Source organism: Paramisgurnus dabryanus, chromosome 2 (genome assembly GCF_030506205.2).
Source record: "Paramisgurnus dabryanus chromosome 2, PD_genome_1.1, whole genome shotgun sequence".
Lineage (NCBI taxonomy): Eukaryota > Metazoa > Chordata > Actinopteri > Cypriniformes > Cobitidae > Paramisgurnus > Paramisgurnus dabryanus.
Window position 1 is genome coordinate 34496458 of NC_133338.1, and position 113478 is coordinate 34609935.

The window sequence follows — 113478 nt, forward strand, 5'->3', positions numbered from 1 at the left end:
ACTAAGGCCTAGTTCTGGATTAAGCTAATCCTGGTCCGGGAAACCGCGCCATTAAGCAGCAGCAATCTCTCGCTAATCCCCAAGTATTGGAGTACCCTTGTTTGCCGGTAGGTGCCCCCTAAGCACAAACGCGAAACGCCACCTATGGGCACTCCCGAAAATTACATGCAGAAGTGATACAAGAAAGAGTGATGGCAAAATTATGCGTTTCTGACTATTGTTTAAAAACAATAATATTGGCGAACATAAGAGAAGTTTAATTGTTTTCATATTTTATTGTTTTATATTTGAGTTTTAATATTTAAACAGTGAACCCTCTCTACGCCTGATGGTAGAGCCTCTTGTTTAATTGCAGAAATACAGCTATTATTATTTGATCAAAAACTGAACTCTTGGTCTAATGCAATACTTATGGCTGATGTTTATGTGAACAGTGTTTCAAGTGCATGGCATGAAAAAGTCTGTTAAAACTGGTACATCAGGTTTAAATGCATTTAAGATCATTAACAGAAGCAACAAGAATCACATTAGATCTACTGAAGGTTTGATGTTTTATAAAATGTGTAATCTAAAGGGTTTATCCGGGATTTAGTGTGTAATCATTAAATAGTGTGTTATGTAAATCCACTGGGTTAAGGCTGTGTTAAAATACTACATGTTTGAAATGTCTAGTACTAGCTTCATTTCACAGTGGACTAACCATAATAAAGCAAGAAATTTATGTTTTTAATAATTCTGAACTATTGTAAAAGCTTGTTATGGGAGCAAATAGCCTATTGTTTCTGGATCAGACACAGATATTCTGCACTGTGATTTCTGTGTTAAAAACACAATATTTATGTTCATGTAACTTTATCAGTTTTTTGTAGAGTAGGCCTAGAAATTCGAAGTTGAACTCCATAGACATATACAACTCTGAGAGAAGATAAAGAGATGGAGAGAGGAGGAGGGCAGTAACACAGGATCAAATTGTCTACCGCCCCCACAAATATCCATACTGTACTTCCCATACCATACTTTAGTCTGTGTGTGTGTGTGTGTGTGTGTGTGTGTGTGTGTGTGTGTGTGTGTGTGTGTGTGTGTGTGTGTGTGTGTGTGTGTGTGTGTGTGTGTGTGTGTGTGTGTGTGTGTGTGTGTGTGTGTGTGTGTGTGTGTGTGTGTGTGTGTGTGTGTGTGTATAAACTACTATGTTTTCATAGCTGACAAGTACCTCACTTTACTGATGGGTTGAGTCATAGATTTGTTTCTTCATTCAGGCCAAGATTTTTGTGCTTTAATTTAATTTTCATTTTTGTTTGATAATAGTCAACACATTGTCCTCCTGACACCTTTCACATTTAAATACACAGAAGTGTCAATATTGTAAATTTAATAAATTGTTTTCAATTACAAAAACAGACATTGCGACAAAACTTCAAAGTCAATGGTATTGGCAGATTGTTGATGTTTGTTAATGTTTAGGCTGGATTTAAAATCAATAAATCAAACCTTATTTATCTTATAGTTTTGTCTCATGTGTCTTAACTGCTTTAGTACCCCTTATGTCTGGGCAATAATCTAAATATAGATGTATAGTTTTTTTTAAATATAAAAATAAATGTTATTTTGGAAACATAAGGGGCCAAAAGCAATATATAATAAGGTATATTGTATATATTATATATTGTATAATATATACAATTTATAAGGCCTAGTATGTCTGAGCATAGGCTACAACATTTTTTTGTACATTTTTTACACATAAAGGCACTGCACTACACTGAAAGACTTATTATAAAAAAGAAAAAAAAGAAAAAGAAAAATTATTATATGATACAATTATGATTATAAATATTAAAATATATTAAAGTATTAAAAAAAGTATCTATTATATTATATGTTTATATAAAGGTCATTTATCCCACACAAGTTGTTAAGTCATTTATTTATGAGAATATTGGTTTTCTGGCATTGCAACCAGTAAAGTGTGCTGCATGATAGAGACTGTGTAACCGACCTTTAATCACTCTTTAATAATATATATATATATATATATATATATATATATATATATATATATATATATATATATATATATATATAATTATATACGTATAAAAAGCAATGCTGCAAATGTATGATGTGGCATTAAATTGTTTCTATCACATGCCTTCCCAAGTCAATATCCTGGCCTGCAGCACACAAATGAAAAATATCATCATGATGTTGTAATAAATAAAACTTTCAGTTTTATTATTCACACCCTCTGGCCTAATCCTCGCTTGTAGGACTACTGCGATTTGTTGTAACACTGCCAGCTAAAGCCGGTTGTGTGGATTATGATAGCCAAATAGGGCGTGGTCAAAAGAGCATTTTTCTAATGATTGGCCGATTCAGTCGTCGTCATAAAGTTTGGCGGGGCTGACTGTCATTCTGTCTTTTAATTGGATAATTCTGAAGCGGTAGTGCCAGTGGGCGGGGCGTCTTGTCATAGTCAGCTGTGTGTTTCGCGGTGGTCGTCTTCTCCAGTGAAAGCAAATTCATCCGCAACTGAAGGTAATGAGCAAAACTATCACAAACTGCCCTGAAAACACAACTTAGCTGCTATTTCAGCTGCAGAAAGCACATATAATACACATAACAGCGACAGTACCTGTCAGTCGGACACTTTTAACTGTTATTGGCGTTTGTTTTGTAGTTGACTCGATGGCAGAAGCATCAGACGCGACCGTTGACGGTTCATCCCGCGCTGCTCGTTGCTTCGCGGACTCACTGACCATGGTTGTGGTGCCACCGACCCTGGAAGATGTGGTGGAGGAGGAGGACGTGTTCCTGTCTGAAATGGGACACTCCGGAGCAACTTTAAAACAGCAGCAGTGTTCAGGGAACGGGACGTCTCCTGATATTCAGACGGAGTGCAGCGAGTTTTTACACCTCACCATCCGGAAACAGGTGTCATACAGGTAAATCTCACTCAAAATAAACAATTTCACCCAACTAAAATGAGGATTTGTAGATGAATCCGACTATTTTAAATAATTCCCTCTATCTGTTTTATCTATCATGATTTCTAACTATCTGTATCTCAGTTGATTGGCCAATGTTATCAATTGACAGATACCTTTTGTTAATATAACTTTTAGTTTAACTCTTTACGTTGACGTTAACATTAAATTGTATTCCTGTGGTTGACGTCTTGTGTTTTTGTTTCTTAAACTCCTAAATCAGTTGTCTGGAAAACAGCCAGGAAATGCTTAAATACCACTCTTGTTACATACAACACGCAAAAACTAAATGGAATTAAGGTCAGGTCACGCCCCTTTATTTGATGTGTCAACACAAAATGTTACATTTTGGTGTGGTGTGCTATGATTTTCTGTGTGTGTGTGAGAGAGTGAGAGTGTATGTGGTTTATTTTGACAGGTAGTGTTATTGTGCCATGGAAGACCGGGGTGATCTGTGCCTGGTCATCACTGTAAATTAAATTATAATGGTGTTAGATGGCAGAATTTCCTTCAACATTTTTAATGCGATCACCCACATTAGTGCAGATGCTATAATCCTTGTGAGAACTGTAGATTATGTCATCAGGCATTTGTTTTTGTTCAAAATGTCTAAACAACAATCCAAAAGGTGTCCGGGTGTATGTTTGTTAAATGAAAGACATTGAAATTGCATGTATGAGAAGCTTATGCGGGTTATATAAGGGGCACATTTTTGGTACATCGGGCAGTATTTGTTTACTCAGTTGGTTAATGTTGGTTTAGTGGGTTGTTGCTTTTTGTGTGTTGTGCTTTACTGGCACAGACTTGATGTATGGAATGAACATTACATTTAAGCCATAAAGTGTGTATGAGTGTAACTGAGTGTAAATTTCTAGGAAACCCTGCTCTCTGCATGTTTGCTATGTCAGGCTTGTCGATAGTATTGTGTTACATAGGCCGACGCTGACCACTATACAAATTTGCTGTGCCTGGAAAATTTACTGTAGTTACACTCATGCAGAACTAACCAATTTGAAAGTAGTGCAAAATTTTACGGAAATCAGATAATGGTGTGGAAGAAACATCAATTAGCAAACAATTAATAAACCGTGCGTGCATCTTTATTTTAGATATTGATTGCTAAATGCAATAAATAATGCACATACTGAATGCACCTGAGTAACAGATCATGTAACCTTTTAGTGTGTTTCACAAACCTGACATTTCTGTGCCACAAAAGCATGGTACCTGTAAGGTCAGGAAACAATTAGTCTGAACAATAAGAAAGCACAGGTATAAATAATTTCTGACTGTTATGTTCAAGTTGCACAGAGTATTTCTCATTGCACAAGTATTTTTCATTGCACAGAATTTCACAAGTTGATTGTAGGGATGTACAGTAGATTTGCTCTCCTCTCTTGCTCTAATCTCATCTGAAACAAGCACCAGCTGTGCTGATTATGCAATAATGTTCAGGATTTTTATACCACGCAGTGTAAAGCGATATGACTGCATGTGTGTGAAAGAAAATGTATTTGTGTATCTGCTGGTGGATGGGTTTTTTCGCTTTGAGTGTGTTATGTAAGAGGATGAGGGACACAGCGTTGAATCGCAGGTGGTTTTGCAATGTAAAATGAGTTAACCAAAGAGAGAGCCAATGCCTGTTTGGCCTTAATGCCTGGCAGGGCAGAGACTGGGAGGTAGTTTAACACAGCAGTCAAACACAGCATCCTACATCAGCACCACAGTCAGAGAGAGAGAGAGAAAGAAAAAAGGGGGAAGAGAGGGGCAATCAATGCATAGCGTGGAGTGGGAAAGAAAGAAGATCACTACTGGCACAGTCGATAACAGGCGATAACACAATAGCAACCAGTCTATCCCTATAGTTGTCCTCCTCAGTGCTGTTGTTCTGACCTCAGTAATGTGTTTTGGGCTGTCGGTGGTTGATCATCATCATCATTTTAGCACTGATTAGAGTGGGAGTCAATTATCAGCTGCAAACAAACTAAATATGTGGACAGCTGCCCGTTATCATATTAACAAAGCGAAACCAGTACATAGATATAATACCAAATAGCTAAGCTTGTTTTTTGCACTTCTTTTCTGTCTTTTGGGATGTCACTGTAAGGGTGAGGCTATTTTATTTTGGGAGTAGTCACAGCATGCTCCTCCAGCTCTGTTTCTGTGGTCTGATATTTGCATTGACAATGAGCTTCTATAAATATTTTTTGTGTGTTGTAATCTCCCTGTAGTGCAGATTTATATGACATGAAATCACTTATATTCAGATGGCAAATGTCTACCTGTTGTTTATTTTAAACTCAGACCTACATTATAATATTTCTTCTGCATTACAAGGATGGCACAATGGCTCAGAATATAGCACTATTGCCTCACATCAAGATTGCATGTTCTCCCTGTGTCCGTTTAAGACATGCAGGTTAAGTGTATTGGAGATACCAAATTGTCCTTCCCTGATTTATGTACGGATAAACCTGTCCTGCGAATGGTTCTTACCATGGATGTAGCCCTGGAATGGCATTAGGAAATATATAAACAACAAACCTCTATATTGCAAAGAGTTATTGAATGTACTGACTCATACCTGCCTCAAGGGAATCTGATTCCCCACAGTTTTCTATTCAGTTGTTAATCATTCACCCCCACTCTCTTTTTATGATTTGTCACACATTTAAAATATTTGTACTGGTGAAGATATTGCTTTTAACTGTTTTACATGTATTCTGTATCACAGTCAGGTTGCTTATTTGGTAGGGATGGTAATTCTACCTGAATGTGTTTGGGATTTTTCATTAAAAAAAAGAAAAATGTATTTTCATGGACTACTTCATATTGGCTTCAGCATTTTCTATTGATAATGCTGTATGACACCCATTAGAATTCTAGGTAAGTGAATTCAGTATGTATCTGACATAAAACTTATTTAGTGTTTCTAACATAACCATTTTAAAGACGGAAGCATTAGCATAATATTATCAAAAGACTAGAGGCCCTGCAATAGGTTACTGATTGTTGCAGGGATTGCTTCACACATAATTATTCCTCATAAATTACGAATCCTCCAAGAGCAATGTTCTGATTTAAAATAGGGAATTAAGACGTAAAACAAATCTGCTACAGTTAAATGGTAATATCTAAACACATTTAGTAGTCATTAAGTGCCAGTGTTTAGTCTTTGGTACTGTTTAAATTCCCCCTTTGGTGAAAATCAAGTTTTTATTGTATATACACAGACTGCTGTAAAAAAACGTTGGCCCCATAATGTTTCAGATCATGAAACAAATTTAAATATTAATCAAAGATAACACAAGTAAGCACAAATGAAGGTTAATGAAATTAAGGTTTTTACTATGAAGTGAAAACTAAATGCAACACACATCACACACATGACCCTGTGTGGAAAAAGTGCTTGCCTTCTAAACCTAATATTTGGTTGGGCCACCCTTAGCAGCAACAACTGCAATCAAGCGTTTGCGATAACTTGCAATGGGTCTTCAGTTTGTCCTTAACGGTTTTTGTGGCACATCTGGGCACAGATTGTTTCTCATTTGATATAAGGATGTGTTGTTTACATAAAAGTGTTCAAGGCAGAACTCTGAAAGTCTTAATGGTGAAAAAGGTCATAAAAATAAATGACTGTTTGGCTTGTTTTATATGCAAAATAAGATTATGACCACTGAAGCTAAATGTTAGTCTACAACCCGTTTGTTTATACAGTTGTTAATATGTTTTATCGCCTCATATATAGATTTTTGCACTATAGAGTAGAAGTAAGGATGTAAAGATATTTAATATAATAAAGAGTACCATGTTGTTATTGAAAGCTGTGATAATAAACATGTAGAAGTATCTTTTAAATGGGCTTCCCAAGTTGAACACTTTTATTATTTCTTTCAAAAACAAATTCATCAAATTAATATGCACACCTAGTAGTTCATTTTGGGTCAATTGTGATGCGAGGTCTGATCAGATTACACAGCCAAAAGCTTTACGTGTTGTCTCCTGTGTAGATTTACACAGGCTAATCCAGAGCTGGATTACCATCACGTACTTATCAACACAACACATGTATGGACAAGCACACTCATTCAAACACAGAACGTCACGTCACTAAATCACTCAAAGTTTAAGATGCTTGCCGAATGTACACATTTTATAAATGATGCATAATACTGTAGGTGATAAATAATGAGGAGCCCTGGACAAAATCCGCATATAGATAAAGTATCTGTATTTTTGCTGCACGAAACTGCTGCATAAAACAATGAGACATGAAAAGGGCAAAAAACAATAGGAAGGTGTAAATATTTGAAAAATGTAATTATTGCAAACCATGTGTTTTTGGTAGGGATGCACCGATAGGATTTTTTTGGGCCGATACCGATTTAAACAGACAACTTTTGTCCGATACCGATATGAAACACTTTTATACAATACTATACAGTTGGTCTATTAGCTAGTTTATTTCTGCAGCAAATGATTTTTACTGAACATGCATTGGATCTAATTAACCATCAACTGACCAACATAATAAGAGGAGGCACAAATTAAGCCAAAACAAATATAATAAGACAACATGACAACCTTCAAATGTGTTTTTTTGCTATTCAGCATTTCTTTTATTAACAACATTAACTCATTTATTTTATTTTTTTACATATAATGGATTTCTTTAATAAACATAAATAATACCAGTGGTATTTCTTTAAACGGAGTATAAATATTGCTACTTCAAAAAAAGTTGGACTTCTTTTCCCCCACTAAAGTGCAGTCTGTTTCTTTTATTGTCCAAGACATTTGAGCCAGCTCAACAAAGGTTTTCTGTCGTTGCTTAAGTAAAGTGCACACCAGAACATTAAATCATTTTAATTGAACAACAGACATGCAACTCATTGCCTTCATGCGGTTAATTAATAAACAATCGGTATCGGCCTCTCTTGTGCTATTGGCGATATGCCGATGGTTTCAAATTCATCAAAAATCGGCCAATATATATCGGCGGCCGATGCATCGGTGCATCACTTTCTTGGTGATGTTTTTTTATTTATTTTTCACATTGTCATGTAATTCCATTTAAATGTACTTTTCAGCATCAATATTTGAAAAGTTTGGTTCCAAAACCAGATAACTCCGTTTTAAAAAATTTTTCTCAATTTTTTTATTATGTTATCATGTTTTTATTGGGTTTTATTGTGCTACTTGGCTGTATTTTTTTAGTTTTGAAGGCTTAAATCAAAACAAACCAAATGCAGTTTGATTGATATTAATTGAAATGCACAAAAAACAAGATTTTTGAAAATTTTTAAACGCATTGTTATCTTGTTTTGGAACAAAATCTTAATTTATTTGTATGTAAATTCCTTGTTTATATTAAATAATAATTGATATTCAATAATACTTATCCTTGTATGTGTTATTGCTTCATTTTTTAAATAATTTAATGTTCATTGTACTTGAATACTTAAAGTAAGTTACATGATTGATGAACTGAGTATTATGCCGCCTCGCCATTACGGCATTGTTTAATTACAAGTAGAGATTAAAATGAGCAAAATAACTTATGACAATGATATAATTTAGGAAAAGATCATGCATTTAGAATGTGTTGTTGTTTTCCCTCTGTTAATCAAAGCTCAGTGGCTGGAAAACAATCTAATGCATTTGTCAGATCTTGTTTTTGAAATGAACGCAGAAGCTGAGCAGATCTGTTTGGATCGAGAAGACACACCACCAGCTGGTCCTTTATAAAAAAAAGTACGTAGCTCATTGAAACGGCCTAATCACATTAAAGCCACCAGACCTACATGAATTATGAATTATGGGCTTTGTAGTCTTCCAGGCCTGATTAAGATGAAGGGGACTGTGATATAGTTCAGGAAGAGTCACTCTTTGTCTGTATCAAATTTGTCTTTGATAAAAGAGGGAGGAATGGTGCTACTGGCCCTGCATGGGCTCTGTTTGCTCTGTAGCACATTGATTTTTCCAAGGTGGCTTGTCTGGTTTTCCAGGCCTGTTTAATGTATCAAGGGATTAAACATAGCACTTCATTCAGTAAGCAGTGTATTTATGTTAGGATAAAAAACAGAAATACCTTCAGAATCTTCATACTTGTGACATTGTTGACTATTTAAGCAGATCTAACAATGAGTGAGCACAGTCAGCATTACACTGTTTCTCAATACTAACATGTCTGAACTCTTGTCAGTATGATTGATGATTTGTGGTGTGCTTACTTTTGATTAAGCTGTGTCCATTGTTAGCGGCCACCAATAGAATCACCATTTAGTGTTTGTATTAAATCAAGGATATCAAACCCTCCTTTTGCAGGCCCCCATTGGTTCCACCTCTGCTTTTATATACAGTACCTGTGAACTGCTGTTCAATAACCACGATATAATTTGATACTGTGACAATATAAATGTTTGGCAAACAACATATAAATTGCAATTATTCACCATTTAAATTTTTCAGGTGTGAATACAGACATGTACAGAACTCAGAAATAAAAGAACAGGGTACAAAATGTGATTCTGTTTTTGTGTTTTATGAAAGAAAGAGTCTTACTGGTTTGGAAAACGTAATAGGATTACAGAGTTGTATTTTTGTTTTTTGTTTTTAAAGCAGTGACAAACGTATTGCAGTGTGTATGTGGCTTTATAGGCCATGGATGTCCCAGCTGTAGTTTTTAAGCGCTTTATCCACCATTGAGATTCACCTTTTGGTTACCCAGGGACCAGAACATGCTGACTGAAGATCATTAAAAACAGATAATGATCCAGGTTTCTTTTTACCGTCCGCTGGCAACAAGAGGCTCAAAATGGGAAGAAAATCTGTTCTTCCACAGAATAGCTCAGTACTTCATGCAGTAATGAGATACCTGAAAGGTCATGTCATAAATAGAGATGATGCAGTGATATAACTGTAATGACTGGCAGGAAAGATTATTGCCATATACAGCGGGCAATACTGCATAAGATTGAAAGTAACATTTTGATCAATTCTGAATGTCTTTATTTGAGGTATTATGATTGGTTCTTTCTCATGATTCCCGTCACTGCATATATCTCTTTCTGTTGCTACTAAGGTTTCTTTTCTCTCCTTTAGAAGTGTATTACATTTATAAACACCAAACAGTACAATAACTGACATTAAAATGTCACTTCTCAAAAGAGAGTGCTGCATACTTGTAATTGAAAGAGAATGTGCAGTTCTTTAGGACATGTTGAGCATAAAGTATAGTTCCAAAAGGAGATAAGTCTCAATGTGAGCTATGCAACACTTGTTATGAATGTGTGTGTGTGTGTGTGTGTGTATACTGTGTTACATAATGACTTTATGTCAGTGAATACACCATATGTTTACCAGTAAATGGAGACAACAAATGCAGATTCAGTGGGAGGCTTTTTAGACTGTCCTGATGTGACAGACGTCTGTCTGCTTATGAAACCAGCGACTTGGAGAATACAGCTCAGTATGGGCTCAGTGTGTCGGGGCCACACAGGACTTTTGCTTGGGTATATATGTGCCTGTCTTTATTCAGCCATAAATGTCAAGTCTCATGCAGTGTCCTTTTACTGAACACTTTAGACATAGAAGGCTATGGAAGCTTCATTAGACCTTTTATAGAGTAGACATGTTTGTTGTGGCTTTACTGCTGGCTCTGTCATAATACTTCCATAAAAACCATGATTAAATGCCTTTATTGAGATTTTTTTTTTACTGTTATAATTATTTATTTGAGCATTTTCATGTTCTCACTGGTTCAGGTGTTGAACAGGAATTTTAATATGCTGAGCTTCACAAAGGGAATGTAACATGTTTTAAGTGAGCATCCTTTAGGTTAGTCATAGAGATTGATATAGGAACCACTGCTGATTCAGCTGCAGTGAGACTTGACATTTTGAGTTTTGTTTGTTATCGCATATAATTTTATTGAGGTATTGAGTTTGATCAATTTAAATGTCCCAAATGGGTTGCAGGGCTAAATTTAAATACCTAAAAGCAACTAAACATAGGCCCATAATTGTGCATAGTTGGAAAAACAAAATAAGCAGTAGGTTTATTTACAAGAGAAAATACTACCATTTTATTTTGTTGTTGACGTCAAAGGGTGTGTGTCTAATCCTGTTTAATGGTGTTGTGGTATAAATGCATGCCACTTGGTTGAAGCAAGCAAAAAAGCAAATTACAAGAAAGACAGGTTGTTTGATGTTCTCAGAAACCCTTGGATAAACCCATGGTTTGCTGTAATGTTTTTTGTGCATTGAGCCATATATTTCATGGTTTAATTTGGACCTTTATTTAACATATTTGGTACTAAACTGACTGAGTCGTCACTGAAGCATAAGCATGTAAAAGCATACATTGTTTCCTTCCATAAGTTAATTTTGAATGAAGAATTTTTTTTAGGCCTTAGTGTTGAAAGGTAGCACTTCAATAAACAAAACTAAAGATAATTTAAAGCATGCATGCAAATTTATACTGTAAGAGTAGCCTTATAATGATGCATGAAGCTTTCTGTGGTTAAGTCTAAATCTCCTCTTCAGACTAAAGCAGTCTTTAAATACTATATAGTGGTTTTCGTTTGGTTTGCTGGATCATTGTAGCTCTGTAATCACTCTTACTGAAGTACCCTGGAAATGTTTCTGCCACTTTTATTCTCTTCCATCTTCTGAATCCCCATCTCATTCACATCTGCGTGATCTGACCTACATGTACCTTTCCCTATTTCTCAGGCTTACACAATTCAGCAATGTAGTGTGAGATGGGCAAAATTATATTTTTGTATTCTCTTATAAAGAGCTGAATACAAGGTGGATCCAAGGAGATTCTGTGCCCATAATGCGAGAAACATTTACTCGCTTGTGAGTTATTTCACACACATGAAAGTTGTTTTGTCTGACTTTAAATCAATCTGTAATTTCAAAATCAGCAGTCATCTAATTCCGCCTGTTTTTAGAAATGAGTTATGCCCTGTTGGATGTGGTGCAATTGTAAATTTATTACATTTTGAAGACATTAATGCACTCATGCAGGCTTACAAACAAATCAAAGCATAAGCGAAAAAATACCTATGGGCTCAATGCTGGATTTTCATGTAACTACATTTTTGCTGTATATTTTATGATATTATGTCTATTTTCAATCTATTTTTCAAACAAATTATTTTCAAAATAAAATTTAAATAGTTTGTTAGTGTTAAGGGCTAAGATGACGCACAAGGGAGGCTGAAGCCCCCCCTAAAATGGTCTAGAACCGCCCCTGGGTAACAAATTGTTGTCTGTGTGGTGATCTACCATCACAATAGTGTGATTATTATGTGATTACCAAATTTAATGTCACACACTGTATCTTGAAATAATACAATGAAGTTACAGCTATTTTCTTTTTGTGGAATAACAAATCACATTGTATACTATGAATCTGAAACTCTAAAAAGTCCTAATTTATTAAACGTTTCAGAGGCAAAAGTAAGCAGGAGAGTACCAGCTGTAGTGAAGGGTGTATGTTATAGCTGTAGATTGATCTGATCTGTATTAGGAAGTCAGTGCTGTACTGCAGGCTCTGGTCTATCAACAGCTTTCCTCCCACAGTCTTAGCTTTCACAAAAACACTCTCTTTCTTCTGCACTGAACAGCGAGAGTTTGCTTCGCTTATTTTTGACATGACATGCTTAGACACACAGTGGTCATGCAATATAAAAAATGATCATATTTATATCTAAATCCCACAGCACTATTTGTGGCAAAGCACTCAAGTTAGGATGTGATGTTTCATGAGTCCAGTTCATTAGATTTTTAAAGGCAGTATCTGTAAGTGTTCTTAAGGGATCAGTGATAAGCTTTCAAGACAGAGAGAGAGAGCGAGAAAGGGACGGGGAGCTGATTAGATGTCAGAAAACCTCATCCTAAACCAATCATACAGCAGGAGGCAAAGAGGGGGAGGTGACAGTTTAAGAAGAGCCAGAACAAAGACTATCTCTCTTTTTCTTTTCCCTTCTTTCTCTTTCACTTTCTCACATACAAACGTTCACATTCAAGCTATACTAGTGATGAAGACTTAGACACAGTGGTTTCATATTAAGATAAATGTAGTCCATACGATTGTGAAATTATACCCATCTCTATGGGTATTGTTGGCAAAGCGAGTTGTGTATAATTTACTATCATTTTAAATAGTAATGACAATTTTAAAGGAATAGTTCACGTGACAATTAATACTCATTAAATGTCATCATTTACCCTCATGTTATTCTAAACCTGTATGAGGTTCTTTATTCCTTTAAACACAAAAGAAGAACTTTGATGAATGATGGTAAGCACACAGCTGACGGTACCCAATGACTTCCATAGTAGGAAAATAAATAAGTCATTGGGTACTGTCAATTGTGTAACATCATTTATCATATGTCTTCATTTCTGTTTAACAGAATAAAGAAACTCGTACAGGTTTAGAATGACATAGATCAGAATTTTCAGTTTATGGTGAACTACTGTATCCCTTCATTTATACTAAATTTGTGGGATAAATTAGACACACATTCAAACTCACACAGGTTTGCTACTGAAAGAACATCACTATTGACTGACACAGGAGAGGTTGTGACTGAGTAAAGGACAGTTAATTATTCAAGGCTTTTCTCTTCAACACAGATTACAAACGCTGCTCTGGTCTACCATATGTCTGCATCTGTGTGAGCGATATCTGAGAGGATGTGAACTGTGTGTGCTTAGTGTTTGCACTGGTAAGGTGTGGGAAATACAGCATGTCACATACTCAGTGTATATGACCATTAGGGTTGTCACGATTCTCAAAATCCACGATTCGATTACATTTTCGATTCTAGGTCACGATTCAATTCTCGGTTTTTACCTCTTTTTTTTGAAAGCACAAAAAAATGCTATGCCACTTCTAGACTAGTCTTTTATGAAATATAGTATCAGACCTTGAACCCGGAGATGCCCTGCCACGTTAGTCGTGCTGTCAGTGGAAAAATGTGGTACATGCACATACTTGATAAAATGAAACTTTGTGTCATTCAGATGAACATTCCTGTCAGTACTTCTAAACGCGCTTTTATTACTGTCAGACTGTACCCCAATAAATCATGTTTAAATGCTGTTCTTAAACTCTTAAGCAACTGAAATAAGTTGTTGTGAAACTTAAACAGATCTCAGTTCAGAGAAACGACCGGTCCTGCCACAGACGTCGTTCTGCTGCGCACGTGCGCATGCTTTGATTGAGTTCAGCTGAAGGCGGGAGGCACTTGCTGTTTTTTGTTTCCCATGTAAAGAGCAGCTTGTGTGGTGTCTCCTGCATCTGCCATGCTATCTTTAACTGACTGTAACTAGCTAAGTTAGAGGAGGTTGACTCACACCACTCAACACGTGTTTTTTCCTGCTTGGCAAGCTGACCGGACAGGACATGGATGCATGGACGATTCCATTTTTTTTTTTCGAATTTCGAGGTTGTGACTTAATTTTGATCGATTTCGTGTTAAAGAAATCGTGACACCCTTAGCATATCATTTTACTTAAATTGCATTAAGGGTCTAGCGTTTTCTTATTACATTTGATTTCTTACACACTAATTTTACATATTTCATCAGACAAACTCACAAATGTGACCCTGGTCCACAAAATCAGTCACCAGTCATTCTTTAATATGCTTTTCATTGATGTATTGTCTGTTAGGGCATAGGATAACTTTTTGCTGAGATACAACTGTGTAAAAATGTGGAAAATAAAAATATTGAGAAAATTGTCTTTAGCAACACATTACTTATGAAAAATATTGTTTTTATATATTTAAAGTAGAATATTTACAAAATGTCTTCATGCAACATAATCTTTACCTTAATACCATAATAATTTTTGGCTTAAAAAGTTAATTTTGACCCATACAATGTATTGTTGGCATTTGCTACAAATATACCTGTGCTTATTTTGACTGTTTTGGTGGTTCAAGGTCACAAATGTTTTGTGTCAGGCACTTGAGGTCACAGTATCACATTGTCATGATACTGAAAACAGTCAGTGAGAGCCAGTCAAAAAGAAGGGTTTACAATTTCCCAGTTAATCGATGCCTGTACCTGATAAGCGATCACTACAGTGACAGATACCATTGTAACTTTGGCCTTACACACACACACACACACACACACACACACACACACACACACACACACACACACACACACACACACACTGAAATGGCAACAAGGTGATAAGAACTAAGTGCAGTTTCCTAATTACACACCTATCACACTCAACATCACTGGATGTGACATACACATAATTGATAGTGCTCCTCTGGTCAGTGTCTTATATTTATTGATGTCCTACTTTAAACACTGATTTTATCTTTGACACCCAGAGGTTAAAAAGGCTACAAATATGGGTCACAGGTGTTTGTCTGCATGGTGCTAAAATACAAAGGTGATGAGTGATTTCCCTGCAGTGTTGACAGAGTGACATATTATGATGATGACTCTGAAGGTTGTTTAGGGGATGATTTGAAAGGTATCAATTAGCATTATTCATAGGAGAGCTTCTAGATTTATGAACAGGTGGACCAGAGCTCATTTGAAACGAGACACACTAGTCTGAGACAAATGGAGTCTGCATTTCAAATGTACAGTATCCTTTCTATAAGTAGTTAATGTATGTTGATATTTGGCAGAAGACTAGGACTCCTCACAGAAGCAAAAATGGTGAGGCAGATTATTTGCAAGAGTACTTTCTCCCTCTAGTGGAGAGAGTGGATATTGCAGCTTTTAACTGTAATTTTTCTAAAGCTTCTTGTCCTGCCTTAATAAACAGGAATGTGTTTCGTCCCTACAGTACGTTGTCTCAGACGACAACATGTTTGTCCTGTGGTAGCTACTGTAGCTTCTCATCGCATTTCAAAATTGAGGTTGGTTGCAATCTTATCGCTAGATGCCGCTGTAAACACATTACACTTTTTAATATTTACAGCGTTTCAGTCACACAAGATTAATTTAAAGGATATGTCTATGTAAATTAATTGTTACTTCTGATGTTATTTGCAATGTTTATGTTTTAATTGGGCAGGATAAGAGATTTATAGAAAATGTTAAGGTGAGTGTGTGTTGCATTCTGTTGTAATGACACAGATGTAAATAAAGTTTTATGACATTGAAAGCCTGCATGGTCAGCGTTATTTCTCGGAATAATTAGTAAAATAAAAAAGACTTATATTCTATGGCTTTTTGCAAAAAAAAATGTAAACAAGCGTATTGCATATGCACATGCAGGTACTTAAAGCATGATTCTTTATTTAGATTTCAGAATGAGCACGTTTGTCATTAATACTAAATATGCTGCGTTCTGTCTGCTGATCAGATACTGCAATGAAGATGAATTAATAGTTACTCACAGTTTAAAAAGTAAAATGTTAAATTTTTAATAAATAACGAAGTACTTTGCTAAAATCGTCCTATAAATTTAATAGAATGTTTGGGCATACCAAAATGGCTGTGCGGTGTCTTTACAGTTGTGATGTCATGCGCAATCCAGTCATTTATTATATAGATCAATGGAGAGATTGCTCTGTACATGTGCTTGTGTGCGCGTGCTTCGAGCAACCACTTAAATCTACAACAGGGCAAATCAACTGGCGGCCCATGGGCCAAATGCGTCCCTCCAATCATCTTTATCCACCGTGCCGGTCATCTTTGTCTGATTTAAAATCAGCGTTAGTACTTTTACCTTTCCACTGTACATGACAAATGATGGAGGAGAGTCGGAAAGGGTTTGCGTAGGATGCCAACCATCTGCGGGCGCATAATTATCGGATCCAATTTGAGCTTTGGATGCATTAAAAAAAGAAAAAACTTGTGCGACTACAACGCTTGTGACACAATGACCGGAATCCTTTTTTGTTTAACTTTATCTGTAACACTTGAATCCTTTAAAAACTATTAATTACTGATAAGTAAATTATTTACTATAAATACTTTTGTAGATTAAAGGCTCTAGCACTGTAATGAGCTTTTCTCTTAAAATGGAAATTTATTATGACTGCCACTAGGGGGTGAACTCCGATCGTCGTGTCCAGATGAAGTGTACAATGGAAAGGCAATTTGGCCTATATGTCTTTAAAATATTAAAAAAGAAAACATGAAGTGCATTTTAAGTCATTAGAAGAAGACTGGCTATATGTTTTAAATATTTGAAATGTAAAAATGTATGAAATGTAAACAGTTATAAACAAAAGAAGTTTAAAAGCTCTACATATGTTGATTATTTTCATTTGCACTTTTTTGTGCAATGTTCATAGGTGAACTATTAACATTTGGCTCTTGCAATGTTAAACTGCATTTGTTTTTAAAATATAAAAAATATGAGTAATTTAAAGGCTACAAGATAGGGGTAAAAGTTTGGCCTGCATCACATTTACAATTTTAAAATCTGGCCCTCGAAAAAGAGTAGTTAAAGACCCCTGATCTAACATGCAGATAGAGAGAGAATGAAAGGTTAGTAAATAAGAATGGACACAAGTATCTAAAAACTAGAAAGGGATCATAAGGTTTGCTTAGGAGGACACACTGTTTCCTTTAAATATTTAACACTGCTCAGAATCCAGTAATGACTACTGTATATGCAAGTGTGGCAAAATGATAGTTTTTTTTTACTTTGTTATGCGTTATGGTGGCATTTTTGACGTTGCGGTTTTGACTAGTCAGCTCTGTACATGGTGGTCTCATAGAGATCATTAGAGATCGTTCACAAAAGACTTTGCGTGGTGGAAAATGTAATGTGTTGTAGAAAGAGTGCATCTGAATGAACCACAGGGTACTCTTGTGGACAAAATGACCGTAATGCACTTCCCTAATGGAACGAGAAAGACAGACAGTAGACACGGTTTAGTTTATAAACAGCTTAAATGTTATCTTAAGCTGTGCTGTTGTGGGTGTTTGTTGTATGTGCAAATGTGTGTGTGGTTAGTCAAAGGAAGTTTAACAGTTCAGTACATTGTGTGCTTTTATTAATTGTATTAATTTAACTACCGTTAATTGTCATGTTGTCTTTTACAGAAAAATTTTACCATTCGTTGTTCAACATTTGTTGCTTTCCTCTGTCAGAATCAGGGAGGGCTGCTGTCTGTGTGTTTAGGGTTCTTTTCTACGAGTGCTAAAAATAGTACTGTATCCTCAAAAATAAGACTGTATTCTCAGTCTGCTCACCCTGTATATCTATTTGTAGTTAGTTTCAGTTACCAGACCTTTTTTTTTTTTACCTCAACCCATATACTGCATCTCTTTGACACACAAACACAACATATACACACATAAGGAAGTGTCATAACAGGAAGTTGGGGGTGTTGGGGAAGAAAGATTTAGCTCAGAAAGGCTCAGGCAGTGAGGGTCAATGGCTCTCTAGCTGTTTGTATGAGCGTGTGTATGAAAGTAGACATGCATCTATTTGAAGAATAAATCTGGTGTGCAAGCCCAAGAGAGAGAGAAGCAGGGAGAGATGTGGCCTCATAGAGGGAAATGGGTCCTACCTCCCACTCCTCCTCCTCATCCTGACATCAGGTAAGACTGAACAAGTATCTTCAGTATGTAAATGTGCGTCTACCCTGGCTTGTGCATCCATGTGCTCAGTGTTTGGCCGACCATGCTATTTCGTTTGGAGAATAATACTCTGATCTGTGATCACCACCATGAAGGCAGCATTCGGACCTGTAGTAAAGGACAATATCTAGCAGTAGGAGTTACATATGTACTGTAATGTTTTGTAGAAGAGTATTGGTTTGCGATTTAGTCATGTAACTGGTAAGAAAAATCTCTTAAGTAATTACTTAAAAACCCTTGTGTTGGTCCAAACGTGCATACCTTTTTAGTGTCGAATATTAAGGACAGCTGCTTTTGTCAATCATATTTATAGGATGAATAAAAGCCAAAAAATGTATTCTCTTCTGTTTTATTGAAGTCAGTCATATGGATTTAAAATGACATACTGAGATGCGTAAATAAATTTTAATTCAATGGGGAACTGTCCCTATAACATGCTAGCAAGCATGACTGTGCTTAACTGTTCAGTCACGCTGTTTGTGGCTGATGGCATGAGTAAGTGTTGTATTTCACAAACTTACCCAATCAAGCATGTTCAGCTCTGTTACTAATCCTGGGTTTGTGTATCTGTGTGCTGTCAGCTCAAGCTGAATAACATAAAATATCAGCCTACTCATTCAGTGTGCCATGCTTCTGTTTGTAGGTTTGTAAAATCTCGGTTTGACTGGCTTGTTGTTTAGGGGATATATTTAGGCTAGACATACAGTATGTAATATATATATGTAAACCATCGGGGACCACTAAGGTTGTAAAGGTTGTAACAGAGATTTTCATGGTTTGTTTAATGGCCTGGCTAGTGGCTAAACTGAACTCTGGAACAAATACCTCATTGAAAATACCAAAAATGTTTTGATTTCCTTGAAATGAGGGGAGACAGCGATCATGGATCAACGTTAAGGTTTGGCAGTCTATCTGTACTAAGAATGTATGCATTATATAGTACACATTTTACACAGTAACGTTAGCTCAGTGTAGTTTTTGATGCGCTTTAGCTATTATTTGAACTATGTAATCGACTTGTTCTTTTTTTGCTTTTTATCAGAAATAAACTATTGTTATTGATTTTCTGCAGAAGTTTACCGGAAGTTACATTTGTTCCACGAAAGCCATTTGTTTATGTTGTTACTGCTTAAACCGTCTATATGCTATTTAAACAATCATTATTATAATAATCATCAGCTAGAAAGACCCTAAAATTAATGAAAACAGACAGATAGGATTTTTTTGTTGAACATATGGTTTATTATATCAAACTTAAAAAAACTTTTAGGAATATAAGTCTAGCTTTAAAAAAAAATTGAAGACAAAATTAAGCTGCACATCTCCCATTTGAACAAAATAAGGAATAAGTTATTTCTCTTTAGATTAGACCAGAATAAACCAAACACTGGTTTCACAGTCATTCCACTGCCCACTCTAAAAACAAACGGTGCTAAATAGCACCAAAAGTGGTTCTTTGCTCGTAATCATAGAAGAACCATTTTTAGTGCAATATAGCACCAGTGAAGCACCTGTGTAGAACCACATAGTGCTATTTAGAACCATATGTGGTGCTACAGTGGTGCTATATGGCACCCATATGGTTCTACCCAGGTGCTTCACCGGTGCTATATGGCACTAAAAAGGGTTCTTCTATGATTACAAGCAAAGAACCATGTTTGGTGCTATATAGCACAGTTTGTATGGGAGAGCAAAATGTGCAGGCAGGGCCATTTTTGGATTATCAAAGTATTCCTATTCTGCAGATTTTAAAGAGACATATCATGAAAATCTGACTTTTTCCATGTTTAACTGGGTGCCCAGTGCTTTTATTAACCTAGAAAATGTGAAAAGATCAACCTAGTAAAATTTTTTTTGGTAAACCATTCTCTGCAAGCATGTAGAAAAATAGGTCATTGAAATTTGGCTTCCCTGGTGATGTCAGAAGGGGATAATACCGTCTCTTATTTTGCACTATCCAACCACGGCACTGCTATTTAGTGCAGAGATCAGCTCATTTGCATTTTAAAGGAGACACCCAAAAACGGCACATTTTTGCTCACACCTACAAAGTGACAATTTTAACATGCTATAATAAATTATCTATATGGTATTTTGAGCTAAAACTTCACAAACATACCCTGGGGACACCAAAGATTTGTTTGACATCTTATGAAAGTTTTGTGAAATGTCCCCTTTAACTTTTCTTCAGTGGAGGATAGAGATAAGAATTTGTAGCCTCTGGTTTTGAAATATTTTCTCAGCTGTACATGTATGTCTAAACAGTCATGTAGAATGACATTGCATATGCCAGTAGTGCAGGTGAGATCTGCTTTCATTTCCCCCCCTAAAACCGTGAAGCAAATGTTCACGGTATGATAATCATGCACGTTAATATTGCGGTAAATAGGGATGCACCGATACCACTTTTTTGGAATATGAGTACGAGTACTTGCATTTCAGTACTTGCCGATACCGATACAGAGTACTTAATAAAAAAAAAATGATTTAACAGATTTTTACAGGTAACAGCTTTGGGTTTTTTTCCAGTTTGTTGTAAACTCTGCCTCTTTGGACAACACAAGAGGATTAACCCCGTACACGCCCCTCAAACATAGACATTTCTCAAACCGTGGTATCGATCCCCGGTATCGGGGGACTTTTAACGAGTACGAGTACTTTAGAAAATGTGGTATCAAGGCCGATACCAGTATCGGTGCATCCCTAGCGGTAAACTGTCATACTGTTACAACCCTAGTGACCACCAACTCTTATTTCAGAATCGCCTGATGTCTCGTACGTGAATAAGCGGATTTCACAATGTGATGGTGATTACGTTGGATGTTTTTTCCTTTGTGTTTTGGGTTTAGACTGCTCTGATGTTTGGCAGATACTTTATTATTTAAAGTAAACATGGCACAACTTATAATCTTCTGTTTAGCCTTCAGCATTTTTGAATGATGGAGGCACAATGGTTGCATAGATAGATTGGTAAAGCAGATATTGCAGATTCAATCTCAATAGCATATAACCCACTGTGCCCTTAAGCAGATCTTAAAGGGATGATTCGCCCAATTTAACGACCCTCACATTGTTCCAGAATAAAGACGCTCATACAGGTTAATAATAAAATGTGATTGAGTAAATAATGACAGAATTTTTATTTGAACTTTGTTCAGTATTTGCTTTATCAATCTATATCTGTAACTATTTTGTCTCCACCATTCAAACGTACATTTTACATTTACACTAATGTATTTGGCTGATGCTCTTACAATGCAATTCATTTTCTCAGAGAACCCACAACATTTGCACTGCGGTTCAGTACTCAACCATTTCTTTACCAATTGAATTACAGGAAATTGAATTTATGTCTAGATCAGATAACGCAAATACGTTAAATTAATTGACATTGATTGTAATTTTATCCACATTTTGTCAATATAAATACGACAAATACATTGTGTAAAATAGACAGTGTAATATATTTCACTTTTGTAATACCTTTCATAAAGTTAGACGTGCAGATGCTAAATCTAACCACAAGGTGGAGGTACAGTCTAGAGAAGCACAAAATCAATGTATGTTAGGACATCATTTCGCTTTGATCTATCTTTTAAAATGGATTTTAAGGCTTAAAATTAATATGGTAAAGATAGTTAGTTTCTATTGAGTTGACACATTAGTGAAAATAGCTGATATAATAACTGATATGATGTTGAATTTCCTCCCTTTTGCTTGTGGTTGTATGCCGGCTGAATCCACAAAATATGTCATGTTCAGGTAATGTGATGATGAGATGGATGCATTCAGACAAAGCAATTTCAGAGTTGTTTCGTATACTATCACAAAATCACTGCACAGTACCACATACAAAAATTTGCCCTCAAAAGTATAGCTTAATCTGTGTAGGCTACATGCAAATACACATACACCCATTTTTTAACAGAAGAATTGCAGGAAACAGTGTCTGGTTTGTGGTCCAACCGTAATTGTGTATGACTCCCATGTTAGTGACATCAGTTCCTTCCTTCACAGGAAGTCTGTAGTGAGTGTGAATAGGAGGTAAGAAAGCGGAATTATTATGCTGTCTCTCTTATTATGTTTACATTTTTACAGTACACACACAAACACACACACACACACACACACACACACACGCACACACACATAAAGAGAGAGAGACTCTTCCTTTCTGTCTGTGCTATGACCTTATGACAATACTTCCTTTCTGGTAATTGTGGTTTTGTCCGCTTTCAGTGCGAATGTGTCGGGGGGAGACATTACAGTGTGCAGTGCCTATTAAAAGTATTAACCTCCTTGATTTTTTTTAATGGAATGGTTTACCCAAAAATGAAAATTCTCTCATAATTTTTTCACTCTTATGTTGTTACAAACCTGTATAAATTTCTTTGTTCTGATTAACATGAAAGGAATACCATGTTAAGCAAAACCTTCCATGAGCCACATTCACTTCCATAGTATTAATTTTTCCTACTATGGAAGTAAACGGGGCTCATAATTGGTTTGGATAAAAACATTCCTCAAAATATCTTCCTTTCATGTTCATCGGAACAAAGACATTTATACAGGATTGAAACGACATGAGATTGAGAAAATGATGACAGAATTTTCATTTTTTGGTAAACCATCCCTTTAATGGTGTGTCTTTGTCAGCAGGATTAAATAACAGTAGTGGACCTTATTTGTTGTTTTTCCAATGACCAACAAAAGTTTAAGATTTAACGTCAAAGTGAATAAAGTTTTTTTTTCTTTTTTACAAAACTAACCAACTAACTATTTTACTAAGCAAATCTGTAATCTTTACATACTCGGGGCTAGAATTGCAGTCAGAGGAACATTTAATAAATACTGATTTAGACATGGTTACTTATGCAGATTATTTATTTGTATTTAAACACACACACAAAAAGGATATAAATCAATAGCAACTGAAACTCAAACTTTTTCCACGCATGCACATTTTTTCCGCTTACACACATGCTTTCTTTATTTTATCAGTGACAATCTGCATTCATCCATTGGTGTATAATATCTTCCTCCTACCTATTTTCCTGAAATGAATGTGCTCACATATGCACACAAACATACAGTTTGCTGCTATATATAGATTTGTTGTATTTCCATGGCTAATATACATGTGTGTGTGTGTGTGTGTGTGTGTGTTACAAATATGTTTCTGTGACCTCATTCCTGACCTCTGTGACAGTCATAAAGTTGTTATCAAAAGTCAGTTCTACATAAAAAAAACCCAAATCACTGTAAAACTCATGTTAGCCATCCTGATTTGTCTGTAAGCTTACCACCTTTTTTCATTCTCCCTTTTGTTCTTCTGTCAGATAGAGAAACATAAAGAGACAATAAGATACATACTGTAAATGATTATGCTTAGAACAAGTCAGGCATCTGGAGGGGCAGCTACATTTGGGGTCCTTTCAAAGGAGTCCCTTCGGAGTTTGACACTTCCTGGTCTGTGAGTACAGCCGGCAGCTAGAGTGTATGTATATGCGCATGCATTGGCATGTGTGTAAGTGCAAGCAACAGCCAGAGTGAGAGGAAAACACAAGACGCATACTTCAACAGAAACACAAACTAGATCAAGAAAGGGGCGGAGATAATGAGGTGAAGAGGGAGAGAGAGAGAGAGAAAGATAAAGATATGAAGAGAGACCTAGAAGAATAAAAGCTTTTTGGTTTATGACTGGCACTCTGCATTGACCAGGACTGTAGGAACGCTGAACTTCCTGAGAGAAAGAAGGAGAGAGAAGAGGGAAGGAAGGAAAAGGGGGAAGGAATGTGGGGGTTCGGTTATAGGATTAAGTGTCTTAAAGGCGGACTGGGAAATGGATCACACTTGGAAGTCTTTGAGGATCTAGAGGTCTGATCGTTGTTCGCCTTATCCTCACTCTTGAGGGCAGGATGGATGTGACCCTTCTCTTAGTGTGTTGATATTTTTGTCACCATGAGGACTCTTGACTACACGAGTTTGTGACTGGTTACCGTTGTTTGGTTGACGGCCACGGCTCCTGATGGAGCACGAGCTTGGAGCAGGTTTGCTGGAAAAAGAAGAGGTCACAACCTCTCTGGCCTCCACGTCTGCTTCTTCTTCCAACTCCGACCTACCCTCCACCCCCCTGCCTGAGGGGGAAAGAGTCCAGGTGGGTCGCCGGCATAGCAGCAGGACTTTTACTGGTTTACGGCTGTTTGGAAGGAGGTGAGTTAAACAATGAACGCGGTGTAAACTTTATTAATATGTGCACGTGTATTTGTGTGTGGGTGGCTCTAAAAAAAGACAGCGAGAACTTACGGAGAGTGTGTATGCGTGTGTATACTACACAGCTCTGTGGTCATGTTTCCATTCAAAGTTTCCATCCTAAACTTGAGCTCTATACTTTATTTGCAATATCAGCAAGTTATGTCAGAAACATCATTTAAATGTTGTTAGCCATGATGTGTGTGCTTTTCTTATGTTTTTATAGGTCTATGATTGTAAGGTAGGCCACAGTGCTTTTGTCATTCATATAGATTATATATACTATTTATGACTTTTAGGTTTTGACACTGATTCTGTAAGGACTTGTGATTAGGTGTGTAGTTAAATATATACCTTAGGGTCGAAGCTGTCTTTAGAAGTTGGCTAAATCTGCCCATAGGTGTTAAAATTGTCAATAAGGAAACAATGATTGTTTCTCATTTAAACTTTTTACAGGTTACAGGTGCAATTGTGGAGTTTAGGTTTAATAATGATTCAGTATATAAATGCTATACGTTTGATGCCATATAAAACGGCAGCAGCCACAACTTGTAAATATAGTTTATACCATATGAACATGTTACAAAACATAAATGTACAAGGACATACGTAAATGCGTTCTTTTCTCAGCCTCGATTAGCTTATATATAACACAACGTTAGCCCTCCTTTTTTGCTGTTTAAATCGTATAACGTTCAGTATATGTTATCACACAACAAGACAGCTTCCATCATGGCACTCAACATATCTGAGCACTATTTCATGAAGTTATTGCTTAGTTATAATCAACATTAATACTGAGTTTAAATCCAGACAGGCTTGTGTTGTTTGTCCATGCCAGGCATTTACAATATCATCCATCTGCGCATTAAGTCCAAACGTTGTAGGAGAAATCTTGATCTATACAGCGTGGTGGTACTTCATGCTTTTACTATGGCATAGGCATGAAATCTGACCTCTGAGCCCGCTTAACAGATAATTCACATTTCACAAACATCTGATAAGTTTAGTTTTTACACCTTGTTGTTGTTTTGTTTGGAGACCTTCTCGTGCACATTTTAGCCCTAATTCAGTACTACGTATACCGTCTTTCTGCCAAGGTGATGTGGCAACAGATGCAAATGTGTTTTATAGGGACAAAAGCTTATTTTTTTGGGCCAGATTGCTGTTGGATGTTTTCTGGTTCGGCTATCACTGGGTGAATTCTGCTGCCATTTCTGCTGATTTAGATTGGCCATCCATCAGTACGAATGGTACACCACAGAGTACATCAGCACAGAGGGCCGAATGGCAGTGTAAATGTAAACCGGGAATATGTTACTGGGAAATATTTAGTTGTCGTGAAATCGTCCCAGTAGTCATCCTGGTAAATTAGTACCCGAACTAAGTGGTCCAAAAGCCCCTTATGTGTGACATATTCAGAGCACACGTTTTCTTCAACCCTGCAGATATCAGACTGTGTGACTCTTCTTTTCATACTGCTATTTTTCATGTGCACTCTTTCTCTCTGTCAAACACTTTAAAAGAGCAAACCGTACCTAATGGATTGATAGCTGACTGAGAAAGAAAGCAAGATGGGTGGGCAGTCAGTGTTAGAATAGGAAATGAAAATCACCCCTTACTAAACTTTCTAAATAGCTCAAACAATAATATGAGACAATTAGACATTCATAAGGAAAGTGATGACAAAATATGACTAATCATTCAACCCGTCTGTGATGTCTTTAGGTCATCTGTGATGTCCTTAATTATTTGATTAGTTTAACTGTTGAGCTCTGCAACAGTTGACTAAAGGCTTTCCTGCAAGCATGACAACATTTTCATCTCCTCTATTCTCTTTATCTCAGCTCTGTATGCGTTCGCTTTGATAAGACAGCTCCTGCTGTGTCTTTGTGTGTGTGTGTTTGTGTGTGTTAAGCTTATTAATTGATGCAATAAAGATGACCAGAGTTATGAGAAGAGGACGTAAATCAGACTGAATTATTAACTTTACCGGTGGTGCTCTGTTTCTGTGAGATCAGTTACTGCTTAGACAGAGCACAGGAATAAATAAGTCTGTAGACACCTGAGCGTGAAATGAGTGTGCATGTCTCTATTTGCCAGTATTCATTTACTTTGTCATACTGTCTGCTTACATTATCTTGCCTAGGCTGGATTAGTTCTGAACCCCTTCCCTCTGTTTGTTTATTTTTGTTTACTGTCTTAATGCATACAACGGTAAATTGTGTTTACCTTGAGAGCCTCTGTGACATCAGTGATGACGTTAAACACAAATAAGACTGGGTTTAGGAATGTTTAACTGCTGTAGCGTTGGGGTATGTGATTGTGTGTATAATTAACTTCAAAGTAATTTCAAGGGTGGAGGGATATTTTTGATCATGTCCTGGAACACTCTGCCAAAAAATACAGAGTTCCTCCTTGTCACCATAGCAACCCCGTGTCAGGCTGCCAGAAATCAGTGGAGAGACAGTCATCGTGTCAGACATTAGCTATCTGGGTTATCAGTATACACACACATGGGGGTCCGCATGTAACTCTGTCATGGTTGACAAGTAGCGTAGCCCATGGGGACTTGACAATTGTGACTCATGTTCGTGTGAGCGTTTAATACAGGATGCTGTGGAATTTCTACGCACCTGAGGTTTTTTGGGTCTGGTGTTTAACCTGTTTACACAGCGGCTAACCGCGACAATTGAAAGACAGCACATATTGTCAGCATGAAGTGGGAATGTCCAGTGACTCTACATGGTAGAGAAAAGTTTAACTTTATGCAAATGAGCAGCAATTACCTCAGATGAAGGCAGTGGAGCTCACAGTTTAATGTACTCGTAATTTGCAGGAATGTAGCAAAAAAAATGAATCATTGATGTCCGTATCAGTGTTGCTTCCTGCATTGATAATTGTTAATTTTCCTCATTTTTCCAGGCGAAAATCCCCAAAAAAGCTTCAGGGTGGAAAGAAAGATGCCCTTGAATGGGATCCACACTTACAGGACAGTCTGGGTCTTCAATAGAGTACCTAGTGAGATCATGGGCCCTATTTTAACAATCTAAGCACATTGTCTAAAGCGCACAGCGCAACGTCTAAATGAGCGTGTCCGAATCCACTTTTGCTAGTTTAACGACGGGAAAAATGGTTTGTGCGCCGAGCGCACGGTCGAAAAGGGTTGCTCCTTTTTTATGTGTAAAGGGAGTATTTTGGGCGTAACGTGCAATAAACCAATGAGAGTCTCAGATCTCATCCCCTTTAAAAGCAAGTTGCGCTGGTGCTATGTCTAATCCCTATTTAGATGACGGACTTTGTAAACTGAAAAACTAAGCGGAGGAAGAAGATCCCCAGTTTAAGATTAATGTTAAATAATTGTGTTGTTTTTCACGTGTATTGAAATTGTTATTTTTTTATTAAAGCCGCGCTGGCGGTGAAAGAGTTAAAAATGTTTCTCATCTCACCATATCCACAGGTACAGAGTCATCATATACAATAAATCCGTGAGCTAGCATTTAACTCTTTCACCGCCAGCGTTTTTAAAAAAAAAGTTGCCAGCCAGCGCCATCGTTTTTCATGATTTTCACCAAAGTTTAATGCCTTCCAGAAAATGTTCTTCTTTAAATATATAAACATACAATATACCAAATGAAAGAACAGACCCTCTGCTTTCAAACAAAAAAAAAACGTTTCATCCTACCTTTAGTGGTTCTTTTGCAATCAGCTATTGAATATGGGTAGGTTTTTGCAAAAACACCATATTTTGAGCAAAAAGCAGACATAATTCCATTTTTGTGACGGACTTTTCATAGAGATCCGATTTAGAGCGATCTTTAAAACAGACACGGACATGCAGCAGCTTGCCATAGGGCAATACTTCCGGTTTTAAAAAGTTGCGGAAGGGCGCCACCTGGTGGATAATAGCGGTATTGCTGAAAGACGGAAAATCTCGTCATTGGAGGGGAAGCGTTTTCTCTTAATTGACGAGATATCTCGTCAATGGCGGGGAAAGAGTTAAAAACAGATGAATTTGTTTAAAGCAAAGCATTTATTTACTTACCAGGCTGCAGGTGCCAGAACGCCCATGGGCACAAAAGGGGGCGCAAATGCATTTGCTATTTAAACAACATGGCGCTAAACGTGAAAATGATGATTGCGCAGGGTAGAAACCAGCTAAAGACACTTGCGTTGCGCATTGCGCTGCATTGGGCCGGGTGTAAGATAGAGCCCTTTATCTTCATAATTTTAAATTTGTTAATAATAGTTACACTGAATAAAATGATTCATTGAAATTAATCATTTTTTTTAAGGTAAGTGGTTGCAATCAATTTATTTAAGCTACATTTAAAAAAAAGTTTTATATTTTATTTTACTTTAATAATCTTTTTTGTTTAAATGAAGCTTAAATAAATTGATTGCAACCACTTACCTTAAAAAATTTATTAAATTCAATGAATCATTTTTTTCAGTAAAGGAAACTGATTCCTTCTCGAAATAGAATGAATTTTTTTTGTGCAGCTATTACATTAGGACATCCCACAGCAGGTGACACAGCAGGTGACAGTGAAAAACATGTATAATTGACTAAAAGTGCAGCGACCTGATGAACACAAGTTTGTCAGTTTAAACATTTTGTGTATTAAAGGATGAGAGCGAAAGATGGAGCAGTAAAACAGGTATAGTGTATGTATACAGTAGTAGGTGTGTATACTGTAGAAGGGTCTGGTTATGTAACATCAGATGTACTTCATCTAGTTAGCATGCTGCTTTGGTGTGAGCTGGATTTACAATCACTCCTGACGTGAGGTGCTTCATCTTTGGGTTTGTTTATGGGAGCAGATCTGAGATGAGTGCACAACATCCGGAATATCTGTAATAAATGCTGACTCTTGCTGAACCTGAAGCTGAATTGTTCTTGCAGATGTGTTTACTACTAAAAGGGCACCTGTTATGGCCTTTTTTACAAGATGTAATATAAGTCTCAGGTTTGCCCAGAATGTGTCTGTGAAGTTTCAGCTCAAATACTTCACAGATCAGTATTATAGCCTGTCCAAAATGCCCCTATTTGGGTGGGAGCAAAACGTGCTGTTTTAATGTCTGTACCTTTAAATGCAAATGAGCTACAGTTCCTCACTTTCTTACAAACAGACAGTGAGCGCTTTCGGTTAAAATAGATCTGATTAATACAGTCAGAGACAATAGTATGTAGTGGATTGAAAAACAAGGAGTAGGTGGATTTTTTTTTATTGTAGGATGATTGTGTTCACACACTGCCAACACATATTATTTCCAAACCGGGTGTGCCTCATAAGTCTTGAAAAGTGAAGCCTTTGGCTCTTTGATCGCCCCCTGCTGGTTGGCTGCAGTACAAGTCATAAACCCCGTCCTCTCCATTCAAATGAAGTGGGACTCTGCTCTAAATAAAAAAATGTATACACTTCCAATAAAAGTTTCCGAAAGATGGTTTTGGTTCTTTCAAATAGTTATCATCACACTGATATATGTTCATTTTTGTGATAAGTTTCATATTAGCTAGTAATTTGACGCAACGGGTCATGTCGTTATGATTGGCGTGGTTGAATTTGTTTGGGTGGAAGTTTGATAACGTGGCTCTGCCTCTGGCTCCACTGACTTTTCCTTCTGCGCATGCCTTGGCTCCAAACTGACGTTTTTTACGTAACATGGCGGCGACGATGGTCGGACATTTTTGGCTTCAATTCATTACAATGGAGGAAGGCGACATCGCGTCGTTCTTCTTTTTTTAACAGTGTATGGTCCAAACACCTCGTAAAAGTGGATTTTGCGTCATAGATGCCCTTTAATAGTGCTACAGGAAACAAGTATACTGACACCTATCCATGACAGTTGTTTTGTGGTTATTTTGGATTTAATATGTACTCTGATCTGTTATGCTGTTTGTTATTCCATGTCTCGTTTTTTTGTTTTGCTTAAAGGAATAGTCTACCCTTTTGCCTTATTAAACTATGTTATTACCTCAACCTAGACGAATTAATACATACCTATCGTTTTTCAATGCGTGCACTGTACAGCGCGTTATGAATGTGTTAGCATTTAGCCTAGCCCCATTCATTCCTATGGTACCAAAAAAAGTTTTATTTTGTGGCACCATACTTACTGGTATAACTCCTCATGTAACAGTCTTTAAATAGGGAAAACACGGAAGTGTTTGGTGGCTTCCCTGTTTGGTACCATAGGAATGAATGGGTCTAGGCTAAATGCTAACACATTCACGACACGCTGTACAGTGCACGCATTGAAAAAAGATAGATATGTATTAATTCGTCTAAGTTGAGGTAATAACATAATTTAATATGGCAAAAGGGTAGACTATTCCTTTAACTGTTTTCATGTGTTTTCATCGATCGGATCACAAGTGGACGAGAGAGACACATTACGTTTACACCTGGTATTTAAATCCGTCTCTTTTGTCCACTTTCAAACACTTCTGTCCTGAATACTGTGAGGGGGTGGTCTGTGAGACGGTGGGCGAGTCTCTCTGCTGTCATTCATACGCGAGCGGGAGTAATTATGAGTTTATATGGACACAAACTAATATTATGTCGAAGTCCGCTGCTTGTTTAGCAAGTATACATGCTGCACAGTGTTTTGTACGTACAGTATATATGTTGGAGCTTTCTCTGAATTTTCAGTGCAATTGATGAAATAGGATCGCGCAACTTTCACGCTTTCAAAACGAAACTACGGAGAACACCCGCAGTAGTTTTATCAATGAAAGGCTAAAAATAGCGCTGTTCACCGTATGTTCACGCCAGAAGTCAAAAAAAGACGTAACATTTGTGTTTAATACCTCAGATTAGAAAAATGGGCGGAGAGAAGGCGGTCGCGTGTGGCTGTTCGAACACATTCAACCACATTGCGTTCCGCAGCTCCAAAGCGATCCGATCGAAAGTGGTTTCGACTACCTCTGGATGTGGTTGAAAGTGGTCGAAAGTGGACGCGTTCAAAACGTTTTGAACACCGTTTACACCTGGCATTAACGTCGTCCACTTGTGATCCGATCGACGAAAACGCATGTTAATGCCAAGTGTAAACAGCCTCTCAGTCTATCTACATCTTTCTTTGCATCTTCTCTTATTTTTGTTTGTGAAGGGTTTATAAAGGGTTATTAGAGTAATTATTTTTCGGTCATTCTGGAAAATACTTACTTTAAAATTTAAAATATTGAGATTTTTGATTCTCTTTTAGAAACCATGAAATGCAGTGTGCTGGGAGGAAGAAAACATTGACACTCCTCATTTGAGGTGGATAAACATAGCAGTTTAGTTATAAAAAAATCAATTATAACCCTTTAGTACAGTGAAATAGGGACATGAATAAACACTATAATACAGAATAGCCCATATGTTGTAGTACAACTTTTATACATGTTTTATATATGAAAGGGAATGGAGTAGTTGTCAATTTCACTCAGTATCCCTATAAATATGTGAAAAAGTACCAACAGTTTTATTCACATTTGAGACATACCATTTCACTAATGCCAGTTATTATGCAATGTCAAATATTACCACCATCATAAGACAACAATAATACACCTGCTTTACACAATGTACATTACAGTAAGCATTGCGATGCAACAAATTTCCCCTTATAATCAACTAAGCTTGTGTTGTTTGGGTGTTATTAAAGTATTAATAGGGTGTTAAATACACTTTTTATGATTTACGTTTGACATATCTCAAACGCATTACATCTGTTGCCAGTCCTTGTTCCGGACCTCATCATTTGCAAATTAAGCACAGCAAACAGAGTGTGTACACTGCTGATTTGAGAGAGAGAGAGAGAGAGAGAGAGAGAGAGAGAGATTAGAGAGAGAGAGAGAGAGAGAGAGAGAGAGAGAGAGAGAGAGAGAGATTAGAGAGAGAGAGAGAGAGAGAGAGAGATGAATAAATAAGGCGTGTAAAATGAGTTCGTCAGCATGCTTCACTCATTTGTTGTCTTGTGCACATCTGCTGAAAGCCACTTTAATTTCTGTGCAAATTAAAGATTATGCAGATGATTCAATGCGTCAGCAGATTCACTTTTTCCATTTGTTATTTTTTGAGATTGCAGCACAGCTGACCAGAGAGCTCAAGATGAGGAAATTTGTACAAACAGATAAAGGAAAGAGGTGGTAGATTTGATAGATGAGTGCGAACATAGTTCATGCTGAACAGAAGATCTTTCTAATCTGTCTTTCCTCCTGCATGTCGGCCCACTCAGAACCACAGTGGGCCCTGCAGAACTGAACATCCATCTGTCAGCACCTCACGACCCAACTCCACTGCCAACTGCCCTACTTAAAGTAGAAAGATTATGTGTCAGTTCATTTAGATTCAGTTTGAGTGGATGTCTGTTTATATCCGTTAGCAGCCTTATGTTGTAATAGTGTGTCTGTGTGTAAGCAAGCTAAACAGATTTGTGTGCCTGATATGGGGTTTGAAAATCTGACTTGGATGGACACACATACACTGTGGGCTGCAGTAGAGAGAGAGAGAGAGAGAGAGAGAGAGAGAGAGAGAGAGAGAGAGAGAGAGCGAGAGAAACTAATGAAATGTGGCAACATAGTACTGTATGGAAGCCTTATGCACATTGGGGCCATGTGGTAAAAAGTGGCCCTGGTGTGAGCAAGTTAACAGTTCTGAACTTTATCAAAAATCCTGCAGGAGATCTTTAGCAGACCAGTGATTTAAGAATGTTTCAGTCAGTATCTCAGTAAAATGTAACCTTTATTTAAGTTTAATCTCATTTGACCGTTGACTAGCGATAATGTTAAGCCTCACCCATTGTCTGCACCAGGTGAACTCTGAGATTGGCTGTGTGGTGTGACGCCTCCTCCTGTTAGTTGTAAAGGAAACATGATATATCCAGTATGTAAGCAGAAGCTCAAATTTCTATTAATTATCCATTTTGGCCCATTGCTGTATATATATAAGATGTATTTTATGATTTTAGATGTATTTGTGGACATACTTTGTGGTTGTACACTCTTAGAAATGGATGTGTTAAAAACAATCAGTGTTAGTTTAAGGGCAACACACTAAATGCCTCGTCCCAGAATACACACATCTATGTGTTTTTATTGGAACACATTTTGTGTTACTTTTAACACAACTAGTATTTTATTTATATAAAATCAACACAAACTGACAAATATTGTGTTAAAATCATATGAACACATCCTTTCTTAGAGTGTACATTGCTCAGTTCTACTGATAATAAACTAATGCTAATGTTTTTAATAATATCACAAACATCTACTCCGTATAGTGCACTGCAACTCCCTTCTTTTAAAACACACTTATACTCTTATGTCCTGATTTGTTACCTAATACTTGTGCCTATTTGGTTTTCACTTTGTGTATGAGTGGGTGTTGGACACTGTTAGTGCAAAATAAGTATAATGTTAGCAAAAAATATACCCGAGTAGGATAGCCAGAACCTTGTACTGTATAATGAGGTCTTCTTTTGGAACGGCTGACTGTACACTTTCCTACTTTTCAAATGCATAGATAAAATATGAAATGTTGATCATTATGCAAAAGTATTTGACCACAGAATGTTGCAACTGCATCCAGTCAGAATCAAGTTTTCCTGTAAGCAGTGGAAATAACCTGTTAAAATCTTGCTTGCTATGTTATTCGGGCAGTTTAAGAGTTCAGTTCAGTGTATGTGCACAGTATATATGTAACATCTGTGACATACATCCTACTCAAACCTTGAGACTTGTTTAGAGATGTGTGCACTGTTTTTTGTTGTGCGTGTGTGTGTGAGCACGCTTGTGTTGGTTTAAGCAGTGGAATAGGAGGTGTGGCTGTATCCGTAATGACAGGATTTTTCTATACAGCACCTGTCTGACAGGCTATGTGTAAAAATAAACTTCTCCTCATGTGCCAATAGTAAATTTGTCCTGTCCTTGTTCATTTATCTTCCAGTTAATTGTTCCTAATACAGTTAATTGCAATTACTATAGGTCAGCACCCAAGGGCCAAGCACTGCTCTGACCTCTGCATTACAATGCTTGCTTAAAGCTCCATAGCAGGGTGTTGCTAAGTAACAAAATACAATTTCAGAACATTTACCAACTAAACATATTTCTTACAATTGCTTCAATGCCCATCACTAACATTGAAGCTGACGCTTTATTCAGTAGAGTTTAGTGCATTGGCAAATGTTGATCCGAGTAGTCCGAGTGTGAAAAGGCTTTATCTCTTCCTCTCTCCGTCCTCACCTCTGCTCTTTATTTCACTCTGATTTGTGTATTTAAGGGTAACCAGGCAAATATAAGATTACTTTTAATGATAAAAGAGTGCACATTTGCACAAACAATAAAATACTCTGGCTTTTGTGTTTTTATATGTACAGTATCTGTGTGTATGGGGAGTGGTGCCTGCTTTTTTACACTCTCTCTCATAGGTCATTATTGTCCCTATTTGGTCTCTCTTGTGGTGATACAGTAATACTGTCAGAACTGAGAATGGTCTTCTGGTGTCAATTTGGGTAGGGACGCTAGGGAACACAGAATTGCTATTATTCCGACCAAACAATTAATCAAAATTTATAATAGCCATTGATGTCAGTCTGTGTTTTGTGCTTTTCATTTATTAGTCATTTTATTTAACATTTATTTATCCAAGAATCATTTAAATGAGATTAAATATCTTTTACATCCGCCTTCTGTTAAAATAGCCCAATTTGGGTTACCTAAGCCAGTGGTTCTTAACGTTATTCCTCGAGGCCCACTGCCCTGCACATTTTGTATGTCTCCCTTATTTAACACACCTGATTCAAATCATCAGCTCATTAGAAGAGATCTCAATGAACTGAACTGAGTCTGCCAGATAAAAGAGACATACAAAACATGCAGGGCAGTGGGCCTCCAGGAATAACGTTAAGAACCACTGACCTAAGCGATTACAGATCTCGTTCTATGCAATGAGTCCCGCCTTTGTAACTCACGTCTCCAAGAGGACTGGTTTTACCTTTTTAAGTCCCACCTCTCCAACCCACGTTGCTTTATGATTGGCCTTTTCTTTTCTGGCTAATGTGTGACAGAGCAAATTTGTATAAAGCACCAAAGCTCTCAACAAGATGTCATGTGCGTTATTATAGTCATGTGATGCCATGTTCGTCAATTGGTTAGTGAGGAAGAAAGCATTCCTATACCAATAGTTTGATGCACAAAATGCAGGTCAAGTTGCATAAAGTTTGATTCAGGGACTGTTTTTCCCAATACATGACAATGACAATAATCTAATGTGTTGCAAACTTAAACATTAGTGTATGTTTGTACTTGTTTATATGGGAGTCACTTATATAGACAATCGACTTTTTGCATGCCTTTTTTGTTAAAAATGCTTATAAACCATTATCCAAATCATGTTTCTTTTTTTAATTCTAATGATTTGCACATTTCTCTGTGGGGTATGTTATAAACCTGATATAAAAGTTGTTTTTGACCTGTGCAACTTTAATAAGGTAATGAAACCAAAACATACTATTTGAAATATAATGTGAGTTAAACATTTATGACAATGTGTCTCTAAAGACCAATTTTATGTATATTCCAAAAATCAAACTTACGCCCTTGTTTATCCGTGCTTTGTGTTTTTTTTCCGAAACCAATATTAAGAACTTTATTGAAGAAAGTAAAAGCATTTTTAAAAGTGAAAAAAAAAATCATAAGCAAAATTAAAGCAACACTTAAGAGTTTTTGCTCTTTGCTCCCCCTATAGGTTAGAAGCGTAATTGTCCATTACCCACTGTAGTAAATACTGCAGCATAGCTGGCTCTGATTGGATTGTAGGTCTGCCGTAAAGCAAGTTTTTGTAGTTATTACTCGAACTACAGGACCGAGACCCGACGGTTGGAAACTAAAGCGGTTTTGGCCGATAGAGGGCTGCAAAGCGAATGTGAAAGTGCCGTTCACCCTGTTTCGAGTGGATGAACAACTGAAACTTTTTTGGAAACGTTATTTTAAGGTAAAAAAAACCTCTTTGGTGTTGCTTTAAAGAGTACCAATTATCCGATTCAGGATTTTACTTTTTCTTTGGTGTGTAAGTGTATATTAGTACATGTAAATGATATGCAAAGGTACAAATCCCAAAGTAAATCTCTTATCTTGGACTACAACAAACACACGGCTGGCGTGGACACCACGGTCATTATCATAATTTCGGCCGCTTCCGAAATATAGCCTGTAAGTAGTCTATGTTTTCATATTTAAAGAATTTACTATAAACTAAACTATGATTCAAACGCAAGTTTTGACCATTGCAGAGTAGCACTTGTTGTTTGTCGTTTCTACGATCACGAATGCAGACATGGTTTTTAATGTTTTAGTAATCTTTACCTTACCAATCTGTTACGTCCTGCTGAAGCCGCACTGGTAACTTTCTTTGATCAACTTGGTCAACTGCATTTTCTGGATCAAATTCGGCTCGTATTGATAAGGAAGTAAAGACGATATTAACTCCTGTCAGCATTGCATTGTGAGATAATCTTCAAAACATGGTAAGAAGCGTCACATTTTTGGCTGATGTCAGAGTTATTAAGGCCAATCACAACGTCTGGCCAACAGGAGGACGCTGTGCTTTTCAGAACGATGAGCTTTGTACAAAATCAATGCGTTAGAGGAAGGGAGCAACAATAATGTACTGTATGTGGAAACGAATGTGTTTTTTAACCATAAACCATGCGAACACATTTTATTCTACCATTTTAGCAATGTAACAGGTGCTCTTTAAAAAACGGGTTTTCCCTGATATTGACCATATTTAAAATCTCATAGGTCTCAAAGGTGAAGCAGAACTCATGATTATGGAGCAAATAATCTGGCCTTATAACTGTGATCAATTTTGTTGATTTAATGTGACTGTATCATGCCACTTCCTCTAGAGTGATGAGTGATCTTAGTCAAAATCAGACCAGGATGACTCTCAGACAGACTTTGCTTGTAGATTTGACTGGCTACAGTACCAGTAATAACTGTCTGTCTCAGAATGAGATGTGCTGATTTTAGAAATGCATAAAAGATGTTTCTATTAACAGCGTGTTAAGACTCGTGAGCATGGTGATTCAACTGGAAGTTGAGTCTTTGTAAGTGGTTGTTGACAGGTCTAAATGTAGCTCAAGACTAGAGTGTGCTAGTGCACCTCAGACTGATGTGTGACTGAGGACTGTTTGCAGGATGTTATGTTGTATTAAAAGGGTGTATCTGTTATCATTTGGATTTAATGGAACTGGAGTTTCAGACACAACTGTTTCTCTCTCTCTCTCTATCTTGAATCTGTATATAGTTACACAAATAAACCTGTGTATTGAGTTTCAATGATTGATTTCTTTATTCTCCTTTTAACAGTTTATTAGTTCATTGTAACTATTACGTTTCAAGCAAACTATACAGTGTAAATGTTAGCAATATTTGCAGTCTGTAAATGTATTTTAGTTTTCCCTCCTCATGTTTTGGTCAGCCCACTGTGTTGCCAGATCTAGTCTGGTACTCTCGGGTTAAATATACTACGCCAGACACTTATCACTTAGCCATTGCTGCCATCTACTGGAGGACAGGTATACATTCTGGCAGAACTGAAACATTAGGGTTGGTTTCCAGGACAGTAATTAGACTAGTCTTAAACTCAAAAAATTAACTGTCCAAACTGAAAACAACTTGCATTGACATATTAAAATACATCAGTACCCTTTGTTTTGACTCAAAATGTCCACAAGTAATGTTTTTAGTAAGTCATGTTTGTTAAAACTAGTTATATTTCCTAATTAAACTAAGGCTTAGTCCTGGTTTAAGCTAATCCCTGTCCTGGAAACCAGCCCACTGGGTACACTTCTTTTAGTTCATTGGAACATAGAGATACATTGAAATTGTTGTCAGTGTGAAAGAGCACATTCATGGTTTATTATTTTGCCTTTTCATTATTAAACCTGTTTGTGTATGTAAACAATGCACAGTTACAAAGCACACTCGATGTCAAAGGAAGTTTTTATAGTTTATTCAAAATAGTGAATAAAAATGAGTGAATGACACTTAGTGCATAGAAAAAAAATGATGTTTTCTCAAATAGTGCATATTGGGGGATATATCAGACACAGCTTGGGTGTTTTAGAAGAAAGCTAAAATAAAGTGTTTCAAATAGAGGGTGAAAATAGGCATTACAGCAAAGTACATTTTTAAAAATTAACTAATGTATATATATGTGTGACCCCGATCTTTGTAATCCAGGCTAATTTCTCAACATTTTATTTTTAGATAAGTAGCATCAAAGTTTAATTTTAATCATTAATTTCACTTTCATATTTATTGACTGAGTAAGGTCATGTCAAAGATTTTAATGTTATTTTTCACATAATGTTCTTAACATTTTAAATAAGGAGGATTTTATCTAAAAAAGCAGTACATCACACAACGAAATGACTTTAGCTGGGTTTTCACACACTGGGTCACATATTCTAGCAGACCCCAAAGATAAATGTATAAACTTTAAATTAGAGCTGGGCAAAAAACCGCCTGCGATTCTCAAGCGTGTCTCATCAGTAAAGCCGGTTTGGTGATTAGTAGTAAATTGCCATCACCTGCTTTCAGATGGAGCTGCATTTACTACACAGTAGTAAGCTAAGCATAATCGCAAACGATCTTCCACAATTATGAATGTTATTTAGCCTAGCTTTCACTGGCTTTACTGATGAGACATGCATGAGAATCGCAGATGATTTTTTTCGCCAGCTCTACTTTAAATGAACATAATAGTGATTATTTCTGATAACATGTAAATATTTCTTGTGAGTGCATGACAAAGTCAAGGTATATAAACATGTAATGTCAGCTGCTGACCAGCAGATGCCTTCCTTTCCTCAATATGTACAATAGAGTTTCTGTTCTCAAGTAGGAGTTTGGCTGTTTGGATGATGTGAAGATTAAACTGTCAGTGGGTAGGACTGACAGCTGGCCTTAGGTGGTAGCTATGATGATTGTCAGGTAATGATTTGCTCTGACACCCCGACAGAAACAGCGACAGTTGCCATGGGTGACAATACGTGATGTGTGAGACAGCACAGCCATACAGGATTTAAATGCACTAACGGACTTTGCTTGTTCCCTGTTTACATGGTGACTCACACTCTCCCTCATTCTTCATACTCCTCCACTTAGCGATGGAGCTCTAAATATAATCTCCTTGTCTGCTCTCCGAATTGCAAATCTAAAACGCCTCGACTCCAACAGACTGTAAAAATTATCCAACCACTCTTCGTTGAGCAGTGTAGCAAAAGCGGTCATGTGAGTGCTAAACAGCACCTTATAAGGCAGATGCCTTAAAGTTCATTTGACAGCTGTCTAGTGAAGCATCTGCATAAAACAGACTCTGTATGTGTGTGCACATGCATATACTGTAGACATAGGCAGGGTGAGTAAGTGTCTGTGTGGGTTCAGGTGTGTGGGAAGGAAGCGTATGTGTGAGCGTGTTAACATGCTTGTTTTCGGTAAATGACCTTTCTTTTCTTTCTTTCTTTCTTACTTTCTTTCTGTGATGCTCTATTAAAGTTGCAATTATCTTGGACTTGTACTGACAACTAGCGGTGTGGTTATAGCATCACAAAAGTTTTCGAGATTTCGTGCAAATATGAAGAAACAGTGATTGCTGTGATCATGCGTTTATACATATTTATAAATCTATAAAGATATTATCAGATCTATTTATCTGATTTTAAAGCTATTTTTTTCAAAAGTACTATTCACTGATATGTGTAAACTCTTAAATGAGAAAAATCATTATTGAGTGCACTTCTAAAACTGTGTGTTTCTGGAAACAGAAACTGAAAATGTGGTTGTGTGTGTGTTTGCGTGCCTGTGTGTTAGATGCAGTAGACGCTTAATCTGTGATAGCGCTATCAGTCATCATAAGGCAGAAAGCTGTTGCGGTCCAACCACTCGGGGAGCGTTCACACACATAGTCACAAACTGTTTGCGGCAGATGCATCACACGCTGATCTGTGTTGTGTCTTTGTCATGTCAGATTTAAGAGACCAGCATAGACTAGAACACCCTTTTTCTCAGAGTAAAACAACATATAGGGGAGAGCGGGGCACAACCTAACACTTTTTGACTTTGGCTTTATCATTCAAAAAATATTTAAGCTTGATTCATCATTTTTTTACACAGTCAACACACACATCTCTGCTACAAATGAAGACTTAAAGTTTGTATGTGGGACCTACTGTTATTATACAATTACACCAAAAAAGACACAAGAAGTGCAAACGTTACAACTTACCCCATAGGTGGGGTTAATTGTAACAAACACAGAGTTTGTTGTAACACCTGCTAGAAAATTAAGTTTAAACACAAATAATTTGCTGCTGTTTCAGACTGCATGATGGATTGGTGACGGGGGGTTTCATACTGCATGACTTTACCGTAGGGAGAATCGCCAACATCTTTGTCCCGGTCCGAAAATTATGTCTCGCAACCAAACGTACGCGAGAAGTGACGCGAAAGAAACAAAGCGAGGTCACGTGTGCAAGACCGGATTTCTCATGTGAGACTGGGATTATTATTAAAAATGAAGCTTACTATACAAATTGCATGTGTGCTCATTTGAAGTAGAAAGAAGAAGAAATACAGATTATGATGGAGGAAATGTTTGGAGAGACTCCTCCCCGAACTTCCAGCTGTCCTGTATGTTGCTCTCTCATTGGCTGTAGGTCATCCCCGATGCTTTTTTCAGTCAAAACACATTTCACACGGCATGATTTTGAATCGCCGACAGGTCCAGATATTTAGCATGCCAAATATCTCACGGGTGTCTGCGACTCTTCTGCGATTCTTTCAGATCACGTCTTTGATAATTCACACTGTGTGATTGTCACTCGCGTGCAGAAGCATCGGTTTGCCTGTGATTTCGGGCATTTGTCTGCGATTTTTCAAAACCTGTCGGCGAGTCAGTATCAGTTTATGCAAATGTCAAGCGAATTTCAGGATCAACTACCAATGAGAACGAAGCAGTGGAGTTCACGTCATCCTTCTCTCATCAGTTACTGGGGTGAATGGACTCATTTGTTTATGAGTACCATAATTTGACAAGCAGATTTAGAAATGCCTCATTGAAAGAGACGGGCGACACACAGCGATAACATCGCTGGCTGTCTGAATGCGGCGTTAGTTGTAATGCTGTGTTTCAACTATCCCCGCTGTGTAAAAATGTTTTCAATCCCAGTTACTAAGTTACTAGGAGTTGCTGACATGTTTCAAAATGGTGGAATGTTTTAGGTAACAAGACAGTGATTTAAATAATATAAGGTTGGATTTGGTGACTTACACACCCAACTCAGAAATCGAAAAAAACAAGATGAAGAAATTAACTTTTATGCCTCAAACACTCTTTGTTCAATATCTTATCCAAAACACAGCAAAAATTTTCACAAAATCACAAGAGATCATCTTCTGGCAATAAGAGAAAAAGACCAGAAGCACAGATTGCTTGGCCGTGTATAAATATGTAAAGTAGCTGTGTTAAAATGAACCCCGCGTTTGTTTGTGCCCCCCTACACCTTTAGACATACAGTATATTCAGCTGGCTGAATATCCTTTCCATTGAAAGCAGTTTGTGTGTAAAATAATAACCTTGCTCATGGGCTGGTGGGAGAGTGGAGAGGTTGTTAGCTTGCTCTGAATGGTGGCGTGCGCTTTATTTTGTCCCTGTGTAGTTTTCTGTAAGCCAATTGGTTAATCGAATGTCTGGACAGTGTAATTGTGGAAAGTAAACATTTATGTGTTTGTTTGAGCACACTGAATTGTCCAACACAGCAACAATGATTTGACCTATCGTGTGAATTTTTGAAAAGGGTTTATAAGTTTGCACCACCAATGGCAAACCAATTCAAAATAATCCCACATCATGACTTGTAATGCATTTTTCCACCCCTCTTGATTGCCAGAATATCATCTGCCCTGATCATCATCTGTTCTTAAACAGTTGGCTGATGTCCGATAGTGACAAAAATTGCTTTTACAGTATCTGCCGATACCGGTTATCAGCTTATATATCGGTATACATTAATTTTTGAATATACTATAGCTGGGTTTTCTTATTTGAATCTTTATGTTTATTAAGGCAGAGCATTAGATTTTGGTTACCTTTGATCTGCATGATAAATGACATAAATAGTCAGCATATACAAAGTGTCTGTGTCAGGGGAATCATGCTTGATCAGTAGAATAATTTGAATCTGTGTTATCTCTCTTGCTCTCTCTCTCTCTCTCTCTCTCTCTCTCTCTCTCTCTCTCTCTCTCTCTCTCTCTCTCTCTCTCTCTCTCCCGCTCTGTTTTTGACCCTCCCACTCTTTCAGGGCAGACTGGCTGCTCACTCTTCCCCTTCCCCTGTCAACCATCTCTCTCGTCTTTACTCCTCTCTCTCTCTTCTCTCTCTCTCTCTCTCTCTCTCTTGCTCATCCCATCTTGCACCAACTTAAAGTTCTCTTTGGAGGAAAGTAGAAGACATTTGGATGATTTTTACTCCTCTATCAGGTTGTATGTTTCTTTCATTGTAAGCTTGAGGTTCTGTTGACATCAGTAGAGTGCAGTGCTGTGTCCTTCACACTCCTCTGTGTTTATATCTAACAGTGTGTATGTACTGTGAGTCTGAGATGTTTATATCAGATGTATTATTAGAGGTAAATCTAAGGTGTATTAAGTGAGTCTGGTGTTTCTCCTTACTGAAAGGCAAAACAACTGCAACTAAGTAAGTCACAGTGACTCTAATCACATTACTGTCTGTGTAGTTCTGTCATTAACTGTTGCTTAACAGCATTGTGTAGCACTTCTTGGTGGAGTATTTGTAGCACTACTTGGTAATGTGTCTGGTTATAAAGCCAGTGCTGGAATCTGTATAAGATGTGAGAAGTGAAAATAACAAAAGCTGCATGCTGTTGTTAACAGAAGTCCTAACTCTAAAAATAGATTCAGTACGTGTACACTTGTGGTGTTGTGGATGTTAATAATACACATTGGTTGAATAGAGGCAAGCAAATGATTAAGCTGCAGTGTTTATGGGCCACTGACTGTGTGTGTATGTATGTAAGAGAATATTTAGAGAATATCCAGATCGCTGACAGCATCACAAGCTTTTTAAAGCTGTCTAGATATATTTAAAAAAATAAATAAAAAACAGCCACCATTAAATGCCAAATTTGAATAGTTTGATGCTGTTCTAAAATGCTGATACAATCTGTACTGCATGAGACCGCACATCCTATACTAATGTACCATGTGCTATGTTACTTTGCAGGAAACTACTGTATGGTTAGGCTAACTAACTTTGTTTCATGAAAAAAATAACAGTACTAATAGTACTAGTAAAGGTGATAATTTAGTGAGCATTTGGGTCTTTTATGATATGTTGGTTTATATCCACAACAGGACACTCCGTGTTGTGCCTTAAGTTGGCTTTTTTGTTTTAGGCACCACTGTGAGTACACAGTGTTGGGCATTACTGGTGGAAAGTTCTCCTAATGAAGGCAAGGAAATGAGTGCACACTGAATGAATGCACCATAGAGAGAGACCTTGGGAAGAAATGACAGGGGGAACCAGAAGCTCAGACACAGTTAGTAATGAGGAAAAAAAACATGACAACAAATTTCTGCCACTAAAGTGTTCAACAATAAAAGATTGGTACACTTGATTAGTTGATTAGTGAATTAGTGAATTTACTGTGTTTCAGTCTTTTGTATACCTGTATACTTCTAGCTAAATTTGGAAACATAGTAATATTGTGACACACTACAGTATACTGTATACTGTATACAGAGTGTTTTTTCAGAGCCCTGATGACATTTGCATTCCAAACTATGACAGCATCTTTAGCACGCAACACTTGACAGAGCTGAAAAAATTGCATTATTTCATCACCATTTTGCGCGTGTAGGTCCGTAAATCTGTTTTTGACCATAACACGTAAATTCGATAAGTAGAGCGTGCATTTTTTTTCTTATTGCACATTGTGTTTCTCGTTTCATGTGTTACAGTACTGATCAATCTACAGTTATTTAGTGTTCTAACACAACCTGCATTTTGACTTCCCAGAGTTTTTCAAAATAAAAGTAAATAGGATTTAAATGTCAGGAGTTCCTGTTGAGACAAAAGTAACACTTGATACTAGGGATGTCCCGATCAGGTTTATTTGCTCTCGAGTCCGAGTCATTTGATTTTGAGTATCTGCCGATACCGAGTCCCGATCCGATACTTCTATAAAACATAAAAAAAAGAATAAAGAAGAGCGAAAAAATAGATTCAGGATGCTCCTTATGTCATGCCGCACACGTTGCTGTTTCTGTGTGGAGTCAAAAGGGTCTAACTCTGTGCCAGCGCATAACTATAGATGTGTTAAAAAAATAATGAGAATATAGTATATATGTATAGTATGTATGATTCCATAAGCTGGTCAGCAGTTAGTTAAACAATCACTAGTTAGGTCATAATTGATTTGTATAATCAAAACACATTATTTTATTAAACTATACAATAAGTTGTATCCAGTTATCTAGTTAACCTATTGTAATAAGATGATTGACATGGCTATACATACTTTAATACTTTGTTTCTAGACTTCTATTAAGTTTTTTCGACATGTGCACCATTCTTACCTCCATCTCTCATCTCTACAATGTGTAATGTGATCCTCCTGCGCGAATGTGCGTTCTTGAGGTTCTGAGTGCGACACGGAGCTGCATACTGATGTAGATTAACTGAGCACATAATGACAAAAACGATCGACGTGTCGTTTAAATTAGCTGTAAAAAAGCGGTTTTGTCGTGGATGCACCGCATGCACGAGTGTTTGAAGCATGAAAACACGTAATTATTTGCGTCAGTTCACACGCACCAGCGCAGCGCGTACAATGGCGCGGAGCAGAGCGAGACCTTCAGTCTGTTAGCCCCGGGCGGCCCTGCCCCAATTTAAACCCTGCATATGTATCCGAGTCCTGATCGGAAGGTAACGTCCGATTCCGCTCGAGTCTGAAACCACTTGATAGGGACATCTCTACTTGATACTTTTGTCCCGCTGCTAATACTGTTGGTATATGTTGAAAATGTAGATTATTTAATTTGATTTAATTAGATTTTTATAGTGTTCATACTGTTCAGCTCAAAGTGTTTAATTCTCAACAATTCAAGTTTGAACTTTTGGGATACTTTTGAAACATTTGATAAAACGATAAAATTAAATGTAATTTAATAATTTTTTGCAAAGATAAACAACAAAATATGTTTGCAGTTACATATTAACAAGCTCATGTCCATGTGTATTTACTAAAAACAAGTGTAATTCAAAAATCTATCTTGTTTTGTTGTGTTACTTTTGACCCACCTGTGTGTTACTTTCGGTTCTGCTGACAGAGTCAAAAGTAACAATTCACTGCTTATGTTCAAAGTGAAATTATACAGAAGTCGTTTTACATTTGTTCAAAATTCAACCTGGTATTGAGTATGGCTGGGCAAAAAAATAGTTTTTTCGATTAATCTTTTTTTAAACCCATTTACTCCTAAAACGCATAAAACCTATTTTATTCTAGGATGAATACCCTTATCTCCTGAGGGTTTTCAGAAAAAATACTAAGAATTGTCTACGTCTACCAATAAATTAATATCTTAGCCTCTGTAGCACATGAAATAAAAGTACCGGTGGTAGATGTAATGTTTCTTCATGCAGCATCAGGCGCAAATGGGTTAAATGTGGTTGATTCAAAATTCATTCTCAAAGACCACTAATCGATTTCAAAAAATTATATTGATCAAGGAATGCGAATTTTCTGACTTTTTTCAGCATACATTTTTCATATAGCAATAAATTCTATTGTATTTAACATAATTGTATGTATTTGAAAATTTAAGATGGGTTCTGTTTTAATGTACCCAAGTGTACCTAAAATAAAAGAGTTTAATATACAGGTTTGTGGCTCTTAACTCTTTCACCGCCAGCGTTTTTTAAAAAAGTTGCCAGCCAGCGCCAGCGTTTTTCATGATTTTCACCAAAGTTTAATGCCTTCCAGAAAATGTTTTTCTTTAAATATATAAACTTACAATATACCAAATGAAAGAACAGACCCTCTGCTTTCAAACATAAAAAAACCGTTTCATCCTACCTTCAGTGGTTCTTTTGTAATCAGCTTTTGAATATGGCTAGGTTTCTGCAAAAACACCACATTTTGAGCAAAAAGCAGAGATAATTCCATTTTTGTGACGGACTTTTCATAGAGATCCCATTCAGAGCGATCTTTAAAACAGACACGAACATGCAGCAGCTTGCCATAGGGCAATACTTCCGGGTTTAAAAAGTTGCGGAATAATAGCGGTATTGTTGAAAGACGGAAAATCTCGTCATTGGCGGGGAAGCGTTTTCTCTTAATTGACGAGATATCTCGTCAATGGTGGTGAAAGAGTTAATTTCTTTTTATTAATTACCCATTTGTAAACTTATGTTCACTGTTCTTTTTCATAAATATAGGATTTGTATTAAATCTATATTCGAGTCGAATCGAGCATAAAAATTGATCCGAGAATCTGAGTCGAAAGGTGAATCGATTTGATAGCTTGTGAATCGAAATCGAATCGATCTGGAACATCTGAATCGATACCCATCCCTAGTATTGAGAGACCCCACTTGTGAGTTACTGACCACAGCAAAAATATATCTCTGTCTATATTATCTTTTTAAATTATTTTTTTCTAAAAAAATTTACTTTTGCCCCTGCTCTCCCCTATGGAAATTATACATAATATAAAAATTATAAAAGATAAATCGAGAATTGCTTGCCTTTAGTACTGTACCATGCACCTTGAGCGAGCTGCTTTACCTTTGTGCAGTCACGTATTGTTATACAGAATAAGTTTGAACACTGACTAAAATTTTACTAATGCAGTCAAATTCTATCGAGCACATCACACAATAATCAGTTGTATTGTGGGGATTACAGACATGTTCGTATGAGTTTAACTGGGTCTGCTAGAGCTGTAGGTGTACCCGTAGGTTGTTCAAAACCAATTATGCAGAAATAATGTCTGAAAGGTTTGTCCACAAAATCTGTGCTAAAAACATGTTTTGTATTACCAAACTAAAACGAGTTTCAAAGCTTTACTGTATTTCCCCCACATTTCTTCCACTTCAAAACAATCCTCTGAAAGTAACTGAAATGTCACAAGGAAACGTGCTGAAAGTGAAAGCCTACATACAGTATATACTGCAAAAATGAAAAGATCATTCCTCACTTTTCATGCTGTCACAAAGTGTTGGAAGTCTCGGGTCATATTTGCTCACATTCAGTTTGGCCCTGCAGTGATCATAACAGCCAAGGTAACAGGAAAGAGGTCGCGACTGACTCATCCACTCAGAAACACAGCAAATTGGATTTTTCAATGAATGTAGTTACACTGGAAATCACAAAGATATTTTAACAGGGTCATGGTAGGCCTTAAGCCTACATGTGGGGTTTATTATAGTGAGCACTTGACAGAAGTGAGCTGTGATGTAGAGATGGAGGCAAGGTCAATGCTGCATGTGTTATAAAAGCTTGCAACAAAATGGCACAGTGAAAGAGCCCACAAAGCCCTGGAGAACCACTGCGGTGGACGATTAGCAATTGTTTCAAACAGTTCACAGCCAAAACCAACAACTAATAGTAAAAATAGGTTTTAATCGTATTAGTTCTCTGGCTATTAACTTTATTCTTACAACAAACTGTGCACGTGTCTGTAAATTTGTGTGTTGGTAGCCATCAGTCATCTTCACTTTCTAACTGGTGTCCCTTAACCAAGGCCTTCACTCCTCTAGGTGCCAAAATATCTGACATTATTGTATGTTTGTCAAAAAGTTTGACCTTTACTTTATAAATAATTTATCATGAACACAGCCATTAGTTTAGTTCATCTGTTCCACTTTGTGTGTGTGAGAGAGACATGTTATATGCAGAATGTCCCTCGGTGCACTCATGTAAATATTTACTCAAGCAGAAATTACTCTGACCCTGTCTCTTTAGCTGTTTTTCTCCCTGATATCGCGGGTGAACTCTGTGTATGGTAGATTTGAAAATGTGAAAATTTCAATTGAAACTACATCTCGCTTGCTTACTTCCGTTAACACAGGAGAATTTATTTATAGCAGAATGTCAAAGCTGATCTTTAAGATTTCACATACTGTACAAAACCATCAGAAAGCTTCGGAAGATTTTTAATAAAGTACAAGAGTCGTATGGTCTACAGCTGCTACACCTCACTTTTGGTATTCGGTACATTTGCATTGCAATTTATATTTTTGCTGTAATTGAATCATATTGTAGATCATTGCTGAAAAGAGCGTGACATTTTGGGGACAGTTCAACCAAAAATGAAAATTCTCATATCATTTACTCTCATGTTGTTACAAAAATTTACACATTTCTGTCAGGAATGGCAAGGCAAGAACCCAGGCGCAGATGGATGTATACAAAAAAAACACTGATGACTTTAAATAATAAGACACAAAAACAGAAAAACAAAACCCACGAGGGGGCAAACATCACAAATCCTAGAAAACGAAACACTGACAAAACTAGAACAACACTACAAACAGACTCTACTTAATAACAATAAACTAGACTGGATATTTACAGGACATGATATTCACAGTTAGAAAGACAAACACACAAGCAAAGAACATCAAACACAAGAGCCGTTTCTCAATATGCGTTCTTGTCTGTACTTGTGTTCTTGTGGACTTGTGAAACGTCATCAGTCGCGGCCCAAGTACTATTCCAATTCAAAGTTCGCATCAAGCCCAAGTTCACATAAAATCCCCGGATGTGTTCTTGATCCGCCCATTTTATCAAGGATGCATCAGAGGAGACTTGTGTGGACTTATGACAGCGAAGTTTCCCAGAATGCATTTCGCGTCAGGAGTTCGTTCTTCCGAGTCTGAACTTGCAAGTTCGAACTACGAAGGACACAAGTCCGAGTTCGGCGTACTTGGTTTTGAGAAACGGCTAAGGACTTTAAATAGGGACAAAATAAATTGCATACACCTGGAAATTATTACAAGTAAGGGATCGGGGAAAAAGTGACGAGACCCGGGAAATGCGTGGTCAGAATAAACCAATACTAAAACCACGCATCTCCCACATAACACATGGTACTGCCAGGACCCTGTCACAAAGACTAGATATAATTCAAGACATGATTCTGACAGGATCCTGACAATTTCTTTGTTCTGATCAACACAAAGGAAGATTGTTTGAGGACCAATGCATACCCGATTAGAGGCCCCATTAACTTCCATGGTATAGGAAAAAGAATACTATGGAAGTCAATGGGGCCTCTTTTTGGTTTGGTTACAAACATGCCTCAAAATATCTTTCTTTGTTTTTATCAGAACAAAGAAATGTATACAAGTTTGTAACAACATGAGTGTGAGTAAATGATGACAACATTTTTGGATAAACTTTGCATTAAAAAGTTGCATAAGAGTAAATAAGCACTTAGTCATCTATATAAAATTTGCCCATAATACATACCCACACTGTAAAAAATACTTTGCTGCCTTAAAAATTTTTGTTAAATCAACTAAGATTTACAAGTCATGTCAAAAGAGATGAGTTGTCACAACTTATAAAATATAGTTGAGAGAAGTCAACTTAATTTTATAAGTTATAACAACTCACCTGTAGTTATAACAACTCATCTCTAGTCAAGATAAATAATAGTAAGTATACACATGTAAACATTTCTTAAATATATACATGTATGTGTGTGCAATTTTTATACAAAATTATTTTACACAGTTCACACACATATATGATGTAAACAAAAACTTTTATTCTCCTATAGATTAATCACAATTAATCGTTACAGTATGCATTCCTAATATTATATAAATTCAGGTAAGCTATATGGCCTACAAGACAAACCAAGATTCTGAAAAACGGTGTTAGGTGTTTGTGTTTATGAAGGAGAGATCATTGACCGCAGACAGTTTAAGTGCTTCCTCTTTCCCATGGTCTGAAGCACAGCCCGAGAGGGACAGCGCTGTCATGAACTCACACATCACACACACTAAATCCCTAATGGCAGACCGAATAGTTCATCTGCACACAGGAAGTTCAGAATCTTTACAGGCAGTCGGACATGCAGTTACACACGTGGAGCTAAACTCACAAACTGTTACTTTGGGAATCCCTGTGTGGGTTTTCAATGTTCTGTTACACTTCAGGCTATCGATTAGATTTGTCTATGAAAATATAGTTCAAGTGTTGCAGTTTTTGAACTGAGTGATCTCGATGGTTGTACTTAAAAATCTAAAGCTCATCGTTTTAGGTATTCTTCTAATGGCAGGTATGTTCATCTCATCTGTATATATTTTTAGCAAATATAATATATAAAATAAATATAATAAATGATACAGATTTACTTTGTATACAAAACCTCAAATATTGTCATGCCTAAACACTATTGTGCTAGTGTGGGAACTGAAATGACATTTCAAATTTTGCATCTAATATAAATGTCATGTTCACTAAATTTCCTGGGAAGGCAGACATAATGTCTTCACTTTCACACACCATTTCAGTGTTTCAAAACTTTTGATAATTCCCACTTGGATGTATGCGTGAGAGATATATAATGAGGGGTAGAGATGTATTCTTAAAATGATCACTGCTAGTGCAGTGGGGTGGTATATTGAAGATTATAAAACAGATACAGACTGGGTAAGCGGAGCTGTCGTTTAGTTCCACTGAACAAACCTGTCGTGCAAACAAGAGGTCTTTGCATCTCTCACAAAGCTCTTCACAGCAGATAAACAATACTGCCCTTTTAAAGCAAGCATATGCAAATTAACGTCACGCTCAGACACCAGCACCGCTTCATGGACTGCTTTTGTTTTTTTGTGTTACTTTTCCTGTTTTGATGTTATTGTATGGATACTTATGCAAGTGTTTGAGTTAGATTCGCTTTCATTACAGTATCAACACACTTCACATTCTAGACATAATGGAGGGAGGTTCATCTGTATGAAAGTTAGGAAATTGCAACGTTTGAATGCACTGTCATATACTGGAGTGCATAGAAGAGCAAAAAGACAACTAAAATAGTAAAAATAAAGAAAAATACAATAAAAATGTCAGAGATTTCACTTAAAGTGTTAAAGTTGTGTATTTTGTTGTGACTTGTGAATGCAGTATGGCAAGTCTTGTCACAGATAAAATACTGACTGCATTTAGTTTTTATTGTATTATTCCTGTTTTTGTAATGGTTGATTAAAAAAGGAAGCAAGTAACCGACTGGCACTCTGACTAGAATTTGCATTGCCCACAATGATCGGCGAATTCATTTTCTGGCCCGGTTTCATAGACGAGGCTTAGCTAAAGCCAGGACTATGCCTTAGTTAAATTAGGATTTTTTAAGCATTTAAAAAAACATGCCTTAGAAAAATAAGTTACTGATGTGATTTTTAAGACAAATAACTGGCACTGTGGCATCTGTAGGTGAAAGCTACTGTTTTTTTTTTTTAGTTTTGACAGCTGTGTTTTAGTCTAGACCTTGCCTGTGAAAACCCTGCAAATTTACTGTTTTTTATAGACTTTTCCTATGTAATGTACAGAACATTGTGTAAATATAACCTTGATATAAAATCAAAGATTGAAATCAAACTTTGATGCTCCTAATCTCATAATTTCTTTGAGACTTCAGCCTGAATTTTACATGCACGATCACATTTGTTTAAAAATGTCAAGTGTGAAACTCAGCCAGAGGCCATATTTAAAGTATGTTTGGATGTAGAGTAAATGCATATGCAATAGGTTTAATGTGCACGAGTGTTTTGCTGAAGAAGTGTTAAATGTGAAGTTTCTATTTATAGTAGCATCTTAGAGCAACATTAACCTTTAACTGTGACCACAGCAATCTATTACACAACACTAAAACACCTACACACCATTCCCTCTGCTGCTGTCTCATACTCTCATAAGAGCTTTAATTACTGTAAATCTACTGCCTGACACAGACACACACTTGTTGTTATTACTGTCATTATGAGGACCGTCGTCAATGTTTCCTATGGAATTTTGTTAGACTATGGCGTTGGATGTTGCTAAATGCTAATTGGCATATCCGTGGCATCATCGCATCATTTCTGCTTTTAGACTGTATTAGCACTTCAGATCTGTTTCACTTCTTCTGTCTAAACTGTCACATACTGTATTTTAATACAGCTAAATGCTTAATAAAGCATTTATATTTATGACAGTCTGACGTACAGTGAAGAGCAGCACTTTTTTATATCTATTTTATTTTTCCTCTAAAATAGTGCAGATCCTCAGTTGAGGTAAAACATGTGGATATTTAGAGACAAACTATGTTCTAGTTCATATATTTAACCAAATGGAAAATTCTTGGCCGAATCCGAATTAAATGAGAAACTCAGTCAAAGGCCAAATACTGAACATTTTTTTTCCCTAATTATTTTATATTTTTATACAAGTTATATTTTCAGAATGTTCTTTTACTATTATTATTATTATTTATTTATACGTTTATTATTATTCACATTATTTAACAATTATTTTTTTTTACATTTCCACCAGTCATTATTTACACCTTTTTACACCTGGTATATCGCCAACAATTTCCCAATACGATATACAAACGGTGCTATATAGCACCAAAAGTGGTTCTTTGCTCGTAATCATAGAAGAACCATTTTTAGTGCCATATAGCACCGGTGAAGCACCAGTGAAGCACCTGTGTAGAACCATATAGTGCTTTGTAGAACCGTATGTGGTGCTATAGTGGTGCTATATGGCCCCTATATGGTTCTACACAGGTGCTACACAGGTGCTTCACCGGTGCTATATGGCACTAAAAATGGTTCTTCTATGTTTACGATCCAAAGCAACAGTTTCGTTTGTTTTTTTAGAGTGTAGGTATCCCGAAACAAAGGCCACCATACGATGCGCATCATGATACAAGACTATCTTGAATTACATTTTTGTTTATAATTTTGCAAGATTGACAGAATATGATTGGAAAACTTGCTCAACAAAGGGGTTGTCTAAAAAAAAGCTTATTGTTAATAAAGTTTTATTTCTCGTTTAATATAAGCGTGTTTGTCATTGGAGGACTTTATTGGTTTTAGGAAGTTTTTATTACATACTGCTGACGCTCCTCATCGTTCTATGACATGAGATGAAGAGCTAAAGTCTCTCCATGCTTGTGCATTCAGCAGATAATCAGGATCACCGCCGCCGTTTTTTTCTCTTACGCTGCATGGTGTTCAGGATGTCTTGATTTTAAATGATCAATGTAACTTGTAGTGCTGTATGTTTTCGTGTCTTTCTCGTACACTTTACCACCATGTTTTCTCTATTTGTGTGTCTCACACCCTACACTGGTTACGTTTGATCGCATCATCAAAGACCTAATTTTTCAAGAAAATGTATTCGGCCTTTTCACTCATTTTCACTTGTTGCTATTTTCGTACTAATAACCTTGGTTCCTGAACATTTTTTCCAACCCTACTTCAAACAGTTAAATAAATTGTTTACATTAAAAACAATTGAAACATTAAAATGATATTCAGACCGATTAGTTATAAACTCATTCATTAATGGGTAAGCTACACCCTCAAAGGGAACAACTATGATTCACACAAAGTTCTGTGTCCCCTGCCTTTTAATATATTTATTTAAAATGAAGATATAGGTTTTTATTTGCTTTGGTGAATGTCCTGTTATCCTGGTCAAACAGAACCATAGCCACATTAGAGTGATCATAAACTAAATCATAAAAGCAAATAAGCTTAAATATTCAATATGAAAGAGAGGAGAGATTTGTGAGATATGGACACAATGCTGTATGGCTTAAATCATTATTGTACTGTTTTAAAAGTATTTTTAAAACAAGTGTCAGCACTATCAGCTGTGTGGAATGACATGGTTACTTATAGGAAGTTGTTAAGTGAAACATGTCCCAAATTGTCTAATTGTGAAAGTGTATACCTTATATATCTTCAAATAGGCAGAAGTGTGATTTGTGCAGGTGTCTGAATACATGTAAACCTCTCTAGATCTAAGCCTGCGGTGTTGCCAGGTGATCTTGTGACATTTTATGTGTGTGTGTTTGTCTAAAAATATATGCACCGTTGTACTCTTCTCAGTGTGTGTTTTTTCAATTCTCATCTCGTGTTCTTTGGTTTAATGAGTCAAGTTTCCAGTTACCAGTAGGTCTAACAACCTCACCATGCATTAGTCATCAAAACTTAATTGCTATCCTCCCTCGCCCTCACTCGTGCCCCCTTTCTATCTTTCTCTTTGTCTTTCTGTAAATTTTAGCCCACAGACCTCTGAGCCCAATCACATCATCGTACATGGTCTTGCAACACCATCTTAGAGGTTTTCTTTAGTTTACATACAGGCTTTCTTGTTAAAGACGCTCTGTTCTTGAAGCAAGTGCGCACTTTTCGCAGTTCAAGGGCCTACAGGTGTTTTCATTGTATACACTACAACTTTTTTGTATTTACTGTATTTATGTCACATTCTGATGAAGTGCAGAAGACTATGCGCAGTACAGGGGAGTACACAGAAGATGAACTCAATATCAGTTCTTTATATAGAGTATAAGCCCATTGACGCACGCAAACAAATCTCGGATATTTGGAATATGTAGACTACAGTTCAATATAAACAAGCGAAATGCAGTACAAACACAGTAGATAAGAAAAACAACCACATTATTAGTGCTGCCGTTAGACACAATTTCTACTTACTAGTTTTAACATGAGTCTGCGGTCCACATGCAAGTTAACAAATGCTATTGGGTATCCCTAAATAAGTTAATCTTAAACCACAAACCACAGGAAGGCATGTAGTACATTTCCTGACGTGTCAGCTTATCAAGACTGACCCAAAGGCATTATAAACTCTGCAACAATACTTGACTACAAAATAGTACAATACTTTTTTGCGGTCTTTAAAATATAATAATATGCCAATTTTTCTTTTAATGAACTAAAAATTGCCTAAAAAAGTTTGATTTTGATGTCTTTGTCATGGCCTTAAATTAATATTAAAGATATCAGGGTTATGTTTTCACAGAATGTTATTTATATTATATAGGATGATTTTATATAAAAAACAGTAGATCATTTTTATATGATTATGTATTCTGTGTTATTGATGTTATCTGTGGAGAGATGCTCTAATGGAGAGATGCTTAACAATACACTGGTTAAGTCACTGTCACCCATAATCTTTTCATCTCATTATGGGCTGAGTTACGGCATTAATAAGTGCATTAACTATTACAAGGGATATTTTACATGTGGTTTGTTTTATAGATGTTCAGTATCAGCAAATGTTTATTTTTTGTATAACAAAGCAATGCACATTAATTGGAAGGAAAATACATTTAATCAAACAGAATAACTGTCACACATACAATACATGTGCCATTTGTTTCAATGCGGTCAAAATTGGGTTGTTAGCTGTTTTCATGTAATTTGCACTTGTCGCCGCAGATTCAATGTGCATTGATATCAGACAAAGTGCATGTGCTTGATCAACCCCCATGTGTGGGTGTTTAGTGACCACCTAAAGTGTTTTGTAGTTGGGTCTTCAACCGGGTGTCCACTGCAGGAGGTCCGCCAAATGATCACAAGCATTTTTTGTTAAAAAATGAAAGCGTTTACAAAATGTGCGCTACCACATATGTTTATTAAAGGTCCCATGTGCTCTGAAGAGTGGCTGTGTGACAATATGGTTTGTTTATCAGCATAAAACGGTTCCAGTCCTTGATTCTGATTGGTTAGTAGTTGTAATGTACTCTGCTTTGTGTTGTGCCCAATATGAAAAAGCAGCCTCTTGTACCTTATTGCTTGCTTGAATATCTGTTTTACACATTTAGTATCAGGGGGTCCCTGCTCCATGCCTCTCTCATCTAAGGGGTCCTTCCCTGAAAAATTTTGAAAACCCCTGGTTTATAGTAAATGTCAAATAATCACATATGCTTCTGAAAGTGACAGAAGAAAGAAGTAGTGAACTTTCTGTATACTATAACCTTTAACAGTCTTTCTTTTTATGACTTTAAGAAGCACAGTTTTCAGTAAACATGTAGTTTACTATTGTAGAGATGCAAAAATGAGTCTCTTTTGTGTTAATGTGTGTGAGTGTGACAGCCTGTGTTTGTGCTGAGGGTGTTTGAAGTTTAAGGTCACTGTTGACTGTTCCTCTGTGGTTATTATCATTACCGCCGTCAAGCAGACTTTCTCCAGGTAACGTTACCTGACTGCAGCCAGGTAGATCATGGCCACAATTATTTTCCTGAATTAGTTGCAGATCATGTGTCACCTAGTTGCGTAGCATCATTGAAGTTTCATTTGCTTGTGATTAAGTCAGACACTTACAAAAACTGGTCCGAAGATTTAGGTGACCGTGCAGATGATTTTCTTACAGAATACTATCCCTCTGGAAAAAGTCACATAGACGAGGAGAATAGAGTTGATTAAAGACAAACTGAGTTGAATAGCATTGATTGCAGTTGATTAAAGTGATGGTGGTGTTATATTTCTCTCTCTGGTCTGATACCACATCATTATTTTACCCGAAAAGAGGTCAGAGGAACAGCACTGCATTCATGGAGAAAACCAGACCCCATTTGTTCATGTATGTTGTTGCATGTGCAGTGTGTGCTGACTGACTCGCTCTTGCGCCCACAGCGTCCTTTGGGGAAGACATCAGCATATAGTATCTTCTCTCCTCTGCTTCAATGGATGCATTTTTCCGTCAGCATTTCCGGCGGAAAGCCTGTATTCCAAACAGACGCAGGCGTTCCAGCGTGTCACTTCCTGTGAGTAAAGCGCGCCGGCGCTCCAGCGTGGGCCTTCCTTCAGTCGGCCTAGCTCAGAGACGAAGGTCAAGTGTTCAGCTGCTTGGTGGCCTTCAAACCAGCAATGTGCATGCTGGAGTCTTACCACGCAGAAGAGGACACTTTGCCAGAAGAAGGTCCAGCGGTGCGACAGCCTGTATGGCCCCCCGGTTTTCTATCCGACGGAGACAGGCCGCCAAACACCGCAGCATTCATGCGGAGCTGTTGGGGCCATCGCTGCTGTTGGCTAGCGTGGTGCAGATGAGCGAAGTTAATGAATCAGAAGACAAAAGTGAAGAAGAATACTCCTCTGTCTCTGATAGTGACTGTAGCCAGGAAGAGCAAGAGTCAGAGACCGAGTCTGAAACGTGTCGGACATGGTTGGCTCAGGGATTGGCGACGGGGGAAAGCATTCAGCACCGGCCATTTATCCGTGCACCACGTTGCCTGCGCCGAAACTCTTCTCACCTGTTGCCCGCTGAGGTAGTTTATCGTAGCCCGAGCTTTAATGGGCTATACGGACGTTACCGTAAGACCAGCGTGGCGGGTGGATTGTGGACAGGTAGGCGAAATTCAGTTGCAGCTCGGGGACCAGGTGCGCTGTACAGGAAGAACTCCGCCTGCTGGCCAGACTTCACTCTTTTACAAACACTGCAGGGACCTTACTACAACCCTCAGATTGACACATGGAGTGGGTTCCTCTCGTATGTAGAGCCCTAACTACAGCTGTATGTATGTGTTTGTGTGCGTGCGTGCGATGGAGATTTTTTTATCGCTTTGTTGCTGTGTGGATTTGTGTGTGTCCTTTTTAAAAATACGATTTTATGCTTAGAGAAGCAATACTTTAATTTTTAGCTTTTATTGCAGTAGTACATATTTTAAACCTAACATGTTTGATTTTCATAATAGCTTCATGTCTAGATCCATTACAAAATTTAAACTATAGACGCTTTCATCGGATGCAAGTGCGTTGTCGCGGTTACTTGTCTGGACTGAACTTAACTTCCGGTCTCTGTGTTTGTTTAATGGTCTGGCTAGTGGCTAAACTGAACTCTGAAACAAATACCTTGTCGAAAATAACAAATGTTTTGGTTTCCTAAAGACGAGGGGAGGTGCGATCATGGATCACCGCTATGTGAAGGGAGGTTTGGCAGCCGATCTGAAGTTAACATTGTGTACATAATATAGTACATGTTTTACACTGTAAAGTTCGCTTAGTCTCATTTTTGATACGCTTTAGCTAGGATTTGAACTAGGGCTGTAACGATATATCGCGTGTCCCATTAAAAAGACCTGTCTAAAATCGATTCTGCATCGCAAGGCTGCGATTCTGTGTTTCATGCGCAGCTTGTGCATGTACTGTGGCGTTTTGAAAAAGCAACACTCCTTAAACAAATTATTTAAAATATTCTTTATTATCATGAAAATACCTGAAACAGTCTGAAGAACGACAATATAAATTCCTGTAGACATTTCCTGGAATAGGGTTTGTCATAGATATCTATAAAGGCTAGATGTGTTATGGCGGAGTCTCTAACGTCATCACCTGGCGGCCATCTTACCACAGGACGCTCGCTCACTCACAATGAAGGAATTTGAATGAATTACGGTGAAATAATGCCACATCCAAAAGCCAGAGGGCGCTCCCATGCAGAAACTCCAATTTTGCCACAGAAGAAGTAGCATTACAAACCCCATAGATATGTATAAAGGCTAGATGTCTCGCCCGCGCTGCTGGCCAATTGAGTGGAACGTCCGCATTTGGCGACCATCTTACCACAGGGCGCTCGCTCACTCGGACCATTGTGTTTTAATGATGCATGTACTTTTAAATGACCATAACTTGCTCAATTTACACCAATTTTCAAACGGGTTGGTTTCTTACAAACATTATTAACGTGGCTATAATTATGGATGCTTTAAATGTTTCATTAAATTTTTTTAGTTTAAGTATGCAGTGTCATAGGTACCTCTTTGACGTTTATAACAAACCTAACCGTTTGAAAATCGGTAGAAAATTAAGCAAGTTATGGTCAGTTAAAAGTACATGCATCATTAAAAACAATGGTCCGAGTGAGCGAGCGTCCTGTGGTAAGATGGTCGCCAAATGCGGACGTTCCACTCAATTGGCCAGCAGCGCAGGCGAGACATTTAGCCTTTATACATATCTATGGGGTTTGTAATGCTACTTCTTCTGTGGCACAATTGGAGTTTATGCACGGGAGCGCCCTCTGGCTTTTGGATGTGGCGGTATTTCACCGTAATTCATTCAAATTCCTTCATTGAGTAAACGTGCATTTGCACGATAAATTGTTACAGCCCTAATTTGAACTAAGCTAATCCACTTTTTATATTTGCTCGTAAAATGTTTTTTTTTTTGTAAAAAGTGCTAACCATAAAAAATTGCTCGTTATCAGAAATAAATTACTTTTGAAGGACTCTATTGTTATTGATTCTTTGCAGAAGTTTACCGGAAGTTACGTTTGTTCCACAAAAGTTACGTTTGTTTATATTTTTGCTGCTGAAACCGTCTATACAGTATGTGCAATTAGCTGTGCTCCTATATTCTGTCTGATGCTTTTGTGAAAGTTACATGAGCTGTCTTTAGCTGTCAAAAAAGTGTGATACAACTGAAATGTTACTGTTCAGTGTTTTCTGTCAGTCACAAGGTTTCCAATGTGGATTTATGTGCTTGTAATGTTTTCTTTGTCCCATGGCACATTTACTCAAGTGCATTTGTATGTCTTTCTGTACATGTTTCAAGGCTACAGTATATATTGGCTTTCTGTTTATTATTGTTGTGCTTGTTTTACAGACCAGTCTTTCTTGTGTTTGTTTTCTAGGAAGGCCATTGCCAAGTCAGGCCTACAGCACCTCTCATCTCAGCCCAGTGCTTCAGTCTTACCCAAGGGGGATACGGAGAGAGAAATACGCAGTACAGTGGACTGGAGTGTGAGTAACATAAACCCAAATAATCTAGAACTTTATAAAAACACTTGTGAATTGTAGTGAACAAGTCTGTTTAAGTGAATACTTTGTGTTTGTGTGAGGGCAGGAATCAGCTTTGTATGGAGAGCACATCTGGTTCGAGACTAATGTCTCCGGAGACTTCTGTTACGTCGGAGAACAGCACTGTTACGCCAAATCTCTGGTGAGTAATTGTTTAAATGTATGATTTTTCTTTCTAAAAGGATCACAGAGGTGCTAATGAAAGGATAAATAAGCAGACAAGGAATAAGATGTGGAATGAGAGCTAGTGGTGCCAGAAGTATTAGATTGGAAGTGGTCGAAGATGACCGAGTTGTATTATCAATATATTGTAGCGTGAGCTCATGAATAATAATTTGCTCATGAGATGTTGCTAGGTAATCTCTGTAGACCGGCTGGTCAAGTTACCTAATTAGTACAATAAAATGGTTGGGCTCTTGAATATTATTCATAAATTAATGTGCTGGACAGAGTTGTTTATCCGTGTAGACTATCCAAGCTGTTTTGGCATTGAAATGCAATGCTAAGACAGAATAATGTTTGCTCACTTATTAAATGAGAGAAATGTGTTTATGAAGAATAAAGGATGGGATAAAATAATGAGGAAAAACTTTAGCACGATTTTATAATTCTCCTCCAAATTCACTAATTCCACCCCTTTCATTAAGGTTTAATGCTGCCCCCTGGAGGCTTGGTAACAAAATATATAGTTGTGGAAGAATTTTAATTTGACAAGACTTTTTTAAGATGTAAAATAAATCTTTGGTGTCCCCAGAGTACGCATGTAAAGTTTTAGCTCAAAAATTCATATAGATAATTTATTATAACATGTCAAAATTGCCACCTTCCAGGTGTGAACAAAAATGGGTGTGTCCCTTTAAATGCAAATGAGCTTATGAAATGCAAACACTGATTGCCATAATCATGGTTTATTGAAATTAAAAATTCAAACTCAATTGTGCTGTCAATTATTTTCTCTTTCACTCTCGCTCTTTGCACTTAAGTGCAGTGCCGTGGTTGGATATTGCAGATTAAGGGGCGGTATTATTATAATTAGATCCCCTTTTGACATCACAAGGGGAGTCACATTTCAATGACATATTTTTTCACTTGCTTGCAGAGCACTTAAACATGGAAAAAGTCAAATTTTCATAAAATATTTCCTTTAAATATAATGTCATGTGCACAAAATCATTTTACTTTTGCTTTTTTGAAGGTGTATTTCTGATAACCAACAGTAGACTGTGACTGTAGAAGAAAATTTCTCATTTGTGACCTCAGTCAAAATCTGATTCAGACTTTCTCTTTTCTCCGCCTCTTTCTTTTTCCTATTTCTTTAATCACAGCAAAAGTCTGTTGCTCGGAAAAAATGTGCTGCCTGCAAGATTGTAGTTCACTCCATCTGCATTGAACAGCTGGAGAAGGTGAGTCTTGTTTCCAGTGGCAACACTAAGGCAGAGGCATGATCAGACACTGCATCACAAACCATGCATGTTCCTCCCCTCAGTTATTGGACTGGAATGCTCCACCTCAGGGGGAGGGGCTTGATGAGGTGTCCCTTAAAGACCCATCATTCAGAGTGAGAAACCCTCTAGGTTTATTCGGCTGGGCTAATGGATCACTTACACTTTCTGATCTTAGCAAAGATTGATGACTGTCTGGCTTAATAAACCTTGAACGTGTGCACAGAAATAGCAGACCCTGTTAACACCTGGAGACGCTAGCACTCTTTTGTCTCTCTGTGATTTTGAGATTTATAATCTGTTTAAAGTTCAGGTAAAGCTGTTTTTTCCTGCACGAAGCAATGGACACAAGGTGAAAACCCATATGATACAGAAAGGTTTCCTAGCCAGACATATTCTTTCTTTCCAGTTCCTTAATCACTATCATTTTGATTTATTCTGTGCAATTATTTAAGTCAAACAAACTTTTCATTTTGTTATGTTTGGGTGAATTTTTTATTTAAGCCACAGATTTCAAGTTTTGAATATGGACAAACTTCACGTCAGGGGTGTGGGACTGATTTTGGTGAAATTATGTTTGATCAGGGGTGTTTTAAATCATACTTCTCACTAACCAGGCTAACAAACTCGAAGCACTGCAGTCGGCATATGGTTCTGGTTTTTCATGGTTTTCTCTGTTTAAGTAAAGTTCTGTCATTGGATGTCTTTTTTACAATCTGAGAATATCTTCTTATAATGGAAAGTAGGGGCTTAGTGGGAATCTCTAAATCTGAAGATGTTTCCTAAAAAACAATCTTGCAATTAGTTGTCCTTTCCCTTAAATTTCAGCTGTTGAGCTTTCAAAGCTTAAGGGTTAAAATTGAGAAGTGTTGTTAAAAATGCACTATTGGCTTTGTCTTTCAGATAAACTTTAGATGTAAACCATCTTTCAGGGAGTCAGGATCGCGAAACATCCGGGAAGTGAGTCTTTCGCTCTCTTTCCCACTCATTCCCTTTCTTCACTTAATTTCTTGATCTCTCTCGTTCTGCCTATTTTTCCTAATCTGATTCATGTAAAACCATCCAGAGCTCAATATAAACAGCCAACAGCAATGCTACTAATTGTAATTTTATTTCATTTTTAGTTTTCAGATTATTAGTAATAGATGAATGACCTAAGGCTGATTCATTCACACTGCAGGCTAATGCTGATGCTGTTTGCTGTTTAAATCTTTCTTGTTCCTTTATGAATTCTTGTCACTTTCATATCCACTCTCTTTGTTTTCCTTTTCCACATCCTCTCTCAAACTCTCACTGCTGTAATCCATCCCATCGCTCCTGTCCTTCATACCCTGTTCCTGTGTGTGCACTCACTCCTCCTGTCTCCCATCATGCTTTGGTGGGTTAGTTCACCTGGCGCCGCAAAGCTTTCAAAGGTTACCGTGCAGTGGAGCAAATAAGAGGTGCTGTAGCTCAATGCAATGCACGCACCTCTGTTACAAAGGTATCGCACACATACAGTACCTGTACATATCATTCGCGGGCATCACACACACACATTGACTCTAAATGAGGTTATACAGTACCTAGCAATTGTTATGTTTTAAAATATAGCTAATTAAAATGACTGCATTCTAACGTAAATCAAATCCAATTATGGATTATCCCAAAAAAAAAGTATGCTTAAAAAGTCTGTTGTCAAACATGTCGTATTAGTATGTTACTCCAAAACACATTAGCTCATATATAATATGTATAGCATACAGTTTCCACACAAACACAGCTCCTGAGGTTTTCACGGTCTCCATCAACATGATCCCACATCAGTTTAATGAATGTTGAATTCTGTAAATGGGGAGTTTTTATGAAATCTTGTGTTTTCTTCTTATGGCAGCCTGCAGTAGTGCGACACCACTGGGTCCATCGGAGAAGACAAGAAGGCAAATGTAAACAGTGTGGAAAGGTTTGTAAAACAAATTTCCACTAGAAGTGTTTAGTGGAATTACATTTTATATATTATATGTTACATTTTTTATTCTTTACTAAGTTGTATAGTTTTTATTATGTAATAGTCATATTCTTTAATTTCTGTTTGCAGGGGTTTCAGCAGAAGTTTGCCTTTCACAGTAAAGAGATTGTAGCCATTAGCTGCTCCTGGTGTAAACAAGCAGTAGGTTTCTCAGCTTGTGTGTATTTCGTTTTAGTGTTATAGAGTGTGTAAATGTATGTGTGTGTGTGTGTGTGTGTAACCGGCCTGTTTGTCTTTCCACTTGTCTGCAGTATCATAATAAGGTGACATGCTTTATGCTGCAGCAAATAGAAGAACCGTGTTCATTAGGAGCACATGCCGCCGTTATAGTACCTCCAACCTGGATCATACGGGTCCGCCGACCTCAGGTACTTAATACGCACACACACTCACAGAGTTGTTAGCTCTGTACAATATTTTTTTTATGTTAAAGATCAGTGAACTACATGAGATGATTTGAATTTGGTGACTCTATATATTATTTAGCTATCTTATTTTAATACAATATTATTTGAGTAATAATTGTATTAGGTGTTATTAACAGCAGCAAAGTTTAACATATCCTAAAAAATATTACCCTCGGTATATAATGCTGAGAAATATTCAACCTGAACTGAATTGTTTAAAACATTACAAATGAAATGGCTCTGAATTGAATACGTTTACTTTTCAAATTAAATTTTTTTGATAATTGGGGTGTTGTTTGTAATGTTATTTTACTATTTTTCAATTGTAGTCATCACTAAAGTCAAGCAAAAAGAAGAAACGAACGTCTTTCAAACGGAAATCCAGCAAGAAGGGAGCTGAGGTATGAATCCAAGCAAGCAATTCAGTTTAATTTTGTATAACACGACACGTATCACAGTGCAGTACTGTACAGTATCAGCAAATACAGAACATACTGTACATAAAAAGCATACATATATGTTCATTTGAACATACATCAGCCACACTTTAATGATAATATGGGCTAAATACTATTGGACATTAGTTGAGGAAATGTTGAAAAAAGTGTCCTTGTCTGGGCTAAAGTCTCATAATCTATGAGATAAGCATCATCAAAGTTTGATTTCAGTCACTGATTTCTCATTAGGTATGTTTACATGCAACCAAATAATCTGTTTGTAATCGTTTTGATGATCATAGTATTTTCTCAATCGTATGCAAATATACGTTGTGCACACATGCAGAACATTTGTGCTTACGGCGCGCATTCACACGGGGCGTAAGCGTTAACGCTTAACGGAAGGCTTGTCTGAAGCGTGGCCAACAGCCAATCACAGTGGCCGCTACACATTCTCCGTTCTTCCATAAACGTAATTGGATGGCTCTACCTAGGTTATTTGCATAAGCGATCTGATTAGCTGACGCACGCGTTGCCACTTGAAAAGTTGAGAAATGTTCAACTTCTGCCGCGAGCAATGGCACTGACGCGGCGCCGACGGATCCACAATTCAGTTTGGCAACGCATGACTTCACCCATTAAAAGTGAATGGGAAGCGTTAACGCTGACGCCTCGTGTGAATGCGCCGTTACATGACTCTTATCAAATAAACATGCAATGGAAAGTAAGGCAATGGCCACACACATTATTAAGGTATGGGGTCACGTGCTGTATTCTGCAGCGTTCATGTGTACTTTCATAACATTACATAAATCAATAAAATAGCGTTGTGCTTTTTGAAAATGTTGTTTTCATTGCCTGTATCTGCAAACTTCTTAAGAACAACTTTCTACAACTCAGCTTTGTACATTTATCCAGAGATAAAGCGTGAACTCGATGAGAGATGCTGTGAGCTGGGTGGCATTGCCAAGTCCTCTGCTTTTTTCAAGCTCAGATTTTGGCTACTGTCTCCGCGGGTTGTTTTTTTCTCCTGCATTGGTATTTGGGCTTTGAATAGTCATTGGGATGCTTTTGGGGTAGCTTTGAATGTCCATTGGGATGGTTTTGATATGCGAAGCTGGCAACCCTGCACAGACGTTCGGTTCTGATTATATAGGTACATGTATACAAACATTTTAATCAGATTGCATGTTTAAGGGTCCATGTAAACTGTATTATCGTAACCTTCAATCGGATTAAATTCAGTTGGGTTTACAAAATTTTGTGCATGTAAACAGAGCCACTGATTCCAGTCTTTGACATAACCTCATTCAATCAATATTAATGATATTAAGGATATATTTTCATTATGTTCTTTACATCTATGCAGGATTATAACTTTGTGGGTCAGAAAAAGTAAATGTAATGGTTATACATATTTCGGAGGAAAGGGAGTCCATATGATTTACAAATCAGAGAGATTCATGTTATGTACAAAAATTTCCTTGTTTACCAGAAATGATGCAAATAAATAAAACACTTTGCACTTTACATCTTACTCTCTTTCTTGCCAGGAGGCTCGATGGAAGCCCTTCATAGTGCGACCTATTCCCTCTCAACTCACGAAGCCACTGCTGGTGTTTGTAAACCCAAAGAGTGGAGGAAATCAGGTATTGTTGTTATTATTGTTGTTGGTATTGTTACTACTGTTACAAGTACCACTAGTAATAGTTTTTTAACTGGCGCTCTTCTCTTGATCTTTCCCAGGGAGCTAAAATCATTCAGTCCTTTCTGTGGTATCTAAACCCTCGGCAGGTCTTTGATCTCAGTCAGGGGGGTCCTCAGGAGGGGTCAGTACCTGCATATAAAAAAAAACATTTTACACACGCCAATCACAATGTTAATCACTATCATGTATTTGTTTTTAGGTTGGAGATGTATCGCAAAGTTCACAACTTGCGTATCCTTGCCTGTGGTGGGGATGGCACGGTGAGTGTTTAATCACCTCATGTAAATAGAGTAGTGAGTGTGCATAGGAATTATAAAGCTCCTCAGGAGGGGGTGAAGCTGCACTTTTATCTCCCCGCCTCCAAAAGATGATTCCCCTTAGTCATTTGTTTGAATCAGTTGAGTCATGTGTTTGAGGAGTTTCTGACATGTAGTGCTGATGCATGTGTCCTGATGTAACCCATGCTGTCACGTCTCCATAATCCGATTGTGTGAGCAATGAAGAGCATTAAAGTGTAAATTGGAACATATTTTGAGAAGTGCAGGAATAACTGAACTGCCTAAAGCGCAACAGAAATAAGGAGTTTAAATTCACTCGTTTCATCAGTCCTACTCTACCTCCCTCAGCTTTTTCTGAGAAAAATCACATTCTGCCACATTCTTCATTTTTTATATGATTTCACAAGATATCTACAGTAACAATCCAGTTTTTGTTGTTTAGGTGTTAGATTTAAAGGTGCAGTGTGTAGATTTTAGCAGCATCTAGAGGTGAGGTTGGGTATTGCACCCCTCCCTTTCGAATAGTAAAGAAGCTATATAGTACCAATTACAGGACAAGCATGTCATTGTCAGAGATGACAGAGTGACAAACACACTCTGTACAGCAGTTTGTCCATTTAGGGCTACTTTAGAAAAATGATGTGGCAAAATGGCGGCTTCCATTTAAGGGGACCTGTGGTGTATGTATATAAAAAATGGCTCATTCTAAGGTACTACAATCAATACAGTTTATTATGTAAGGTATTTATACACCACTGATAATATAGTTGTGTATATTATATTGCATTGCTGTCAAAAGATCCTTCTAAAATTTACACAATGCACCTTTGATATTTTTACCACAGGTGTGCTCATATTCTCAAGCACACAAACTCACACTCATGTTAAATTATGCTTTGTTTCAGGTGGGCTGGATCTTGTCCATTCTTGATCAGCTGCAGCTTAACCCTTCGCCTGCTGTGGCAGTGCTCCCTCTGGGCACAGGAAATGACCTCGCTAGGACGCTAAACTGGGGTGGGGTGAGTAAAACCTGCACATCTAGGTTAAATCAAATCCAACTCAAATACCCTAAAGTTCATTTAATTAACAATTTTCTAAATGAAACATTTTAATGTTTACTAACATACTACAATGTATGTGTTTGTGTAGGGTTACACAGATGAACCGTTGAGTAAAATCATGTCTCACGTTGAGGATGGCAACATTGTACAGCTGGATCGATGGAATCTGATTGTGCAGCCCAATCCAGATGCAGGCCCAGAAGAAGGAGATGAACAGGTGACGGAGAAGGTAAGAGCTCTGTCCACCTCCATTCTTTCCTTCCTGTGCTGTTTGACACACATACAAAACAGTTGTATTGTTAGATGAGTGCGACAACAGCTGAAGTGTGACATTGTTATTTCTGCTCCACAGCTCCCCCTAGACGTCTTCAATAATTATTTCAGCCTTGGTTTTGATGCTCATGTGACTTTAGAGTTCCACGAGTCTCGAGGTTAGTGTAAAGACAATCAGTTTATTAGTAAGACTCTGTGCTCGTATGAGTACGAAAGTTGCATGTGAGGTCAAATTGAATTGTGCTCATTGAGAATAATGTTTTTTTTTACTCCTCAGAGGCCAACCCTGAGAAGTTTAACAGTCGATTCAAAAACAAAATGTTCTATGCAGGAGTAAGTTAACACTCACACACATACAGATACACACACAGACACACACAGTCATGTTCTCATATAGTACTGGATTCATTAACACATGTTAATCAATATAATAATTGCAAGCTCCTATTTTAATTGCATCATTAATAATGATGACAGTGAGATGGTGGTGACTGTGCTCCTGTTTATACCTTGTTATCTATTTTGGGTGATCCAATCACAAATGATCTGTTTTGTAGACACATCATTGTTTATACCTAGTAGTACACATGCATCTCAGATGTGTCCCCTGTGATGACTTGAGATTCACTTATGAGTCACTGTATGGTTATAAAGTGCAATAACAAACAAAAGCTCAAAAGGGCAGCATAGTACCTTTTTCAAATATGCTTTTATGTCTTGGCAAACATGATGTTTCAAGCAGAATGCTCATCATTATTTTAGTCACCGAATGATTTTCTTTTAAAGCCGTGTTGTAACACAATTGTCGATTGACAGATTCTTTACTCTTAACTTAATGTTTTAGCTCAACAGATGTGTGCTCATTTGCATCAGGACAGATTAGTGTTTTGGCTTCTATCAAATGATAGAATTTTGTTGTTCTGTTTATGCCCCGACATGATTGGTTCCCTGAAATGGATGTTAATACCAGGTGTAAGCAGGGCCAGTCTTTCTTTGTGGAGTTTGCATGTGTGTCAGCGTGCGTTTACTCCATGCATTCCGGTTTCTTCCCATTTCCAAACGCCTGAAGGTTTGGGGAATTGAAGATATCAAATTGATGTGTATAGATTAACCGGTCCTCTCCATAAATATAGCCATAGATTCTGCAATGCCGTTAAGACAAAACAAACAAACAGGACCAGTAATGTTAACAATAATAAAAATGCACATAAAGTTTGTTCTTTTTTTTTAACAGACAGCGTTTTCTGATTTCTTGATGGGCAGTTCAAAAGACCTGGCTAAACACATCAGAGTGGTGGTAGGTACAGAAAATAGAGCCTTTTGTGAAGAGGAAAAGAGGAAATGTTTGTATGCATGCATGTGTGTGTGCGATTTAAGGCTGAACTATATGTGTCTGTGAAGTATTTGCATTTTCATTTTCTGCCTTTATTTCTCTTGGGCTTTAGGGCTCAGAGGAAGCATCTTTATATCAATGTTGACATTTATTCTTTCACTATTATTGTTGTACCAAATTAAATGTCAGATTTAAATTACCACTGCTTCTGTTTCCTTTTCTCTAGTGTGACGGGACAGATTTGACCTCTAAAGTCCAGGATTTAAAGCTACAGTGCCTGGTCTTTCTCAATATCCCCAGGTTACAAATTCTACCCACTTTTGTATCTTTGTCCTTCCTCCATTTTCTGCTTTTCTTGCTATTCCTCATTATGTTAGTACTAGATATGTCTGTGTGAAGAAATGCGTTTACATTTATGCATTTTTCAGATTCTTGTATCTAAAGTGGCTTTTATCCAAAATGAGGAAAGCAATAAATCAATTGTTCCAGAATTTTTTACACTAACATATTAATGTTTAGATGTTATTGGTTATTTCAGGTACTGTGCAGGCACAATGCCATGGGGAAATCCGAGTGAACATCATGACTTTGAGCCTCAACGTCATGACGATGGCTGCATTGAGGTCATTGGTTTCACAATGACATCACTGGTATGTTTTACCTTGTTGCATTAGATTAAAGTGACCTAAGATCTCTTAGAATCAGTTGTGCTAGTTTACATTCTCTCCGTTGTTTGCTGTGACTGTAGGCTACGCTGCAAGTCGGAGGTCACGGCGAGAGGTTAAATCAGTGTCGGGAGGTCACTCTCACCACCTTTAAGTCCATCCCCATGCAGGTGGACGGCGAGCCTTGTAAGCTTGCACCGTCTGTTATTCACATTTCCCTTCGAAACCAGGCTAACATGGTGCAGAAAACCAAAAGACGCACATCTATACCACTGCTCAATGAGTAAGTGCAGCATGCACACTTCTCTGTATATGAGAACACACTCGTGCCTGTGTTCATACACACAAGATCTTCATACATTTTTTATGACATTAAAAGAGCGTGACGGTGACAGAAAGTTAAACTGGTTCAATGTCTCTCTCTATTAAGCTGTTAATGAGACGTTTATTGTGATATATAAGCTTTCTCTGTCTCATTGGATTTCTCTGACAATGTCGAATTATAAATATTGTCCTCATAAAGGCCTGCTAAAGACCGACAGGTTTATTTTTAGTCCAATGAATTAGATAATCATTCTCCCAGAGGTTTTGTTCATTTCACACCTGGCCAGTTTTGTGAAGAGGGAGCACTGCACTGTTGGCAGATAGGTTTCTAATGAGACCCATTGTTACTTCCCTAAAATGGCTGAGGGCATGAGGGAACACAACATAAATAATAGCAAAATAACAGATTTTAAAGCCACTGTTTAGGCAGGTACAATACTACAGTATACCAGACCAAACCTTTATCATCACTATCACACATTGCTATGATATAAAGATTCAGTCAGTGGGATGTTTGTTCATCTTGTGTGTTGTATGTTTCTCTGATCTTTTTCTCTCCTGTAGTCAGCAGCCGTTTCCAGAAAGATTACGGATTAGAGTGAATCGCATCAGCATGCATGATTATGAAGCTCTGCATTATGACAAGGAGAAACTCAAAGAAGCTTGTGAGTATAAAATACAGCACACCCTCAATAGCCTCTTTCACACAGTAATACTGGTAAATTACCATGAATTTACCAGAATGAATTTACCAGTAAATACAAAAATGTGCTGTTCACACATGCAGTGACATTCCGTCTTTTTACCAGTAAGACATCATTCACACATCCGTATCAAAATACCGGTAAATTCGGAGAGAAAGCGGAAGTTACCTGTGGCGCGCGGCCGGCGAGCTCCGTCCGTGTCGTATTTGTAAACGACTAGTGATGGCGAAGTGAAGCTTTCTTGAAGCAGTGAAGCTTTCAACCCAATTGTATCGGAAAAAGGTTCATTACTCGAAGCTTTTCAAATCAGAGCTCAATGAGGACCTCTGCTGGTGAAAGTGCTGTTTCACAACATGTTCCACAACTAAACAACGTATTAATTATAAAAGCAAAACTTAATGGATTGACAAATTAAGGATAGATTCATAAATAAATGTAACAACATATTAAATACATGACCAAAGCGTGTTCCATTTCATGCGAATGGTACTCCAAACAAAAATAACAAATTAAGGATAGACTGACTCAAAAGTATAAAGTGTGAACCAATAAAAAATATATCATGGTATTAAGTGGAGCAGAAAAGACTTTTCACTACTATATATATATATATATATATATATATATATAATATCTCATAAACTCACTACAGTAATCGATTCCGTGTAATGCAATACTCCAATACAACCCATGAGGGCGCGCCGCGCATCGCACAATTCTAAACCTTTAAATCAGAAAACGAAGCAGTCACGTGGGTGTGTGTGAAACGAAGCTTCGGACGTCATTGGTCACGTGATTTTGCCAGAACGAATCAAGCTTCGATACAAAGCTTCAATGAAAATCGGTTCGTTTTTTTGACACACGCTTCGGAGCTTCGGTGTCACTGGTAACATCACTAGTTATGACTTAATATCCACGGTCCGTATTTTGTTGTTTTCACATCTGTGGCAAACGGTCGCGAAGTTGCTCGTGACCAAACAACATTGCGTTAGGCGGCGTCAAACGGAACCTGCGCGTTTGCACATTAGGCTTCACAGATGGTGTGCTAAGGACGTCGGCAATGTGGCAATTAGATGGTAAGCTGTTTTAAACAACTTTGGTGACGAAATGTGGATGTTAACTTCAGGTGTGCTCGACTTTTAAGCAACATGTGTGTGGAAACGTCCGTAAACAGTCTGCGTCACCTGTATAAAAAACTTTCTGATTGGCCCGCCCGATCTGTCAGCGCGGTCTGACGTCATCTAAATGCCGGTAATGCTATATTTTTCGTTCACACACAGCGCTTACCGGCAAATTACCGTTAATCTTACAACCTGTCTTACTGGTAAATTGGGAGCACTGATTTACCGGAAAGGTTCTGTTCACACATGACATGTTAACTGCAATTTACCAGTAAATTACCAGTAAAGACTGTATGTGTGAAAGGGACTATAGTCTTATCACACTCACACATGTGCGGCCCATTCTGAGTTCACTGCATGCTAGTTATGGCTCCACTATAAAAGTCTTACAGTATTGTATGTAGTGTTGGGGAAGCTACTTTGAAATTGTAGTTAGATAAGCCACAAGCTGCTACTTAGTAAAAGAAGTTCAGTTACAGCCAAGCTGCCCATCTGAAAAAGTAGTTTGCTACACTACAAGTTACTATAAAAAGTAGCTAGCTACATTACAACTACTTTGCTTTTACAGTAACATTATATTACAAGCACGGTATAATTAGTAATGAAGAATGTTTTAAGAAAATGATTGGGGTTTAAAACAATGTAATTTAATAGTAATACACAAATGTTTATCTCAAAATGAGCATCTGCAAAATTGCCAATGAATAGGCATAAAAAAAGAAAAAAATATGACTTTTTAAATTACTTTTGAAACACTTTTATTTCAGCTCTTTATAATAATATTTATGAAAAGTTATTATTCATTATTATCAACAAACTAAGATATATAATTAAATCATTGCCTTTGTGGTTTGATCTTCCATATCTGGATTTTTTATCTGTCTGATTGGCAGAAGTTTTTATTACAGAAATAGGTTCATTACAAAACTGTGGCAGGACAGATTGGTTTTTGGGCAACCATCATAGTTTAAGTGATCAGTGGAAAACACTGATTGATCACTGCATTTAAAATAGATATCTGCATTTGATATAAAAACAATAAACCAGGACAATTAATTTAAAATGGCTATGTGCTTGAAGTTTTCGACGCAGACAGACAAGTCTTTTGTTTGCACAGATAACATAGGAACGTGTAAGCTTTGTTAATGTTTGTTTCTTTAAGAGACATGAACTTGGTCAAATAAGGCCATAGGCAATTAATCATCAGATTGTATTGTCATGCCATCATTGACATATCATTACAATGGGCTTGTCGACTTAACCACGACACATTCTTTAGTTAATCATCAGATAATCTGTGCAAAGATGCATGACAGAACAGTAAATGGCAGTAATGAGCAACTTTAGTTTGTGATCTAATATAAATTTCACAAGATTTATTCATTCACAACTTGCATTTATCAAACTGTAGTTCTATTTTTTACCGCTAGATGTCATCCTATAACCGCCGTGAGTGTTAATGGTCTCTGTTACAGGCGTTTAGTGGGTCTGAAAGAATATATTTAGATTAAGTTTTATATTGCTGTTGTGTAATGACACAAAGCATTTTGTCCAGAATCCATCAGTGTTGTTAAACATACGATTAAATCTCTGTTTTGTAAATATATCGAGATCTTTTCAGCCCAACCATAAATTATTTTGTTTTTGTTCAGAAGAGGTGTGTATATGTGTCGAGGGCTTTTGTATCAGTAGTAAAACTATCTGTGGACCTATGGAAGTAGATCAGTATGTGTGTGAGAGAATGATTTGAGCTTAGAGTTGTTCTGTCCTTCCTCTGTGATACAAAAATAAAACGCACATCACTCCATCTCTTCTGCTCAGTGCTGTCAACCCCTCTTCACTCTTTTTGAGCTTTGACAATACCACCAACTAGAGAGAGAGAGAGAGAGAGGGAGAGAGAGAGAATGCAGAACAAACCTGAATTGAATTTGGGAACGACTGTTCAGATGTTGCTAAGCAACCCAACATTCTTCAATGGAAAGACCTCTCCCATCTCCCTGTTTTCTCTCCCTCTGCCTGCCCTCCCCTGTTGCTCTTTATCTTCCACTCCACCATGCCAAAAAAACTTCTAATTCACTTGTGAAAGCTAATTTAATAGAGAAATATCACCCTAAATGCATTAAGACTAGGCTACATCTGTGTCTCAAACAGGGTAGGCATTACTAATGCTTCTCCAGCTTTTAAAAAGAAAGAGTATCTTTATAACATCAAAGTCTGCACCCTAAAGTGAAAGTGTGTAGCTGGTACCTTTTCCGCATGGTAATTTGGACACAAAAGTGTTCATATCCATAACTGGACACATGTAACCCTCCAGCAGCCATGCACTCCACTTCATATTCACTTTCTCTCAATAACAGCAGACAAAACTGCAAACTTAGGCCCTTGGGAATAAAAAATGCATGGAGTGATTATAAAGGTTTTCCCATCTCCAGGGTCCTATTCATCACATCCTATTGCTGTCTAGACTAGTGGATTAGTTTAAATCCGCTTGGTTGGCTCTAAGCTAGTACTGCTTGGACATGGCAGATACAAATGCCATAAATCATGTTCATCAACATTTCTGCGTACAGACACATGCACAAAGGCAGAGAACAATTAGCCAACATTGCTGTTGGAAGATTCTGTTTCTCTCTCCCTCTGCTGATCAGTATCTCCTGAGAGGAAAATATGGGCCATGTTTTTCTGCAATGCACAGCAGCCTGTTACTGTGAGAATTATAGAACGATGCTGTTTCTTCTCTGCATCTCTCCCTTAACTTTTCTTTTGTGTCTGTCTTCCCATCCTCATCTCAGCAATCCCACTGGGTCTCATCGTCGTCCCTGGAGACAGTGATCTGGAGACCTGCCGTGCTCACATCGAAAGACTACAGGAGGTAAAAAATGAGCGTGTGGGGTTAACAGATGGAGTGGGGTAAATGTGAGAAATGAGAAAAGGAGAGGACAAGAAAAGAGAAAGGAGGGGAGAGGTGTTTGATTAATGATAAGGATACAGATACAGTAAGGAGCATAAATAATACCTTTTAATGTAATCCCAAACTGTCTTTTTTGGAGTTCATCGCGTCCTTCAGAGAACCGTGGATGCATATGGATAATAACTGGATAAATATGCAAAATATTGTTTGTTTTTGTTGCCACATGGCAGGCAGGAGCTGGGGACTTTGTCTTAAAGGAATAGTTTACCGAAATATAAATTTTGTCATTTTATTCACATCAATGTTGTTTAAAACACACATTACTTTCTTCTAAAGAAAAGACAGAAATATACGTTTGTATACACAGTATATATGTTATATTTTATTGAGAAAGTTGATGAATGTGAGTAATTATATCACACTTAACATTTTTCAGTTAATTGATCCATGAAAATCTCAGAGAAACACACATCCTATTCTTAGCAGTTTAAAAAGATCCTAGGGGCTAAGGTTTAAAATGTGAAATTTGGTGTCTATAAAATAACTGATTGTCTTAATTGTCTCACACAGTGCCATCATTCATTAATTCATTCACCCAACCAGCAGATAATTAATATGTGCTCCAGGGTTTCCTCTTAGATGGTTGTTTATGTGTGGATTTGCTACGACAATGACTACGTTTAGGTGATCATACTTTGGTGATGCGGGATGTATCTGATATGATGATGATGATGATGATGTGTGTGATTTTAAACTGATGGTCTGTGTGTCTGATCTGATTGGGCATGAGTATCTAATTCAATGGGGTCTCCTGCAGGACTTTGTGTCATGTCACCCATCTCTACAACGACTCCAGGTGGGTAAGACACCTGAGAGAGGTGAGACAGGCACACCTGAAGCACTTTCAGGAACAAATCTGGAAATACAGATTCAAACAAATCAAATGATTGTGTTATTTGTACAAGGCCCTAGAATTTTATTGACATTACGCATTGAACCCTAAAAACTTTACCTTTACCAAAAAATAAAAAGGCGCAGAGTCGGATACGAATGCAAAATCAGTAGCGAGATAACACAAGGAAAATAGTTTGTTTTAATTAGGAGCTTAACATCATCCATAAAGTAGAGAATTTCATAGTTCATCCTGAATATCCCTTCTCTGGGAGATTTAGGACGCTCTAGCACCTCCTAGAAACCAGACATAAAGAGAACCCTCATTAGTACGCCGATTGCCTCATGACATATCTTAAGTAAAAATTTCAAATATTCATAAATTACTGTGTAAGGGCTTGGTAAGCTAAATCCTCTCGCTCAGCCCACCATCCCCTGCATATTTCCCCAGGGTCCTAAGTGCTCCCGTGTGCTCTGTACAGTTGGATGCGTCCATAGTGGGCTTTATAGAGAATGGCAGCTTTGTGCTGGTGGTGCATGCAGGTGTTGTGTTCCTTTTGTGTTTGTGGGTTCTGTAAATATAGTCTTTGTAGTTTATATATGATGTTAGATGTCAGATTCTTAGACCCAGTTGCATGGCTTTGATGGATAAGTTATAGTCCTTCAAATAACAGTCTGGAGCTAAGGATAGAGGTGAACTGATGTAATGTCAGCTCTGTGTGTGTTTGCTGAAACTTTGGCATATTGTTCATGTGCTGTTAGTCTCTACTGTAAGTTACACAAACTGGCACTAATCACAACTTTTCTCCTCTCTGTTCTCCACCTCTTCTCCTCTACCTCTCTTTTTATTCTCAGGAAGGTGATGGGACCAAATCAAAGGCTTTATCGTCTCAGAGGCTGTCACCCAAATGGTGCTTTCTCGACTGTGAGTATTCTTTATACTGCAGTGCTGAAGAGTGTCAGGTCTGTAATGGACTGACGTCTGATCTCTTGCCTTTCAGGTCACGTTGTACAGTGATGTATCTTTTACTTACAAGTTGTTTTAATCAGTGTACAAAGCTGTAGGTTTTTGCAAAAAGTAAATCAGCCTTTCAAAATCACAAAATACTCTTTATTACTCTAGCTATGACTGTGGCAATAGAGAGTCATAAATCCTAATAGTAGAGAACCAGAATCTGCTGTGATATTTCAGGGTTAATAAGGGGTTCCAGTGATTACTGTCAGCAGGAGAGAATTAGAGCCATAGAAGGCGAACTTAAATTTGATTTCACCATATTAACTTCATGTCTGCATTGATGAACTCTGTGGGTACTCTGTGCTCCACCAGGTCACACCTGGAGATCAGTACAATCTCTGAAAGAGGCATTACTCATGCATGCAAGTATACTGGCACACGTGCATGCATGCATACATGCTAGTGATGGCATTTTGAATATGTTGTAGTATTGCATGCACACTCAAAAGAATGGGTCAGAAGGGGACAAACTCAGCCATTGGGTTAAATTAACACAGAAAATATTTAAAGGATTAGTCCATTTTCTTAAAAAAATCCAGATAATTTACTCACCATGTCATCCAAAATGTTGATGTCTTTTTTGTTCAGTCGAGAAGAAATCATGTTTTTTGAGGAAAACATTCTAGGATTTTTCAAATTTTAATGGACTTTAATGGACCCCAACACTTAACCGTTTTCATGCAGTTTAAAATTGCAGTTTCAAAGGACTCGCAAATCCCAAATGAGGCATTCAGGTCTTATCTGGCGAAACGAGTGTCATTTTTAGCAAGAAAAAAAAATGCACTTTTAAACCACAACTTCTCGTTTTCCCCCGGCTGTGTGACGAACCAGCGCGACCTCACGTAATTGCGTAATGACGTCGAAAGGTCAAGTGTTACATATGTGAAAGGCACATCTGCGGACCATTTTAAACAATAAACTGACACAAAGACATTAATTAGGATCATCGACATACAACAATGTCGGAACGGTCCTCTTTCTCCACACTTGTAAACACTGGGGCGTAGTTTTGCATACGTCATCCGTGACCTCTTGATGTGATGACGTATTACGTGAGGTCGCGCTGGCGCGTCACAGGACCGGAGAAGACAAGAAGTTGTGGTTTAAAAGTGCATATTTTTATTTTTTATTGTCAAAAATGCTAGATAAGACCCTTATTCCATGTTTGGGATCGTTTAGAGTCCTTTGAAACTGCAATTTTAAACTGCATTAAAACTGTTAAGTGTTGGGGTTCATTAAGGTCCATTAAAATGAGAAAATTCCTGGAATGTTTTCCTCAAAAAACATAATTTCTTCTCGACTGAACAAAGAAAGACATTAACATTTTGGAGGACATGGTGGTGAGTAAACTATCTGGATTTTTTTAAGAAAATGGACTAATCCTTTAAATTTGACCCAACAATGGGTTAAATCCACCCAGCGTTTTGGGATAGAACAACCCAGCATAGGTTAAATTACGACTTAGGGGTTTGAGTTTGTCTATTTTGACCCAAAGCTGGATTGAAAATAATGAGTGTGTAACACGTAAAATGAATTCATGAAGATTTATATGAGGATTCAGTGGGAAGTTTGTTCCTATAGCACAAAAAATAATTGGCAAAGTGTTTTTGGTGTAGAATGAGTGCCACCATTACTCAAACACAATGCACAAACCACTCTGTCACGCTTAGTCATCTCAAAACAATTCATAATTCATGTTTCATTTTATTTTCAGTTAGGTCTCGGGATAAAATTGATTTAATAATGTTCTTCGGTTTTTATTTAAATTTCTTTATTCTGTATAATGAAACTGTTTACAGTATGTTAATGTTCAGGCTATTTTTATCTTTGCAATATACTCCACTAACTCCTTATTAGCCTCCCAGTGTGAGTGAGTGTGTTAGGACAAAGACAGATGGTATAAGACTGTATGACAACATTCTCAAAGCTCTGTAGTAATTTGCTTTCTGATCAGTGTGAAGCTGTGTGAATCCATCTGGATTACCGTCATCCCAATCCTACCTAATTAATCGGAGGAACTGAGCCCTCGATACAGAGACTGTCACTCTGTTCATTCTTCGATTTTTAATAAAACAGTTGATGTCTTCACCTTATGTAGCAGCACACAAATGTAGTGTCAGTTTTACGAATTTAAAGCAGAGTCAGGCTTCCCTTGAGCATTTCAAGACACTGGAAGTCAATCATCATAGCACACAAATTCCCCTTGTCAGCTGGGTGACATTTACATAAAGCCGGAACTGCCACACATTAAACTGATAAAATGACATTATATCTCTTTTGACTTCACTCCTCTGCTCCAGTCTCTCCTTTTACTCGTCCCACTCATCTCCTCATTTGAAATGTAAAGAGCTTCTGAGGGCTTTATTACCCGAGTCCAGAGCTGTACCATGAGACTTTTCATCACAGTGATTGTGGCGGCACTTCTGATCTCAGCTCAGTGTTATCAGGTTGCTGCTGAAATTGTTATAGGTTCAGGTGGAGGTTCAGTCAGATCTGAGACCAGAGTTGTACAGTTTTAATGGCTTATTATAAAGCACATTGTGCCCCAGATATAGAGGAAGAATGCCACTAGGGTGTAGGGAAACGAGTGCACATTACCATTAATTGTCCTACAAGTGTACTCTTTATAGATATGAGGATGAGTTATTAGAGGGTTTTCTTTCCCTTTGTGGGGTTAATTCACTTCGTTGAGATCTGCTGCCACTTTTTTGCTCATTATAAAGGATATAAGACTGCTTTGCGTGCTAGAATCATACACCTCCACATACCTGACCTGTCTACTTTTAGTGCCCTCTGATTTAATCTAATCATTTTACTGATATCTAGCCAGCCGTGTCATGAGTCCACACTTACTTTAAGCATATGCCGAGTGCTTTCCTGTTAGATGCATTTGCATCAGTTTATCAAAATTGTGAGCTGTTGAAACAATACAGTAAATGACCTGAAAGTAACAGCAAGAGAGCTTTGGTGTCTTCTCTTTAGTTTGAACTTGCCGTTGAATGCACCTGATCAGAATTGACCTGTTTTTTATGTTTTGTGTTTACAGCTACAACAGCAGATCGATTCTACAGGATCGACCGAGCTCAAGTGAGTCTTCCGTACAATACCCTTCAGTTTATTTTAATAGCTACGATTTTGTATCCCCACATTGTATTCACACGTGTATGCCGTTTATTTGTGTCGCCCCTACAGGAGCATCTTAACTACGTGACTGAAATATCTCAGGATGAGTTGTTCATTTTGGATCCAGAGCTGGTTGTCACAGAGACGGTCAGCACATCACCGGGCATGCCAGACCTGGTGGATTCCTCTGAAGATTTCCCATCCGTTCCACTCAAATTCGCCTTCCCATCATCTTCCTCTTCTCCACCAAACACACCTGCACCCAGGTGAGACACAATAAACATGGTTCAATTATAGAAAAAGCATATACATACAAACCAAGAAATCATGCTGCACACTTTCTTGAGATACCCTAAACACAAACATTTAGTATCTGGTTAACTGTAGTACAGTAATACAGTATGCATCTAGCGCCTTTTGACATGAATTATTTTTTTTTATAAATTAGATTTTTTCGACCAGAAACAATATGTTCATTATTAACTAATAGCTAGTTTTTAATGAGAAAGCAGCTCTTTTGTCCTGTAACATCAGCCATAAGGCCACTGAGTTATACAGCACTGAGCCGTCTGGTGGCAGTGTCGTTCTCATAGTCGAGTTTTGTGCAAATGGTACATTTACAACATTAATTCAACTGTACTGGGAACAGTAAGATTAACATCCACCTAGGGCATATATAATCATTGCCTCTGAAAGGCTGTTTCTATGTGCTTGAACACATGTGGGCAGGTTCATACGTGAATATATTTGCTTGTTTTTGTGTGGGAATGATGCGATTGTGAGATTTTGTGTGTAGCTGGATAATTGTGTGGCTCAGAGCGAATAAAACAGAGCGTTTCCTGCAGCGCAGTGCTTGATCCGATCCGCTATTTTTAGCTGCCTGAAAAAGTCATACAGCACTGAAGCTCTGCTAATCTCCTCTATGTGTGTGTGTGTGTGTGTGTGTGTGTGTGTGTGTGTGTGTGTGCGCGGAGGGGGTAAGAGAGCTAGAGGGAAAGAAAATACATAATTATTTTATTTTTTATGATTTAGTTTTGTTTAGTTTTTAGACAATTATGTTTTTCTGATCATTTAAGATTTACTTATTAAAGTTTAAATTGACATTGGCTTAAAGTGCACCTATTTCATTATTTGGTATAGTACAATGTGTTCGCGTGGTGAACATATCGTACATTTTTGTAGCTCCAGATTTCCCTGTCTTCCTGAAACTGATTTCACTGCACTGATTCATATAGAAAACTCATTTATTTGAAAAGTGCTGTGTCCCTGATTGGCCAGCTAATCTGTACGTTGTGATTGGCCTGAATACTTCTGAGGTCAGCCGGAAATATGATTCTCCTTACCGTGTTTGAAAGATTTGGTCACAATGCAATGCTAACAGGAGTTAAAGCAACACTATGTAGTTTTTTACCTTTAAATAATGTCTCTAAAATTATTTCAGTGATAGAACAACTTTTAACTGGACAAATTGTACTGTTGCTACAACCTGAGCAGCCTCCTAGCTGCTACAAGCACACTTTGAAAGTGGTGGTGGAGGGTAGGAAACACAGCCCCGCCCCTCCCCCTGCCTGCAGAAAGTGTCTGATACCAGGCACTGTTGCGCTTTTCAACCACATGGGGGAGCTGTAAGTCATTTTTACATGGAAACTACATAGTGTTGCTTTAAGTTACAGAGTCCGAAGCGAGAGGAATTATGATAATGTCAGTCTTGTCTACATCACCAATCCCAGGAAATAAACTGTTGCCTACAATCCTTGTGTTTGTTGTAGTCCAAGAAAAAGAGATTTACATTTGAGCCAATAACTCGCATCATCATTTACTTTGGGGTGCGTACCTTTTGCATATCGTTGACATGTACTAATACACACCTACACACCAAAGGAAATGTAAAACCGTGAATCGTCTAATTGGTGCTTTTAAAGCTGCAATGTGGGAATTTTAGAAGGATCTTTTAACCGAAATGCAATAAAATATATATATAAAGAATGATCAGTGGTGTAAAAAGACCCTTAAAGACCCTTATCAGTGGTGTAAAATGACCCAAAATGAACTGTATAAGGTGGGTTGCGCAAAGTCGCTTTGCTGTAGCAGTAAATGACACAAAACAGTTAAGTCCAACTAATGACAAGAAATGACAATTATTTTGATACGACAAGGTATATCAAGAATTAAAAATACATTTCATTAATAAAATGACAAGGGAAGTAAAGAATACAAAAAGAGAAAAAAGGGCACTTTGTCATGTTTCTATTTAAAATTATGTTGGTAGGTCCTGGGATAAATTATACCTATTTAAGGGGCCAATCACACCAAACACATTTATTAGTTGCAGGTGCCTTTTTTGAATGAATTTCTATGGGCAGTAAGCATTATGTGCGCTGTTTATGCTTGCGTCTTTTGCCGCAGCACGCATTTTTTGAAGAAGCGCTGAGAGCGGAAACGCGCCCGACATCATTCACGTCTTTCCATTGTCTAATCGAATGAGGGGAGAGGCGGGCTTTCCGTTGTGGTGACAGTTTACAGTTGTTCGGAACAACCGAAGATTGCAGTCACTCACTGTTTCCTGTGTGTTTGTGCACCTCTCACCCTCAATCAAGGTCAGAGCAAGCGTCCTCTTTATTAAAGTTTTTTCTAATATTACAGTTAACAGCAAAAGGGCCCTCACACTTCAATATTTTATTGACAAGACAGCTGACTCGGGGGTTGCCTAGCAATATAAAAAGCTGCGCCGCATTGGTCTTTTTTAAAGTGACCAAAAAACAGGCTGATGCACCTTGCGTTTCCAAGCGTTTAAAACGTGTTTGGTGTGATTGGCCCCTTAGTGGGTCATGAAATGAAAAGTTTAGGAAACCCCTGCCCCAAACGGACAAACTGTTCTATAGATCGCATTTTATTACTACGTTGTCTAATACTGCAGTATGTACTACGGTAATCATGCTAGGATTGATTAGGGAGTAGTAGTTATTGTATCTTCGACCTCTGAGGTATCAGATCCCTCACCCAGTTGTTCTGAAGCAAAACATTTGGACCTCAGGGCAGAGTTAAGTGGTTTAATGAGTCCGGACAGGCCGCTTCTTTGGACATTACTTTACTCTGATTATGTCATGATTGTATAGCCAAAATCAGATAGGAGCTGTAGTTTGGCCTCCAATGGGAAAATATTGAGCGAACACATACGGCACTTTCAGTCCTGTGTGTGTCCTAATGCTGCTGCAGTCATGTGTTCTGAGACGGTTAGGGATCATTGGTCTTTAATCTTTGTTTTGCATGTTTGATTTGGAGCACATGTGGCTATAATATGTGTCTTATATCTAAATTAAATGTCCTCGGAAGTTCTCTATCCATAGTTTTCAGTGACCTACAAATATTTAAATCACCTCTCAGCAGAAGACATATTAAGATATAAACACAAACTACAACTTTTGGGAACCTGATCCTGTGTTTGTATTCTAAAAACCGCAAGATTCCTGTCATCCACTTTGGTGATGTTTACATCTGTTTTGTGAAAAAACCCTTGCCTTTCAATGGCTTCAGGATTATATTCATAAAACAATATGATATAATGTTAATATTTTTAAATAATGTTAATGAAAAGACCTGAAGACAAGTTTAATACTCTTTGTACAACAATTTATCTAATAAAGATGCATTTCGGATTTGCAAACATTGCATTTCGGATTTTCACATGACTCTTTAGCCAACTTCAGCAGTAGTGTAAATAATCTTTGTAGTTGGTTGCCTCATTATGTGACAACAATCCAGGTAAGAAAATTACACAAAGATATGATTTATGGCTAAAATTTACAATGATTAATATAGTTAATTAATTCTAAATGTTACATTAATATTTTAATGTGTTAATATATCCAGTGTTTACATAAGGTTACTTTTGATGTGGTTACTGTAAATATGAGACGGCTGCTATTGTTTCCCCTCACTGGGGACAGAGACACATTTGACACAAAGTTCACAACTTCCTCTTTTCTGGGTTTTCATTTCTAATGCCATTTTGTAGAAACATAGCCCAAGCTTGTCATCTCCTCATTGGTTCTGTATAAAGGCTAAACAGAAGAAATCACTTAACCTGCGGACAACAGCAGATAGCGCTCTCTTGACCTTCAGTAGGGCGTTCCACTAAGTGCGTAAAGTCATTTGAAACCTATCGATTGCACTTTTAGAGTTTTACTGTCTGCTTTCTATCACAATTTTTATGGACTTATCTGCCTGTATGTCCAATTCATTCTCAGCCACCTGTATATGGGTGTATGGGTATTCAACATCAAAGATGAAAGTCTCTTTATTTTCAAAGCAAGACTAATTAGTGTATTAAAAAGTACATCCATACAACTACAAAAACTTTATTTTTCTTTGAACATCCTTTTCTCCCATATATTTTTTTTGTCATTTTTATATTTCATTTGTGCATTTATGTATTAGCAACATGCAAAATATTTTTACTGTATTAATAAACATACTAACTAAGATTAACAGTTGTTGTATAATTGTTAATTCATATCAAGTAAGGCATAATATAAACCAGAATGGTTGAACTGTCACAAAGCAGAGGGGTCTTTGTACACATATCACACAAGGTGATATGTGTACAATGTTATGTTTCGATTATCTGATTCATAGTAATGCTAACCCACCACAAGGAAAAAAGTGTCCTGCAGCTGTAAGCAAGCAGTTCAAATGATGCAATACATTTTAATCATTTGTAAATATAATCTCATATTAGTTAGGCATATCTATATTTGTAAGTTTTAAGCTGTACCGTTCAAGAGTAGTTGCCACACCCGGATAAAGCTGTGTTTTCAGTTACAGGTGGTTGTTATTTGGGAAATATGAATCAAGCATTCCAGAGCGCCGAGTAATAGCTTGTTAACAGATGCGTTGACAAATTAAATCTCATTGTAAACTGTTGCCATGTAATCTTGTCGCACTTATTATATTGTATGCTGATTGGCATTTATTGTTTGTCTCTTTCTACACACAGGCATACAGTACATACACACAGTCAGTCACACACATGCATGGCTGTTGATGTCTCTTGCATCATTAGATTGCTTGACTCCCTTAGGGTTGAAATAATGATCTCTTGCCAAGCCAACATTGAACATGCTTTTATTCAATTCAGAATCACACAGAATTACTCATGAAAGGAATATTAAATGAGTAAAAGGAGGTTATTAGTTGCTGTGGTGTACTCTGTGGTGTTAAGTGCTGACTCTGCCAGGGTGAACTGTGGGTGAACACGGTAAAAGGCAGCATTGTCTTCAAAAGTTGGATTTCTTTTCGTCTTTGTTTCCATCGGTTATGTTTACTCTACTGAATAAGATCAGACTGCTACAGGGTAATTAATGCACATGCAGAGATCAAAGGACATTTTTTCTCTCTTGCTCTTTCTCTGCCTTCATCTCTTCCTTTCCCTTTCTGTCATGCATACAATAACAATATTCATCTAAGTTTGTGTTTTGTAGATTATTCTTAATCTGTTGTTTTCCTCTGTCAAACTGTATACAGTATTTTCTTTTTTTGGTCAGCATACAAGCACACTCATCTTTTGCTCTTTATGTTTTGTTTATTGCTGAACTGGTCACGCATACAAGAGCTGTTTTCTTATTCTCTACAAAAAAAGCCTTTGTTGGTTGCACGTATAATAACTGGCCTTTTCCGGTGGAGCTTTGTCCCATTTTTGTGACAGTGAAAAATACCCTCTGATAATGTCTCTCTGCTTGTTTCCTCAGGGTTGCGGAGCTCCAAAGGAAGCGTGTTTCTAGTGACAGCTCTGTTGCAGAAGCTCTTGCACACAGTGACTCACTCAGATCTGCCAAACCAGCTCTCAGCAGGTAGGAGGAACAGAGAAAACATTTATGCTCTTCCCGAATCTCTAAAACGTCTTTATGATCATATTTGTATGGATCTAAGCTCAGTAATGAATGACTTCTGTGATGTTTAGGAGATCTTCCGTGTCTTTATGCTAGCAACAAGCTCTGACTGCTCCTCTCATCTTCTTTCATTTTCTTCTCTGTAGGTTGACAGTATATTAAAAGTCCCTGTAAAGTCAATCTTGAAGCAATATAAATGTTAGAAATGTATTGCTGAAACGCACCAAAAAAGTTGTAAATTGTGTCGTACTGAATTGCAGAGTTAAACATGTTAAACAGTTTTTACCATTTTAGAGTTCTGGATTTTTTTTATGCGGCTCTATAACGGTGGCTCGGTGCACGCTTGAGCCGCAGCAAATGGCCCTGCCCTTAACATAATTACGAGCATCCATTCAGGTTAAAGCGGTATTTGAAAATTGGGTAGAAAGTTGAAAGACTGCAGCTTTCCCTAGAGTGGGCGTAGTTTCAGCGCTGACAGCGGACACGCCCCCCAGCATTCGAGAACAAAAAATGCTGCCCTCTTTTCCAAGATTTTTATAACTTATTTTATTAGTTAATAACACATTTTTCTGTGGTGTGACAACTGTGGCAGTTGCTTTAATGCATTTAGGGGTGTGGTCCTAGTCAAGACAATCTCCAGAACTCCAAACTGAATGTCAGAATGGGAAAGAAAGGTGATTTAAGCAATTTTGAGCATGGCATGGTTGTTGGTCCCAGATAGGCCGATCTGAGTATTCACAATCTACTCAGTTACTCACGCACAATCATTTCTAGGGTTTACAAAGAATGGTTTGAAAAGGGAAAAACATCCAGTATGCGGCAGTCAGGGCAGGACTTACCAGGGTGGAGGCCCCTGGGCTTGAATAAATTTTGGGCCCTACACTCTCAGAACAAAAGGTACAAAAGCTGTCACTAGGATGGTACCCTTTAAATGGGTCCTAATATTTACTATTTAGGTACAGATATATACATTTGTTCCCATTACATGCACTCTTTAGGTACAAAGGTGTACTACTTGAAAGGGTACCACCCCAGTGACAGCTTGTGTAAATTATCTTCTGAGAGTGCACACATACAGTAAACAACCTAAAATAAAAAATATATCATAGAACTATATTTTAGGGAAGTTTCCCGACAGGGTTTAGATTAATCCAGCACTAGGCCTATTGCTATAGGTTATTATTAGGGCATTCAAGTAGTTTTTACAAACAAACCTTACAAAAAACATTACTGGTGTGCGTCTTGAGACAATGTTAAGATATATCAGTGCAAGATGTGTTTAAATTAAGACAGATCAAACATGCATTTTAGTCTGGGACTAGGATAAGACCTGACTAGGAAACTGCCCCTATATCTCTAAAGCAGAACATAAGCCCAGTCTAAAATTAAATCATGTATTTTTAGGGATGTCACAAATCCAAATTAATCATGCACATTAAAAAATACCCCATAACAACATTTAAAATCATTGTGTAAGACTTAGCTTAAGAAAATAATAATAGTCTTGATAAACATTCACCTTATTACACACCATATAATGTTATAAACATAATCAACAAGTGTATTTTTTGCAAATAGCGTACAAGGGGTGCAGTGTTTAAGAATGAAAAAGTAAAGATTTTAGGATGTTATTTAATAATTATGACAAGACCATCATGTAATATTAGACACCAAAAACCAAAGTGGAGAAGATGATCATTAATAAATTTTTGCATCTGATATGAACGTAATACATTAAAACCATGAACGTAGATATAAAAATGAACACTTTTCAGAAGTTTAAACTGTGATTCTGTTAGCAAACATGCTGAAAGAGAAACTACAGGAAAGTTAGGCTAGCTAGTGGATTATATCAAAAACCATCAGGACAACAACATGGCCATAATTTAGTGAATCCTCACCTCCAGATGAAGTAATAAACTGGACTGATGATTTAAATGTTGACATAGTCATATGTGCGTTGTTAACTCTCCGGATTTTGTTATGTTTCGTAGCTCTGCTTCACTCGTTTATTTCTCCACAGAAACTGTTTGTCGCGTGAACTGCAGACTGCGAACAGATTGGATTTCATTTGGCGCTACGCAGACCGCTTGGTGATGTCAAAGTACCGCGAGAGCGATTAGAAAGCAGACTTCTCTGTGTGATTTCTCGAATCGCTCTCGCGGTACTCTGATGTAATTCTTTTTGCTGTTGTTGAACCACTAGAAAACACCCGTCTGCTTTACAATCACTTTTGCGCCGTGATAATTTGATTTCATATGATGATCGGATCGCGCAGTGCCGCATGAAGTCAAATGCATTAAATACCAAATAGCCGACTGTATATGAGGTTAAACCCGCCAAAGTAGCAAGTGCAGCATGTGAATGGTGAGTGATTCAGATGTCAATTTCTGAATGAAAGTGTCAAAGGTTTGTCACACACTGTTAAGTATCCTCACGCTTTTTTAAATGGGTATACGGAAATCCTTGACCATTACTAGTGGATATACTGCGTATACCGGCGTATCACGTAAGATTACAAACAAACAAGAAAAAAACTGAGTTACAAGACCATAGGCTACTCTAGTAATCTTTTTCATACTGAGCGCTTCATTTTCGCGTTGCTCTTTCTCATTATCTGTAAAGCTCATTCATGACTCGCATTTCGCGTATTCGCTATTGTACTAGCATCTATGGGTTTCAAAAGCAGTAAACTCAGCGCGTCATATTCAGCACCAAGATGACTGACATATATATATTAACGAATTAAATGCAGCACCAAACAATTCTGCACCAACCAATAGGCTGTAAAATAAAAAATGAAAACGACTGAACAAATCAAACGAACGCAAGCAAGCACGGAGGCCCCTATTGGCCGAGGCCCCTGGGCTCAAGCCCACTCAAGCCCAATGGTAAGTCCGGCCATGGCGGCAGTCATGTGGGCGAAAATGTCTTTTTGATGCTAGAGGTCAGAAGAGAATGGGCTGACTGATTCAAGCTGATACAAGAGCGACTTTGACTGAAATAACCACTCGTTTTAACCGAGGTATGCAGCAAAGCATTTGTGAAGCCACAACACGCACAACCTTGAGGCAGATGGGCTACAACAGCAGAAGACCCCACCGGGTACCACTCATCTCCACTGCAAATAGGAAAAGAGGCTACAATTTGCACAAGCTCACCAAAATGGGGCAGTTGAAGACTGGAAAATTTTTCCTGGTCTGATCCGTCTTGATTTCTGTTGAGAACATGGATCCATCATTCCTTGTTACCACTCTGCAGGCTGCTGCTGGTGGTGTAATGGTGTGGTTGATGTTTTCTTGGTACACTGTAGGCCCCTTAGTGCCAATTAGGCATCGTTTAAATGCCACAGCCTACCTGAGCATTGTTTCTGACCATGTCCACCCCTCTATGACCACCATGTACCCATCCTCTGATGGCTACTTCCAGCAGGATAATGCACCATGTCACAAAGCTCGAATCATTTCAAATTGGTTTCTTGAACATGACAATGAGTTCACTGTACTAAAACGGCCACCACAGTCACCAGATCTCAACCCAATAGAGCATCTTTGGGATGTGGTAGAACGGGAGCTTCGTGCCCTGGATGTGCATCCCACAAATCTCCATCAACTGCAAGATGCTATCCTATGAATATGGGCCAACATTTCTAAAGAATGCTTTCAGCACCTTGTTGAATCAATGCCACATAGAATTAAGGCAGTTCTGAAGGCGAAATGGGGTCAAACACAGTATTAGTATAGCGTTCCTAATAATCCTTTAGGTGAGTGTACATATTTAGCTAGTTTGACTTTTAGGTAGTACTGTATGTTTTTAACTTACAGTAAGTGATAATAATGTGACGTTTCCTAAAACATTTTCTTTAGTTATACATAACATTTTCCTTTGGTTGCAAATAATAAAACCACATGTGATCATATTTGTAAAGTATGCAATTTTGTTTTTGGTAACCCTCTGCATTCATTTTGTATTTGTTAAAGGCGGGGTCCATGATTTTTGCTAAAACACTTTGGAAAAGGGTGTCTGGCCTACTACCAAAACACTTATAGCCAATCAGCAGTACGGGCCTTTAACATTAGTTAATGCATTAGCTAACTAACAGTGAGCAATATAGTTTTTTAGCATTTATTATTAATCATTGTTGTCAAATCCAAGTACAATTATTCATGTTAATTAATTGTGCATTAACTGATAAAACTTTGTATTGTTCATTGTTGGTTCATGTTAGCTAATGTGTTCATGTAAACACATACAACCCTATTCTAAATACCCAGTCGTTTATATGTCAAGTACACTTTCATGTGTAAATGTGGTTGAGTTTGCACACTGTATGTCCAACTTTATTTTAGAGCTGCGAGTATGGAAAGGTATGACATCTCATTTACTGTGCAGAAACGCCTTTGCTTCGTACTCTCCTTATATATACACGTGTGTGTCAGAGAGAAATGTTATTTATGGAATCCCAGACTGCATTTTATAGTTTCCCATTTGCCCAAGATTGGTTCATGAGAGCTGTATGAGAAGGTTAAACTGTAGTCACATCCATTCCAATGATGCGACTATGATGAAAATATAAAAAAAAATCATTTATTTGACTATAATAAGACTACTTTATTTCATCTTATTTTAATATATTAGCTGGAATCTGTGTGCGTTGTGCCCATGTTAGAGGGTTGGGAAAGGCTCCTAGAAAACGCCAGAAGTCCGTTACAATAGCTTCATTTTTCCACTTTTACGATAATTTCGTTTCACGCTTGATCAGGAAGTGGGAAGGCAATTTTAGCTGACACAGCATACACTACCCCTGAATCAACTGTTTCTACTGTTATCAGGCAGACATTACAGAAAGACTTTAGTCTGCTATTTGATAATGTGTTCATCTGCATATCTAACAGGCAGAGGATGAAAAGTGCTTCCTGCTAGATGCTCTTCAGGGTCCCAATCTTTAAAATGGCATACAGAAAGAGAGCTGACTGAGATGAACAGATAGAAACGAAACGTGAAATTTTCGATTTCACTGCACAGATAGCATAAGGGATATCACTGCCTGAGTGCTCTCTATGCAGAGACCACATCAGAAATCTCTCTCTTGTGTGAAATCAGCTCTGTAAAGTACACCAGGCTCTCCTGAGCTTATACACCTCTGTGTTTATCAATGATGGATCCTATTAGCTTCTCATTTAGGGTTAGTGATAGCTCACGTCTGTAGTTAAAAGCTGTGTGGATGTTTATGAGAGGTTATGTAACGTATGTTGATGTTAGCCAGTCTGCTCCAGCGGGGTCGGGTTCACAACCCTGCCTGAGGGGACGAATATCTATCACAGAGATAACACTGCTTTTGTTTGTCCTGGTGGAATGTGTCTACATCACATACAATTATGCTTTCTAAGACCAGATATCAAAATTTTACACCAGCCAATGGAACATTGTCATTTTAAACACATGTACAGTACAGTACATACAGTTGTTTTCATTTATTGTTATGTTGGTTCGTTTGTTTGATTTGATATTTCTCAAACAGTTTGTTATAAACTCTTTACCTTAATTATTAAACTTTGACAATTCTACCTGAACCTCTTAACATAAAGTCTCTATTCAAACCTTGTTTTGTAGATGATTTCAGGTTAAGTGTGCTATCTATTATGGTATTTGTAAATCATATACATTACTCTGCAAAAGTCTAGGCCACCTTGCCAGAATTAGATTAATTCTTAATTTCTAATTCTAATTTCTAATAACTATCTATTTACTTCATTCTGCTCAAAAACGCTCAAGATGTGTTTAGTGCCAAAAGAGGACACACTAAACACAGACGATGCGTAAAGAAACATTTTAGTCTTGAAAATTATTGTAAAAAATTTTTTGTACATATTTCCTGTATTTTCAGTTTGTATCTTAATAAAATGGATTGAAAAATAAATATGGATGGACATTTAAACTTCTAAAACAACAAGTCTGGTGGTGGTGGTGGCCTAAGGCTTTTGCACAATACTGTACTTACAGTAGTAGAAAACATTTTACTGTATATTTCAAAAATCCTACTTTGAATTAATGCTGTCATAATGTAATGACACCAAAATATTTGCATATTAAAGGGACACTCGCTGCGCCCGAAAATAGTCCCCTTGATAACTTTCAATAGCAGTGGACTATTTTTCGAGCCTTGCGTAATATCATTGCGCCTGCTGCAGCTATGGTACGGCAGCAAAGTCCTTGATTATTACGCCAGAATGAGAATATAGTCCTAGCTATGTCAGCCTAGAAAATGGCAACTTTTAATTCTTAGTTGTTCAAGTTTTGAATTGGACAAATATCGCTACTTTTTGGTCATTTTTTATGCTAATGGTCTAATCAGATTCAATGGATTATGCTAAGCTATGCTAAAAGTGGTACCTATAGATCGGCTAATTGGATTTCAAAACTGTAAAAATCAATTGTTTAACTCTAGGGGAGCTGGTAAATGAGCCTACTTTTAAAAAAATGGACTGTCCCTTTAAATTGTTGTTAATCTAAAAATTTATTTGCATCCTTATTGTATTACTGTACATATATTTATTTTTCAGCATGCAGTGTATAACCACATGACTCGTGCTCATGCATGCTTAATATCATGTGAACACATTAATTTACACATTACCAAAAAAGACTTAAAACCTAACTATAACCTTGCTAGTAAAATTATTTATATCGTTTATTATTTAAGGTAATTTCATCATTTTTATTATGCCATGCATTCATTTATGATGTTTTGTATTCTTTTGTAAAAGTGTTGTTGTTGTTTTGTTGTTTTGAAGGGTGGGGGGTGTTCATCGCTCAAATACAACAGCAGCAGATTTCAAGCCATCTGGCAGGTGAGACAAAGCTATAATGATAAATCTCCTCTATTTCTGTATTCCATCCTTTCTGTCTTCTCAGACCTGCTATAGATGTTAGAGTAAAAAGTGTTCAAAGAGCAGCTCTGCTCTTTTAATCCCAGAGGGGATAGTTACTGGAGGCCAGTGGCTCTTTCTAACATGAACTATGAGTAGGTGTCATTGCTGCAATGAGGAAATGAAATCCAGCACAGCAGGATCAGGCCATTTCTGTTGCTGATTATTATTTTTACCGGCCTGTTCTGTTCCTTATTAGGCCCCAGCTGTCTCTCCTGACACAAATCTCAGGGGCAGAACCATAACACACACACGCAAACACACATAAACTGGAAAAAAGTTCTTCTGAGACAAAGTACGAACAGAGTAATTTAGCTTTGGCTTGGTTTGGTTCAGTCTAGTGTGTGCTGGCCCTGTGTAGCCAATCCTAGTCTGGTTTGGCATGGTCTTGTCTCACATTTTCTGGTCTGATGTCTGTCATCCAGTTCTCTAACTCCACCATTTGTTATTGAATAGAGAATCCTATCCCATATTTATCCCAGATTTAGCGTAGGATAGACAGGAACAGAGATAGCTTATTTAAATTGTGACTGACAAAAGCCTCAATAATCTGATCTAATACAAGACTCTCTCTTCCACTGCTCATATCCTACTGCTCATCAATATCTCAAATCAGCCTGAGTTTGATTAAACCGGCAGCTTCCAATCTCACGCTCTCTCTGTGTCTATCAGGAAAATTGATTGGGTTTCTGTCATCGTATGTTGACAGAAATTAATTAAAGTGGATTTTTAATTGTGTTTTCCTGTCAGACATAAATGAGGGATTTGTGTTTTCCTCTGTAATGGAATTACACCCCGACCCAGGAGGACTTTGAACACAGAGCCAGAACACAAATACAAACTGATACAAATAACAACAGTATAAAGCAAGAGCCTTTTGTTTTTCCGGCAAAGGCTGAGTCACCATTAATGTGGTGTCTGCATCTGGTAAATTGGAAGGTGCATAATAAAGGTAATATTGATGAAGCAAATAAGAAAAAATGCGCAAGTACAGCAAGGGCAGTTTAATGGGCAGTTGCCTGCTTCATTATCACGCTGAAATGCCAATGATGCCAAAGCCTGATTAGACCCTACTAGGTTGAACTTTGACCCTAAAAACCTTTAATTATTGAAGTCTCCTCTAATAGTATTGTATTCACAGCATGGACCATCAACCGACGCTCATTAAGACTGTTTTGGTTTTGAGAAAAGACATATAAATCTCACGAGTGATCAGAGGACAGCATTCCGGTCCACAATCAATACATCTGAATAAAACCTTGCATTGTTTTTCAGACTCGATAATCTCAGTGAGAGCTGGTGATATTTAGACTGCTGTTCCTCTCTAGAACTAATGAGGGGTTTCTAAAGTCCCATTGAATAATTGGCCCAATGTCACATTTCTACTCTCTACGTAAATGTGCTAAATTACTAGCAATTACAGCTAGCAAAAACTCAATAACCCCATTAAAGCTTCAGTGTGCTATTTTGTGTTGTGGAGTGCGTGATTACATGTGTCTGTGTGTGTATGCAGTGTGTACAGTGTGTTAGAGTGTCTTTGACAGAGTGTGTGTGTTGTGAAAAAAGGGCTAAAGAACGTCAGTAATTACATCTGGGTTACATACCGAAGAATGGTTCAGACATGTTTAAGTACTGGACAATCATTTAGTGGGGGGAAACCATTACCAGCTTTCTCTGGAGGGCATGATGACTAGAGTTGGATTTGCCTTGATTCCGGGCACAGTTATGAAGTTGATACGATTGGTTGCACATGTATCAAACTCTCATGATAGAGACTCTTACCTCATCATGGTGTGTAATGTGATTTACTCAGAGATGTCCTGCCCCAACTGATCCGCCAGTATAAAACCATTTTCCTCCTGCGGGGGAGTAGACTGTATCTCGGCAAAATGGACGTGGCCGAAGATAAATTTTTGGACTCTATCACTTCAATAAGAGCAACTCAGTGATGGGACTTTATTTGAAGTGGGTTTTTCTCGCCCCATTAAAATTGTACTGTAGCGCTGCTGTGAACTTCAGCCACAAGGTGAAGATAAAATGAAAAATGATCCTGCAGCGCTGATTCCCCATGGCCTACCAGAGATAGCTTATCAGAGTATTTGAACATTATTTGTCATGAAGAGCTATGTGGAAAGACAAAGTGTGATTGATAGCGATGGTTTTTGATAGTTGAGATGTACGGTTTGCAGTTTCGGGGGTTTGGAATCCACTTATCTGAGAAAATTTCATCAGTCCTGCAGCTGAGGTTCAGCCTCCAGGCAGAGGATGCATGCAAACGTTACAAAAAAGGTGTGTGTGTGTGTGTGTGTGTGTGTGTGTGTGTGTGTGTGTGTGTGTGTGTGTGTGTGTGTGTGTGTGTTCGTAGACATGTCAGAGTCAGCCCAGATTTATGAGTCTGTGCACTGCTTTTAATTACAGGTCACACTCAGATTCCTGTGCAAGGTTAACTCTCGCACAAACACGTATGCAGGCAGAAACAAATTACAATGAAACAGTGTTTTGTGCCATTGGCTTGAGTGTTAGTGAACCCCTTACCCTTTCTATCCCCTTTTCTCTGCCGTCTTTTTCAATTTGAGCCAGTGTTTGAGGTGTAACAGTTTTGTTTTTTTCACTTGACCGTTAGTCGACCCTATTGACCTTTGGACCAACGACTGCTTTTCATTATAACATTACATTATAAATCTTATGCAATTTTAAAATTTAGTGCAATTTTTTGCAAAAGACTAGGGTTTATAAAATGCATCTATGCACAGGTGGTTTTCTAAATAGCATGGATTTTTATATTTTATTTTAAATGCTGGAATATTTTACTGTATACATGCTGTTTACATCAATACAGACATTTTACAAATCATACGTAGGAACATTTTATAAAATGTTACATTACCAATTATCATCTGCAAATCTTTATAAACATGGCCCTTATTTTAAACAGAATGTGTAGTGTTGTAAATCTTTTCATGTTTGTCCAATTTAAATAATGGCTGCAAGCCCCTTGTCACATTGTTCTGTAGAGGATAGTTGTGTTCTGGCAAAGACGTGTATTTCGGAGCCACGTTGCTCTTAGCAAAGTTCAGTATCCAGGCCCCATTGTTCCACCTGTCTCTTTGTCCCTCTGATCTCCATCATTACCCCAGATGTTTGATGAAATATTAATTGATGTGAGAGCTCACAGAAGATGCTCCTGTCAGGTGGAGGGTATGGCAAGAATGACATTGAGGATCTGTGTTGTAGTACTGTATAATCATAGTGCCACAGGCGACATTGATAATGACATTTATAAAGATCCTCATTCATCTCATCCTCTAAGAGGAGAATAGCATAAAGCACATTAGATACATTATTAGAAAGTCTTTCTTCTATAGCTTAATAGATCTCTGAGGTAGAAGTTTTTTTAAAATCCATTTATCCATTGTGGGACCATCTGAAAATTATTTGAACAGTGTGATCAACTGGGGAAACATCAGGAGATGATTTAAGTTTTGATTAATGGTTCAGAAGGAATTTTACCATCTAATACATAAAGTCATGAGCTCGTGTAAAAATGTATTTCTGATGATGGTTTGAATTGTATCAATCACTCAGCCATTTCTGTTTCACGTTTCTCTTCAGGTCTGAAAAGAGCGCCCTGAGCAATACAAACTCTGGTAAGAAATTTAAGCCGTGCTCTAGTTTCTCTTTCAAATCTTCAGTGAATATTAAGCTTGAAACTTTGATGCAAAGTTGCTACATATATATTGTGTCCAGAGAATATAGCATAATTCTCTTAAAGGCGGTTTTCCGAACAGGCCTTATCCTATTCCCAGACTAAAACGCATGGTTGAGCTGCCTTATTTAAAAACATCTTGCACTGACATACAGTACTGTGCAAAAGTCTTAGGCCACCATGCTGCTATTAGATGTGTTGTTTTTGCAATTGATCATATATAATTTTTTACTCAGTCTCTTTATTAGAATACAACCAGAAAATACAGGAAATATGTATAGTATTAAAAACAGTAAGTGTCAAGTATGTATGGTAAACTCCCCTTCCACTTGAGCAATAGCAGGAAGCTGCAGGATCTCTTAAACCTTAATTAAATTAAATCCTAATTTCTAATTCTAATCAAATGACTTCAGGACTTCAGTCTCCTCAAAAAAGCTCAAGATGTGTTTCGTGCCAAGAGAGGTCACACTAAATACTGACTGATGCCTGAAGAATACATTTAGTTCTGAAACGTGTTTTGTTTTTAATTTTGTGTACATGTTTCTTGTATTTTCTGTTTGTATCTTAATAAAAGAGTGAAAAATAAAAATATGGATGGACATTAAAAATTGCCAGAACAAAAAAGCTAGTGATGTTGGCTTAAAACTCTTGCACAGTACTGCATCTTAGCATATATACAAGTAGGTTTTAAAAACCTTGCAAAAAACAATACTGGTGTCCATCTTGAGACAAAACAATGGCATTGATATATGTTAAGACATGTCAGTGCAAAGTGTTTTTAAATTGAGGCAGCTCAAAAATGCATTTTAATCTGGGACTAGGTAAACCTTGTCTGGGGAACCACCCCATTATCTCTTAATCTTAAAGTTTTGTATTTCTTTCTGTTTTTTACTTAGTTTTATTATTTTTTCTCATTATTCATAAACTATATAATTGCTTTTTGTAAACTGTGGGAGAGGTCGTACCAAGCATTTCACTACTGGGTTTGGTTGTGTATATGATGAATAAGACTTGAAATTTGCATTAAAGGTTAAATTTGCTTTGGATAAAAAAAAATAATTCAAGAAGAAATATAATTCAGTCTAAATGTGAACACACATAATTTTAGTCTTTAGCTTTGAGTCGTACATAGTGCGTCAATCTTGCGGTTTCTGATCCCTCTGAGAGAGGCAGATCGGGGCCGCCACGTAGAGCAGAAGAAAACTAAGCTCAGCAACGCTTTTCTGACGTCTCATAAAAGCAGATAGTTTAATGTTAAACGCTCTTTGGTCTTTGTCGTTCTTCTTTTTAGCAATGTGTTGCCTGTCTAAAGAGGGCATGTGCCAAGGCTATGGTGTTTTTTTCGCACTCCTGGTACTGGCAGAATAGGATGAGAGAGGAGGAAAGGGCTGTCTGGGTAGTCTGTGAGGTGCAGCGAGGCAGAGCAGTTTATCATCACTCACATTGATCCACATTAGAATTCAGTGCTAGCTCCAAAGCTTCCTGGCATGAGAGGAGCAGGAACACATTTCCAAAACTTGATTTGGCCCCGAGCATGCTTTCTCAAGACAAGAAAAAGACTCTTCAACTCCAGAAAGCAGTCGAGTTTTGAGAGCCGGATTGGAGCGCGCATATCTTTAGACACAGACGTAGGTTTAGCCTCGCTCTGCGCTCGGCTGTATGCATTAGCTCGATATCCCAGCTGGGTGTTTTCATATTTCACCTTTTGAGGTTTATGAAGCTAAACACAAGATTGCTGGATTAGGAAAGCAAATCTACAAAGGGCATTGCAAAGCTTTGAACACAGATTTTGCATATTGAGACTGAACCCTCAGAGCCAGCATCAGCTAATGTGATTAACCCCAATAATTAAAATCATATTTTTACTTCCTTCAGTAAACAGAACATCTTCTAGTGTATCCAAATAACTAAATGTTAAACAAATACACATTAGGAGTTTTTGAATAATAATACATTTTAAATTGTTAATTGTCTTGAAGATACTGTGACTCCTGTGTTTGTGTGTTATCTGAGAATGATTGGTGGTAAATCAGTTTTGCAAATGTAATACCACTTGCGTTTTATACTAAATGAATATTCATCTGAGCATATTTTATATTGCCAAATTCAGGCTTCGCTCTGTAATTATAACTGAAGCTGATCACAGTAATTTTGTAATCATTTGATTAAAATGCCTTCCACCAGTTTAGTTGCGATACCTTTATAATATAAGGAATATATACAGTACTTAAAGACAGACCCGACACTAAATGCACTCCCTTTTTTTATACCTTTTAATTTTATTGTCTTGGGCCCTAATCATACCTGGTCGATCGGATCACAGGTGGACGAAAGACATTCCTGTTCACATCTGGTATTTTTATCTGTCTCTTTTATCCACTTTTGACCGTTTCTGTCCTGGTTACTTTGAGGGGATGGTCTATGGGCGAGTCTCTCTGCTTTCGTTAAAACACGAACGGGAGAAATGACAGGTTTACGCACACTAATATTATGTAAGAGTATACTGCTGCTTATATTTAATATTTCAGAACATTTCATATGAATCGATGAAATAAGCTTGCCCAACATTCACACATTCACAAAATTAAACAAAAATGAAAAAGATGGAGAGCAGCTGCTTTTGTTTTATAAATGATAGCCTAAATGGGGTCGCACACCGGATGAGAAGCACCACACCATGCCGCGTCGCGCCTAGGACAACTTGGAGGTATTGTACACTGGAAGTGCACATTAAATAGCAGGAGCTTAGTCAGATAGCGTCTACTTCAAAATGCAAAATATACGTTTGCAGCCAATGTTAATCGTTAATGATTTGGGACAAATATGATGTTATTTAATGTTAAACTATGTGAGTGGCGCGACCAGGAATTTGAGCAACTTCCTGAGTCGTAGCTGGGCGCCGCGGACAGCCTGTGTGCGTATACTGAAAGAAAACAATGTGTTTGTTTTTTTTTAGAACGGCGCGGCGCGACGCTGAGCTGCGTGTCCGGTGTGTGACCCCCTTTAAGATCACTCTGAACACTGTGACTTTGCGCTAAAAGCACAAAAACAATCCGGTCAAATGTGTTCTCGACTACCTCTGAATGTGATTGAAAGTGGATGAGCTTAAAAACGTTTTACACCCCGTTTACACCTGCATTTAGCATCATCCAGTTGTGATCCGGTCGACCAAAACGCATCTTAATACCAGGTGTAATGTATACAGGGTCTTAAACTAATACGCTAACCTAATCAACGAGGTGAGATTTCCCTGTCTATACTCACCATCATGGGTCAAGGATTCAGTGGCAAGACATTTTTATATAAAACCCCAACATCTCTATCCAACAATTCTTGTATTTGTGGTCATGTCTAGGACAAAAAATAAAATCAAGTTTTAAATCAACATCCTGCTTTACAGCGAGGTCACAAAACGTAGCCACAAGATGTACGCTATCATCAACAAGTCAACTATATGCTAACATCAGTGTGCATTTGCATATTTGCTCAGTATTAATCCGTTCTTTTTTTAGATCCTATTTAACTTTTTTATTTAGTCTATTCAGTATTATTATGTAAAGTTCGGTTCCGTAGATCTGTGTTGTCCTTAAGGAACAGGACAACACTATGTACAAACTGACCGAAATGACCGAAAATCATTGCATGTTAAGCTTGTGCCACAGACATAAAATTCTGCATTTAAATTCAAAGGGCGTCTTGGATAAAAACGAAATGCCCTGTTATTAATACAGGCCTGGCAGCAGGCCCGCATAAATATATGTTCTGCGTTAACTGTGTGTTGTGCACTTTCTTTTTGTTTGTCAGTATCGACAGACAGTCTAATCGAATGTGTGAGGAAAAAAGACCAACAAAAGGTAAGAGCATTACTTGCTGCTTAAATGCAAAAACATTCTTGTTTTCCCTCTAGATTTCTTCAATTTACATGTCGTTCTTGGAAGAGACTTAGCTTTTTAGCAAAATGGCCTGCGAGAACATTCACGGACGTTTGAGCATCTAGCTACTAATACAAGTCAGATGTTGTGTTTTGACTGTTAAAGTGCACAATGTATGCGTGAAAGCAAATGGTGTGCTTTTAGTTAAACGTTCACTCGGCCTAAAGGATATTCTGTCCTCTCTAACGCAGCGCTGACCTCACCATTTAAATGTCAAGGATCTCACAGAGCGGAGGCGTAACCGTATAAATGAACCTGCATATTCTTCTGACCTTTCACTCGTTCTTGGTTTCTATGGTGATCAAACAGGCTTTCTCCAGAATGATAATCTCCCATCTTAGCTTGTTCCCAAATGTAATGCACCAGAAGAAAAAAGAGAGATGGGATATTTCCAATATTGAGGATGTTTGGCTTGTTGCATGGACAGTGAAGTACACAACATATCATACAGTACCTATCCCAGTATCTTGTTTATAAACAATGAACTCTAATCAAATTTAAAGATGCAGAAGTACATTCAGCTAACGTGTTGTGCATACACTCAGATATGTCTGTACTCGCAGGATGATGGAGCGCAGACTGTGTGACTTGATTCATCATCCATGACTCTCCTCTTGATGAGACTCAAACCTGATGATTAAAAAACCTGTCTCGTTTTGTCATAACTGGATATGCCAAAATGCTTAGTGCCCATATTCTGCGATGTATGAATAAGTCCTTGCAAGTTTCTCACAGGTTTTGGGCTTTATCACTCTGAAAGCTCCTTAGAACATATTTGGACCATCACTGACATGTCTGTGTCCATCCTACAGCTAGTTTTAAAATCAGTGCTTTTTGGTAGTTTGCAATAAATAATTAGATCAGAATATTAGAATGACTTTATGCATTATTTATACTGTTTTATGTTTTGATTCAAATTTACACTGATATTGGTTCTCTTCAGTTGAAGGAGCTGCATAGGAATGGGGCAGACCTGTGCATGCAGGACCCTGTGGGCCGGACCCTACTGCACTATGCTGTCGAGGTGGGCAGCAAGGAGATTGTCAGATACATCATTGATAATGGTATGGTGATCACAAAACGGTTCTATATAACATCTTTTAAACACCGCTATAGCATCAACTCATAATCTTCAAAAAAAGAACGAAAATACATTCACTTTATTTTCAATTATTTAAAGTTTTACCAGTTTTTACAACTTTACATACCAACAAAATTTGTTGTGCTCGCTCTGGGCATTCTCTCATCCAGCTGCCCATGTTGTAACTAGTGATGTTTTTCCAAAAGTACTGAAGAAGTTACCATTTACGGTACTGTATCTGGTGTATTATTTACAGTACATTGGGTCTGTAGGGTGGTGGGGCGTGAAGCAGGTCATCTTCCTCACCCACGCAAGCTTTAGACAGCTCTTCAATTAAACATCACACCATCACCTCAGGGCACACGCTTTCATGTAGTTGCAAGATTTGACTTCTCTTTTTTCCTCTCTACAGCACCTGCAGATATCCTGGATGTGACAGAGAGAGAAAAGTGAGCACTGTTCTGTTATGTTAAATGCACTTGATGTCACTCTAATGTCTTCTGTTATTTTTTCTGATGACAGTAAAAGTTTAAGTGTTTGTTTTATGATGTTGCTGTCAGCTTTTGTTAGACTAAGCAGTGGTTGCTTCCTCTCTAACATTTTCTTCCTCTTTCTGTCTCTGTCAGTGGAGAGACTGTGTTGCACAAAGCAGCCTCGCTGTGTCATAGGACAATCTGTCATTACCTGGTGGAGGCGGGGGCATCCCTCATGAAGACAGACTTACAGGTGAGTCTGACATGTAGAGACAGGAAAACACAAGGAGATTCCATGTCTGAACTAAGTTTGAACTGATGTTGAATTAGTTAAGGTTTACAGGCGTCATTTCATCGTCTAGACCCATATAGTCCAGTTATGAGTAACCCACTTCTAGCCAAAATAAACTTGAATTTGGTTACATGCCGTTTTGCTTAAATAAGTTGTAAAATATTTGATATTCGAATAAACAAGGTCAAAAATGATTACAAGCTGTTTGGGACAAATGGCATAGAAAATGCTCTTTATAAACAAAAGCATTGGAACTCCCCTTCTAATAAACAACATGTTTATCTATTCCAGTAATTTGATCCCAGGGAACAAACATGCTAATATTTTTTTTTTAGATTGTAATGTGCTGTAAATTTCAGTGCATTACAAGGTGTTGGGTTTAATTTATTTATTTTTGAGCATTTGGGTGAACATCTATTAAATGGTGGTCTCTTCCACGCTCCCCCCTTCCAACTAACTCTCTCTTTTAGATACAAATAACGCAACCGACATTCTATGCTCCACTCTTACATCTTGCTTAGACAGTTTATGCCCTCTGACATCTGGACCATTCTGGCCCTCGCCATCTGCCCCTTGGTTCTCTGAGGTTCTCCGTGAGCATCGCTCCAGACTTAGGGCTACAGAGAGGAAGTGGCGCAAATCGAAAGATCCTGCTGACCTCTGTCTCTATTAGTCTCTTCTTGCCTCCTTCTCAGTGGATGTCTCTTCTGCTAAGAACCCAATACCATCACTCTAAAATCAACAGCTCACCTTACTCTTGCACTCTCTTCAAGACCTTTTCTACTCTTTTTTTTTTTTTTTTTCTGCCAGCCCCCCACCTTCATCTGACTTAACGGCTGATGATTTTGCTTCCTTCTTTGTAATGAAAACAAATGCTATCAGCAGTTAGTTCTCTGAACCGCCGCTTCTTGCGCATGCTCAAACCTCTGAGGAATGCTCGCTTCCCTCCTTCTCTCTCCTATCTGAAGCGGACGTTTCCAAGGTCTTTGCTTCTAACCATCCGAATACATGCCCGCTAGATCCCATAACCACCCATCTCCTTCAGGCCATCTCTACGTCGGTTATCCCTGCTCTCACCCACATTATGAATTTATCTCTTTCCACTGGTACCTTTCCTGCAACATTTAAAGAGGCCCGGATAAACACGCTGCTGAAGAAACCCACACTCAATCCTGCTATGCTAGAGAACTACAGACCCGTTCCTCTTCTTCCCTTCAGCTCTCCTCTTTCTTCACACAAAATAACCACCTGGATAGCAATCAGTCTTGTTTCAAAAGTGGTCACTACACTTGAGACTGCGCTGCTCTCAGTCATCGAAGCCCCAAGGCAGGCAAGAGCAGCCTCTAAATCATCTGTGCTGATCTTACTGGATCTATCTGCCGCTTTTGACACTGTCAATCACCACATCCTCCTGTCGACCCTCATGGCTATGGGTGTCTCTGACACAGCGCTTCTTTGGTTCAAGTTGTACCTCTCAGGTAGGTCATTTTGGGTATCCTGGAGAGGTGACGTCTCCAAACCCCAACGTCTCGATACCGGGGTGCCTCAAGGCTCTGTGCATGGACCGCTGCTCTTTTCGATATACAGGACATTTGTCATTCGAAAACACAGCTTTTCCTACCACTGCTATGCGGACAACACTCAACTCCACTTGTCGTTCCACCCTGATGATCCAACGGTTTCTGCGCACATCTCAGCATGCCTGAGGGACATCTCACTCTGGATGAAGGATCACCATCTTCAGCTTAACCTTGCAAAGACAGAACTGCTTGGATTATCATCTGAACCAAAGATTCAGCACAACTTTTCCATTCAGCTAGGTTCCTCGACCATCACGTCTTCAAGGACGACCAAAAACCTGGGAGTGGTCATTGATGATCAGCTTAGCTTCACAAAGCATGTTGCCAGCACCGCTCGCTCTTGTAGATTCATCCTCTACAATATTAGGAAAATTAGACCTTTGCTAAATGAGCATGCCACACAGGTCCTAGTCAAAGCTCTTGTCCTGTCCAGGCTGGACTACTGCAATGCGCTACTGGCTGGACTTCCAGCCTGCACAGCCAAACCCCTACAGATGATTCAGAACGCAGTGGCAAGAGTGGTCTTCAATGAGCCAAAGAGGGCGCACGCCACTCCTCTCTTCATCAAGTTACACTGGCTTCCTACAGCAGCTCGCGTCAAATTTAAAGCTCTGCTCCTGCCATTGGGTCAGCGCACCCCCTTACCTTCACTTGCTTATACAGCCTTATGTACCCTCTCGATCCCTGCGCTCTGTCACCGAGCGGCGGCTTGTGGTGCCATCTCAAAAAGGGAAAAACACATTAGCACGTACCTTCTCCGGAGCTGTTCCACAACTTTAGAATAATCTGCCGTTCACGACACAAGCTCGTGCTAGCTCAGTGTAATAGTTTATACACGTTTGATATAATATATGAACAAAGATAATTTACTGTCATTTATATTCCTTATTATCAGAAATAAACCACTGTAAAAGGATGCTGTTGTTATTGTTTCTATGTGGACGTCTACTGGAAGTTGCGTTTAGTTCACAAAAGCCATTTGTTTGTTTAACCCCTTCAGACCCTTTGTCCACTGGAATGGACATTGCATGTTTTGTGGTTCAGACCAATAAAAATGCTGATCAACCAATCAAAATAAAGCACATAAAAAAAGGGTTAAATGCAAAATAGTTTGCTGAGTAGCTACCACATGTTTTTCAGCCATGCTGCTGGGTGTCGGTCTGCTGTAGAGTTTAACAGAATGGGAAGGAAACTATAAAAGTTTAGTTTTCACAAAAGTTTATTTAGCCTTTGTATGTGTTATGGGAACTTATGAAGGATTTTAGAGAGTTTAGAATACAGATCGAAGCTGAGATGGTATACTGTAAACGTTTGTGGCTGTCTATTGTGGCTGTAACCTCCAGCTGGTCTCCATCTCTGAACTTTTATCTGTGAGTCAGTGCTGACTAAGACCTCTACATGAAACAAGGAGTCATTCTTCCCTCCAGCAACCCAACTTTTCCCTCGTTCACCTCCCCTTCTACAGATCCGGCCAAGAGACTCGAGCTCTCCCGCAGCACTTCTGATTGGTGTACCACAAAATTGCCCACAGCTGTAGACACACTAGATTCTAATTACTACCTCTCTTCCTTTCAGAAGAAACATCAATTTAAGAGCTACTAATTTAAAGAGATCATTAAGGGAATGATTTTCCATAAAGCAAGAAAAATCTCATTCGTGGTTAAAACTCCCAGCAGGACACTCTTGTCACTTTTGTACTTTCTCTGTAGGTTTGTACCTTTGCACCACTGTAAGTCTCTAAACTTCAGAGGATTGTAAAGGACCTTTACTAACTCCAATGTGTGAGACCGCATTGATTGAGTCTCTTGGGCGACAATGGACTCTAGTCAGTATGTCAGCCTTGAGTTCTTGTAATTATCAGTGAACTCGGTGGCTGTTGGGGTGGACGAAAAGTGTAAAGTCACCAGTCTGACACAGTCTGAGGGCGGGCGGGGACAGAGAGTCTCTCAGTGGAGTATTTCTCCAGATTTTCATCTGTCCTCCATCAATAAGACAGCTTCTGATGGACACAATCTAAACAAGACCTAATTTAGTTGTGCTGTTTTCCCGGACTGTGGTTTGTTGTGTTCAGCATCCCCGCGCCAGGTTTCCTGCTCTCTCTTTTTCCAGAGGATTCTCCTCTTTACATTTTGTGCAGCGTAGTGACTCATCCTTCAGTGCCATGATAACAAGCCACCATCCTATACTTCTCCTTCCAACTGTTTCTCTTTTCTATACTTTAGCCATCTGTCTTTGTCTTTAGATTATACATATTCCCATTGTTCCTTCCTTCATGATTTTTTTCACTGACTTGCATGAAGATGAATGTTGGTTTTTAAAGGCACAATAAAGCAGTTCAGTCTCTCCAGCGCATAGCTTTTACTCTTGCGTAGCTCATCTCCGTCAGTTAACGATTGCTAAAATATTCTCCATTGTAAAAGCTGCTGGTTTTCCAGAAATGCCTGATTGTCTGCTTCTGGAAGGCTGAAAAGAGGGAGATGCAATACTGTACTGGACGTTGTACAGTATGAAAGGATAAAAAAGCTAATTCTTGTGTTTCACCAGCCCACAACAATGAAAGTGCCTGACGGGCAGTTTGGCTGCTCTGTCCGACTGGAACAATCCCTCGGACTCTCTGCACTGGATCTGCCTCCTATTAAAATCAATTAGTGTTTAGCAATGCTGGCACCAGCAAACATGAAAACAGAGAGGAGTTTGCAGAGAACATGTTTACAATTACTGTCTTTTTTTCTCCTTGTTGTACCTAATTTCATCAGTATGGTTATGATTGGGCATTGTTATGTTTAGAAATAATAACACATGTCTTTTTTTCAGGGTGATACTCCAAAACATCGTGCTGAGAAGGCGAAGGATGCAGAACTCGCAGCGTATTTGGAGAACTGTCAGCACTACCAAATGATCCAGCGTGAGGACCAGGAGACTGCAGTTTGACCTCACACCCTCCTCAGCTTTTTTGTGCCAAAATAACAGTAACCAAAAAATGTATTGCTACACCCTTAGCCGGTTCTCTGGACTGCAATGAAGGGTGATCCATTCCTGGAGAGGGGAGTTAGATGAACACTTAACTGTCTCTGAAGAGGTCCCTAGCTTTTATCATCATTCTCTGAACGACCTCCTGGACTTAATCTCTTTTATTTTCATTGCACTGCCAAAACATCTTAGTTTGTATGTATGTGACAGAATGCATTTGCTTTAATGTAAATGCACTCATGAAGTTAATTGCTTTTAGTCTGACAATGCTGAATGTTGAATATGAATAGGAAGAGGATCTAGGAAATGCTAGGGCTGAATGATTAGGGCAGCGCTATGTCTGTCTATATTCTCTGTATGTTTAGCTGGAACAGTCACCACATCCATGACTCCACATAAGATTAATATTGCTTTTATGTGGCTGTCCTCAGTCAGGGTAGCTGTCCAGTATATGACTGTAAATTGAAGTGTATCCTAAACATTTCAACTAACCGTCTAATTTTGTAATATTGTAAGAGTATGATACGGTGTTTGTTTAGAATGTAACTAGATTTTCCCTGCACTAAAATGTTCAGGAGGAAAAGGAATGTTCAATGGGCTCTGTAGAAATATTAAAATTTTTTTTAGGTGTGTTTAAGGATTTTGCATTTTCTTAGATTTCTGTGCTGTTTCTAACAAGAACATTCGGTACTGTAAATGTATGAGTAGCTTTCTGTTTAAGAGGCATTTGCACTGTAGCTTTGATTGCCTTCTTTACTCTCTATTCTAGATTTATAATTGATGTACTAAAATATAGCTTCTTTCCTACAATATTTTTAAGTAAATAGATGTTTATATGATTTGTAGCTATAACGGATGTGTTGTCATTGTATTATAAAACTGTAAATTAGATTTTTTGTTTATTGGAGTTGAAAACAGATTTGTCTCTCCTGTATACTGTAATTCAGTCTTTGTGAAAAACCCACACACTCCTTGAGAGTTAGTTTATTGTTTGTTTGTTTGTTTGTTTGTTTGTTTTTTAAATTCTGATGTCTTAATGCAGATTTTAGGATACTATTTATTTTTCAAAATAGATATCTATTGAAATAATTTGGCCTTGAAATATATGTTTAATAATTTATAGCATACTTCAATTATTTGCATTATAGAAAGAAACTCTTTTCTGTCCAGAGAAGTTTGATTATTCGTTATTGATGTGATTTTATAATTCTTTTCTTTAAAATAAATGTCCTTATATGGGCGCTTTTTCACATTATATATATTATATAAGGTCAAACATGTGTGAATATCCATTTTCATCTTATAATCTTACCTTGGCAATATAATTTGAGTGTTCAAACATCCATCCATTCATCTATCTATCCATCCAACCCCCACCAAGACAGTTACATGACAGAAGCGCTGATGAATGATATGAAAATGCCACAAATGCTAAACTCGCTGAACTCCTACAATAAAAGATATGTGACGTGTCTTAAAGATTGATTTTTAAATTCTGTATGGTTTATTAGATCGAGGAGAATTTTGCACATTTAGGCAGGGAAATTTGGTTTGTTTGCTCTAGGTTTGTTTGTTTGGTACTGTAGATGAAACTTGAATCATTTCCTCGTTATCTTTTGATCATTTTCCTGCTGAGAATTCTTTGTGAAGGCTAAATCTGTTGTGTGTAGAGTAGCAAAAACACAATATCAGGAAGGCTTTGAAGATTGCCTTTTCTTAATAGTGACTGTGAGTGATCTCTTGAAGAGTCAAGTCATCTTTATTTCTGTACACAGGAGTTTTGACCATTTCATTTTGCTGTTTGAGATACACAGCCTCTCACTCTCACACAGTTATTGGAGTTATTATAATACAGTTTTGTGAGGCTTTCCATGCTACAAAATTATCATAATCCCAAACCTAGAGTTTCATAATAATTTAATACAGGACAGGTTCTGTATGTTTTGCCCAAATATTTGAATTAATTTCTAAACACAGGTGCCTTGCTGTTATTTTCAATGTGACATGTTATTGTCACAGAAATCCTAGATATTACATTATTGGGTTTTTTAAGCCTTTAAATTGATTTTGACATTAATTTGGCCTAATGATATTTTATTAATTTGGCTTCCTAAAAAAACAACTTTACATTTATTTAGTGATATAGTTTTATTTATGCTGTATGTTCACCACTGCATTAATTACACTGATTTGAGCAATTATTTTAGGTTGATGTTTGCATGAATAGTTAGTTATTAATGCATTATGCTAACTGGCCTGATTATATTTTACTGCATGAAAACACAGTGCAGCTATTAGTGTCATTGGGATTTACAGTATATATTTAACTACTGCAGACTAGCATTTTGCTGTTAATGACCCTGCACAGGTCTGCTGTTGTTAAGTGGTTTTATTTTTTTAGACTTTATTAACCTGAGGTTTTTAGCAATACTTTGTCCAGCTAGTCTGTGGCAAGTTCAAGAGGTTGTATGCGATGCTGACTGCATTAAGTTGCACTATAGAGCCTCCTTTACTGTTGTAAATTTTATTTTTATCCACCAGCAGATTATGATAACGATTGTGTACAGTGCTTTGTATAATTTAAAAAAAGTTATGTTGGTATATTCATACCGTACAAATACATTTTCATACATATTTGTCTCAATTGATTTGCTTGGGCTGGATATCTTATTCAAAGCAAAAAGGTTAGTAAGCAATAGTTTTACTATTAACTGCATTTTCCTTCATGCCTTCATTTCATGGATTATACTATAAAATTATTTTCCATTTTCATCAACATTGCTCCATTTTGTACTACAACATTATGGGATAAAACTTTTTAAAAAATCTCCCTTTTCTTATTTTTTTATGAAAGTCTCCTTACTTTTATTTTTAAAGGGCGCAAAGCAATGTAAGATGTATTTTGAATATTTGAATGTGTGTTGCTATGTATTTTTTCAGTTAATTAAGCTCTTAAGCCTTTAGCTATCATTGAAATGCATGAATGCAGAAGGAAAAGGAGTAACTGCTTCTTTCATGGTCTTACACGGGAAAATGATCTGACATTGACAATAATTTCTGTCTAGTGTGTGTCAGTTTTTTCTTTTCCAGTTACATCCAAGGCTAGAATTTGAGTTTTTGATAGAAAACAACTAAAGGTTTATTGATATATGAATATATTTGATATAAAAAATGTTTTGTAACTGTTAAGCCATTACTGTCAATAGGTTTGAGCATACACTTGTGTAATGTAGTAAATATTCTCTCTGTTTACTTGAAAGCACATATTCTGTTATTGTCTAATTACCATAATAAAGCTTACTGAATAGTAATTTCAACTGCCAGAGCATTTGTTGCTAAAAATATCTTTTTCATTTAGTAAAATTTTGCTAAAGGACAAGTGTTCATCTTTAATTAAAAAATTGCTTCCACTTGTATAACCTTTTTTGACCTTAAGGCCTTTTCAAAGTAAGCTTTCTCATGTACCTTATAAACTGTAGGGCTGTTTAAAATTAAAATATTTTGTCTGACTGTTCATTTACAGGGAATAAAACTGGTCTACATTTCTTGCTGATTTAGCAATATTTCGATTTTAACCAGTTAAACCATGTTTTTTGGACAAAGATATTTTTCGTAGGTCAAGGCAATTTGTCACGATTACATTAGTCAAAGTAAATGTTTCCATTTGAATTATCCCTAAGATGTAGCAAAATTTTCCCTACTCTGAAACACATGGGAAACAGCTTGCATTTGTCTTGGCAGGAGTGAGCTGCCAGCTCAGAGATAAGAGGAAAAGTGTTTAATAAAGTTTAATGCAGTTCCCATCTGTAGACATTATATTAGTCATTTAATTATAACCTTCATCATATGAATCCTGATGATGCAGCCTTATTTATACTTGAATGAAACCGGCTCTTTGTGCAGTATAAGTTACCTATTTCTGTCATAACTCAACTCCTCTCTTTGTGTGGTGAAAAAGATGAAATCATTACAATAAATTAAAAGTGCTACGTATTGAATTGGGGGCATTTGGGGTCACTCCTGCAAAAATATTTTTTTGCAGACTTTATTCCCTGTATTTTTGCAGAAGTTTTCAATTTGTCATGCATAATTAACTCTTTATGTTAAGTATAAGCCTATCAGTATATACTTATACTTTAATAGACCTATAATTTCCTTATTCAGAAAAAGATTTAGTGGTGAAATATGTGTGGAGGTATCACATTACATATTTATTGGCTTTTGGTGTAGGAAAAAGTGTGTCAGAAAATGAGAGGAAGCGTATGGTTCATGCCCCAAGAAACCTTGTTTTTAGAGTAATAAGTAAGGAATAATTGACTCCAGTCCTTTTGAATTATTTGAAAATAATGCACATTGAAGGTGGTAATGCGGCACGAAGCAAAATGTGCAATATTTTCAAATAATTCAAAGGACCGGAGTCAATTATTCCACTTATAGCACGGTTTCCACAGACATTGCTCCGGTGATTATTTTAAAGGGGCCATTGCATGAAAATGTTAGCATTGCCACTTTGTAGGTGTGAGCAAAAATAGGTCATTGAAATTTGGCTTTCATTATGATGTCATAAGGATATCTTATTAGAATAATACTGCCCCCTTAATCTGCACTATCCAACCACTGCACTGCCATTTAGTGCAGAGAGAAAGAGAGAGAAAAGAAGGACTTGACAGCACAATTGAGTTTGAATTACAACAAACCACCATCATTGTGATCAGTGTTTGCACTTCATCCGCTCATTTGCATTTTAAAAACACACCCAAAACGACACATTTTTGCTCAAACCTACAAAGTGGCAATGCTAACATTTTCATGCTATGACCCCTTTAACACATTTATCAGGTTAGGTGTGCATTTATCAAAAACTAATGCATACCCATGGATCATTTCTCAACCAATCAGAATAAAGCATTCATAAATACATAAAAAATTGTATAAATGCTGGTCTACTTCAGTCTTAGAAAGCAGACTTCAAAACAGTTCTCAGCTTTTTAACCTTTTCATGGACAAACACTCATGCTGTTTCACCCTTTGCCCATGACTTCCCGTAGAGGTAAAGAGAAGAAGAAGGAGGAATGTTGGAGTTTTGTTGATCATTTGTGGTTGTGAGGACCCACGGTGGCTGTGAGCTGTCTTTTATTCAAACAGTGATTGTTCCATCTGGTTTTCTGTTGTGAGACAAAGGTTTTACTGTGAAGAGCAGGAGGAGGTCTTTCCTTTTTAGTTTGCTTTAGAATATATAAACTTCCCAACCTCTTCACTTTCACTCACCCCTCTTTGTGTTTTCTGTACTTAAGATTGTCATCATTTCAGTGCTTTTTTTTCATACAATTTTGTAAGATTGTTTGCACTGACTGGACTATAAAATGTTAAACTGTGGTCAATTCCAGTGAGAATTGTCACCATTATTGATTTGTAGCAGTCTGGTCATTTGTATAAAGGGTAGAATTCATGTGGACAAAATCCATGAGAATGGTTTTATGAGTAGAGTTTGTTCAGGTCATTGTTGCCTGTCTCAGCCTGCAGAGAGATTGTTTATCCCAATGCACTATTTGTCCTATTGAGCTGCTGTTTCCTGCCCTCAGGGGTCTGTACATGCACTCACAAACTAACAGCACACTCCCCCACAAAAAAAGTCACATAATGTAGCAAAGAATAAACATTAAAGAAGCCTTTAAAAAGTAGTTTTCAGTAGTAATCTTTGCAGTATTAACAAAAAGCCATACAAAAACAAAACCTACAACAGTGACTTTCATAATTAAAGGTCTCGTTCTTACTGATCACATTTTTCAAACTTTAGTTAGTGTGTAATGTTGCTGTTAGAGCATAAGTATACCTGCAAAATGATAAAGCTCAAAGTTATATTTTCTTTAACAGAATTCCCCTTTCAAAGCTTACAGCGAATGACCGGTTTGGACTACAGCCCTCTACTTCCCGGTTGAATGATGTCAAAAGCAAGAGTGTTTGACTAAACTCCGCCCACAGGAATATGTCAGACACTGGCTAAGCTCAAACGGCTCTGCTAAGCTAAACTGCTGTCAAATCACAACACACTAAACAAACTACACACTGAGAACTAAATACGTATTTCTGAAGGAGGGACTTCATAGAACAAGGAAGACATCAGCCTGTTTTGAGGACAGTGAAGGCTATACAGATAAGTAAATTGTGTGAAAAATACCGCGTTTTT

The 113478-nt window shown here is 37.6% G+C and overlaps 1 protein-coding gene across 14 annotated transcripts; it reads left to right on the forward strand.

Moving 5' to 3' along the window:
* Positions 1-2438: 2438 nt before the first annotated feature.
* dgkza (diacylglycerol kinase, zeta a) lies at positions 2439-110602 on the forward strand. Of its 14 annotated transcripts, none has more exons than XM_065289462.2 (37): positions 2439-2535; positions 2678-2942; positions 60574-60682; positions 60786-60881; positions 62065-62142; positions 62226-62297; positions 63085-63141; positions 63569-63664; positions 64055-64123; positions 64259-64330; positions 64441-64557; positions 64926-64997; positions 66587-66682; positions 66780-66862; positions 66941-67001; positions 67925-68038; positions 68169-68309; positions 68433-68511; positions 68631-68686; positions 69588-69650; positions 69913-69986; positions 70225-70336; positions 70435-70634; positions 71240-71340; positions 75293-75372; positions 76229-76267; positions 77158-77227; positions 80364-80404; positions 80510-80706; positions 86188-86289; positions 93123-93179; positions 96870-96904; positions 100768-100817; positions 101839-101959; positions 102389-102425; positions 102603-102702; positions 107136-110602. In XM_065289462.2, the coding sequence occupies exons 2-37, from the start codon at positions 2686-2688 to the stop codon at positions 107250-107252; spliced, it is 3321 nt and encodes a 1106-aa protein (XP_065145534.1). In that variant the 5' UTR covers positions 2439-2535; positions 2678-2685; the 3' UTR covers positions 107253-110602. The 14 variants fall into 14 exon arrangements, with proteins under 14 accessions (XP_065145534.1, XP_065145536.1, XP_065145537.1 ...); XM_073812674.1 differs by lacking the exons at positions 2439-2535; positions 2678-2942 and adding exons at positions 24779-24795; positions 57582-58434; XM_065289455.1 differs by lacking the exons at positions 2439-2535; positions 2678-2942 and adding exons at positions 43222-43375; positions 57582-58434.
* The last annotated feature ends 2876 nt before the right edge of the window (positions 110603-113478 follow it).

Bases quoted from the DNA above. Each gene is read 5' to 3' on its own strand.
- dgkza (XM_073812674.1), top strand. From the start codon at position 57,632: ATGGATGCATTTTTCCGTCAGCATTTCCGGCGGAAAGCCTGTATTCCA. The intron at 58,435-60,573 runs GTATGTAGAGCC...TTTGTTTTCTAG, and splicing joins ACATGGAGTGGGTTCCTCTC to GAAGGCCATTGCCAAGTCAG. The intron at 63,665-64,054 runs GTATCGCACACA...TTCTTATGGCAG, and splicing joins CACGCACCTCTGTTACAAAG to CCTGCAGTAGTGCGACACCA.